The sequence below is a fragment of the Epargyreus clarus genome, unplaced genomic scaffold (assembly GCF_041222505.1).
Source record: "Epargyreus clarus isolate Ecla_fem2 unplaced genomic scaffold, WU_Ecla_fem_2.2 ptg000019l, whole genome shotgun sequence".
In the NCBI taxonomy this organism is placed as follows: domain Eukaryota; kingdom Metazoa; phylum Arthropoda; class Insecta; order Lepidoptera; family Hesperiidae; genus Epargyreus; species Epargyreus clarus.
The window spans coordinates 15,839,144-15,983,322 of record NW_027332227.1 but is presented as its reverse complement, the minus strand read 5'-3'; the positions used below and the strand labels follow the sequence as shown (position 1 = coordinate 15,983,322).

General features: G+C 34.8%; 2 protein-coding genes across 2 annotated transcripts; both read right to left on the bottom strand.

Moving 5' to 3' along the window:
* Window positions 1-41,484: 41,484 nt before the first annotated feature.
* Window positions 41,485-69,400, bottom strand: LOC140750256 (uncharacterized). The gene is made up of 8 exons (XM_073083699.1): window positions 69,289-69,400; window positions 68,133-68,200; window positions 54,457-54,686; window positions 49,355-49,551; window positions 44,536-44,784; window positions 43,445-43,628; window positions 42,158-42,330; window positions 41,485-41,788 (listed from the first exon to the last, which is right to left on the bottom strand). Exons 3-8 carry the CDS (start codon window positions 54,683-54,685, stop codon window positions 41,624-41,626), a joined length of 1,197 nt encoding a protein of 398 aa, XP_072939800.1. The 5' UTR covers window position 54,686; window positions 68,133-68,200; window positions 69,289-69,400; the 3' UTR covers window positions 41,485-41,623.
* A 45,883-nt stretch (window positions 69,401-115,283) lies between these two features.
* On the bottom strand, window positions 115,284-117,549 carry LOC140750477 (uncharacterized). Its single transcript, XM_073084021.1, has 2 exons — window positions 117,486-117,549; window positions 115,284-117,118 (listed from the first exon to the last, which is right to left on the bottom strand). Exon 2 carries the CDS (start codon window positions 117,115-117,117, stop codon window positions 115,432-115,434), a length of 1,686 nt encoding a protein of 561 aa, XP_072940122.1. The 5' UTR covers window position 117,118; window positions 117,486-117,549; the 3' UTR covers window positions 115,284-115,431.
* Window positions 117,550-144,179: the final 26,630 nt, after the last annotated feature.

Here is a 144,179-nt window from a genome sequence, read left to right as displayed (position 1 = left end):
ACTCTTACTCTGCCTGTCAAAACTTAGCATTTGGGAGAATTATAATGTAACATAATAATAATAATAATCTCATTAGGAAAATAGTTATCATTCTATTCCAATACGATTGCAAAAGATATATCAACATAAAGTCATGGGACCTATCTGCCCAATGGTCCCTAGCAAAGACTGTCCGATAACCCTTCAAAGAGTACTCCACCTAGAAACATTTGACCTAGGTCCTACAGATATTTCGAAATGCTGCGAATTGAACACTTCTTAAAAAATATTTATTTTAAGTTGTCTCACCGGATAACTGGATTATTGTTATCCTGTAGCCGGTATCTATATAAATGAATCTAAGGAAACTATTGGAAGACTGATTACGATTGGCACGAAGCGACGATAAACATTGCTATGTTTAAATATGCTATCCGTTATTTTTCCTCGAAGGCAATACTCATTTAAATTAATATTCACTTCTACCATGGATGTCAAATTCATTTTCATTAGTAATGTTTAAGCTAAGTAGCTAGATAGGAAATTTATTTTCCATACCACCACGTCTTTCGTAGAATTAATAACATTCTTTATAAAGGAATACCAGTAATCTTCATATTTTAATTGCAATATTATGGAAGTATATTCGTTTTTCCATGTCAAATTACAGGATTTCGTTATTATAAAAAAAATATTTATGTCATGATTTAATATAATTAATAATAATCATCATTTATTTCAGACAATATAAACAAAGATAAAAAAGTATAATTGAATACAGAGATCCATATCATATATACCTTACAGACTAACATACATATTAATATATACTTATAACTAACGTGTATTCAATTATACTTTTACTACGATTTATGATGAAATTATTTAAATTCTACAAAATTACACAATTTATAAGTTTTCAATTCGGATACTTGGATTCTTTGCTACAGTTTCTTTACAATAAAACAGGCGTCAATGAACCATTGAGCATTAATTAAGTTTCATAACGGAACAGTTTCAGATTGAAGAAATTATATTTGGAGCACGTTTAACGCTCAGTTAATAGATCCCTTCTATTGTTTCGAATTATTAACTAATGGATGAACTAAAACCGTCAATGTCATAGCTTCACATGTACCCACTATAATAGTTTTACTAATACACAATAAAGATGTGATAGAAGTAACGCCAGATAATGTAACTTAATCAAAGCCAATCTTGGCTCATTTGGATAGAGATTGGAGGAATAACATTTGGAGCCTGTTAATCACTTTGTTCGTGGTTTCTTTTCAAAGGTTTCAAAGTATATTCAGTCAAAGAAAACTGTACTAATAAGATCAACTATCGCCCGTGATTCATATCCAATCTATTTAATTTGCTGCATACCAAAGATTGACATTCGATAATTTCTTCATACTAGACATAGTAATATAGTAATATAGATTGAATATTAATAACGGATCTAAAAGGCACTTTCATAATGTTGAGTCTAATAATAGATAACGTTTCCGATAAACTTGTAGGCGAAGTAAAGCCATATAACATAGCGGAACGGAAGTCACTCTCGTTGGTTGGAGATTGGAGGAATTACGTTTGGGGCACGTTCAGCGCTCAGTTCGCCGGTGATTAAATTCCAGAGCAAGTATTAATAGGGTGTAAATAATATTATAGGTATATATAAAAATAGTTATTTTCTAATATAGATGTACCAAACGAGTATGCAGTCCATCTGACAGAAAGTGCCATGACATCTGTGAATAAACCCAAATAAGATTGGATTTTTACCTGAGGTTAGCCACATACATGTTGCAAACCCTGAAGACTAAATTGGAACGCCTTGAATATGAATACCTCCATTACCTCACCCTTTAAAGCGGAACACGGAGCCACCTAACACTAATGCCTAAAGCCTAACATAATAAACAAAATGATTTTACCACCTCCTCAGTATTTAAATGACGATTTTGTTATCATCATCATTAACGCATTGTCATTTGAAACGAAAATTATCGCTGTCATATCACATTTTATTTTCTTAATCATACGTATTACTGCGTATACTAAAAACTCGAAACACATAAAATATATGTAAACAACCGAGACAAATTCGAAAGGCATATAAAGTATTCATGTAAAAAATGCGGTAATATACAATTTAAGACTTCCTTTGACATTCCTGGAAATGTGTCACGAAATATTTGATTCTAAACTCGCTGCTTCTTACGTAAATTGAAACATATTGCATTCTGCGATAACATAAAAATCCTGCTAAGAATTCGCTAAATTTTTCAAGAAACAATGGTATGTATATTATGTAAAATGTAAATGTGTGAGTGGTGCAAGGTATAAACTTATCACAAAATGTATTTTTTGTGCTGTTATATATTCTCACGAATTGTAAGATATGTTTAATATCTTGTGAGTGTTATTCTGTTTACTCCATTGCACCAATGTTAGATATGAGTTCTTTTGAGACTAGTAAGCGATTTATATATTGAGTTGATTCATACAATTCACACATCTTTGAGAACATTCGAGAAAAGTTTCAAATATGAAGGTTTTATTTTTGATTTTCCATTATAATAATGTCATCCCATTGAGCTTATAACAGAGATACTCGTATATTCGACTTAGATGTGAAAATAATGAAGTATATATTCATAGAATAAAATCGTAGTTTATAAAATTAATGTAAAGCTGGCATGTTCCCATTTGAAACATGTGAAAAGATAAAGGACGTTCCAGCTTTGTCTTCGGAGTCAGCAAGAAATCTATGATCCACTGCAGTGTAACTTGTTATCAATTACAAATAGCAATAGTGAGCACCAAATTCTAAATTGCTCACCGAGCTCTATGCAGGCTTCGATAACTTAATAATGACAAAAACCGAACTCTCATAACTTAGATCCGACCAAAACAGTCAAACCGCGTTATTCTGTCGCCGTATTCAATTATTATTCACGCTTCGCGTCCATTATCTCCTTACGAAGTTTGTTACGAGTTCTCAACCTGGATCAACACAGCTTTTGCTAAAACGCCTTATGTCACCGGAATATGGGTTGGTTTTAAGCAAAATTACGGGCTTAAAAGTTATCGAAGAATATCTTTTGCGGAGTACAAATGTTGAATACGTTTCATCTCGAGAAAACACGATTAGAATTCTATATATTGTGAAACACGTTGTTGTGTACTTAACGTACCTATATGTACGTACAAGTTTCTAACTAAAAGCAAGGCATTTCGGGGTTGACTCCGGCAACTTAACTTTTTTCTAGACTTACTTCTTAACTTTTCGAAGTAATACGAAAAACAACTAGTAGAAGTTCACTTTCAACATTTGCACTACATTTGACTTAAGCGTTAGATTGTTGATTCTTCGGTGTATATACAATACATATTATTACTGATAAATAAATTTCTTCGCTTTTTATACATGTCTTCCTCTGTTACAATTGTTAATACAACTTCCTCAGATATCTTTATGTGGGTTTTATCTAGCCAACCTAACTCACAGAAGGTTAGCACATCTTTTACTCAGTGAAAATAAAGTATGTGCGTCGTACAGATAACAGCACCCCGATTTTTCTACATTATCCGGATTCAAGCGGATCACAAAGAGGAATCGGTAATGAAATTGCTTTTACCGTCTACAACAACGTCTTGAAAATCCCAAATCCGACAATTTGATAAAAAGCTTTCTTTTAAAACACAAAAAGCACACTCGATTCTATGGTTTTATTTATTCAGAGCCTCGAATGATATTATGCCGAACAATGTAGAGCGTTTGGAAAGATTGACGGCTATTACAATTTAGTTACTGACGTTAAAAATGTGTCACACCAACAAAGAGTAGGGTCAGCTTGAATATCTTTGATATATTGGCGAGCAAATGTTAAGACAATTTCTAAGAAGGTTCGTGAGATAGCATTTTAATATCAATTTAAGAACTGATCGAATAAATATAGGGTTAAAAGATGTGTAACTTAGTATTATTAAAGCAATAAAATACCTATAGCCTATCTTCCGAGTTCATTTCTTACCTTTGGTCGAAGATTCTTTCAAAATATTTGAATAAGTATTGTTCTTCTACAGGCTTACGTACTAGAAAAAAAGAATTAGGTATAAACAATTGAAATCGATTCCTATTCTAGTTTACCTCCCGCGGTACGACAGATCGAAAACAGTGGCTTTTGTCGGATTTTTTGACGTAATCACCGAGATTAATCTGAAGAAATTTTCGGATAAAGAATACTGCTACATAGATTTATTATTTTGCGATAAAAGCGTAATCGAAAGTGATTGGTGAGGGTATTCATGAAGCAGACAGAATATAATCGATATTGTAATAAAATAGATACCCACCTACTTACTGCAACAATTAAGTTAGTTCTAGAGAGTTTCTTTTAGTTTGTCGATAAGTGATTAAATTATGATAATAATCGTTTTATACTTGACAATATCGAACCATAGCGCACCGCAAATGGCAATGGGCGGGGCATGTCTGCCGGAGAAATGATGGCAGATGGACCCGAAAAGTCCTCAAGTGGAGACCAAGACGAGGCAAAAGAAACGTTAGGAGGCAACCGGCACGATGGACTGACGACCTGGTCAAAATAGCAGGCCGCCATTGGATAAGAATGGCACGCGATCGAGCCACATGGACACAACATGAGAAGACCATGAAGAAGAAGTAGGTATTTTACTTGTTTTAACGGTAAAAAAAAGAATTTGAGGAAACCCACATGCCAAAGTGACCCAAATATCTAAATGTGTTAAAAGTCTATCAGTTTATAGTCGAACATTGTAGAGGACAATAGCCTACAATGGCTCTTCTCTGTAGCAGATTATTAATGAATTGATAATAACAAGAAGCTGTTACATAATGTCTAATTGTACCCATCATGATTGCCAGTTAAACTTGATTAGCAACCAGCCGCAGAAGCAACAATATCATTAAAAGCAACGACTACCCAACATTGTGTAGAAGTGAGACACTTTAATTTATTTGTCAAGCTACAAACGGCAGTAAATAAATTATACTAAATATCTCGTGAACAATCGCAAATACTCTCTGAGGGCTAGACATAACGCTGTATAAGCCTGGGATCGATTTAGCGCAGATGGGCTTAAATATACCGGTAAAAACTGGTTCTTTAAAGCTTATTTTTGGCTTTAAAGCTGATTTTTTAATCTAATTTTAAAGCCAGATGAAGAACTATCGTAGAACAACAACGTAGGTAGCACCACACCTATTTCGGGATTATGTTTAGCAAATTATATGTTTTTGTAAATATGAGGTGGATGGTCTATTTCAATTTCATAAACAAATGTATCCGATACCATACTTATCGATTACCACCACACCTATATGCTTAATAGTATGAGTGTTAAGCGCCGCTGTGTTCTTCTTTGAAGTACGGTGAATGAAGTGTATATCCAAGGCGTTCCAACTTAGTCCTCAGGCATGGCAAAATACTATGAGTGAGTGACCTCAGTTGGGATTCTAATTTTATCTGGGGTTGATTGCAGATGTTCATATGTGGCATATGTTGCTACTTATCATCAGATGAACTGCATATTCTCTTGTTATTTACAAATAAATAATAATTAAATACATACATATATATATTTTGTGACTAAACAATAATTGTGGGCGCGCCGGTAGATAGACCTACAATGGTACTTCGATTCAACTAATTTAACCAATATTTATATGAATAAGCGGTAATACCACCATAGTAACAATAACACCTAAGCAAAATACCAAACAGTTCAGAGCACCACCGTGCCGTGCCCACTATTGGACAACTTCTGATCCGTTGACAGTTGCGCGCCACTTTTTTATACCATGATTCAGATAAGCCACTTATTACATACGGAGCGATACTTCGAGATTAATATCATGTGATTTTAAAAACGGAATATTTATAAATAAAATGAAGCATTCTCCCACTTATTAAATTCAAATTTGTATGTCTATTTATCTATGAACTCAAATGCGTGTGTCTCGTGAATCTCGCTTATACAAACAACTTGGTTTCCTAGCGAGACAATTACAAATAACGAATCGCCTAACATTCTAGCAATGTGTTTATTCGTCTGCGTCGGGCGACGAACAACACTGAATAAATTATTCTAAACAGCTCGTGAGGAATTGTGAATGGTCCCCCAGACGTCGAATACGACTACTGAAGACCTATGTTTATTTTATATGGAACATATTGAACTTTTCTGAGCTAGATGTGGAGAAGCGATTTTTTGGCAACATTAACTCGTATTACTGTGTTATGTAACATGTTTATAAATAAGTTCGTAATTGTGTCATTCCAGTTTTGTGTTAGGATGTTTTTCAAAGTTGGTTAATTAATGTCAACGAAAATTGTCAACACGCATATTATATTGTGACATCTATTTTATAGATGTCGACCGTTTGCACATAATTATATTTTGTATGAGGTAATTTTCTATCAGTCCAACGTACTATACGTGGTCACGGCCAGCATTGCTGTAAGAAACTCCCTATAGAGGAGGGGATCTCCCATCACAGATATACTTCCATTCTTGACACCATGGTCCATATACGTAAGTCCGAATCCACCCACACCATTCGACCGATACGCAAAGTGGCGGTGGTACTTCCCCGATCAAACTATCGTAACTAATAAGTATGAGTCTCACGCACACTACAATTCTACCAGCTTATATCAGAGCTTATGCGTAAGGTGTAATGTCCATTCGTTAACGTTTCCTTATATTTTACTCTTACTATTTAAATTGGCATTTTTATAGCATATTTATTACATCGAGCTGTTGTTTTAAAGTAATTCGACAAGTCTCATTTAGTCAAAGCTAGGAGCCGTTAGGATGAATGTTTTAACACGACAGTTGTCTCCGTTTAATTGCTTTGAAGGCGTTCGTTGATGAATTACTAATGCCCCGCTGTTTCCGCAGTTTCAACGTAATGAGGTTTGTTTAGGAAATTAACTTTATTACCCTTTCCAAATTATTATCGACGTTGCAATTTTTTACTAATGAATATTGAAGCTGTGTACGATGTCTCAGCTAAATTTCAATGAGGTATTAACAGTTGTATAGTGAGCTACATACAGAGTTGTGGAGCCGTAGACTTAGATTTTTAGGTACACTGAACGGTTTCACTACACTACACGCTACACGTTTACCTTCTCTAAGTCACCATTTTACTTAGATACAAGTTACTTAGTTAGTTATATGGTAGTTATATGGCATATAATGTAATCTAGATTTATGTTCTGGATTTGGGTCTTTTTTTTTTATAATATAAGAGTAGCAGACGAGCATGCAGTCCACCTGATGGTAAGTGGCTACTGCCGCCCATGGACATCTGTAATCAACCCCAGATAGGATTAGATATTCCTACCTGAGGTCGGCCACAGATGCGCCGCTACCCCTGAGGACTAAGCTGGAACGCCTCGGAAAAGTCTGTCTCCCTTACCACACCCTTCAAACCGGAACACAGCAGCGCCTAACACTGCTGTTATTAGGTAGAAATAGGTGTGGCGGTGGTGCCGCCGGAGTCGAACCACAAAGGGTTCTACCACCTTTAAAACCTTTGGGTGTTTCTATACCTACACCTCTTGGTGTCCAAAGCACTTAGGGCACAGTGAATAGTAATAACGAAGAGTCATCAGATAAGGAGGCGCCATCAAGTTTCGCAAAATTATACATTTACATTACATTTTCATTTTTATTTAAATGCCATTATTACGAGTACAATCTTTATGATAATTCAATTAGTTACAGCAATTACTTTCATATAATTTACATTTAAAATATATTAATTAATGCACAGGTTTTGATGCGTTACACGTTGGATAAATATTATATTATAATAACACAAAATACAAAATTCAAATTTATGTTAATTTTCAAAGTGCTTCGTATAAATTTTCTGAATTGCCGAAGTTATGGCTAAAATGTGCTTGAGAAAATTGCAATATTTATCGGAGGTTCTTTAAGGTTCACTTTGCAATAAATTGGTGGTTATTTAACGTTCATTTTCATGATATTATGGTAGGTAACTATGAATAATATTATTATACCTGCATTTTAAATCAAGAAAAAATTTAAAGTAATTTTACTTGGTAGGTATTACTACTAGAGATAAACGACTCAGTAATCAGGGATAACAACGCATTTCTGACTCAATTCCATACAAGTAGAATCACACTATTTTTAAAGGTGATAGAAGTCTATTTACCATACTGCCACTCTTATTTCTGCTTATGGACAATAGTAATACGCGATGCTGTTTTCTTAAAGCCGACCACAAATAGGACTCTAATTCTATCTGGGGCTTATTACTGATATTGATGAGGTGAACAGCATGCTTGTTTGGTATTTCAGGATTATAAAAAGAGAATTCTATCGACTACACACACCATTCACGATCACTTGGACAAATTGATTTCATATTTCGCCAGTAAAACCCTCGGCTCCTTCCGTAAAAAGCACTTAAACCGTTTAATACATAACATCGTCGTTTCTTATTCAAATCACATGGGAAATGAATACTAAATAACATAATATAATCCCGACTTAGCGTTTAATAAGTAAGCGAGTGTATCCGGGTATAACGACGTTAATTATCGCAAATTGTAATTCCGATTCGCCGCTGCCGTATCAGCGCCGTACAGGCTCTAGCGGGATAGTGATATGCTGCTAAATATCTGTTTTTTATCGATAGAAATCTATTTTTATCAAATATAAAATAAAATATATATTAGAAGTAGTAAGTAAACACTTAGAACACCTGCAAGCACCTAAAAGCAGTGATAGCCTAGTGGTTAAGAAACTCGGCCGCTCGATCGAGGGGTCCGAGGTTCAAACCCAGGCACGCACCTCTGATTTTTCAAAGTTATGTGCGAAATCAAATATCACTTGCTAAACGGTGAAGGAAAGCATCGTGAGGAAACCTGCATACCTGAGAGATTTATATAAAAAAAATACGTGTGGCACTCGGAGACTGCCGCGGTAAAGCTATTGCATAGCATTTTTTATCAACTTATGTAAATTGCAAGCGTGATATTTCAAAAAATTTAAATTCCTTAAACGTAAGTTAAACAACGGGTGGGTGCGGACGAAAATTGGATGGGTGACCGCAAATGGCAAAAACATATTAAACTATCAGTCGTAATGTACATTAAAATTATTAAAACGTACGTAAAGCAATGGTGTGCTCGGTCGAAAGTCGGATGGGTGACCGCTAATGACAAAAACATATTAAAATAGCAATTGTAATCAACATTTAAATTACTAAGTACGTAACTTAAGCAACGTTTGTCGAGGTCGGATGTTAGATGGGTGACCGCTAGTGGCATAAACATATTAAACATCAGTCTTAATCAACATTGTTGTTAAAAAATAAAATTAAAAAAAAATGTGTATTACTGCCATCTGTTTTCAAGTTGACGAATTAAGGTGTTAGGAATTTTCGTTACGGAATTTCTCGATTCGGTCGCCGCGCTCAAAGCCCGCGATAAAAACTATGCAATAGCTTAGAAAACTCAAAGTTATGTGAAGTCTACCAATACGCACTTGGCCAGCGCGGTGGACTATGGCCTAATCTTTCTCATTATAAGAGTAGACCCGTGCCCAGCAGTGGACAGTAATGGGTTGTTGGACGTGATGGAAGTGAACATTACCGCGTATCGATATCCAAATAAAACTAAGGTGGATGATTCATAAGCAAATAAGCTAGTAAGCTTTATGTTAACTTGTAAATGATGCCTGGGCAATGAAAGCCTCATATTAGTATGGGTTCCACCACACCAGCAAAAAATATACACATGTTTTTACAATTATATAGGAACTGCCAAAATTTCCCGAATCTTACAGACGAGTCCAATTCAGTCAAATAAAATCGAATCATATTAGAGCGGGTTGTATCAAATAAACAAATATAAAACTTAATATTATAACTTTACACATAAAAAATAATCCTGAAACAAAACCGGTGGTGATAAACACAAATATTTAATATCGACATAATTTCCTATGTAACTCCCATCCCTATCATTTATCAGAGCTACCCCAATCTGGGTCCAGGGTTGATTACGTCTGGAGCTTTCTCTTAATGCTAATGCTGTTTACATGCCGCGATTACACTCACCTTCTTAGGACTTAGGAATTGGAATTTACATACATTTTAGTGTGGTGGTGTGGGGAGATTAGTTCTTGGTTGGTTATCTGACTGGCAGATGATATATGGCTCAAACTGAGTCTAACGATATGATTTGTATAGTGGTTAGTTATATGATAACTCTACATTAAGTGTTTTTGAAAATTCCTCCCCTGAGAGAATAAAATGGAGATGAAAACTTATTAAGACAAATTAAGTTGTAACAAATTAAATCGGCTTCCACATTTAATTTGTTCAATTTCTGTGTGCTTTCGAAAAGCACCCCACACTTTTTTCCACAATTTTACTATTTACTGTTCCTTAATTGATTCCTAGATTGAAAATTATTTTCTACTTTTTAGTTCAGTATAGCATAAAAGCGTGTTTTTTAGTTTTTTGAACTATATTTATTTTATTAATTTTTAGTATTTGTTGTTATAGCGACCATTATTATGCATCGTCTGTAAAAAAATCAAGTGTCTATCTATTACGGTTTAAGCGATAAAGCCCTGTCACCCACGAACAGACAGCGCTTTCTCGCCTCGAAAATCGTTAATTCTGAGGATGTTGATAAGGACAATGGTACAAAATTATTAAAATCGTGTATTGTCATCGGTTTTTGATAATTCTTCAAAATTTTTAATTAAACTGAACGTTTAAAGTGCATAGAAATCGGGTTCAAAGATTCCGTTACTATTACGTACATACATACATACCTACATACAACCCAAGCTAATAAAAGCGTGTAAAAAAATGGCACAGTGGACTTTGGTATTATCTTAAATGTCATATGATTTTTTTTATAACATAGTAGTAGCAAACGAGCATGCAGTCTACCTGATGGTAAGTGGCTATTGCCGCCCATGAACATCTGTAATCAACCCCAGATAGGATTAGATATTCCTACCTGAGGTCGGCCACGGATGCGTCAACCCCTGAGGACTATGCTGGAAAGTCTCGAAAAAGTCTGTCCCCCTTACCACACCCCTCAAAACGGAACACAACAGCGCCTAACACTACTCTTATTGGGCAGAAATAGGTGTCCCGGTGGTGCCGCCGGAGTCGAACCACAAAGGGTTCTTCCACCTTCAAAATATAGGTTCAATGATAATATTTTATAGTAATTTCAAAATGTATTACATTTATATTACAATATTTAAATATTTATATTACAGACCTCTGAACACCGTAAAGTTTAGTAATAAATTAATACTCAAAGTAACTGTAAGTATCTTCTTAACGTTTAATGGTTTTGCAAATGGATTATTGAATTTTGCCAACTTTGTCGTCGGATAAGTTAATAAAAGCTAATATAACTTTCTTATACAATTTTGCAATACTCGTTATGTTATAACTTGGTTTTGTGAGTTATCTCGAATAAAGTCTGTTAAATGATACTTTTAAAATAACGATTCATTATTATTGTTGTTGTAAAATTTCTTTTTTTTATGGTAAGTGGCTACTGTCGCCCATGAACATCTGTAATCAACCCTGATAACATTAAATTCCTACCTAAGGTTGGCGACAGATACATTGCTACCCCTGAGGACTAAATTGGAAAGTGTTGGATATATCCATGTATTCTGGTATTCCATGTATTCCGGAATACAGCAGCGCTTAACGCTTCCTGTTATTAGACAGAAATAGTTGTGGCAGTTGTGCCGCTGGGGTTGACCCACACATGGTTCTACCAACTTAAAACGTTTGATGACGTTTAGTTCTGTTCCAAGAGCATAACCTCTGTTAATAATGGTATAATATATGGAGGTATATATTTTTATCTATAACAGGAAGATTGATGAATACTATACGGTTTATATCATACATCTTCATCGGACATTTTTACTTATTTACATTAGAGTACTTTTCTTATAACCCTATTATGAAATTTGGTTTCTTATGTATCTTTATATGTATACTTCCATACATGTTAAAATCCAGATTATTAAAACCAATAAAATAATTGGCGCTGCAAACTTTGCATTCAAAAATGAAATTGCCTGGTCCTCCGAGCCGGATAATGTTGAGCGAAATTAGCTCGCGTTTCCGCTCTCCGCGCGATTTCAAAACAACGACCATTATTCATACTCAATACTCCTATTAAATCATAACGGATGGCGAAACACAAATTATTTTCATGCGCCAAAACACGTAACTCGAATACCGATAAAGTGGTTTTCAAAGGCCTACACATCATCGCACAACCTATGATATAGAAAACCGCACGCTATTCTCTCCCCTGTCGAACTTAACATAGGGGTTAGTTTGCTATGAATAAAATGCCAATGTAAGGGTTCATTGCGAGTTGTAAGCATACTTGGAAGTATTCATACTTGGATTATAAAAACTCGCGAGCACTCTCGAGCGTTTAACGCCTACTGGTGCGTTAAAAGGCTGAGATCCAATGCTCCACTTGAGTATAAGCGCGTCTGAAAAGTTCGATTGGCTTTAAACAGACCACTGATGATGAAAACTGTGGATGAAATTAAAACTGAAATATATTTTTAGGAAATAATTTGGAAGTCTTTACTATTTGAATCATATAAAATTCTACAATAAATAATGTTATATGATTGAAATACTAGATAATCATCCATCCGATGGTAAAGTCTCTTCCGCCAATGGACATATGTAATCAACGTCATACATAAAAGGGGTTTTATCTAGAGTCTCTATATAAAACCATACAGAGAGAAATCTCTGTATGGTTGTTACATTTATCTGGTTTAGTTTACGTTACAGGTTCTACTTATTCAAGAGTTGTGGCATCTAAATAATGATATTACAACTTAAAAAGAATACGAAATTAATTTATTAAATAATTTGAATTTTAATGTTTGCTTAGTGACTAACAATTATGATATAGAGGAACACGTACATTAACACTATCTAAAAACATATAATAATATTTATACACATCTATTTCTTTGGATTTATTCATATTTATATGCACAAACAGACACTCACACTCACTCACATAATTATAACACACAATTCATGTAATATGAAGCAACTTGACCAATTTACGTAAACAAACCACTCAGATATCAATACAAATTCAACGATCCAATTTAATACCAAACAAACATTTGAACGAGGAAGTCAAGTGACCTTTACTTTTTTTTTTTTTTTTTATATATAACCTAACGATAAGGCAGACGGGCTACCTGATGGAAAGCAGTCACCGTCGCCTATGGACACTTGCAACACCAGAGGAGTCGCCAATGCATCGCCGGCTTTGAAGGAGAGCTCTTTTTACACCCCTCTTGAAGAGCCCCATGTCATAGTCCTGAGGGAATACCTCAGGAGGAAGTTCATTCCACATTTTGCACGTACGCGGCAAAAATGAACGTTCAAACCGAACCGTGGAGGACCGCCACGGGTCCAGTTGATGTGGATGGAACTTCATCCTTCGGCGAGTGGTGCGATGAAGGAAAGGCGACGTGGGCACCAGATCAAACAGTTCCTCCGAACACTCACCATTGTAAAGCCGGTAGAACGCGCAGAGGGAACCTATGTCCCTCCGCAGGCTTAAGGGTTCTAACCGATCAGAGATCGCTGGGTCATCGACGATTCGCACCGCGCGTTTCTGTACGGAGTCAAGTGGGTTAAGCTGGTATTGTGGTGCCCCTGCCCAGAGATGCGAGCAGTACTCCATGTGGGGCCTCACTTGCGCTTTATAAAGCAGAAGGAGTTGCCCCCCAGTGAAGTACTCCTTGGCTCTGTTCAGGACACCCAATTTCTTTCCGAATAATTGCCTTCCCAATTTATTTTTCTTCTTTTTAAGAAAAGGAGTAAGAGTAATTGACGAGAAGGATTCGTTTATTTGATTTCACCGCAGCCTTCCGGCGGATCAATTATGAAATAGTACAGGAGCTCAGTAATAATAAAAGTATACTTGACAAATACATTATTACTTTATATTATTTAGATATTCAGTTGTACATAATAATGCTTTCTACACTCGTAGCCTCCTAGTAGGAGTTTCCTTGTGTGGGTGCCATGGATACACAAAAATGAATACGCAAACACCCAAACCCAGAACCAGAACAAAAGCTTAAATTAATCATTAAGGTAGCTGTCTTTTTTTTATAATATAAGAGTAGCAGACGAGCATGCAGTCCACCTGATGGTAAGTGGCTACTGCCGCCCATGAACATCTGTAATCAACCCCAGATAGGATTAGATATTCCTACCTGAGGTCGGCCACAGATGCGCCGCTGCCCCTGAGGACTAAGCTGGAACGCCTCGGAAAAGTCTGTCTCCCTTACCACACCCTTCAAACCGGGACACAGCAGCGCCTAACACTGCTGTTATTATGTAGAAATAGGTGTGGCGGTGGTGCCGCCGGAGTCGAACCACAAAGGGTTCTACCACCTTCAAAACACCATATCCACTCTAGCCATATCTAGCCGGGGATCGAACCCGAAACCCGCTCCGCCACTCGGGTTGTGTTTCAGTCGGGTCGCCCTAACCTCTCTTACTCTGTTGAAACTATGTTCAGATACATAATGTACATACATACATAATGTGAGTGAACAGAGTGTCTAGGAAATATTATGGGATTCGTTGGTAGACTGGGATTCGTAAATCCATATGAAGTTTTAACTTTGTTACAAATTGCTTGTTAGTTTTTGAAACTAAATTGTAGACATTTTTAAATTTACCGTCAACGGGTCTGTTTAATCAACTCATTAGCTACTTAACTCTTTATTAATCAATTAATTAAGTTTTTGCCTACCAAAGATTGAAATTTGACAATTAATTTATACTATACATTGTCATTTTTTGACCTTTGATAAGCATAATTTCTATCGATTCATTCTTACGAGCGTAAGAAAATAACGATGATGGCGTCTCATATTTTCTTTTAAAATTAATATAATAAATCTACCGTTTTGTTCCACGCAGCTCTCGTGCCCAGTAAAAGACTGTAGTGACCCTGTTCCCATTGCGTTAAGGTAAGGAGATTTATTCTGATCCTGCTACCCTTTGACACTGCTGTTTTCCTTTTCAGTTTAAAAACGGGTTTTAAATAATAGCATTGCAGTTTTCTCTCACGAACAGGAAAACTATAGTACTTTAGTTTCCATAGGATTTTTTAATGCTCACTTTGTCACTTATTATCACGGTTTGACTTTGTTTTTAAATTGTGCGCAGAAACGGTTAACTAATTTCTGCGAGTAATTTTGTTCTTTTTCCAACATTTATTCGTTTGATAAAAATTGGATTGCAAATTAAAATTCAAGGAAATTCAAAACTCAAATACAATGAAAGAAAGTTATCTGCGTGTAATTTAAAACCAAATAAAGTACGTAAACCAATGTGGTCAACCCTATCGGTCTGAAACGCATTGGTGGTTCCAGGTTCATACCCGGCTAGACAAATAACTTAACTAAAGAACTATTAGTGGAGAAATCGTTATATGTTTATGTAAGGTCAATTCTGTCACCTATAATACGATCTATGATATGATTAAATTGAACAAACTCAAACACAACATTTAAAATGACATAATAATATGTTTTATAGTAATAAATAAAAAATACCCAAACTATCATGCCTACTTGGCAATTTATTTCAAAACTACTGAAACCTGAAACTTCACAGACGAAAACGGAGTAGGTACTCAAAAGTTCAGCATTTCCAACATGGATAAAGCTCACGATATAAACCAACAAAAATATTTTTAGCAACTCGCCAAAATATCCAACAATAAGTGGGATACAATTATACAGTGATTATTGTATAATACAACAATTAAACACTACAATTTTTCACGGAGACTTTCGTTATATTTGGACGCAGTATAATTTAAATTGTATCCAAAATAAATTTATGACGTCATGGATTCATCATTATCAAGGTGGTAGAATCCTTTGTGGTTCGACTCCGGCGGCACCACCGCCACATCTATTTCTACCTAATAACAGCAGTGTTAGGGTCTGCTGTGTTCCGTTTTGAAGGGTGTGGTAAGCAGGGGTAGCGGCGCATCTGTGGCCGAACTCAGGTAAGAATATCTAATCTTATCTGGGGTTGATTACAGATGTCCATGGGCGGCAGTAGCCACTTACCATCAGGTGGACTGCATGCTCGTCTGCTACTCCTATATTATAAAAAAGAAAAAGAAAATACTCTATAATATCGAAGTAGTAAACAAGCCAGCTAGCTATGATAAGTGGCTACTGTCGCCCATGAACATTTTTAAGCAACCCAAGATAAGATTTGATACCTACCTGAGGTCGGCCACAGATCGGCTTCACCATGAGGACTAACATGGAACGCATCAAAAAAGTCATTTACCGGCTTCTTTAAACTAGAACGACTCTTCTAACAGCAGTTTATACTGCTGTTATAAGATAAAAATAATTATATAACATCTATTGTTCGACATTGATGGTGCCATCAAAGTCGAACAATAGATGTTATATAAATTAACAGTAGCTTTGCAGTCATAAATACAAATATTGAAAAAACACACAATCATCTCGAATAAATAAATAAAACCAATGCGCGTATTAATAGATTTCTTCACCAAATACTTGAAGAAAACTATTCGTTGTATATAGTTCCGTCCGGACGAGTTTGGCCAAGTGGGTCTGAGTTTGGCCAAGTTTTTGTCGATCGGACAAGTTCGGTTCATTCAAACTTTGGCACTTCAGCTCAACCGAGTTACTAATCGCTTCGAGATATTATCTCGGGGCTATATTAGTGTTTCAAGGGTCAGTTTATTTGGACCCACGATTATTAAGCTTTAAGCTGCAGTGGTAGAAACTTGGCAACTTTTATGACCTATCCCTTGAAAGCACTTCGGATTGTGTTATAAAATCGTGTCTTATTTACTTTTATCTTGTCTTTTGGGGACAAATTTTATACGCTACTTTCTTCGCGACATTTTTAATATAAAAAACAGTAAAAAAGCAAAAAACTTAAGCTTTTAGCTATATTTTTGGTAATTGACATCTTACTTTTAATTCGCAAGTATTCGCAATTGAATGAAATAAGACTGAACGTATTTCGGAACCTCAACGATGTATGAGTACATTATATACCACCGTACATAATTCTACATAATTACGAAGCTATCACTCCACCTAATTTTGCCGTAAACACGATGCCAGAAATCACAGTTCATAATTCACAGAAACCAAGATTGATAATTAAAATTTCGTAAGGAAGTATCGCATTAAATTTAACGATGTAAAAGCCTGAGAAATACGAATATTTGAACATAAACGTAAACGTTGCTCCGTTCAAAGCACATAAAATTTAATTTACTGTGTATACTCTTAATAAATGTTTTCGAATTTGCAGCCTTATTTATAAAGCTCTAAAAACGTATTTACGATACAGGTAAGGGGTTACTTAAGGGGAAGTAATCGCTATTCAGCCATTGCTTATGTCGAGAACAGATAAAAAGTTGTAACGTAAATAAAGTTATGTAACATAATCTTTAAATTGTTTATTTTCATTTGAACTTGTTTAATCGTACATTTTTTTATAGATGTTTGAGCCTAACGATGAAGCAGACGTGCTACCTGATGGAAAGTAGTCAACGTCGCCTATGAACATTTGCAACACCAGAGGAGTCGCCAATGCATCGCCGGCTCGGCTGTACAAGGATGAGACTAAACTAACCTAATTTTGAAATTCGAAAGTCAATTTTTATATACTCGTAAAGGGAAATGTTACCAACATTTGATTTTCCAATGAAGCTCCGAAAAAAATGTGACTCCCAAAATTCATCTCCTTGTCCTCAACTAATATTACTTTGAAAGTTTACAGTGCCATCTAGTTTCACAGGAATAAAATAACTTATATATTAAAAACAACATTTTGATAGTACAAAAAAATAGGTTTAAATAATTGGAAGTTATAGGTGCAACAAACAAAAACATTTTAACACTAACCACTTTGGAACCTACAGTAGATATGAAACGCGTAGAACAACTATGCTCTTAGGTACGATACCTATTTATTTCAAAACATTAATTATGCCATATATTTCATACACAGGTAGATCACAGGACATCAGATCTTTTAAAATAAATTCTAAGCGTATTATGCACCTTCACTGTTTAAATATTTGGCGTTGTTAAATCATAAACCCCTTTTCCCTAAGGAATGAGTCAAATGAAGCCGTTACTCCAAAGAATTTAACCCTATTCGCCTATTTGTTTCACCAATTAGGGTAATACGATAAGCTAATGATTCTCGCTACGGGTTAAAATATAAAATACACCTAATGGATAGTGCTATCTTCCTTTTATAAACGAAAAGGTTTTTATAGATTATAGAGAAAAGCTTTTTCTTATTTAGTTTTATAATCATGAGATTATTGTAATAAATGTAAAAGTCGGTGTTAAATAGTTATTAGTTACTAAGTACTTTTAGAGCTGTTTATAAAATCGAATCTGTGACTACATCCAAATACGATTTAATTTCTAACTGAGGCAGCCTCCTTATACACTGGAATAAAGGCAATTGTAGCCGTAGACACGCACTCTGGTTTGGCTGGATAATGGCAAAGTGCACAATTATGGATTCAGTTAAAATATTAAGACCTTTTTCACGAGGGGGGAAGCCTTCAAAAGGTACCCGACGCCGTGGGAGCGACGACGGGTTATGTGGGACTTTTACCGCACTAAAACCCCCCCGGTGACCGTCCTCAGCGCTGCGTAGAGGACTCCGGGATCTCCAAAGCCCCGTTGCCCCGACGGGCTCCGCCCAGATGATCGTGAAGCTCGCCACTCCGTGTGGAGCGTACGACGATATGAGATCACACATACCATCGTTCTTCTCGGGGTTGCTAGAGGGGCTGTTAGAGCTCCCACTTTTACCGCTCGCAACCCCAAAAGCCCCCTTTTAGTCGCCTCTTATGACAGGCAGAGTATGCCGTAGCCCTGTTCTGATCCCGGAACTACAGGGACAAAAATATTAAGACCTACAGGTACTTAAAAAAACCTAATAAAAAGTCCAAAATATCTTCATTTGACAACTTCAAGCAGTTTTCATTTCTCTTACATTGTGACACAAGTACCTTGTACCCGACAAACTAATTTTAAATCACTTCAAATTAAATGGACGAGAAATATCTGATTTGATCCTCTTTTGAGAATAATAGTTAAATACGGTGATTGACGTTAAATTAATAATAAGATGGCTGACAAGGCATTTGCTACTATAAATTAGAATAGGGGAAATTCTTGCAAATAAAGTTATAATTTTAGATCTCTTAGGTTTTTCTTGATAGATGGATCTGATAGATTTTTTTATAATATCAGAGTAGTAGACGAGCAAGAGCATGCAGCCCATGGACATCTGATTAGCCCAGGTAGGATTACATATTCCTACCTCAGGCCACGGATGCGTCGCTACCCTTGAGGACTAAGCTGGAACGCCTCGAATTAGTATATCTCCCTTAGCACACACTTCAAACCAGAACACAGCAGCACTTAACACTGTTGTTATGAGACAGAAACAGGTGTGGCGGTGGTGCCGCCGGAGTTAACCACAAAAGGATCTACCACCTTCAATTCTATTTATATATCCCTATTACTTATGTCATTTTAAATAATTTTCTAGTAATATTATTATACTTATCTTATACAACCTGTTGTTCTACTTCGTCCGCACAAAATTTGTTGTTTTTTAGAAATATCTGGTTGTCCCTACTTCAGACTAAGTAATACAGATAACTATTAAATACAATTTTGGACACGGTTTATGAAGACTCGTGGTTATTGGCCATTTGATAACTGAACCTTACTCCACATGACAGTGATTTTAGATGCTCCTGTTAATTGGCGAATGGACCCTAAACATTGCCGGGTAAGTATTTAAAATAAACGTGCAAAAATATAATAATTTCTTAGTAAGGATATTATATGTATATCCGTAGACAACAATCACCTCTTTACATTAAATAAACTGCACGATTGATTGTTATTTCATACATCATAAAGTATTTCAAAATATATATTTTATATTGGACAAGAGAATCATCAATGCGAGGCTCGATGTCCCGAATAAATACGTATTATGATTTCCGGGAAAAATCAAACAGAATGTTCAACAAAGGCTTTTATCTCCGTCGCAATATTGGTTTCGAGCTGACATGTTTGGTCCTGTTTTATTGCCACTGTTTGAACGCTGACATGTCTGGAAATAAAATATCTAACGGATGTCCACTACTAGGTTTAATGGTCATTACGAAAGCTTATTAGGTTTTTTTTTAACTCTACGAATTTATAAGCATTTTAAGATAATTCAATAATAAAATCGAAAAAACTATTTAATTCCATAAGTATATACCAAATTTCATTGATATACACTTTCCAGACATTTGTAGCATTTGCAAGTAACAATTTATGTTATTTTTAGATAATATAATACAGAGTAAAATTTTATTACACCTACGTTAATAAAGTCAAACCTATGTCTAAAATTTTAAACAATTGTACAATCTCTACTTACATACCTAATACCTAACTCCTCTTAATTTCCACATAATGTGTTCTTGACTATACCTAGCCAGATCATAGGAGAGCTACTGTTTTTATCCGTTAAAAATTCTAAATATGACTCCCATTGACTTTACAATATCACTGTCTATTTTCAAAAAATAATCAAACAAGAAACGTTTTCCGGAGAAATTCCAAAAACGAATCAAGAAATTCAATTAGGATATTTTCGCATGCTCAAAAGTTGGAAATGCTGACAGTAAAATTATTCTGTAATAAAATGGCGTGACCCACAAATAACTGCGGCTAGGTCAAGCTTGCGACATTCAAAACCGTTATTTTCATGTTGGTTTGATTTGTATTCCTTTTTAAAGTATAATAGAGGTTCAAATCTTATTTACCATAGTAATGTATATAAAATCTTACTTACATAATCAGTGATAGATACATACCACCACGAAAGATTTTTCTTTTTTTATAATATAGGAGTAGCAGACGAGCATGAAGTCCATCGCAGCAGGTCAGTGCTACTGCCGCCCATTGACATCTGTAATCACCCCCAGATAAGAATAGTTATTCCTACCGGAGGTCGGCTACAGATGCGCAGGTACCCCTGAGGACTAAGCTGGAACGCCTCGGAAAAGTATATCTCCCTTACCATACCCTTCAAACCAGAATACAGCAGCTCTTAATACTGCTGTTATGTGGCGGTGGTGCCGCCGGAGTCGAACCACAAAGGGTTCTACCACCTTCAAAGTAACAAGTCCAACCTTCCACAAGTCCAAACGTTCACTTTGGGGTAGTTCACTATGGGGACTTGAAGTCTATTTTCCAAAATTTTGAGGATTTATATTATAGACTTTCATAGACATTACCGAAAGAAAGTACTTAGGTACTTTAGTCGATGGATTATGTAACCTCATAAGAGAGTAAATATTGAAAAAAGAAGTCTTAGTGCCCACCTGCCTTAGTACAGAAAAATTAGTTGATTCATTCGTTATTAAAACTTTGTAAAGTACAAGACATTTTTTTCATTTCAATGAAAAATCCATTCTAGCAGTAGGATAGCCTATTACTATCTATAAAGTTTATATTATTTATATTTTCTAAGTAAATAATTAGAATCTATTCTACATATATTCACACTAATAATTTTTTACAGAATCACTACACCAATCTTTAGATATACGTACATTATTTTCCCCTGTTTACCCTTCAAGTACCCGGACAGTAATCGTTTCCGGATTAACTTTCGGGTTTTCTATTCTATTGGAAAAGTTTCGGAAGAAATAAATGTCTGGCGTAAACATCACGTTAACTTGAACGTTTATATTGCTTCTTTTTAAAAGTTTTGTCTTTGTTATTTAGTTTAGTTATAAAAATAGTACATTTTTACATAATGTGATCAAGCAAATGAGTGTAAACTGTGCAGTCTAGCTAATTCTGAATTGGCACTGCCGATCATGGACAACTGTAATGGCTCCAAATTATCCCCTTTGGGACATCGTACCTGATGTTGACCACACTTTGCTTTGGGACATCCTTCCTAAGGTTACACAAAAATTCCAATGGAAAACCAAAATATAAATTCATCATTGGGATATCTTACTGAAAAACCCTTTACTAATCCGATTATTATGATTACCACTTCGCTATACGACTCAAAAGAAAGCAGTGAATTGCAGTTCCTTTTCCTTCCAGAGTTCCTTTTGGTACTCCTCAGTTACTATTTAAAACCACTGCTATTATACATACTAGACAATAATAAAAAATGCACAGATGTTTTCTTTTAATCAAGTAATAATTTATATACTAACAAGGCATTCCTGTCTCCCATCGGTTCCACAAGACGTAAAACAAGACACCGTGTAAATGCGAGCCGATCGTATTCCGTTCCATTCCTTCATCAGCCGATATACGTGACTAGGATAAGGATCCGTAGATTGGCTGAAATATGGAATTATAGCAAACGATTGGCCCCGGGCTTCAGTCAATTGGGTTCACCTATAGTATAGATGTAATAGGGATAAAACTTATATTGATTTGGTATTTACTTTTGTGATTCTAATTTGTAATAATCTATGATGATTTAATAGTATATGGTTTAACTCGTTAAACGCGCACTTAATTATAACATTTTTTAATGAATTCGTTCGACTCGTCATTATTGAAGTTAAAGAGATTTTTTATTGCGTTCCTTTAAGAAATAAACCTACTCCTTCACTGTTTTGTTACGCAAGCTCTTAGTACAATACGGTTAGATAATCTATTAAATATTAAAATTGATCTTAAAGGCTAGTGTTGGTAATATTAAATCTTTTGATCGCATGTAAACCAGTTTCAGATAACAGAGAAAATGCGTTTTTGTGTTGTATCATCAATCAATCAGTTCATTTCAAAGTTATTGTATCATTTCATCATCAGCAAAGCAGCATTATCAGCAAAGAGATATTATTTTCAAATACAGAAATTCAGATATAAATTATACATTTAAATCGGTAAACAAAATACTACTAATTATGGAATCAGTAATTTGTGAAGTTTCGGTATATTCCCAATTCTAAGGTTGATACTGAGGAACCTTACGAATCCCTAAAATCTGCACTAGCTAATGAAATTCTGACGCTTAAAATAATTAATGATTATTAGAATGTTTTGATCGAATCAAGATAAGACTTGATCGTGACTACAGTAGCCCCTAATGTCCTAAAGCAGTTCCGTCGTCGCATAGTTGTTCCCACGGGAAACGTAAAGTTCTAGTTAAAATTCTACCCAAACCTTAAACCTTCGTCGACCAACATAAGCTGAGCTCTTCTCTGCACTTTGCGCAATGCTTTATTTACAACCAATGTCCATTTGCACGGGAGAGTTCACTTGAACGAGTTGTCAAGTAAAAGATGTCAAGTAAAAGAGACAACTGAGTCATTCATATGTGTATGGTCTTATTATATGATAAAAAATAACTTCAATAGATAAATTACTAATCAAATTTATTACTGAAAATATTCTAAGTTTATTACAAAGTGTGGTCTACAAACATAAACTTTCCTCGTTATAAACAAAAGTTATATCATGGGTAAGGGCGGGAGACTTAAAAAAGATTGTGACGTGGCCCTCTTTACTTGACTGCTTTATTTTAAGAATACAAGGCTTATATACTATGCTAATCTTAATGGAATGTCGGATAACCGACCGTACCTCCGTAGCTTTGGAGGTGTTTGGCGCTAATGTAACTCAAGTTACGAATTTATAAAGCGTGTGTATAATAAAATGTGACTTTTTGCTAATCATTTAGATTTCAATTATAATATAAACCAACGGCACATTTTGGTGGCATTTTATTGAGTTGTGAATACAATGTTTTCTTTTTCATATAACATTGTGTATAAAGTACCTAATTGATACAATCACAGTCGTGGACCATTATAGAGAAATCAGATTAAATATACATTTGACAAAGTTCGAGTTTGAATCCCAGTTTTCGCTTTTTATAATTATTACTATATTTATGGTATTCATTCAGAAAATCCTAGCAATCACAATAAATTCTGAAGTACCTGGCAGTACTAGTAACTAGTACTTAATTCCCAAATTTATTGCAACAATGGCGCCCGCTTTGTCCAGCGAATAAAGCACTAATTGGCCGCTCCATAAAGTTTAAAGTGTATGTATGTAAGTAGGTATGTCTCCTTCTTTGGCACATCCTGTCGTCCAAACAACTTGCAGGATTTAAATATATGAGATGTTGTCGGATTCGTCTAAATTGTGAGAGTGACATAAGGTATAGTTTTAAACAGTCTGATTTATTGATTTATTATGATTCTCTATTTATAATTACCAATCTGCGCATGCTATTAATTTAGAAAATCCTAGCAATCACAATAAATTCCAAAGTACATCCCTGGCAGTACTAGAAACTAGTACTTACTACCCAAATTCATTGCAACAATGGCGCCCGCTTTGTCCAGCGAATAAAGCGCTAATTGGCCGCTTAATGAAGTTCGAACTGAAACAATGGCGGCGCTAACGAGCGATAACGTCGCCAACGATGCAGTTCGTATTTCATGTCAATTACGATATTATGAACATAATAATAATTGTAGCGTATGAGGACTTATTAACAGGTCAGTAGTCTTAAGTAATTATAAAATGTTATAATAACTTATATTTTCTTAAGTTACGCAATGAATACTCTACAATTATTAATGAAGTATTTTTTATGACATTAAAGTAATCTACAATATTCAATATCTTTTAATTTTAATTCAATACTACCTTGGTTTAAAGTCCTACTTAACGTCATTTACAGGTGCGTTACTATGTCTGTGAACTAAGCTCGAATGCCATGTCATGAAATGCTCATTTAAGTATTTCTGATTGTTTTTATAAAGAACCGCCATAGTTTAACCGATATGACAATAATGTTTTACGAGTCCAAAATGCTATGTATAACAAGGAAAGTGTCCAAGAATACATAAACATAATTATTCAAATACCATTAATAATTATAATGTAATTATATTTTAAATAATGTTTAGTTATAACATCGGCATATTCTGTTTAACCACGCCCGAACTTGGAATTCGTTACAGGCGATAATAATTGCTTTGTTGCCCAATATTGTCCTAAATGCCTCAAATTAATGTCGTGAGAAATTAGTAGGACCTACGGAATTGCCCATAAATTACTGAGGAATTTTATTATTATCTATTAAATTGCCTGGGAAGGACCATTAGGCGCATTGGACTTCCTCGTTGTTGTTTATTGCGTGGATAGATTCTTAACAGATTTTTATCACAAAATACATAGATGAATTTAAATTGAATGGTAGAACAATTTTTAAATCGAGTTGATCGACCGCTACATCCATTTCTGCTAGCAGCAGTATTGAGTGTACCTATATTGTAGATTAGAGTGTGTGGTAAGGTTTATTAACTTAGTCTTGAGTAAAAGCAATGCATTTTGGATGGCAATGCTCACTAAAAACCTGAAAGATTGAGCTTCATCAATTGATTTATTCATTACTTAAATTTTGCAATAGGTATATAATTCCTTATTTTTAATAACATTATCATTATTAATTATTACATTCATTCGCTTATTATGCCTTATACTATTCCCATTAGACTAAAATTTAACTTTTTACCTACACATAATTTTAAAAAGAGATGTGTTTCATAAATAAATCCTATCTTTCGCAGCTCAAATATCTCCGCAGATTTAAATTCCCTCATATAATATCCGCAATAACGCCAGCATTCTACCACATCGTGTGTACTAAAAGGTTTCTAGTTTTAAAAATAAACGCACGCTTTGTTGAACCTGGAATCTTTGTGAAAAATGAAAAAGCTTTTATGTGTACCGCTTACTCAGCCGCTTTATCCATCCATCAGCTTTTGGAAGTTCATTTGAAGCCAGAATATCTCTCGTAATTGACACCGGACCGACCATTATTTAGTAGAATGCCGATTGCTATTTTTCGGAATCTATCTTGTATTGTTTTAGGTTCTGTGGAAGGGTATGGAAGCCGCACTCCTATATCACAACCTTAGTCCTTATGAATGGCAACGTGTCTGATCGATTCTTTGTATAGTCCTCACAATTTAATACGCCCATTTTCACACATGCCATCCTAATGTCATTAATTTTTTAAACTATATAGTGCCCACTTTATATGGAGTCAGTCATGAATATCCATGGGCGGCATTGGGCACTTACTGTCATATTATGGCATAATCGTTTGCTACTTAACGTTATAAGACAAAACTATTTAGCAACTATCTCCTTCTAAATGCTATGGTGGTAAAGGTGGTTTGACCGGAGTTGATTACAGATTTCCATACGATATTATTTATTATAATTCATTTTTACTTCAAGTAATTACATTATACCTGGTATAAGGGCGTATACAAGTATGTATAATCATGTCACATCCACTACATACATAATATATTACTCTCGTTACGAAAGATTCACTTGAGCTATTTTATGTGAATAAATTTCTTAACGAAATACGAATTAAATTTACTCGAACTCTATTCGACTTCTCAATGGCATTGGAAAACCAAATTAATTACAACCTAGCATTGAAGATCCTACCAACAAAAAGAGTACACAAAGCCTTAGGAAACCATACCCTTTCAAAAGCCCTCAGCTAATTTTGAGGTATTCGCGTGTCACGTATCAATAGAGCAAATAGGAACAAAATGAATTCAGGGAGGAAAAACCCTCAATACTCAGGGGCCGGTATTATTCACTAGCGAGCCATCAATGTTACGCGTGGTCCGCGTAATCCAATTGGAAGCCACAAAGGATTCCCGAACAATTCCGAGCTTATTTCAATATTAAATAAAGCCACCGGAACGCCAATTGTATCAGCTGAATAGACAACAAGGGTTGAAGAGGATTGTGTACTTAATAAGTACGGCAGAAATAATTTAGTAATAGAAATATATTTGTCTATTGAGTCTCGGAAACGTCAATATTTGTCTCGTCTGCGAAGAATAGATTATTGTGGCAATAAATTCCAAATACATGAAGATAAATAACACAAACATTTATAGAGCAATAACACAGCAATTCTGATACACTTGTAATTAAATTTCACATTTGCTAGGGCCAAATTTGATTGTGCAAATTAAACCTTAACTACTGTTAGAAATAATTCACTAATGTGATTTAAAGTTTCAACAATACCTTTGAAAATCAAAAATAATCAGGCGTAAAAATGCCGTGTTTGAAAAACAAATTTGCCTTCACAAGGGAAGTGAAGTTTCATTCTTGCTTCTCTATCAAATTTTAAAGTGATTTCGATGATGTAACATCAGATAGGATGCTTTGAAACTTTAGTTATGAAAAAAAATAAGTCACTTAAAAATGTCATACTAGTCAACAGCAAAAGCAGTGATAGCCTAGTGCTTAAGAAACTCGGCCTCTTGATCCAGGCGTGCGAGGTTCAAATCTCAGGCAAGTGCTTGCCTGAATTTTTCAAAGTTATGTGCGTATTAAAAAAATAATTGTCACTTGCTTAAACGGCGAAAAAACATCATGAGGAAACCTGAACACTTGAGAGATTTATTAAAATAAAAACTCAAAAGTATATGAATTATGAAGTCTACGAATACGCACTTGGACAGCAGGTGGACTGCCGCCTAATTCTTCTCACTCTTAGAGGAGACCCTTGCCCAGTAGTGGGGCAATAATGGGTTGATGATAACGATGAGTCAACTTGAACTGTACAATTGTTTAATGTATTTTTTTTGCTTTGCTTTAACTCTTATAAACAGATAATAAGACGAATTTTCCTTCTCAAGCAGAGTTTCAAATGCCTTCCGTATCCCCGTCAAGTTTTGGATTAATTCCGCCAACCTGCGGTCAGTCACTTGAAACTTGATCGTGTAGTTCAAACGGTTAAACTTGCACTTTGGCTTCTGAAAGGCTAACTGCTTTCAAAGAGACGAATCCGATTTATTAAATAAATAAGCCTTTAAAATATTTTTTATTATATCCGTTTCAAAAATATGGGTATTACAATACTGAGTTATTATTTATATTTGTACTTATAAATAATACCGTTAGAATCCGTATAATTATAGTATATATTACTGTTCAATTTCTTGGCGTTTCCATTTCTCAGTTTTCAAATCAAGCAGCAAATTTAAATTTAATATTTTTAAAATCTCTTTGAAAATGTCTGTCTGGAGTTTCTCTATAAATATTTTCATCCTTATCCATATCAGCCGGTTCCCTAACGCTTCCGGGAGAAATACATTCACGAAGGATTTACGGGACCTCTTTATTGGAAGGAATTGCAATCTCTCAACTCGCCATTCTGCTTTATTTATTTTATTCGGGGAAGTATTTTCGTGGCACTGCGAATAAAGGTTTTCTTAGGTAAGGTTTCCTGCTTACTATCTGAGTCATGTAAGGTAACCAATCGTGTTTTATGATCGTTAAAGCTGACAATCCGTATGATACTCGTAGCTTATCTGCTATTGAATAGTTACCTTCTGAACTAATACATCTAAAAGTGCAGTTTTAAAAATGTTCAGTCAGTCCGTTGAAAATTTAATAGAACGGGAAATATCGAAAAGAGGTCTACTATCTATTTTCTTTTATTTATAACATTTTATCATCTATTTTATATAAAATATAGAATGTTCAAAAATAAAGACAACGTAATGGAAGTAACTAGGAAAACTGGTGTAATATTCAAAACATAGACAAGTGGAGTTATATTGCCTTTTAAATTAACTTCAAACGAGAATTTAAAAAGTTTGTTGAATACTTTATACTTAAATACTACGATAAAACGCATCAACATCTATGTCGTAGCTAACACTCAGGAATATAAATGACAGTTGTGTTTTAAGAGCACGATTTAATTTTTTAAAATAAATATTAGTCAAGTTTGCGATGTATCGGCATTTGAAGGCTATTCCGCATAAAAATAGTTTAGAAGTACAATAATATTTTATGTTTCTTATTTTATCACATCCATATTTTCTATTCCATACAAATTTACTTCGCATATTACAATATAAATTGGTCTGCAATTTATTTTTCATGAATATTTTTTTGCTATGACCTTTATTAAAATCTTAATAAAAAATAAAAAATCGATGACCAAAATAATTTGTTTATTTTTATATATACTCGTAGCGTTTATAAATCATATAGCTTAAATAGCTTTAGAAGATATTAAACACATCTCAAGAGAGATATAAATGAAACGAATTTATACCGTTTTAAATTGAAATTAGTCAGGAATGTGTTCCACTGTCAAGAGATAATAGAGATCCAAATTCATTGTGGATGAGAGCTAAAGATGTTTACCCTGAAAACTACAATGGGCCAATTTACTGATTAAAACAAGATCAGCATTCAAGTTTCTACTTTTGAGGACTGAAATGGGACCAATGGAATCGTGGCTACGACTATGATAAATTTAAGAAAATAATACCTAGTTATGCAGGTGGCCGTTAGATAAGGGCAAACACACTTGGCAGAGTGTACTCATAGTCTTGGTAAAGGAATACACCAGGGGGTTTTAGCCAGTACGAGTCGGACAAATTCTCTCCGTTGCTTTGGCAACTAAAAGGAACAATGATTTGATACCAGAATCATTCCCAGATGAAAATTCGTAAAACCAACGTTATCTCATTTATTATATTTATCACGTTTACGTTATACGTTACGGATTACGTTAAGTCTAAAAGTTGTACTGCTTATGACCAAAATGTAATCCACCTTCAGTATAATTATAGTGATGGGAGATATTTCAATTTGAATTTAAACACTTAAGTGTAAGGGATTACCGAACTAATATTTATTTTATAGCTTCTAGTTGAGGGTGAGAGAAGTAGTCATGTCGAAGCGAGTAATCTAATTGAACAGAATGCTAGCGTAGGGAATTTCAACTTTGCCATTTAGCTACTTGAAATAATAGCCATTATACGAAATAGTTAAGAAAACTTCGCTCTTTTGTATTAATATTAATTATGAAAATATAAAATAGTTTGTTAATCCCTCGCTTCTCATGGATTTTGCATTTATTTTTAGTTTTTACTATCATAGTCTAATAATAAATTTAAAGACGTCCTCGGACCAGATTTTCTAGGTGCCTTTTAAAAATGCTTAGTTAGCTTACTTTAATTATGAAGCAAAATAATAAATTTAATTATGAGGAATCCTACATATCTGAGAGTTGTGTAGAACTTGTGAAGGAAAAAATTAAAGTGGTTTATACATATGAATATTATCAAGGTTTTAACTATGAACAAATATCGAAAGTTTGGAATTTTAAAGTAATTGGTTTATTAATATTGTAAAGAAATAACAGAAATAGGACAAAAAAAGTCTAAAATTATTATTTTCAGGATAAGTGACATAGTTCGCCTTCGGGAGCACCACCACCGTACCAGTTACTGTTTAATAACAGCAATGTTAAATGCTGCTGTGTTCTGGTTTTAACGGTGTGGTAAGGGAAAAATACTATAAAATTATATTTATAGATGTGAGCGTAAATTTAAATTTAGTATTTATTTGAACAAACTGGCAATGATTCCAGATTGCAGGAGAGTCGCAAAATTGAACGTGCAGAGAAGTCAAACGGTCCCGATTACACCTTTGAAAGGAGCGAAAGGAATTTATACAGTATTGGAGAATTTATACAAGCTGTAAATAAATTTTAATGTATAGGTAGTTCTTATACATGGCATAAATATGTTTCAAGTCCGATATTATTAAGATAGACAAACATACTAATATATAATTACACATACAATAAAATATAAAATTAATATTTTGTTGGTCCTTTGAGTAGCAGATAGCTATCGAATTGTCGAATACGAAGTACTAAATATTTGCTAAAAGTCATCAATGGAGTCCGCTATATTTGTTTACGACATTTTTTCAACTAAAATAAGGTTAAACAAAAAATACCTTGTATGTGTACTTGTGTTAAATATTCTAGTAGGAAAGGTATAGTAAGCTAGATACACTTATCCGGCATTCCACTTTAGCATTCGAATGTTGCAATGTAGGCTCTGAAATGTGATCGATTTCAGATAGAACACCTGTGTCCAAGTGTCCATGTGCCGCAAAAACTATTTAATATTCAGTAGTCTGCTCATTCATTTGCTATTTTTAAGGAAGTTAACTAATTTCTAGATAAATTCATTGTGAAATATAAAGTAAATAAATTGGAGTACAATAACGTAGTAGGTACTTAATTTATTATTATATTACCTTCACGCAAATTCATTACATATTCAAACAATTTTTTTTATAATACAGGAGTAGCAGACGAGCATGCAGCCTGATGGCAACTGCCGCCTATGGGCATCCGTAACCAACTCCAGATATTCCTACCTGAGGTCGGTCACAGATGTGCCGCTGCCTCTGAGGACTATGGAACGCCTCAGATAAGTATGTCTCCCTTACCACAGCCTTCAAACCAGAACACATTAGCGCTTAACACTGCTGTTATGAAGTAGAAATAGGTGTGGCACTAGTGCCGCTGGAGTCGAACCACAAAGGGTTCTACCACCTTAAAATTCTAAGTGAAATGCAAATATCTAGGTGGTGCAAAATGCAATTGACTGGAAATAAATTCAGTATTTACTACTCGCACCGGACAAGGATTGCAAGATTGCGAGGTGGTGGGAAGTCGCAAATTTGGCAACTTGCCGGGATCTTGAACGATCGCGATTATACCTGTACAGCGAAGTGAATTTATACATCAACTGAGAACATATTATACAAGTTGTAAATGTGAAAAATGTATTTTATGAGCGTTTAGTTTTTATTTTATATCAGCAGTAAATGTTATATTTATCAGCAGTGATAGCCATGGCTAAGAAACTAAAATCAGTGATAGGCTTATAGTTAAGAAAATCGGCCTCTCGATCGAGGGATCCAAGGTTCAAATCCTAAGCATGCACTTCTGACTTTTCAAAATTATGTTCGTATTAGAAATTAATTATCACTTACTTAAACGGTGAAGGAAAACATCATGAGGAGACTTGCATACCTGAGAGATAATCCTTCTCTGAGAGGAGACGCTTGCCCAGCAGTGGAACAGTAATGGGTTGATGATGAGTAAATATTATTTTAAAGTTTTATTTCATTTAAATGATATCCTTAATGGTCATTGCCCCTATTATGCAGTTCGATAAACTTCGCACATCTTTGAATCATTTCGGGAAATCAGAAGTGTATATTTGGGATTCGAAGTCTCTCTAGAGTGAGAAGTAGGAGTACACAGCATTTAGTTTTGATGGCTTCTATTAGTGTAGAGCTAATTAAATAGTACTGTTATATTCTATAGTAGTAGTATAGAAAGTCATAAATATTAAGTGAACATAACAATTAAAAATGTGACTCTTATTTCATACAATAAAAATAATTTCTACTGACATTATACAGAAATTTTCTTTAGTAACCTGAAATTTATGTACATTAACAATAAAATGTCGAATGTGAAGCGTCGTTAATATTTTTATGTGTGGGATGCTAGGAAGATTACAAAAATATATCCTACATTGCTAAAACTTTCGCTCGTGTGAATATTTGTCACATCATACGAAAATATTTGCTTAATATGTGTATCGAATGGATATCTAGTTTAGATCTAGGAGGAATGGGGTTACAAAATATCTAATCTCAGTAAAATATAATTATACATTGTGTGAACATACGATAAAATATCATATTATTATTAGCATTACATTTTATTACATCGAATTAATAGTCACAGGCCCGAAATACACACATTCCATTTTTATTTCTTAAATACAGGGTAAGTTCTAGATTTTTTGATAACATTTACAAATAATGTCAAAACCAACTAATTATCCGACCAGAATCCAAAAATTCAAGATTATTGTCTAGAATTAAGAAACTTAAGAGTATTTTTGATTTATACAACAAATATTATACAACTGAATACAACTGGCTAAGAGATTAGCTTGTACAAAGTCAGCTGAACTTAAAGCGAAACTGAGTCGCGAAGAGCCGAGCGGGATCAAAGTGGAAAATCCGAAAACGGCGGAAAATTTCCGAAGTAAACCCGCCGTATAATCCGGCGGCTCAAAGGTCGCTGCAGCACAATGCATTATGCAGTACGCTTTTTGACGCCCGTTCACCGCCTTTTTTAGTGTAGTAGGGTAAATAAACGTGATTGTGCTATTTTATACAATTCTGAATTAAAAAAGTTTATGTTTTTTGTTTATTGCAAATTTTTTTGTCTTTAACATAACATGGTTAAGCGCCCTAGACATACGAGTAATACTGACTTATTAATAATGCGCCTACGAAGTAATTTACAAAATTTAATATCCGTGTGGTTAGGAAGAACATTCAATATATTTATATAAACGTATGTCTCGTATTAGATTTTTGTCATTAAAATACAGCAAATTTATGTCAAAGTAGTAGCAATCTAGATTTAGGAATCCCTTTACCAATAAACTTTTTCTATATTAAATAGCACAAGGTAATGGTAATTGAATAAAAAACACAAGATTCTTAAGTCTAGACAGCGCCAAATATATCTGATATTATAACATTTGAAATTCCAATTTTACAATACTTGTTTATTTATTTATTTATTTATTTACATGCCAACAGCAACACACACAATACATTATATAGTACTTAGAAGTACACTATAGTAGTATTAATAATATAAGGTTCGTATGAGTGCCAATTATAGGCATGAACAACATTTATATTATATTAGTCTGTATCTTTAATTTGTATGGAACAAATCGAACCATACGCAACCATTATAATGCTGACTGAGCATGGTAATAATGAAACAACCTTGTTAATGTAATCAGTAAAAGAAGCATGAAAACTTAAGACGTTTGGTAAACATACATTCATTTAGAGTAATATAAATCCTTATAGTTTGTTAAAACGTATTTACTCCGTAAACTTTTGGACAATTTCTGTGCAAGAGAAGCCGCGGGGCAACAATATCAACGAGAAGATAAACAAGTTTCGAACTTTTACCAAACAAAATCTGGTCGGTCTCATATAGTTTTTTACGCCTTTTTTCCTTCATTACGGAACTGTCAGTGGGTTGTCTGTATATTCAAAGTGTTTGTTTAAGAAAAGATATTCGGGACTTTTGTGCCCAGTTTATAATGTTATGATTAAACTTTGTTTTTGTTTTGAAGAATAAGGCAAATGCATCTATGAATGACCTTGGTAGGATTTCAATCATATTTATTTAAAAATTGGGATGATTAAAGAAACATAATAATGCCTCATAATTTGTAACATAAATGTGGGTTATTAAATAGTTAATCTCGAAACCGGAGCAATTTTAGAACTTTTACCTATCATAATCTATTTTTTTATTCAATATTGAAATTTAAAAATGTATTATTACAGATATCTACGCTTTACTACACTATAAAATATTTTTTTATTTACACATAAGCATAATCTTTGACAATATCTATACATTAAGCAAAAAAAAAACTTAAGAGAAAAATAATTTGTATGACATAGATACAATTAAAGTCGCGGGTAGCGTCTAGTTCTTCATAAACCGGAGTCAGAGAATGGCGGTCCACAGTGAATTGAGTTTCTTGCAACTTTTAGTACGGACCAAGTTAAATAAAAACTCGTTGGAGGCAACTCGATGTTTGTATTTGTATGGAAATGTTCGATCCATTCACTCTTTCCATTCGCATTCTAATTATTGAACATGCGGAGGATTTTTCCAGATTTTATGAATATTATTTTATGAATAACTTTGAAAAGCCAGTACATTTTTATATGAAAACAAAAATGAAACGTAGTAGCTGTTAAATTCGCTGAAAACCTACACGTACAAAATAAAAAGGTGTATTTAAGATCTACCTTTCGTAAAATAGACTGCTGATATAGTAAAGCAGGATATAACATAAAACTATTTGAAGTTTACTATACCAATTAATTTCATTATTTTTGACATCTTCCGTAACTATTTTCAATTGAGGTGGTATAAATATGAGCATGTCTTTTCAAGATATAGGTCCAGATCTTTATGTGACACAAAACGAATGCATTATAGTCTGATTCATAATTAGGTGTCCAAAATGTAAACAAAGGTGTTGACCTATCAAGAACATACCCTTCAAATGGTAGATTCTTATTTTTGACAATATTAAATTAATACAACAATAATAAAATAATAATCTAAAAAAATTAAGATCAATTCACATTTTCTAATATTTATATTACCTCAATTTCGTTCCATACAGTAATACTAATAAAAAACAAGGTTTATGGTAGAAAATTAAAATGTGATAATGGTAACACAATCGGAACCCAGAACATTTCTTGTGCCGTCATTTTTAAGTTTCGTAGCTGATGTTATTCATTTTCGTGATTGTAATTGAACTCGAATGTATTATAGTTTACATAGCGCGTTTGTTAAATTGTGAATAATTGTAAAGTTTTCGTTTTTTGTTGTTTGTTAAAGTTTTTATTTCTTGTTCATTTTGACAGTGACATTTGTTTGTTTACATTTTGGACACCTAATTATGAATCAGACTATAGTTATATTTCACGGAACGAACCACGTAAAAATGGTCCGCATACCTCAAAGTTAAAGTGTAAAATGTTACTTTTATTTCTTAAAAAAATCTATAAGGTTTAATAAAACAAACAAGGCGAGTTTAAAGGCACCTCAGTATTTATTGCGGCTGCCGGATCGCGGAGCAAGTCGCGATCCGGCGACGTGCCGGGAAGACAAACGAGCCTGATTACACCTCGCTGCGCTCTGACCATCTTCTGGAAAGACGCTTTCTACTCTCACCGCCCCACACTAGGATTCCCTGTATCTTGGGTGCCATAGAAATAAATACACGCATACGCAAATACTCAGAATAGAAATCTAAATTCATCATTGAGATATCTGTTTGGCCCGGGAACGAATCCGGAACTCACTGCGCGTCAACCCGGTATTATGACCGCTACGCCACGCGAGTCATTATTTTGTGGCGAGGAATTTTCGGGCATTATTTTTATGAAGTTTTAAACAATGAAATTATTGAAAAACGTAAAGTCTGAATCTGATTGCAATGAGTGATTTTTATTCTATGAATATTTAATGCATAGTGACCCAGTTCTCAATAAGTTCTCTTCAATGTTAAATGTCTTCATAATACTAGCTTTGTCTAAGTAAGTACCTAAAAACCCGATTGCGATCTTATATTTTATGGATAACTTAAATACTCAGACATCAAGTAGAAATCAAAATATATCATTTACTAGCCTAGCCAAGGATGAAACTCGGAGCTCTCTTCGGTACGATGTCTGCTACGCCACGCGGGTCGTCAAAAAGAAATGTCAAAAGAAAATAATTGTATATTTTGTGTCGACCCAATATCCACTATAGTCCACCGCGCTGGCTAAGTAGGAATTGATAGACTTCAAATATCCTTGACAATTTTTTTAAGAATTTTCAGATGGTTAGGGTTTCATACACAAACAGTGAAAACGCCGAGGCGTCTGCAATTGTTATCACTATTATTTAGTATTTCACATACACCGGTATTATTACAACCAAACATAAACAAATTAAACAAATAGTTAAATAACATAATTTGCAAGGTATTTTCCAAAACCTGACACCCAGCGTCAGTTTAACGTAACGTCTGTGAAAGTTGTAATTGCTGGATGTAATTTGTGATATTAACGTGTGTTACACGTGTCGTTGAGTGGTGCTCGCTTTGCGTCATTTTTTAACTTTTTAACGTGTAGTGCGAACGTAATTATATAAATACTTGTATTTTTATGAAAATATACATCTCATAAGTATTACAATAATATAAAAAAATATATATTTCCGAGCGCTTTAATGATTTACTCGATTATAGAAAGTCTGTTGAAACTTCAATAATTTTCCGATGTGGAGGAATTTGTCGTGAGGAATTCTTAATGCCCAATCACGGTCATTGCGACTGAGTCGAAATATTGGCAATATACATGCGATATACGTTTTTTTATTTATACATATATATATAGTTTATAGTTTTGTTTTTATGCACGCTAAATTTGTTTTCACATGAGCATTCCGATCTCAGGGCTGCTGGAAGAAATTTCATTTTGAAATAAGCAGTCCTTTGTACTCTATTTTCATAATGTTTGCTTTTAATAATTGTTTATTTCCGTGTACAAAAACTTATAATTAAAAAAAAAAAAAACACTACCCTGAGTATCTATCATTTAACAAAAAAAGTATTCAAAAAAATTCTTAAAGAAAAGTGAAGTTTACCTGCACCTTTCTCAGTCTAAGAGGAAATTTATCCAGTAGTTTCACGACAATCGTTTAACGACCAATATGTCAATTGCTATATGTATTTATTTGATATTATGAACTAGAACGGTTCAAAAATAAATGTGATATTGTTCTTCTCAAGATGTAAATTTCAAAACGGAAGAAAATAGGCACGGGCTGGCTCCGACACAGGCGGAAATAAACTTCCACAAAGGCGCTCACTACAGAGCCGCAGTAACTTCTAATAACTTCTGACATCGTAACCACAACTTCACTCAAAATATTCTTCTATCTATGTATCTGTAAGTTAAGTCAAAGAAAATTTGTGTGGTCATGTTTTCCGTAAGCCTAAATTATTATTTGAATATGAAATATCTTGACAACTTGTTAGCAATCACAAAGTGAATTATTTAAGTAACTGTATTTAGTCTTTCATTTTAATTGTATTTCTACCTTGCCTAATATTTTAACCGACTTCCCAAAGGAACAGAGGTTATAAAGAGTTTCTAGTGCTGATGTAGCACCATAGATAGATAAAAAACACTGATGCAAAATATTCTATATTGGCCCCGTAAACATACATTACCATCACAATCTTCTTATATATTCAATTGGAAATAATATCTAACTTTTGAATATTTAAATTAAAAAATCTCAAAAAAACTTCACTACAAAAAATCTCAGCGCGTATGAAATTCCTCGGACCATTAGCGTTCAAAACCTTTTCATACCCAAGAATATTGCACAGGACATACGACTTTAATTAACGTGGAGCCAATGTAAATTCTCGAGAGGTATAAATCAAACGAGAGTACCGTTTCTACATTATTTTCATTGGGCCCCTTAAGACCAACGCAATTTTTTCCATCTCACGAGAGTGATAAATGGTCGGCATGAAAAAGAGGGATTCTTACTTGAAAGGCCCTATTTCAGAAGCGGACGATAAAAAGTTGGAAACTGAATATTTATTAAAGAAATATTGCTTCGTAATTGAGTCGGAGAACGTGAAACCTTTTAGGAAATACAAGGAAGTTACACCCTTCACGTTGCACGAATATTGATTGGTTATCTACATCTACTATAGTAGATAGTATATCATCTAGTAGAGGTCGCGTTCCGATCCGGTAGTAGTTTAAGAAAATATTGTAACTGACAATTTGTAAGTGCCGCCGTTGGCCTATACAAAATAAACATATTTCATTTCATTTCATTTCATTTCATTTCATTTCATTTCATTTCATTTCATTTCATTTCATTTCATTTCATTTCATTTCATTTCATTTCTACATTTTTATCCTCAGGGTCAAATTTTCATAGAATTATCACTTCACATTTTAAATAAATGGGTAAATAATAAATTGTAAGTTTGTCTTGCAGTACACGCGGGTGAATATAAAAAAGAATTACTCCAAAATATACCAAAACTCAGGTTGTCACCTTGTATTATTTATGATTATTTTAATATCTTACATTATTTGTTTTTAAAGTACAATTATATCTCACAACGCAATACGTGATACATTCTACTTAAACAAAATTTTGAACATTGTAGTAATTTTCTGTTTAGTAAGTTCAATTATTTTTATTTCATTGGGGTTTTCTGATTAATTTGTGATGAATGAAGTGATGATAAAATCATGACAAAACATTTTACAGTATCGTAAGCAATTACTGTTAGGTATTATAAAAAAATGATACAATTTATAGAATAAGCTGCCATAATTAACTCGACTTAATAATTACTAGAACTATTTTCGTACGATACGAAAATATCAACGAATCTACAACTTCTTCCTTAAGCATTGCTTAGGAAGACCCATAATATATTATTATGTTTCCAGTATTGTTTCAATCTATCGGCTCTGCGAAAAATACCCAAGCTTTGTTTTTTGTGGCCAAATATTTCCGTCATTCATGAGTTATATGATCTTTCTAGATATAATGGTATCTGTCATTGGATAAGTTAGTGATATTGAGACAGATAAGAAGTAAACTACAGACGTAAGGCAAAGTCACCTAATGCCAAGGGGTTCTGAAATTGGCACCAAATTCCGTGGTATTTACAAAAACGGCTTTTATAAATTATTTACGAACTCATTTTTACTTAAAAGGTATGTTATTTAATAAATAATTTATCACTCTATTGTCATATGGCTATCGTAATAGTATTATGTGTATGTTTTTTTAAATAATCGCATAGTTTTGCATTTTGCATCAAACGTACGCTTCATACATATTGGGCCTTTTGCACGTGAATGTCACGATTACTCAAATAGTGATTTTTTTCAATAAATTTGCATGTGTGTGATAGTGTTTTGATGAAACATTATATTGATTATATATGGAATCGATAACATTTAAATATTGTGCTTATTTCTTAATAGATAAGAGTAAAAATAAGTTGAAAAATACAGCGGCATTAGGTGCCAAATATTTTGGGCTATCCCTTAAACCGAGGTATACCACGGAATAGCAATTCCATAGACTTGTTTTTAACTTCAATTTTTGTAGTTGTTTTTATGAATAAGTACGTCTTGCTTCGTATTTGACAAATTTAATACTCAATTAATATCGAAATCATTTTCCGAGGTATTGCATTGTACTGCATTACCTAATTATATAATATCAAAGTTGACCTAACTATGTACTTTCCTAATTTCTTCTATGGGACAACTAAGGAAAGAAAATGAAGTTCATTCAAATATCAATGTAATATTGAACAAGTATTGTATATTATTATGTACATATTTTAATAAAGCATCCTTTTGCCTCTAAATTGTGTAAAAGTATTTTATTATTTAATAATCGGAATTTGGAAACGTGGTTTTTAGTTATGAAACGCTATTCCGATGTATATAAGTCGGAATTACGTTATATGGGCACATTAATCCGTGGCATAACCGCTAAATACTATACAGCGTGTTTAAAGTTTTTATCGGTTTTTAAGAACATTTCTATTTTTTGTATCAGTAATTCGCTTAATCCTAATTAATGAAGAATTAACATTGTTATATGATTTTAACAGATATTTAAATAAGAAATAGAACATTTTACGACGTTTTCATTTGATTAAATTACTCAAAACGAAATAATTCTATAAACTGCATGACGATATTCCGTATTATTATTATTTCTGGTGAACAATAATAAACCCTAGTATAAAGTACACGAAGAATAATGTCCAAAATAGTATTGCAGATACACGACTTGACTGCAGTTTAAAAAAATACATGAAATACATATGTTAAATTAACCAATCAAGAAACTATACAATAAAAAAGTTTTATTTCGGCAGCTTCCCTTTAATCATAGCTAAGAACACTTTTGATAAAGCTACTCTTTAAATAATAAAAAAAAATTAAATCGAAATTGAAACTAAATTCAATAAATAACATTTATTTTTATACACCATGTAGCAGTCGTTCTATCTCTTTAACGCCCTTATTTTGTATACTCGGAATTCGGAACCAAATACATCGAAATAAGTATTTTTACATCGGAATTAGGGTTTTCTGACTTGGTTCATATTTATTTTAAATACACATTTAAATCAATATTTAATCGTAAAATTTCGAGTCTATTTCAAGGGTACAGATAATGAAGCTTCTAATAAAATTATCTAATTCCTTATGAAGCCGTAGTAAATGCCTAATTTTTGACGCTCTTTCTAGTTTTGGTGAAAATACCGCGGAAATAGGTGACTTTACCTTATTATCATTTAAGTGTTTAACCTACAAACATTTGTAGCGTTTGCTGCTGCATATAAATTACACATTTTTACACATATTTTACACTTCACGCATTTCGTTCATAATGTTTCAACCAAAACTGCTTAAATTTAATCGTGCGGGTAGAAGTAAAAGAAATTACCTGGACAGAGGGTAGACGTCAGGAATGTAACATATCTACCCACACATAAATTGGGTAATAAAAGACACAAAATTTTAATATTTAAACGAAAATAAAAACACAATTGATATAACTGTTTTATTAAATAAAGCTTAAATATGTAATAAATACAACTTAATATTATTTTATTATCACTATGAGCCTTAAAATTACTAAACAATTCTAGATATTTTAGTTTTAAATTTAATGGAAATCACGAGAAAGCTTTAGCTTTTCTTTTATATAATTATCTACATCATCTGTAATAATTATGATTTGATTTTTTCTTGCAAGTTTTTAATATAATACCAATTTTGGGTGTTCCAATTTCAATTTTTTAAATTTACAAATAAATTACTCCGAAACGTTGAGACTTGTTTTCGTTTTTTCCATACTTTCCCTTACTTCTGGGTCTTTGTCCAAGATATCTTTACCCTCAGGAGAGTCTAATGTTGGTGCTTCGCCGTGGAAGGTTTCTTCTGTGTATACTCTATTCACTTTTCTCATTGTCCCGTGCCACTGTAAATTTAATTTGTAGGTTAATTTATTTGAATCAGTTTTATATTCAAGATATTACAAAAAAATAGTATTATGTGATATAATAGAATCACGACTATCTTTTAGATTGTAAAACATGGTGCGGTGACTATCTTAAATACAATAAGTTCCTCTCATCTGAAGAGGCCGTAATAATTTATTTTATTGTTATCATATTAAATTAATTATTTATTCATCAATAAAATAAGAAATCTAATTAAGTAATATACTATTATTAACGTCTTTTAAAGTAAGTGAATTGCTTCAAAGCAGAACTTCTATTAAATTATAATAATTATTAACAGCAACAAAATTATGGTAACATATAACCTGATAGCGAAAGACACTAACCCTATCCCAAATGGACATATTGAAGCCGAAGTTGCAGTGGAAGAACTCGTGGTGCTGATCATGGAACTCTGCGGGCGGCTGCCACGGCTGCCACCAGTACGACTTGAAGTTGATGCCCGAGTGGTCGATGATGCCGTGGTAGTAGTTGTACAGCGCCACCGCGTAGAAAGGCACTGGGAATGAAAGCGATAAGCAATTATATAGTGTTCATTGAACTTAAGATTTCTGATATTTGTTCTGAAATTGTTGACCTTTCCAACAGTTTAGCATCGTGTAAACAGGGAAAAGGGTAATATCATTTTGATACTTAATATATCTGATTTAATTTCTAGATATTGTTAGTAAGAGACTCTGCTATAATATACAGCCTCGACTTTGTTTTTTTATTACAATCAAATATACAATCACAAGCTTTATATACTAATTCACTACAGACTATGTTAATATATTGAAATAATTTAATCACGTATTTTTCCATTTCTGATATTCACGGCTCGATGTGAAGTTATTACATAATGTCTCATTTCTATTCGTCTTGTATTTTACGAAACGCTTAACATTATATTATTAACGCTGAAACTAGCTGAGATATTTACAATATTCAATCCAACGGCATTAATTGGCAAGGCAATAGACATCGGGACAAGTCTTGAATTATATGACTAATAAAATCGTCTTGGGAATAATGTCAGCGAAATAGGGAATCTGAGAGCGAATAGGTTGAAATTAACCTACTTATTGCTATTATTGAAAATAGATTTGTTACAAATTCCAAATTGACTTTGATTCGTTCCTTTTTATTTATATGTAATCTTATCATCAAATTTAGCTTGAAAAAATCGTAATACCACTATGGTATATCGATACTTAGTAGGGATGGATCTGAGATCGATTAATCGAAGAATCGATTTTTTGAGCCGAGATGGTCGATTATTTTAACCGATGTAATGTAATGGATCCAGTAATGGATCTATTCAGTGAATGGATCTTTCACCCTAGAAAATCAAAAGTTGGTCTTTTGCGAAGTTGGTTGAATATATTATTGATAATTTCTGCTGATGGATACGAATTTCAGTGCTAGTTTGGTGCCGATGACCTGATCCAATTTTGGGGAATTGATTCTTTGGGCTTCAATTTATTTTTGAATTGATTTATAACACTTCGATTCGAATCGATTCAAGAATCGATCTTTTTCGGAAAGAGTCGCCATCTCTAATACTTAGAACAATTCAGTCAAAGCATAGATATTATAAAGTTTTTGGTATAAAATTTCCATAGCAAACTTACGCCAATGAGTAGGGATGGTGAAGAGTGGCAGGCACATAGTAAGTTGGATGTGCATGATCTCGACCGGGTGGATAGCTGTGACGGAGAAGGCGGTGGGCTGCTTGTACTTGTGGTGGAGCTTGTGAAACCTCTTGTACAGCCAGGGGGTGTGGTACAACCGGTGCATGATGTACGTTGTGTAGTCCTGGAAATATAATAAATATTGTAATAAGACAAGCGCGTAATGGAAGTGAGACAATGTGCAATAGAAAATGACAGAAAAATTTATAGATACGGTTTTTTTATGGTTTAACTTCTGTTGAACTGTTTTTATTTTACTGCTATGGAGAGGGTCGTTACTTAGAACTAAAATGTTTTTGTGGAATTCACAAATACGTAAAGAACATTATAAGCTTAAAGGTATTTTACCTGGAATACAAAGCAGGGCCTTTGGAATGACAGAGAAATGTGCTTATAATCTTATATCTACTTAATAATTTATTGGAAGTAGATCTATAGAGCAAAGATGTTTAAAAAATGTAACTAAGAGCTTTCCAGCGTAGAAAAATTACTGTGATAAGAAGAATTTCTAATATAATCTATCAAACGCTCTTTGTGATTTAATTTTTCTAGTGCGATAATATTTGAATTTTTACAAAGTTCTTTTGTCCGTTTAGAATACTTGAATATTACATTCTTTATTTATTTAAATACCTTACTGAATTTTAACTCACTACTTATTATCAGGCATTTTCGACACGACCTCTGTCTGTCGGTTGTCACGCAAATTCCGTAAGAAAGACAGACAAAAGTGTAAAGGTGACATTCTTTATATAAGGTTTGTGCTCAGTCTAACCTATTACTATCGCCAAAACCATATATTCTTTAATTGGACTAATGATACATATGCAATTATAATTATTTTAGTAATCGTTACCCATTTTTTATTATGGTTGTTTTAAATTGTTTTTTTTTTCAATAAATTCATGAAATATCTATGGTATGTATTTGAAGAGGTTTAATATTCGTAGGCTACAGTGATGTTTAATGATACATGTATTTTCAACTTATATAAAACAAAAGGCAGACGCAATTAATTCTTTAATTCTTACCATATAAATGAAGATCACAGGGAATTGTAAGAAGAACCAAAGCCAGCCGTATTCATCAAATTGGAAGTACACGGTGGAAGGGTTTCCGTTAAAGATGTAGCAGGCGAGGAATGCGGAGAAGGAGCCCGTGATGAGCAGAGAGAACGTGCCGACGAGGATCTCGTGGCGCTCGAGCTCAGGAGACAGCCACTTTGTGGGCTGGATCTTCCACTCATGAGCCAAATGCCGTCTGTTCATGTAGAAGTACCACTGGAAAAAACAATAAAAATAAATTAGTTGAAACAGTTAGAAGGTGGTACTATGGAATACTGTGGTTACCAAAAAAGCAAATGGGAAGGTTTCTTCTAAGTGGCTTCAACCGGTCCTTACATTACCCTATCTTCTAATTCTTACTATTATAAATAAGTTTAAGTAACTTTGAATTCATTACATTTGATGACAATATTTTATTGCCGTGGTGTAAATTACCTTTGAATCTGCATTTTACTGAGCAATTTTGTAAATACTTACATTGCCACAACAATAATAGCTGTTACAATTTTATTACATTTGCATGATTACAATCTAAGGACCTTACATTTTCTTTTTCATTCCTATCGCCCCATTTGTACCCAAATGTTGTCCGGTACAGATCGCTATTTGTGATAGGAATGTCTTTGAGCTAACCGTATGTAAATATTTTTATTGTACTTCGTATTAGTTTATATTTAAGAATATTTGTATTGTTGCGTACATGTAGTTGTTTTGTAATATAGATGTAGCACACAAACATGCAGTTCATGTGATGGTAAATTATTAGTGCGGCTTATGGACATCCGTCATCAACTCCAGATACAATAGGAGTCCTACCTGAGGTCGGCCATAAATATGCTACCAATGAGGACTAAGTTGGAACACAGCAGCGTTGAAGACTGCTGATTTGCACACTTATTTGACAGAAAAAGGTGTGGGGATGGTACCTCCGAAGACCAACAAAGGGGTCTACCACCTTCAATTGTGTTCTTAATTCGTTATACAAGTCTGAAGGTGCTAGAACCCTTTGTGGTTTGACTCCGGCGGCACCACCGCCACACCTATTTCGGCCTCATAACAGCAGTGTTAAGCGCTGCGTTGTTCTGGTTTGATGGGTGTGGTAAGAGAGACAGACTTTTCCGAGGCGTTCTAGCTAAGTCAGTTGCCGACCTCAGGTAGGAATATCTAATCCTATCTGGGGTTGATTACAGATGTCCATGAGCGGCTGTAGCTTATTATCATCAGGTTGACTGCATGCTCGTCTGCTACTCCTATATTATAAAAAATAAAACATTTAATTGCAACAATGTTATTCAAGAGTAATTTCATATAAATGACCTAATCTGGATTACAAAAGAATCACAATCAATTTGGCGAAACCAATACATTGTCACCTACGTACATTCGCACTCCGTTGATAAGATTAGAAGATCACGTTCCCTTTAGGATACGATACACGTGTGAAACTAAGTCAGCGATAAACTAAAAAATGCTTAGATTATTATAATTATATAGATATGCCCAAATTGTAAAAAATGTGTTAGAAAAAACGTCAGAGAGAAAGAGGTATTCCTGAGTTATTTTTGAAGTAACAAAAGAAATTGCAGTGTATCTGACAAAGACAATGTCGCTAAAGTACGTAGCTGTGTATGCAGTGATTTACTCGTATTAAAATAATATACGAGTAGCTGAGACGAAGTAGGTTACACGCCACATTAGGATTTTATCCATAGGATTGCCTTGAAGACTTTTTTGGCAGTGACTTCAACTGAAGTTAAACTCCGCACACACGTCGTTAATAAATGAAGGGTGTAAAAGAAGTTAATTAGAAGAATATGGACACTGTTACCGCAGAAGAGTAAAGAAGAGTTCTAGTATCACTTAACGTTTCAAGCAAGAAGGAAGTTATTAATTTTACATTTGGCTGTGATTTAGGGATATTTTAAAGTGAAATCTTTTTAAACGCGTTAAAACCTTTTATTTTACTTTAAAACGAAAATTTAAATTTAGACGTTTTCTATTTAGGTTTATTCATTATCATTTTTAGAATCTTAAGGAGTCCCTGTACGTAAGTGTTAAGGAAAAACTGATACTTCCGTTTCAAACGCGACCTTTTGTCAGCTGGGGTATGCGTCATATCTAATTTACAAGATAAAGATAATACCTTATCTTATTGTTTTAAATGGGCAATATCAAATAAAATAATTACGTTTGTTTTAATCTGATTTTTGTACAAAGTCTGTACTAAAGCACCTGCACGCCTGCATCGCTTAACACAGCAGTGTGAAGTGATGCTACTCGTATGAATAACTTTGAAAGGCATGACCAATATTTAGACAATACGTTCTTAATAGGTACTGTTTTTTTTTATTTATTGACGTGACAACGTCTTAAATTAGGTTGCGGCTGGGAGTCACTTATAAAAAAGTGTAACGCCCGGTAACGTTACGATGAGTCACCGAACGAGAGAGAGGCCCGCCGAATGCCTTGCGTCTCTCTCCCACTCAACTATGATCGGTCTGCCGCGCGCGCAGCACTAGAGAATTAGGCGCATTGAATCGGCGCATGCTTGTGTCTCTGTCTTTGTCTTTCTCGAACGTTCTTGGCGTTGGAAAAACAAGAAAGCGTCACAATACAAGTTCACACGTGTGGTTAAAGTATCGTCAGCTGTGTCTGTAGTGAAAATATTTATATTCATATCAATAAATATTCTACCGAGAAAAAGACGTTGTCACGTAAAATCTTCGCCCGTAAAACCGACTTTACAGGCAACCATTTTTTTATGTAAACTTGTCCTCAAAATGGTTTGAACGATTTAGAATTAATTTAAATAATTGAAGATTGCATAGTAGCAAAAAACATATTTCGACGCATAAAATATTATTTTTAAGGTACTCAATATTTTCCTAAATATTCACGTCTCCAAAGTTCGAGTCAGTTTCAGAGAAGAATTAATTTGATAACAACGAAAACAATTAGGAAGGTTAATTAACTCTTAGGACGTTTTACATTATAGGTCGCTTACGACACTGAACATTACGGCACTAATTTACTTGAAAATACTCAAATTAATTAGTAAAATACTAGAATAATACTATAATTTGTGGAGAAACAATTGTTTATGTAAATTAAATTATAAGTTTAACTAAACCGTTAGATCTTTCAACACCTTCGTTATGTAAAAGTTCTTATTTCTGTCCTATAATTTTAAATAAGACTGGTCATAGACAAAAATTATGAATTCATTCTGTCTATTTTATTATAATAAATGGTTGTCCAAAGTTACAGATATTTCTTCTTTATATTATTTAAGAACTTCCGACTCAGATGGGCTAAAGACAACAAACAATATAAGCCATTAGCTAAATTATAAGCAGTATGCATGACTAAAAAGCAGATTGCAAGTTCAATTTGACTGTTTAACAAGTTCAAAAATTACGAGACATTTAATTTTGAATCTATCAGTAACGTCGGAATACAAGAAATATCTAAGTCCATTCAGAGTTTTAAGGATTTTTTTAGATTTTTTGAGGTCCAATAATGACTATTGGATTGGCTTGGATGTTTTGTTTGGATCTGAAACGTCACAGATACATTGCTACTGAGTACCAAGTTGGAATGCCTGTAATACTATGTCTACCACACCGTTCAAGACCTTAGTAGCTTCAACCCCACCTACAACAGCAAGTTTGAGGCGATGGTTTTAAGTTCTAAGAAGTTGCTTTTAAGTACAAAACATGTAATTTATACTTGAAAACTCTAGTATGTTAAAATGTATTAAAAGCCAGTTTTCTTAAAGGTTAACTATAGTTAAAGTAATTGAAATTATAGTCTGCGAAACTTAAAAGGTAAGTTATACTGAAAGTTTATGTTACTCCAGTTTATAAAATTACTAAGGTACAATGGTCGTAATTCCACGTTTTCCCGTAAAATTATGCTTCTTAATCACGCAGAGTTCTAAACTAAGTGGTTGGAAAACGTTGCTTTATATTCAAACGATGTAAGGTCTCACCTAATGTTTTGAGTTTTAATTTGCCGTATTCATTATACTTAACTCTGTTAAATATGCTTTTTTTATAATATAGACGTAGCAGACGAGCATGCAGTCCGCCAGATGGCAAGTGGCTACAGCCCCCCGTGGACATCTGTAGTCAACCCCAGATAGGATTAGATTTACCGCCGCTACCCCTGAGAACTAAGTAGGAATACCTCGCAAAAGTATGTCTCCCTTACCGCACCCTTCAAACCAGAATACAGCAGCGCTTTACACTGCTATTTTCAGGCAGAAATAAGTGTGGCGGTGGTGCCGCCAAAGTCGACCCACAATGTTCTACCACCTTCAAAATTTCACATAATTGAACGATGAACATAGATATTTTCAACAGGTATATTAAAGTTTCGTTGTGACCACGATCCATGTAGCATGTTGGGTCAATATACCTACTAGCAAAAAATAAATTTAAATCTCGTATCGTGATTCCACGTACCTACTATTATACCCGTACTTATTACAAACTCTCATTTCGCGATAATGAAACCAAAAAAATCAGATATAGGTAATTTGTACACTTATAACTTTTAAATGTATTTTATAGGCTTTAATACGTGATTTTCTCCTATAACTTTATCTATAATGTCTCGTGTTATTTTCATTATAACTTAATCGATCTTTTATTCTTCAGACTGATGTCTACTTAAGCGATAGATATCTACGTTGTTTATATTATGTGTATGCTTTTCAACACCATCGTTGGACATTTTAGTGGCTAAGCCACAAGCCTATTATATAAAAGAAAAACAAACTCACATGTAAGAAACCTCCTATTAAGAAGTAAGTGCCAAACGACACGACATGTGCGGAGATGAAGATCACGCTGAAGTTCTCCATCTTGAGATTCTCCAGCGTGAACAGCTTGTATATCTCCTCTGTCGTCATGTTCTTGTCGCTCTGTGTGTGTCCTGTGATCTGTTTGAGCGCTGTTACTAAGATTACCACCCATTCTCCTGAAAATAAACGTCAATAAAATTAGGCATTACTTTGCTGAAATCTATGTTATGAAGTTAGAATAAAAACTACTTTTTCTGTTGGATAGTAGTTTCTGCTACCGATATATTATATGTAGGTATAATGTTATATATTTATTTTAAACTTTATTATTACGTAGTTACAGGGATAATCTTACACTGTATTATTTTATATGTTATTTATTTGATGTTTCTAATAGTCGTCAAAATGAAGTTTGTAACACCGAACGTTTAGTTATAATAATATGTTCGTTCTCCATTTTCGTTAAAGGAAAGATTCTTTATCAAATCTTACTATAGTTAAAATATAGGACAGACAAATTGAGAACAACTTTGAAGTAACAATTTTTAGGTTAGAAAACGAAAATTAATAAATTACACAAGGGGCTTCCATTTTATTTTTGACGTCATGACGTAAATTAATTGGCTTGATTGTTATCATTCATAAAGATATCGAAGGCTTTTGTAGTTTGTAAACAATGAAACAAAGGTACTTAACAGTTCACAAACAAAATAAAAAGTCGAACGAATAGTAGTAGGTATAATTGCTTAGAAAAGTAGCCTTTGTTTACAACAAGTGGTTTGTTACGAAATGGTTTTCTATATTTCCAATTTGAGGTAGAGTTTCGTGATAAACAACGGTTGTAAATGACCTAGTAAGAAAATAGACTCACTAATAATTTATTTAGATCTACTGTTTAAAGATAAAACCTATGTCACCTTATTTGTTTAAATCCATCAAGCCCTTTTGTATTAAATTTATAAACATTCAACGAAATTGTTAACAATACTTCATTAGAAAATCATATTATCCAGTACGTATGCGTGTTTTATTAATTTTGTGATAGTTTAGGCAGTAGTTAAAATATTAGTCACAGAATGTCTGTACTATATACTCTAGATTACAGACGATTACGGTACGGTTACGGTTGGTAACTGTAATCTCACGGGATCGGGATGGTTATTTCCGTAACCTCATGGTAGACTTGTAAAACTTATCTGTATGAGAAATGAGTATATATTCATAGATTAGTAAAGATTACTCGCTCCTAACAAGAAAATATAACCTTTTGACAATTGCTACTGTCATCTATGTTCGTGATTGAAAAATATAAAAAATGTAGTTTTTAGATTATTTACGAATGAAACGATATTTCTTCGCACTTTTTCTTCGATTTCGTGTCTTAACTGCGCATGTCGGCATTGTTCCGCGTATTATTTCATGACAGCCATTAAACTGCTGACAGAATTGTCAGCCGTTTAAGTCATTTAATGGCTTCCTTCAATTACAAGGCGGTGAGATATCTATACTTATCTATGTATATATTAGGTCTCTGTTCAATTTGTATCTCTGTGGTAACAAAATTTAGATGAACATTTTGTTACCAAGAGCTTTCTGCGGTTCCAATAATTCTCGTGAAACTTCCCCAAAATTTAAAGGACCTCAATAATGACGGGTTTAGATCAGAATTGTATTTTGTTGTTTTCTAAGAAACAACCCTATTTTCTATAACGCTGGGTTAAACGAGAAGCGATATTTTCTGCTACACATTTACGATATTTAACTTCTCCTTAGCTGCTTTCTACATCTACATCCCTGGGAAATTATGAGATAAAGTTTAGGTTAGGTTAAGTATATAATGATTATGACATATGACAATCGTCCTTAGCAACGTATTCCAGTCCCACTGCTGGGCTCGGACAGATGCCAATTGGTTGATTTCACAAGTTCACATATATTTGACAACTTTTGTTAGGATCTCTCAAGTATGCAGGTTTCCTCGTGATGTTTTCCTTTACGTTAAAGCAAGTGATAACAATTTTCCCTGTTCGTATCGGTGAAAAGATTTGTAGATATCATGTATCAAGGACATCTCTCTAAGTTTCTAATCGTATTATGATAACTCTTTTACATCTGCCGCCCATGGACATCTGTAATCAACCCCAGATAGGATTAGATATTCCTACCTGAGGTCGGCCACAGATGCGCCGCTACCCCTGAGGACTAAGCTGGAACGCCTCGGAAAAGTCTGTCTCCCTTACCACACCCTTCAAACCGGAACACAGCAGCGCCTAACACTGCTGTTATTAGGTAGAAATAGGTGTGGCGGTGGTGCCGCCGGAGTCGAACCACAAAGGGTTCTACCACCTTCAAATACCACATATATTACTAGATAGTTTTTTTCACACGAATACATCAACAGCACATATTTGAGTGACTTCTAACAGCCCTCTTGTGTACCCTATAGGAGATATACTATAAGTAAAGTATAGTAACACCCATTCATGTTCTTAGGAAGTAAATCGGATTTATATCATCATAAAATTGGCTGTCGTAACTTCGTTTCCGTACGGCCAATTTTTTTTGTAATTTTAGTAGGATATGTTGTCATAGCATGTAAAAAGTATATGTATTGTGAAAATTTACGTGTCTACCTATTAAGGTTCAATAGACAAACCGAAAAATATCGATTTCCTTAATTGTTAATTTGAATGTATCAATTTATTTTCGGAAATGATAACTCAGTTAAATTTATATCTACTACGGTTAAAGAGATAGAGCCTTTGACACACGGACATACAGCGGAAGTTTACTAATAGGGTCCCGTTTTCACCCTTTGAATCGAACCTCTAATTACAGAAAATTGTATTCACATGTTACATGATTGTTACGTTTAACAAATAGTTATTTTACTTGATTTAATGTGTTTATTTCAGTTTAATACCTGTTCGTAAATAGATGTGTTCCTGCGTTAAATAATCAAAGTTAATGCATTCATCAGCAACCCATTACTGTCCCACTGTAGGGCGCGGGTCTCCTCTCATAATAAGAAGGATTAGGCCATAGTCCACCGCGCTGGCCAAGTGCGTATTGGTAGACTTCATATACCTTTGAGATTTTTTTTTATAAATCTCTCAGGTATGCGTTTCCTCACGATGTTTTCCTTCACCGTTTAGCAAGTGATAATAAATTTCTAATACGCACATAATTTTTGAAAAAAAACAGGGGTGCGTGCCTGGGATTTGAATCTCGGACCCCTCGATCGAGAGACTGAGTTTCTTAACCCCTAAGCTATCACTGCAAGTTAACTCATTAAACATATGTATTATAATAATATAATTTATGAAGTTTTTCGCATTATACGATTACATCATTCTTTGATTTGTTGATAAAGTGCTGATATCATTAGTTGTTGCTATGGTATTAATATGGCGTATAATCTATATGAATACATATCTGAAATTAGACTGTCTATCTGTAACTTCGAAAGTTTTTGTTTATTGTGTATGTAAATATAATCATCTCCTTAACCAATCGCATTATGCAGAACCCTTAAAATATTAAAGATTTTCTTAATAAATATTGTGTTTGTTTTCTTATGAATTTTGTCACTCGTTTTAAATTTGGAGAAAGGCGTATAAATAAAATAAAAGACTTTAAAACTTAATCATCCAATATGCATAATTCTTTTCGAGAAGCACAAATAAATTAAATTGAAAATTATCATTGAATGCAATATTACAATGTAGAGACAAACATACCTATTCTTTTACATGTAGTAGTAATGGCATTTACCTTTATCTAATCGACATTATAATTAACAAAGTGAATCGTTTAATATCGTGAAATAATTCGTACGTCATTGTTACCACCTACGTGACTGAATGATCATCTTATAGATTTTAAATAAGTAGTCATCGTACAAATCTACTAAACGAAACCCTAAAACTGACGAACAGACAACTCATAGCTTAAATTGGTGGGGTATGATGTCTAGAAGCAAAAAAATAGTCATTTGTAAATTAGATAAAACTTATTTGTATTAATTTGTCCTCTAATAGGGTTGAATTGAGAATGACATCCATATTATGCAAATCTATTTAGATATAAAATAAAAAATACAGTACGCAAATTGTCAAATTTTGATCTTTGTATACAAAAAATTAAATAGATTAATTATTATTAATAACGGATTATGTCTATCAAATTCAGTCCGTGATGTTTCTTCTGAAAAAGGTCTACTAATATCTATTTATCAATCTGGTTGTCATTTAATGATCCTTATCCGCATCATTATTGCAACTTATTATTATTATATGATAGATAGACGTTTGATGATCATGACTTTCCTCACGTAGGGTATTTTGTGGTAAGCCATACTTTTCTGAGGTCTTCTAGTTTACTTCTCAGCGGTAGCGGCTTAACTGTGGCCGACATTAGGTAGGAATATCCAATCGTCTCTGGCTTTGATCACAGATGTCCATGGGCGGCAGTAGCCACTTTCCATCAGGTGGACTACATGCTCGTCTGCTACTCCTATATTATAAAAAATAAAGTTTTAAACAAACTAATTCTGGTCATAACGACAGAGTTCCTATCCACGCATATCAACAATATAATACCGAACAATATGTCGGCTTCGTAGAAGCAATCTAAGTTACTTTGAGCTTCCAGGACAGGACAAGATTCCTAACACAAGCCTATCAAATACAATACGGAAGTAAATTTCAGCATATAGCTTAACAATACCGTAATCACTTTTTGGAAGACATACTTTTATCGATAGTTTAATAAAACACTTCTTAATTTCATTCGCATTACTAAAGAATTCAGAGTAACCTTTTTAACTGTTGGTGACATTTGCTATAATACGCTATTTACATAGCATTTGCTTTATTATCTAATTAGTCTATTTCTGAGAGATCAATCCATAACATCACTTTATTTATTTACATTTTAGACAGAAAAAAAGTACTTCCAATCTAAGTTCCTTCGTTTGCGATCACTTCACTATAATTATTTACTTTTTAGACTGAGAGTAAAAGTACTTTGAATTTACGTCGTTTTTTCTAGACAAAAAAGGTCTAAACACGGTCACTCACCTCTTAAAGTGGCTCCAAATGTGAACACGGCGAACGTAGCAATAAAAGTGCTAATAAATTCTGGTAGTCTTTCGAACCACTTCTCTAGAGGTTCAGCGTATCTCTCGATCCATTTCACGCCATCCGTTAGAGGGTCCCAGTATTTCGACTTCCTTTCTTCCACTTTATCACCCTTTTCGTCTTGTTCCTCCTCTGTGGCGTTTAACCTCTTTTTCAACTCCGCTGACATTCTGTAAGTTACACGTTATTATATATCTGACATTTTGTTTCGAATATAATTCAATTCTCGTATGTATTATGTTAAGTTGCAAATCACGTTCCTATGTACAAAAATATGAATCTCTTGCGAATACATGTCGTTAACAATTAATAATGTTTTGCCAAATATTATCAATTTACTGACCATACTGAAGTTATCTGGACAAAAATGCACTGTTTTGATTAAATTTTAATTAAGACACACACTGATGTTTTGGTTCACGTTAAAATGTTATCTATCTACTCTACTATAAGTTACTTTAAAATTGACATAAATTTAAACATTTTAGTGATACTAGAAATAGCTTTAATATTTTAAGGGAAAGCTGTTATAATATGATTTTAATTACCTGTTTTATTTATAGGATATCTTACATTAAGGTTATATAAATCTCTCTATAGACGTCTTGTTAGTACAATTTATCACCTACTAATGATTGGTGAAAACAAAGCGGATTTCATAATTTTGCATATTCCTAAATTCATTGATAAGCTACTAAACTCTATCAAATTATTAATTTGATGATTATACCTTATCTAAAGATTGTAGGTTGTCGTGAAAACAATATTTAATAAAAATAATTACATACATTTAAAGTCATTGTACTTATAGATAAGAAAGTCACATTTAATGATAAAAGTAATTTCGTATTTGAAGAGGAAAAAATAAAAAAAATATTTATAGAAATTGTTTTCACTGTTGAAAACATCGTCATCTGAATATAAATTATTAGGAGAAAATATTTATTTTTAATAAACAAGGAAAAATACAAAACAAATTATCTGCAAAAACAGTGAAATAATTTCAAATGTTTGTGGGAATGAATTTTTCGACAATAATATTTTTTTCCTGATCCACCAAAAACCGTGCCTTCATTAAAAATAATTATAGTTTAAAAACTAAGAACCACACTAAAATCGCACAAGGAAAGTCGTTAATCCTGATTCCTAACTATCCTGATAAGGAGAATGGGATAAAATGATTAAAATCATGTATTGTCATCGGTTCTTGATAATTGTTCAAAATTTTAAATTAATTGGACCGTTCAATGTGGGGAAAAATCGAGTTCAAAGATTCCGTTACATACATACATACAGGTCAAGCTAATAAAAGCGTGGTAAAAAAACAAGTCTTTACAGGTTTTTATTTATCCAATACACATAGATTAGTAAAGATTTCGCCGCCTTGAAATTTAATGAAGCCACAAACGGCTTATTAGTAAGTTCTTTCTTTGAATTCTTGACAAATAAAAACATTTTTAGAGAAAATTTACGAATAAATAACTAATAGGGACATTTTAGCACGGAGACGTATGAACATTGATCGAACGAGGAAGATATGAGTACCTATTAAATGTCTATTATGTTCAATAATGTAGAGTAAGTATTTATTATTTTTTGTCATTGCCGCATCCCCGTGCATGCGGCAATGCCAAAAAGCCAAAAAATAATAGGAAAGCTCATATGAATGTCCTTCAACTATAATACGCTTTTAACATAACACAGCAGGATTTTAAGTATTTTTGTTATTTTGGGGCAGGACTAAAAGCAAACTACGATCTTAGAGCTACATGAAGAAGGGCCCTTAAAATTTGAAGATTTATCTATGACTCGTACAGTAGATAATAGCTCCTTAGTATTAATGAATAAACTATGATAAATTGATAACCTTCCCAAAAAATTACACGTATTATGAAGACAACAATGTTCGATAAGTGATTTGAAGAAGTGTCGGACACATGGTTAGGTACAATCGTACTTTCTAAGTGCATTGTACTTAAATTTATGGTACTTACTAAAGATTGATACAAAGTTGTGAAATTATTACATAGGTGCAAATATTTTTCGTGATAATGGAGATAAAAAATCAATGGAGACAAAAAAATAATAACAATGTATTAAGGGTGAAAATTTATTCGTTCTTTTGCATATTCGAAACATATTTCATATTTAATTAGCTGACCCGGCAAACTTTGTACCGCCTCAAAATCTATTTATCACATATATTTCATATAAAATATAGCCTAAGTTACTCGTGGATAATGTAGCTTTCGAATGGTGAAAGAATTTTTAAAATCGGTCCAGTAGTTTTTGCGTTATTATAAACAAACAAAGTTTTCCTCTTTATAATATTAGTGTAGATAAATTATCATTTAATACATTATTAAGGTACAAGAAGATATCAAATTAGCGATCAACTTAATATTCAGTAACGCAATACACTTGTAATATTATGATGCATAGGTATACTTGTTATATTTAGATGGTTTATTTTATTTATGATTTTATCTTTTGTACTCTTGATTGTATATAATGTTAATTAGAAATGATTTGTATATATTTTAGCTTTAATAATTTCTTGTTATTTAGTTATAAATTTATAATCCGAATAAAAACCTTACATATAAATATATACACTTGTATTTGATATACGAGTACCTACCTATTATATGGCGCGGAAAAGTCAGGTCTAAGCTTTAAATGTTGTAAAAGATTTAAAGGTCATTTAAATCACCGGTTAACGATTTTTAGTTTTTGGTTAGTATTTGTGATATATAATATACGGTCCTGATAATAAAATAAATATAAATTCGATTTGCTATTCAAATCTGTGCGAGAAAACAAGCAACACATTCTGGCAAAAAGTACGGAGTGCATTACCAAATTTCGGTAGTCATTGGAAGAAATAGAAAATATAAAGTGCAGCCATCTATGTTCCATAACACGAACTACATTTACTAAAAGCTGACAACAAACGCAAAGAACTAGTTTCTAAACATGAATAACAGATGGCGCTGTAATACATAAACAAGTACACCGCGTCAACGAATTATTATTTATTAATATTTTTGTACAATACACTCTAACAATAATGAAGATTAATCAACGCCAATAAGTATATTATACGATTTTATTTCGTATAATAAAATCTATATTAATTTAGTAAACATGACAATATTTGAGTGATAAGTGCGCCATCTCTCCAGAATGCGTTAAACTATCAGTGCGACATCTATCCACAACTTTTTAAACTATTATAAACGACACAATGTTAGCTTACCATTTGGTTCGCACAAAGGGTACTAGATGGAGTTGCGTGAAATAGTAGTTAAAAGGTTCACAAATAAAAGTGATTCCTAATATAATGTAAATAAATTAAACACGATTAATTCTATAATTTTGGTTAATTAAATTTAACACATTGATTTTATTTATCCTATATTGAGTTACATTACAAAAAAATATCTTATACTTTTAAACATGGTAACAATATAATATATATAAAATATTTATATATAAAATATAGTGAAATAAAATAAGAAACAATATTTTTGATAATGAATATTATTTTGAAAACATTGCTGTTTTTTACTCAAACTAGGAAGTTGATCTACAAAATTGATAATGTAGAGACAATAGTGATAATGTAGAGTATGGGCCAATACGATTTCCTAGTTCTGACACAGTCCGCTAGGGCGCTGATTGGAATTTGTAAGGGCAAATACGTAAACAAATACCAAAACAGTCATATTTGTCGAAACGTAAAAACTCCTGGTAAGGGTACTGAAAACAAATATGGGTCGGTGGTAGAGTCTTTACGATAACTTATATATAAAATTCTCGCGTTAGTTACCATACTCCTCCGAAACGGCTTTACCGATTTTTACCAAATTTTATATGCATAATTGCATATACAGTAGGTCTGTGAATCAGCGACTATCTGTTTTTCAGTTAAGTGATAAGGGTTTTTTTTTGTTTTTATAATATAGGAGTAGCAGACGAGCATGCAGTCCACCTGATGGTAAGTGGCTACTGCCGCCCATGGACATCTGTAATCAACCCCAGATAGGATTAGATATACCTACCTGAGTTCGGCCACAGATGCGCTGCTACTCCTGAGGACTAAGCTGGAACGCCTCGGAAAAGTATGTCTCCCTTACCACACCCTTCAAAACGGAACACAGCACGGCTTAACACTGCTGTTATTAGGCAGAAATAGGTGTGGCGGTGGTGCCGACTGAGTCGAACCACAAAGGGTTCTACCACCTTTAAGGGTTGTTCACCCTTAACATTTTTTTATTAATATGGCAATAAAACGTTTGCCGGGGCAGCTATCAAAGATTTTCCCTGTAAGAAATAAATAGCAAATTGTCGTTATGTCAATAAAATTTTACTAGTCCGACTCTCTTTTCGACACCACCCATTTTTGACAGTAATATGTCGAACACCTTTCATCTAACAAAATTTACTAAAAATAAAATTATGCTGATCTTTACTCTAAACCCACGCATGGCTATTAACTTCAGACTATGAGAAGGTCGGATTTGCATCACAATAGGTACAGCCTGCGGTGGCAAATGCGATTAGTAATCTCATTGTACTGTGTACCGCTGTTTCCCGCTGGGTCTTAGGGATGGGTGTTATTGTTCATCGATATTATATTATTTCTGGACCATTCATAGTTTATCTGTTTTACTTATGTACCTACTCATAATAGCTCATGATTCCTCTGGTACATAAAATTTATACCTTTATCTAAGTAATTTTGTATGTAGTTTTTACATAGATTAGTAAAGATACTTCGCCGCCTTGAAATTGAATGAAGCCAACAACGGCTTATTAGTAAGTTCTTTTTTTTAATTCTTGACAAATACAAACATTTTTAGAGAAAATTTACGAATAAATAACTAATAATGCGTAATTTACATAATAAATAAATAATTATTTCAAATATTTTAGGGACATTTTAGCACGGAGTCTTGGCAAAACTTTTTTACGCAACTATTTCAATTCTCTAATCTGGGTACATTTTCTTGTTAGGACTGTGTAATCTTTACTAATCTATGAGTTTTTAAAACCCATGCTTCTTTACACGGTACTGTGTAGTTAATTCATTTATCTGTCTGTCTGTACGAAATGATCTTGGAAACACCCGGAGCGTTGAAAGGGAAGACTCATACCTGAGAGTGTGGCGGTTGTGCCGCCGGAGTCGAACCACAAAGGGTTCTACCACGTCCAGGGTTCAGTGTGCGTGAAACCTACTAATCTGCATTTTGCCAATAACAGTCATGAATGTACTCGTATATTAGTGTTTAGTTCAGCTGAATTCCGGTTTAAGGAGTATGGTAAGAGACAGAGCACTTTCGAGGAGTTCCAACTTAGTCCCGGTCAAGGAGTAACAACACATTTGTGTTATTTCACGAGGAACTTCAATCCAATTTGTTATTGATTTTAGATATCTATGGATGGCGGTTGCCACTTTATGACGGAATGTATGATCGTTTGTACTTGTAGCTACTTCAATTCCATTTATAACATAGTAACGATTTCTCTATATATTTATGTAAGCATAAGGAAAATTAGGCAAAAAATAGCAATTTTGAAAGATACATTCCTGAGAAAATATCATTAGCAATAATGGGAATCTATTATCTGTAACCAGTATCGACAACTTTTAATGCGCTTATGTAATCACAACACTATTAATGTATGGCCCACCCCTAACCCGCCCTCAATATTAGTGATTGCTTTTCTATTACGCTGCACAATTATTCACCCCCGCCAATTCGAATTTAATATCAGTCCGTGAATATCAGTAGAGATTTGGTAAATCATAGTGAATTATTATTACAACCATAAGTGCCTATTGACACAACCATAACTACACCACAACGTAACTATGCGGCAGGTGAATATCTATCTATCTTCTAATACCTTAAACGAGCAATTCTTGCAATATTTATATCAACGATCTCGGAAACGACTCCAACGTTTTTCTTGAAATTTTGTGATTGGGGGGTTTCGGGGGCGATAAATAGATCTAGCTAGGTTTTATTTTCAGAAAATGTCGTTTAAAAGAAAAAAAAACATATACTGTCGATTTTAGAAACCTCCTCCTTTTTCGAAGTCGCTTAAAAAACACCGAGCAAAGCTCGTTCATCCAGGTACTTTGAATAATATGAAAACGTAAGTATAGTTTTTTTAACGGGCTCAATTTTGCCGCCCAAATTAACAGAAAACATTACAAATAAAACTGCGACACCAGACATAAGAATCTGGCAAACTCTGACTCTATTGCAAAGACATGCACATATCTGATTGTTCTTATATACCACAATGCACGCATTTTGTCGACATTTTGTTGCGTGGTGTGGTGGTGGTTGTTCTTGGTTATGTGTGAAGAGACACCAAGACTGTTATTTTACCGCAAGGCAGGTCAGTCACTAATATTTTTACCCTAGAAAGCAACTCAGTAGTGGGTCATAACCTACTTGTCCTTGGATCTCTCATCAAAGCACAATGTAACATAATCCAGAAGTCATCTCAAACAAAATTACTTAGACGAAAAAGATGTTCAATTCACCCTTATATTTGATAAACTACCCTCTCATCAAACGTCGCCCGCTAGGTGGCGCACATTAATCATAAACGCACTCGGTGGTCTTTGTGCCGGGAATGATGGTGGTCATGAGTTATGGTGGCCACAAATTTAATGCACCCTCGTACAATAGCCATTGATTTGGTAACTGACTAATGGTGGTTTATCACGCTAGTGTGGGGAAGTTGTTCACGTGTTTGACGATTCGCTAATTTTTCAAAATATAAGAGAGAGGGAGTAACATGTTGATTTGCAGATGTTAGCCCGAGGCCGGGTTTGATCCCGGTAGAAATGTTTACTATGAGCCTCCAAAACACAAAAATATGAAAGTTAGGTAAAGTAGGATAACACATAAGTAGATGTTACTAATTGCCAAAATATCCAGATTTTATAAATGTATTTATAATTACTTCCAATTAATTAATTATTTATCGTATAACAGACGATGATTAGCTATATATTAGCTATTCTAATTAGCTCCTAGAATTTATCTTCAAAGAAAAAAATATTTGTGTCTCATCCAACGTCCCCCTAAAAAGACATTCGTCAAACTTTCTAAACCCATCCCAATACCGATTTCAAAACAGCCTTGTTTGTAATGTAAGCAAATTGACATAAATTTCCCATGATTTATGGCGGTAACAAATTTAATACCGCTTCCACTATGCCCATTGATTCGCTAACTAATGGCGGTGTGTCACGCCACGGTAGTTGATTTTGCTGTAAATCGCTAAGGTGCCTCTGGTCGGAATTGCAAATGCATTTGGGAAATTCATAAATTCTGTAACAATTAGAGTGTGGATCTACAGCATATTTTTTGATTTGTTGGAGCTCTTTATTTAATTTTATTTTTTATTATATATCCTTTTTTATTAAGTAAATTGCAGTTGCGATCATGCACCTAATGGTAAGCTACTGCCGTCCATACCGATCTATAACGACACCCAGTTAAGATTAGATTTCAGCCTGAAGTCAACCTCAGATATGCTAACTCTGAGGACTAATTTGGAACCTTTCCCTTCAAAGCAGAATTAAGCAAAAATAGCTTAAAAAAAGAAGCAAAATGGAAAATAAAAATGATTATACTATTATTTTAAAATATAAAAATCTAAATGCACAGTAGCACAACTGTAATTGTAATTGTACAGTCATATTTTTAATGCTATATCCTACTTTAAGTAAGGTACATTTAAGTAATACATATACTTATGACATTAAGAAATTGTAGTGATAGCAATGCATTTTTGATCGAATTCAAAATACTCTTATTTATAAAAGAGTTTTAGATGTAAATAAAAACTACACAAATAAGTAAATATCACCAGGAATAATTTAAAATGAAACTTGCAAGATCATCGCCATTATTGAGTTGAACATTTGGGTATAATTCCCGGTGATAATTTCAGTTCCCGCGGGGTTGCGTCCCGGGATTGCCACGGACACAGATGAAGTATAAATGGAGAGATATAACACCTTAAAACTAGAAAACCAAACTTGAAAACCAAGACTGTTAGTTTGTTTTATATTTATGTTAATTTTACAAGAATTTCAAGCAACAAAACAAGTGATTAATAATTTTCATGCGACATTTTTGGTCGATAATGAAAGACACATTTTTATATTCCTTTTAAAGCTGTTTTTCATAAATCATAGCTGCCAGTATTAAAGGCAACTGTATAATAATAACTTAACAGTAAAGTACCTAGTTTGTATCAAAACTGAAATGCGAACAAAAACAATAAATTAGAATGCGACTAAAGAATTAATTACTGCAGGTAATCACCGTTTAACTCATCGAATGTAAAACTTCACTAGTAACTGATATGAACTGCTTATAAATATAATTAACTTACAAATATCCCTCATAGTGATGCAAACGCATAATATGTTTACGCACTATATTACAAACTATACATTTTTCTCGTGTAGGCAGAAACCAAGAATATTCTCGGTAGCGCATCTGTTTACTAACCTCACATGCCTACCAGCTTCAGGGCTTAACAACGACCCACCAGGGGGCAGAATAATCCTACTGCGTTCTGAAATTGATACAAAATTCGGTTTCAATCAATGGCCGTATTAAATTTTTAGTGGCTTTGTTATTGAAATTGCGTCGAATCCACGCCGTGACGGACTTGTCACACCGATAACAGATTACGATAATGAGTAGATTCCAGAAATAAGAATATTAAGAATATAAGATGAAGGCTGAAGGACATGCCAAAGAATTACACATACATACACATATGTACTCGAAAAACATTACCCTCCGTTACATGGTCCATTTACAAGAATGAGATATATGAGATCAGGAATAACCATAAGGAAACCTGAAGATTCTTCAGTATACCAAAATAGTCTTGTTTCCTCATAACGTAAAAGTAAGTAACCAATTTAGCATTAACATCGGCATTGTCGAAATGATGGTGAATTCATGGCTAGTTTTAATGGAGAGTTTTGCTTGCTTTATATTTGATTAAAGAAAATGAGGATGAAAAGACTGCAATTGACAACTTATCGGTATGCATGTTTACATAAGCAGTTTCCATAAGTAAATCGGAAGGTATTGTGTTAAATATTGTTTATTCTGTCCTTTTAACTAGTTCATAGTTTATCGCGTACTCTAAAACATGTTCCCTATCGTATCGCTAAGGGCTATAAGCTTTTAATAATGAGCTTGAAATAAAATTGGGGAGTTAATACGTATTGCGATTCACTGAACTGGAATCCGGTAAAAGGATTTTTGTGGTTTGTCTATTGAAATACGTGGCTATAATACCCGTATCAAATGATGCAGAGATACATACATTTCTTTGTAATAGAAGGAATTTTAGTCCATAATATGATTTTTGACATCTACAACTGTTGGTCATGGTATTCGCCATTGTATGTATGTTAGAAATCACCACTAATTTTAACGAATAAGGTCATAACCTCAAAGAAGAATCTCAATAATTTACTTAAATTTTCTTTTTATGGTTCTATTATCCTTATAGTCTTTTCCTCCTTCTCATACTATGAAAACACCTAACGCTGTACCTAATAGGTTGAAATTAATAATAAGGATGATAATGATGGTGCTGATGATGATGAGAACTATGATGGTATAGTTGCAGCTAATTGTATGGCCATGAACATATTTTATTAATTTGAAATACCTGTTAAATTCCGTCGTCAAACCGTTACTGAGGTTAGGGGATTTGATTAAATACTTACCTTATCATAGAAAATCTTTGTCTTTTCTCTTCATAAAACTCCTCTGGAACCGAATAATTAATTCTATCTTTAATTGGATACCACAATATATTCACGAACACTTAGAAATTTAAGTATGTATCAAAATAATAAATTCATTCATTATATGTACATCAAAATAATTCTCTTTTCATTACACCCTCTGCTATCCTGTACCAACCATTTACAATTTCAGATGCAAGGTAATGGTTCTTGGGAAACATTAAACTGATAATGGGACCATTAAACGCATAAAAGAAGTTCCCCAAGCAGATAATGCAGTGGGGCGTTTTCCGTGATGTACAAGGGTGCAATAAAAATAATTTACACCATACATTTACTGCATATAAATCTGCTTAAGTCGCATTTAGAAAGTTAGTACAAAGAGGGCAAGTAATACCCTAAATAATTTAAGCTCTTAGATTTTAGTGTTTTTTTTTTAAGTTTATACAAATCAAGAGTTTCTTAGGGCTCTATTTTAGATTAATCAACACATACTAAGAAAATGCAAGGATCCTTAAAATGTTGTGTGTGAAAATACATTGTAATAATAATTAATGTATTAATAATAATTAGACAATTTGCAATATTTTCCATGTGTCAGCGAGAACTTGAGACCGTAGAGCTGTTTAAGGCAGACACAAAACCAAAATTTAATGAAAACTTTTTTTTCAAGTTAGAACGTCATGTGTGCCGGAACGTGGCTTTCCAAATCCTTTAGACTGTTATTATTTACTAACACAATACTAAATGAAATTTTAATACTTTGACTATTCTAGAAGATTCACAAAGATCTTCTAAAACATATCAAATACAAGTTACTTCGTTCATAAAACATCAAACCCATTTCATCCAGCAATAGGGCCAAGCTGCGGCGCCATACTTCATCTTTATGCTCACGCCGGGTCATCCCTTAAATTCTTTTTATTGCGCCCTTGTAAATCATAGCAGTCCGCCCCACTATATTATCTGGTTGGGGGACTTCATTATGTCTGGTTTAATGGTTCGTAGGACGGAAATTGCCGTTTTGACTAAAATTTGCGGACATCGTATTATTATAGTTATCCCAGGGTTTGAGAATAATATCGGGCCTAGTGTATTTAATTGCTTATATAAAACATTATTACTACATAATATAGATCGACAAGTCAACCTATAATATTGTCTCATCGATCTAAATACTTTTAAACTTCTTAATTTAAACAGTTTCACAGTTTTATTATTATTTATTGATAGTATAACCCATAGTAATTCGACTCAACCTTTGATTAAATCTTTGAAATATTATTTCTCTTAACCTCGTCCCAAAAACATACAGGTAAATTCTCCGTTATGTTCCAGCCACAAAAGACGTTTCTAAATCTTTCACACTCACGGCCCCTATGTCTATTTACTTTATAGACAAGACAACAGCTAAGACTTTGTGTCACTGACCCGACCATTGCTACATCCTTAGCCTTACCCAGTAACTATTGCTAAATGCTACTAGTTCATTTTCCTTTATCAATCATCTTCACATTTTCATTTGCCGAGTATAGAAACCGTAAACTGAACTGACTGGTCAGGTGGTCGTTGGTAGTGAACAATACCGGTCACCAGACCACTATGTCACGCTGTGTGCAAGGTCTTAAGCAAATTGAATCAGTCCGGTTTCGGTAAAGTACGCTCGCAATTAAGGCGGACGAATATAAATTGGAGAGAATCTAATTCGTTATTACGAGTATAACTCATACGTCTATTTACTATACTATAGTATATACTATACAAGAATATACCTATATTCTGTCACGGATCAGATTTTTATAAATACCTTTTTCATAATCTTTTACATTTTTTATTTCTTGTTCCTATCAATCATTTTAACACTTTCCGTGGACAGTAGATCCTTATATGACTGGGTTCTGGAGGTACCATCGCCACATGTATTTCCACCTAATACCACCTGCTGGATGTTACTGTGGTCCGCCTTAAAGGATGTGGTAAAGAAGACATACTTATCCGAAGCGTTCCAATTTAATCTTAAAGGGGTAGCAACATATGCTATTTGGCGTGTATCCGCGAAAGCCAATCTACTAATAAAACCAGCACTGACCACGAACAATACCGGTCACCAGACCACTATGTCACGCTGTGTGCAAGGTCTTAAGCAAATTGAATCAGTCCGGTTTCGGTAAAGTACGCTCGCAATTAAGGCGGACGACTATAAATCCGAGAGAATCTGATTCGTTACATGGAAGGGGCGTAGCGCCCGCGGGTGGTTGGTGAGCGCCGCTAATGTTGTTTAGCGTAAGGATGGCACAGAATAACAATGTTATTGTAACAATAACAATTATTAATTTCGTAAGGTCTCCGAAACTAATGGTGTTGGGATTACTAGTTGGAAAGGATAGAGGAATATTTTTAGAGATTTTACTATGATAATGTTTTAAAACATTTTATTTATTTTTTAATCGCTTCGTTTAAGTAAGTTATTTTGAATTTTATTTCATCTAGTATTTTCATGTTTTATCACATTAAATTTAATTTCAAGACATTTAATCATATTACATCACTTCGTCTAGTCATGTCGTCTGCTTTAATTTAAAGTAAATATTGATGTTTTGCTTAAATTCATTAAAATAATATTTATGGCTAAACAACTCTCCATGCTTTTTAAATGATTCATTGAATTTTTAAGTAGTGACTGATAACTTCCTAGATAATCTACCAAATATTGTTACATTATACTTCGATTCACACGATGACAAATTTAAAATATCGGTGATGGTAATGCATATATACTTAAATATGAAGTAATATAAGTCAATCTATTCATATTTTTTATGCGTGATAAAAGCGAATTTTCTTAAGGATAGAATTGATAAAACCCTTTATGGATGGACTCCGGCGGCACCACCGACACACCTTTTTTTTTTTTTTTTTTTTTTTTTTTTTGTTTTTTTTTTTTTTTTGTTTACGAGGGGGAAACCTTCAAAAGGTACCTGACGACGTGGGAGCGACGCCGGGTTATGTGGGATTTTTACCGCACTAAAACCCCCCCGGTGGTCGTCCTCAACGCTTGTTGGAGAACTCCGGGATCTCCGAGGGAACACAACCGGAGTCCTCCAAGCGCAATGCCCCGATCGGGCTCTACCCTGGGGGAGCACTTTTGGCTCCTCCCACACCATCTGGTGTTTACGACGGTAGGCGACCACACATACCGTCGTCCTTCTCGGGGTTGCTTGCTGGACGGTCCGAGCTCCCACTCTTGCCACCCGCAACCCCGGAAGCCCCCTTTTAGTCGCCTCTTACGACAGGCAGGGGGTACCGTAGCCCTATTCTATTCCCGAGACTACAGGGACACCACCGACACACCTATTCCTGCCTATTAACAGTAGTTTCAAGCGCTAATGTGTTCTGGTTTGAAGCGTGTGGTAAGGGAGACATACGTTTCTGAGGCATTCCAGCTTAGTCCTAAGGGGTAGCGGCGCATCTATGGCTGTCCTAAGGCAGGCAATATCTAATCCTATCTGAGGTTGATTACAGATGTCTATTGGCGGCAGAAGCCACATACCATCATGTAGACTGCATGCCCGGCTGCTACTCCTATATTTTTTAAAATAAACTAAATATTTGTATTTACATTCTGCAATATTTATTTCAGTATGCTACTAACCTAAAATCACGCACGCATGCATATGCGAACATTGCCTGACGGCTGCCGCGCCCCTCTAAGTGCCTTTCCGACGTGCTAAAGAATATATTAGCGGAGATAACCTGTTTGATGTAAGGGTTAACAGAACAACTTATTCATAGGGTTCCTTACCATTTTAGTACTTGGTCTTGCCCGCGGCTCTACCTGAGTGTTCATTCAAATCTGCATACTTTGATTATCTGAAAATATTTTAAACCGAATGGTTTTATTGAAAGTATACCATTGTGTTTGTACAGTATAACTTAACGGATTTTGCTAAGTATTTTTTCCTAATTAATTATGATTAATATGAGTGATTTTTATTTTATTTATCATTGCATACGGGTTGATTGTAAGGAAATCTCATGTGGTTTATTTATTAAAAGGCAGCATAAATTTTACATCAGTATCCTAAAACTGATTCTCTTTAATTTATCACCCCTTTCTGTTTTTTATCATAAGTGCGAGCGAGACAGAATATAAAGGAGCAATTCTGTCGATTGTATGTAATTTAGTGTTTTTTTTTTAAATTGGCGAACGTTGATTAATGGGTGTTGCGTACAATTTGTGTATGAGATGGATGGATATGGTCATCACGATTGGTGGATAAATATGGAGCATTTTTGAAAAATCGCCTGTCAAGTGCATGTATGAATGAAGTATAATACACCACTTTCCCTACAATTAGAGGAGAGTAATGATTTTGGATACAAACTTCTCACAATCGAATCAGCAGGCTTTTCCTCTTTGGAATTAAACGAACTTTTTGGTTCAATTGTGGCGGCACCTATCTACTGTTGCATCTATTCCTACCTTTTTACAATAGTATAAATCTACCACATTTTGGTTCGATAGGGAATGCTAAGGATAATATGAGCCATACCAGCTTGGTTAAAGTTAATTAAACCCCAAGTGTGTAATGTGGAGGTGAATATATGAATGGGCCACATTGAACAAACTTTTTACCGACTCATATATCCCAATGTTGGCCACTGTAGCTCAGAAAGGTAAGGGAAAACGCCATAGCCAAGCACTCCGAATGTAAGTTAGTAGATTTTACACAGGAAAATGCTCAATTATGTAGGTTTCGTCGTGATGTGATAAATAATATTACCTTACATGCACATGAATCCGAAAAATCAGTAGCGCTTGGGACTTCAACTCCGATACTCCCAAAGTGGGAAAATAAAATTTATACCACTAAGCAACGACTGCACTAAAAATACTTTTAAAAATCCAAATATTATGTTAGTAGGTTTTCATTTTCTTAATAAATGATGTTACTTACCAAGTTAGGAACGTGTAAATGTTCTGTTGCAGGTCAGACTCATTCCCCGCAGCTCACAGCCGCTACCGGCCGCGCGGCTCCCATAACTCAGCGTATGTTGAGAAAGCCTTTCTGTAAAGGCGAATATACACTGGATGTTGCAGTTAATTATTTTATGAGCAGTATTAGGTCTCATTTATATCCACACACATAAGACAGATTGTGTAAGACAAAATAATAATATTCTATAAAATATTTTAAACAAAATTGTGATGCGTGTCTAGTATTTTAAATTCATAGCAGTAGGATATCACTGTTATGTAAATACTAAAAACGACAAATATGTAAAAATTGTAGTATGTTTAGAATGAAAGACGTTACTTACCAAGTTAGAGGCATGTAAATGTTCTGTTGCAGGTCAGACTCATTCCCCGCAGCTCACAGCCGCTACCGGCCGCGCGGCTCCCATAACTCAGCGCACGTTGAGAAAGCCTTTTTGTAACAGAAAATATACACTGGATGATAAAGTGAATTATTAGACACGTTGTACTACTAATTTATAACTAGTGTCGGGTCAAGTGTGTATACATGACACCCATAACTACATAATCCATTGAGATGAAAAGTATTTCTTTTTTTTCAATTACCTTGCCGTTTTTAAAACTGTTGATACGATAAGATACTGTACGGGGAAGAAAGGTCCTTAAGTAACGAACACATTTGATAAAAGAAGCACAGGTCGCCCCGACCAGGTGGACCAATGACCTCAAGAAGGCAGCGGATTTCACAGATGTCTTAATTTCAATTCAACTGTAAACATGTTGAATCCGGAACTCTGTGTCATATCGCAAATTGACTGATGCACAAAGCTCGTCAACTCGCCGGTCAGTGCACAGCGTCCCTAAGCAACAGGCTAGTGGGGGCTCACGATCGCCATATTTACGACTGCAGCCAGATATCGGTTATTATTTATGTCTCTGTTTACCATTTTTGTTACGTACTGTTTTATGTAATGTTACTACGAAATAGCGAATGATTTGGTTAGTAATAACTGCTTGTTTGTAATGTAACTTAGTCATAAGGTTTAAGAAAATGGTATTTTATAACATAGATGAGCATGATACCGAATGAGCATGTGTAATCCGACTGATTATAAGTGTCATATCATGTAAGTGTTGCACTGTTGGATAGAATTGGAGGAGCTATCCTTGAAGAATAAGCTGTTTCCAAGGCTCTGGCGTATATGGTATGGTATGGTATATGAAAATTTTCTTCAATGTAAAAGTGATAATTAATTTATAATACCCTCACATCATCCACAAACTATATTAGACCCTAATTGGAGAGTCTTAAACTTAATTTTGAAATTGCATTACTGTCGAATTACTGGATGGCTATTCTACAAAAAAAAAACTATGCAACTTGGATAAACGAATGAACCAAACGAATTTATTAAGTCTATCTCCTACAAAATACGACATCGTTGGCGTAAACAGTAGTCTTGCAAAGCAGTTGCAGCGAGCCTTATTTATCGCTAGATGGTATCGCTCGTGAGTTAATATCCTAAATCACGGCGATGTAAAATACAGGCGGTGGAACAATACGCGCGATGCCGTGATATGAGGGACATGCAATATTCAATATAGCACGACCCTGTGCCCTCAGGGCTGGCGTACCTATTTTTTTGTAATTTTGATATTAAATGCCCCTTTAGTAAATTTTCCGAAAAAAAGTTATGCATCAAAAAGAAAATCTTGCGGACGTAACTATCGCTCAGCCATCCCATGTCCCAAAATCCCAAAAGTAAGCAAAGCGAAGACCCCCTTTGGATATACTTGAATGACCGTAAATTGGCCCTAATTTGCCTAAATTGGTCAGTGCTGCACATGTAAGTAAATCTGCAGTGAAATCGATAGAACAGAATACCTACCTGAAATTGGCCAGCATCAGACAGTGTGGAAACAAATGCGTTGCTACCCCTGAGAACTACGATGCCTCGTATAAGTGTCTGTCACTAAACAGGGCTACATTTAAAATCAAAATTTAAGATTCCACTTCACAGGTAGCAGTCGACAACTAGGTCCTAAAGGTGACCCGTGTATAATGACCACGCCTCCAGCCCTCCACGATGCCCGATAGCATTGGTGCAGTAACTTACTAGCGTTAGTAACGTAGGGAAGTGATTTATGATAGCGATATATCATAAGGGTGTCCGGGGATTGCATTCCCATTTTTTTTGTAAATCAACGGCTCCTTATGGACGTGTTAAACGTAGGGATAAATTAATTAAGTAGTTCGGGACTTGTTTTAGGATGAGCAACATTTTTATTTAAATTTAATAAGACCCACGTTTGTTTGTGGAATTCCTGTCAAAATTGGATATGAAATCTCCTTAGTGCAATGTAGTCATGCTATAGTACCCTGGATAAACATCTGTACACAACTGACGATTAAATCTCAAGACTTAGGTAAGTGCTGCGAACACTTCAGACGGAAATAGTTGATTATTATGTAAACTTAGTGATAAAATCAGATGCCTTAGAGTTAGCACATAGTTTCCAAAAATATTGGCAATATTCAAAAGTCGCTAATGCATTGCTGGTTTTAAAAAATAAATCTCACTATGTCTCCTTCGAAGAAGGTATTATGAAATATCTTAAGAGTTTAGAACATAATAAATAACATTAAGGAAAGGCCACGTGGATTCCAAAGATGGAAAAATATTACTATCGAAATTTAAACGAAGAATCCAACCAAAAAATGTATTATCGATAACCTATTTTTTGCTTAGAACAACACTAGTACTCTGAACTACCTATTACCGATAAGACGCTGAATTGTCTATTATTAAACATAATGAGAACCTGATAAAGTGGGGAGAATTTGTTCCCCATTATGATGTCGTATCGGCACCAAATCTTGGGGGTCTGTAGGACCTCTTGTGTAGGGGCAGGTTAAGTGTTATGCGGATGTTGTTGGTAGGAAGTATTAACTGGAAGAAGGTACTTTGTGTATAGGTTATTATGTTTTATGGCTTGGGTTTCGTGGTTTGTTTGCTTTGTAAATCTACTTAATTCCAAAATGACGGATTATATTATTTTATAGTATTATGGATTATGTTCCTTATATCACGAATCTTGAATGAACGAAAATCGCAGAATCTTGAAAATGTCTGGTTCAAGAATCTGTGATCCAAGTGCAGAGGTACCTACTTCCTATTTTAATCTGCTATGTCCAGCCTTAAACATAATAAGTAATATGAGTAAAAGGTGAGGCGTTTTAATTTATTCCTAATATAACAATTAATTTAGAGATTTGGAGTTTTCAAGCAGATCTCCAGTCACATTGGATCATGTTTGACCATTTAACTTCCTTCCCCTTTACTTTATGTCCCATAAAACAATCTATTGATCTCCAATGAAGTAACCACTTGCATACGAGTATTATTGTAGCTGCTATATTTCTATATAATAAGATTATTACCTTAACAGCGTTTTAAAAGAAATCATTTCGAAATTCTACTGTAAAAGTTCTTAATAATGTTCTCAAAGATGTACAAAACTTCTGACTAATGTAATTGTGGACACAGACCTACAATAGGTATGTGGTTGTAGACACTCTCATTCTGAGAGATAATAATGACAAATATTTTATTTTAATACTCACACTTTTATTTTATTTTTAATAAACCTGCTTTTGGCCACCATGATACTAGAAAAAATAACATTGATAAAAACTATGTTGTTGTATAAGAAAAGTCAATCTAGAATATAATTCAAATAATCCTCTACATATTGAATTAAGCACCTAATAGGTACCTAAGAAAACTGAAACACTCACATAGCAAGTGCCGCCTCGTTATCCATGGGCGGAGCACCCGAGCACCCTCGAGATAGGCTCCGGTCCAAATGAGCATTCGTTATTATTCGTAGCGCTTAATCACGTAGCATTTGAATTTCGGAGCCAAAGACACTTTGTGCTCATTGAAAATTATGTTTAAGGACCTTTCACTGTTATAATTTTACATAAAGTGTCAATTTAAATAGACGTCGAAATATTAAGGACGGCTTTAGGGTTTCTTGCAGATATTTAAGGTGAGGAATCTGATTAAGCTGAAACACATACATACGATACGTCGTATCATGACATCGTATCGTATGGTTTAGTTTTAACCCTAAGAAATCCCGTCAATATCGATTTGGGGGTTGTATAGACCGGCAAATATCATAAAATTAATTTTACTTTAAGTTCATTATTTTACTCGTATTAGTGTTTTATTACAAGACTCGCCTGAAGTCATCTGTCATGTAATAGCAAAATGCAAAATAGCAATATTGCTATTGAATCAATAGTAGGGTCTCCCTACTAGGTTCTAAAGTTTTATATGCATATGGCGTGACTCGGTTTTTGGGAGAATAAATATGAAGACGAATAATTTATTAATTAATGAAATCAATTGAATTCTAGAAAATAACACCAAAACATCGTACTCTTGCAATGACTGATTTTTTTCTATGCTACAAAAAGATTTGATATTTAAGACTTAGCTAATATTCCAAGAGGTACTTCTAAAATTGTTAAATTGCTCATTATATCATCATATTATTTAATATTATATCATCATATTATACATATTTATATAATATCCTGCCTCAAACAGTAGTAGTAACAGCAAAAAGCTGTTGTGCTCTAGTCTACCTTAGATGAGACTCCACATGAACAGGTGAGAAGGAAATGTCCATAAACGGCAGTGACCACTTTACCATCAGAAATACTCGTTAGGTACGTCAATTCCATAAAAATATTTTGCTCAGAGCTCACTAAGCAAGTAGTTACGTGTAAGCGACAGCCCTACACGTTAAGGCTGCATCGCGCCAGCCCTACACCGTTCTCACGCTGCATCGTGCTTGCGCTGCATCGGGCCTTCGCGGAACGGCCAACGCTGACGAGGCGCGCAGGTGGCCGTCCCACGCGCGGGTGGCCGTCCCACGTACAGGTGGCCGTCCACCATGGAATCAGTTCACCTCCATCGCGGAAAGTGACTCGACCTATCCCATCAATTTATTTTTTTAATTTCATTTTTGTTAAAACTTGTGTAAAATTTGTGTTAAATTTAAATAAAAATTTAATTTGTTCGCGAAATAGACTGCAATTATTTCCTCGACGCCCAGCTCCCATAACTGGCGCAGTCGAAAGTTCCCGGTTTGTGCGTGTTTCGGACTATCGCAATTAAACGAGGAACCCATAAGTGGCGCAGCTCCCATAACTGGCGCAGTCGAAAGTTCCCGGTTTGTGCGTGTTTCGGACTATCGCAATTAAACGAGGAACCCATAAGTGGCGCAGAACCCATAACTGGCGCAATCGAAAGTTCCCGGTTTGTGCGTGTTTCGGACTATCGCTATTAAACGGGAAACCGAACCATTGAACGAGATCCGGACGTCGGGGAACCCTGCTCAGCTCGCTACATCCAAAAATCGATGTGCAAATACGAGATGAAGCTACTTCTGAGGCTCTACTGGAGCTTGACGATCAACACTATATACTATCTTTTCAAACCCCCACGAAAGTACAAACGCTATGTGGACAGGAACGCCATCAAATCATCGAGGGTAGTTTCCTTGCTACTATACCGAGAACCTGCAGCATCAGAACAACAGAATTCACTATCACCAACGTCAACGATAAACTCCGTGGACAGCATTTCGAAATACTTACATTCACAAATTCTGAATTATTAGCCTTGTCATCTTCAAGGAATCGAAAAGCTCATTTCAACATAACTGCAATAGATCTTAATAAACTACATGTCATTGAAGACCAAATATCAATGGAAACTTCACCAAAAGTAACCGACGCCACTTCGATGAGTACTTACCATACTACTCTTCCTCTGTACCTGTTAATCCTACTGGGTACAATTGCTCTCGCTATTGCGTACATAAGGCGATACCGGCGAAATAGAAAATCAGAAGACATATCAAAATCGAATGTTGAAATATCTCTTCAACCGTGTGCAACCTCAAGTGAGCATCACTCGTCGACAGCTACACGAGAGGACAAGAAGGCCGCAATATTTGCACTAAACGTAGGCAAATAGTTGCTCAGCTGGGGCGGGAGAAGTTACGTGTAAGCGACAGCCCTACACGTTAAGGCTGCATCGCGCCAGCCCTACACCGTTCTCACGCTGCATCGTGCTTGCGCTGCATCGGGCCTTCGCGGAACGGCCAACGCTGACGAGGCGCGCAGGTGGCCGTCCCACGCGCGGGTGGCCGTCCCACGTACAGGTGGCCGTCCACCATGGAATCAGTTCACCTCCATCGCGGAAAGTGACTCGACCTATCCCATCAATTTATTTTTTTAATTTCATTTTTGTTAAAACTTGTGTAAAATTTGTGTTAAATTTAAATAAAAATTTAATTTGTTCGCGAAATAGACTGCAATTATTTCCTCGACGCCCAGCTCCCATAACTAAGTACATAATATTGAAAATCACTTCAACGTATTTACAAAATTCCAATTACGAAATCCACTTTTCAGCTGATCTCCGCCCATCATTACGGACCCTTCAGACAAAGGCTCTCAAGTAGGCGTGAGGGTTCATTAAAGAATAGCTAAGTGTACCTTTTATAATTGCACAAACACGCCTGTTAAAATAAAGTTCTTTATACATTGTTTGTCTTGTGTAATAGAAAAGTGTGCGGTATTTGGTACAATATTTTATAGTAAGCGGTGAAAGCAATGTTGTTCTAAACAGTAAGTATAATAAATGGAAAATCGGTTAATGTGCTTTATGGATATGTATGCAATGCAAATCGTTTAAGTTCCTTATATTTAAAAATGCAGTAATGCAAAATGAATGTGTGATTCTCATGAAGATCTATAAGCTATACCGAAAGAAGTTTCTATTCTTAAAGGTGTTAGGATATTACGTTTCAATTACAGAAGCGTTTAAGTTGCTATGATATAGTGTTATGGGTGCTTAGGCGAAGCATTCTATTTTAGTCTCGGAGTTACTGTAGAATATATTCCACAATTTTAGAGTATATTTTGTGGGTAAGGCTTATAATTATCGTTTTTCTTAATCCGATAAAAGTGGTTGTGCAGATTTGGAACGTCATCACTTCTTCTCACGAGCATTGCCGTGCTTAAGAAAATAACCATAGATTTCCTTTCAGTCCTGACCACCGTAGTTAGTGAAATATTTCTTACAATATTTTCTTAACAATATTCACGAGAATAAAATATTCCAAGCAAAACATCTCGCCCTTTGTGTTCGCATCTCACACGCCGCCTATTCAACAAACCAGCATCCGTTTGACATCTCGACATGAAAATCGAGTTCTTCCACTAACGAGGACTCCTGGAGCGCCGACGGGGCGGAGCGACACGCCCATCCGGCTCGAAGGACCAACTCATAATTGTGAACACCCTGTATAGTAAGTGCTTTGTAATCACCATGTTTAAAACACCTCTCTATTTTAATAATGCCCTTGAATCATTGTTGGGTAGTCGTAAATACCGGTATTTTTGTTTTGATTTCAATGAATTTTAATAAGCATGTAGGCTTGTGAGCACCAGTCAATATTTGTAGTACGGCTATATTGGTTTTGAAACCTTTTGTATATGTGTATATACTTGAATAAACTTAGAAACACATTAGCTGTGCGATTGTATTGTAAGAAAAGAATCAGCAGATTACAGCTCCATTATACTTATGGTTTTTTGGGTCAATAACTACGTGCAATTATGAATATTCAAATAGTTATTGACTAGTAATGAGGGTTTTAATCCATCAATTAGTAGCATAATAGCGAGATCTTTGTAAGTTGCAGAAATACTTAAAATTGTATTGAAATTAGGTATAACTATTCCATTTCAGATGACGATATAGATTATATAGAGGTACGTGCATTATGTAGGAAAACTTTAAATCCCAATAAAACATCGGTGAATATAAGATCAAAGTACATTTTTGTAAACTTAAGTAAATGACTCCAAATACAGTAGCATCACGGGATTTGAAACCCAATTTCATCATTTCATATATTCACCAATATTTACAACCATTATCATTCAGCCTAATATTAATCCCAATTTTGGCACACACTTACGAAATTTAGCTCACTCTCCAAGTTTCCGACTATTAAGTTAATGTCGGTCCTAAAAGAAATATACGGCGCAAGGACAAACAATTCAATAGGCGAAGATGTGCCAAGTTCCGATAATTTGGGCGTAACATATGAAGATCATACATTGAATATTCTTAAGGAAACAAACAGAATAGTGGATGCTCTAAATAATAAAAGTGGCGCTCCGAGAGCGGCGAGAATATAACAAGACACTGTTGTTCCCTACTTTCAAGAAAAATGGCTCTTGTGTTACTTTTGTTTCTCGATTTTAAGGAACGATTCTTAAAGAAGGTTTTAGGTATTCTTTTTACTTATTATCTGAGATACCTTAACATCTGAATCAGTGGAATCAATACTAGTGCTAGGTAGGGTTTTAAAGATGTACGAACTTTTCGAAGTTCTTATACAGAGCGAGCAGCAATTTTTTCAACAAAGCGGGCCATACAAAAGTAGTACACGCGGCCATATACGCCAGTAGGTACATGAGTTAATGACAGATCGCCCTTGGAGTTGACCAGCGAAAAAAGGTCATTGAGGTTGAAACACAAATATTCCATACACATTTGGATGAAAATGAAGAAGTTAGCATATAAGGTGTCAGCTTAATCTTGGATAAAACAAGGGCTTAGTAAGAACTTCTGTTGATTGTTTTGACATTATTATAGTCGTAGAAATTAATGACGTTTATTTATATTACGTAGCAATAATCTTCTCAATCTTATTTTATGTCACAAGTTAAATATTTGTAAGCATAAAAGGCTAATCGATTATACAATTCTCGTAAAATACGAGAACCCAATAGTTACTAAAGTCTCATAAAATCTGACTTGAGTCGTAAAATTCAAGAAAACGAAATCCAAACTAATTTCGCGAACCTAACCCGTGACCAGTGGTAAGAGCGCTGTTTTTCATAACTCCTCCCGCCGCCCTAATGGCCGAGTCACTGCCAAAATAAATGTTGCTTAATACGCCGAAACTTTTGAAATATGCCCCGCTTAAATGTGCCGTTGAAAGCGTCATAATTCTCCTCTTTATGCACCAAGTTCTTGAAGCTTTTTGTTTGTAGTCGTGTATCTTTTTTATTGTCCAACATTTCTATGCATACAGCCTTTTGTGCTCTCCACCGCAGTGGAGACCATTCTTTCGCTTCCGGTTTTAGTAACGTTGCCAATATGTCTTGGAAACTGTGTCGAGTCTTTGCTGTTTTTTTCTGTCGCTGGAAACCTCCACTTTCATTAATCTACCCGATGTCTTTCCTACCAAAAATCTAAGTTTAACAATTTTCGCATACAAAACATTGTCCAATTTCGATCTTTGGTTGATTGGATAGATTGATTATAAATAACGAGCATCAGAATCCGGAAATTATGACTATATGATTGGATTACATCAGTTGTGCCTAGAGCAACTGTCATTATTTGTGTAGCTATAATAACTGTAACAAGTTGTTATGATTATGGCAAAATTACATACTAACGCCGTTTATTGCGTAAGTGTCATAAAGTAGAAATGTAAATTGCAGTTTTATAGCTGTGTAGTAAGAGTGTGAACAGATATTAAAATATACAGTAGCTTATTTCATATTTAATCTAGTTGGATTGTACATTTATCAACGCCTGTTTATAAAACATGTAAATTAATCTATCTAATGTTTTGGCTGTCAAACATTGATATTTCACATTTTGTCCTTAGCATACATTGTCAATTTTCGATTAGTACGATATTCTTTAGTACGAAAATAATGGATAGATTGTTTATTAAGAACCGACGTTGGATATAGTCTGAAACAAATAACGATCACAGCAAAACTTGTCTTATTTGGGGTCGATTACAGTACCCTTAGTATGAGTTTTTATGTTTTTACAAAAAATACTGTTTTTGTATTTGTTTACGTCTTTCCCATACATTTCCAATCAGCGCCCCTAGCGGATTGTACTGATTGGAAATGTTTGAGAAGTACGTAAACAAATACAAAATTGTATTTTTTGTAAAAACATATAAACAACAACAATAGTACTAAGGGTACAGGTGACTTTGAGAAGCAACATTCACATCATCAGATGGGTTTCATGCTGTCTCTACTTCTATTATAAAAAGACGTTTACGTCTGCTACATCAAAGTACCATAAGCATCTAACCACGATAGCATCTTTATAGCTCTTCGGGTATAGCCTTAGTCGTAACAGACAGCGAATAGCGCTATTCAACGCTATGCCGCTATTACCATATCACACGGAATAGCTGATAGCGGCTTGATAGCTAGTTCCTGTACCGTAAACGACTAAGTTTGTTCGAGAAATAAGGTACTAGAACCTAGAAATAAGTTAGCAACTTAGTGTAAACTACTTTTTTATTATAGTTGGGTTGCTATTTTACTCAATAACCTATAATATTTTCGAAATAAATAGCAGTGTAAATTAATTTCAGTAAAATATTGTACTTATATATAAAATTCTTGTGTCACAATTTTGGTAACCGTACTCCTCCGAAACGGCTTTACCGATTTTACCAAATTTTATATAAATATTCAGTAGGTCTGTGAATCGGCTACTATCTATTTTTTATACCCCTAAATGATAATGGTTATTCATCCTTAACATTTTCTTATTTATAAGGCAACACAACATTTACCGGGCCAACCAGTTTTTTATATGCATAAATGAAGTAGCCCGCGCAGTCCAACTGATAGTAAGTGGCCACAGATGAGTTGATACCTCTGAGGACTAAGTTATAACGCCTCGGTTTAGTTACTACACCCTTGAATCAACAATACAAGAAAATCAGTAATACTTAAAAGTTATATTAAAAGATACAAACAGAATACGCTCCCGGAGTCAAATCACAAATGAAAAAGTAATATATATTTTCTTACTCGTATGTTTAAGTAGAATAAATGAGTAAATATTTTGGAATTACAGGTAGACAATATTTAATTTAAACATACAGATAATTAAATCAAATAAACAGCTTTTTCTTTATTTTCTGAGTAATGATATCGAATCAAATTAATTAGTATTCTGCATGTTAGACCATCATTGGAAAAGTTGGCAGCTGTTGTGTATATTTAATGAGGTAACGGCAATTCTGCTTACTGTGAATTATGTCTTATAGCGGTTCTCATAAAACCACTTAATATAAAGAATATTACTAGATTTACCCACTATTAACATACTGTTTGTATGCGGTACATGGTCTGCATATAAAAATATACTAATGTTCTTTGGTATAAGGTACAGTGACATGCCTACTATTCCACCTAGCAGTAGTTAACATTAGCAATCCACCTAATGTTAAGTGGCTACTGCCGCCCTTAGACATTTGTTATCAACTACAGATAAGATTACAGTCCTATCTAAGGTTGGACCCCGATGCGATGCTACCCGTAAGGTCTAAGTTGGCCTCAGGTAAGAAGTCCATACCATTCAAACCAGAATACGGCAGCGCTTAATATTGTTGTTATAAGACAGAAGCTTTGGAAGTTGATGGGTTCTAACTTAGTCCTTAAGGGTAAAGGGCAATGCACCTGTGGCCAAACTAAAGCAGAAATCTAATGTTACTTGAGGTTGATTGCAGTCTCGGGCAGAAATAGTAATTTCATCAGGTGAACTGCATGCTTGTTTGCTCCTTCAATGTAATAATAAGGATAAAGACATAATTGTAGCATGTATGACGACCCGCGTGGCAGATCGGTCACCAAACCCGTCTGACGCGCAGAGGGTCCCAGGTTCGACCCCCGGCCAGACAGACAGCAATTTTTTATAGATTTCTGTTTCTGGGTCTGGGTGTTAGTGTATTCGTCTTTGTGTGTGTCCATGGCACCCACGATACTGGGAATCCTGTATCGTGTGCCATGTGTGGCAGTGTGGGGCTGTGAGTGTAGAAAGCGTTATATAGCTATATATAAAAATTGTTATATAGCGTTATTAATGTATATAATGTAGATATTGGCCTAGACACTAAATGACCTAAACTAAACAATTTTGCCAAAAGCTTTTTAGCAACCTCGCGTGTGGTACGCTCATATTTCACAAAATTCAACGCCCCTTTAAGCCCTTTCAAACATTTAAACAGACAATAATTCTCCACAGGGCTATCAGGTCATCCTTGCGGAGATCTAGGGGCGGTGCTGCGGGCGATGTGCGTAAATAATAATATGATAGAGATATGAAGACTGTCTATATAGATGAGGAATAAAGATTGTTTTCTATAAACAATATATCAAAACTAACAAAACGCAGTTCGCAATACACGCTGGTAGAATTCCTTGGAGAAATTCTAAATTGCTAACCTTACGAACCTAGTCCTAACCTAAAAAATATAGTATCTTTTCTGTACCACATTCTTCAAACGAGACCATAGAGCAGTGTTAGTAGGTACTTCTACTAGAGTATGTCAGAAAATACTTTTACATTTATCTACTATAGCTTCAAATTTTGACAATCTTGCTTTACAGAATCTAGGAAAATATGAAGATTACCAACTTATTCTGGCAGATAGCGGCGTCTCTATAAACGCACCCATCCAGTCGATTCCAGATAGCATTGTATTGGGGTTCGGTTTCTTAATACGAAACATGTGTGAGCGGAAACCCCACGATTGTACCTCTCGGGTCTTGTGAAGATTTGCACCAAGATAATTGTGTTGTAAAGGTGTAATCTAGTCTTAAATTGTAGAGATTAATAGCCACAGTTCTCAAACCTTATATGGTAAGGATATTGACGGTATTGCAACGTAGCCTTGAGTTGCACCACACCACTTCCCTCTCTTCCTATGGATGTGGTCGGAATCCTCAAAGTCTGAAAGAATTGTCGAACATGTAAGATCATAAACATAAAGATAAAGATCATAAATTAATAACAAAGACACTCAAATGTATATATTTTGTGTGATCTTGAACTTATGTCACCAAAATTTTTATTCTCAACTTTTTTTTTAAATAAAAAGAGGTAGAAAGGTATCTAAATCTCTGTGCTAAGTCACATTATTGTCGCAAGAGCTTTCTACTTTCAGAATGTCACGAAGAACGCATGCAGGTAAACTTAAGAACGATTTCCGGAGTTATTTCATTTCTGAAGCGAAATCTAATATTCTGGAAGCAAAAGAAAGTACTAACAAGATAGTGTTAATAGATAGCACCGGCTTTATAGATAGCACTATCATTTCTGTAGCATTATCCGTCACGGGGCAATAAATCGCCACAATCTCAAGCACCATGAACGCCATCCAGCCGTCGGTAACATGGAAATTATCGGGCGCTGGAGCAGGATAATATTATTGGATTTACGAGGGCGTGCGCCGGCGCGCTGATTTACGCCTTCCTCCGTCGATAAATTATGTGGCGATAGCGCGCCAACTGGTACCTCACTCCATTTGTTGTCCACTGGCTTTGCTGCAGTTATACCTGTTTTGCTGGCTGTACTTTGTTTTGATTGACGAACTTTTGCAGTCGATGAAAGATTAGATGTGTTGAGGAGAAGATTAAGTTACGATGGATCAATTTTGGCATGTAACTCCGGAAGTTCGGATTCAATTTGTATACATACACCAGAGATTTGAAATTATGCGTTTATTAGAAATTGGTTATCATTCGGTTCCTCGAAAGAAAATATTAAAAGGAAAAGTGATTCTTTATAAAAGGTATTCTAAAAATACTATAGTCGTCCAATCTATACTTACTCGATCGGAGTGATAGAATATGGCCTAAATCATTTTCATTCTGAGAAGGCACGAATTCAACATGATATCATATTAAAGCTCGAACAATATGTATCAGTTTTTACGGCTTGCTTGATTTCAGGAGCTTTCTTTATTGAAATCTATAACTATTATATCCTCCTGTTAATTTACTTCACAATAAAGAGAAATATACAATAGTTTACAGCCACGGCCAGAATATCTGATATTGCAGCACGAAAGGGCCTGTCTTCATGCCGAGTATAATGTACGTCAGTTGCCCGCGGCGATCAAATTTAATTGCTCCCTAAGATATATGATTAAGATGTGCTAACGTCGCTTATGATTTATGATCAACTGGTAATTTAAGGCTTTATCAATGGAGTATTGTTTAATCTCGGAAAAGGATGAACGGCATATTTAATTAAACTTTATGAATATAATTTTCTTATTTAAAGTTTAAGCTTTTTGAGTGTAAGCTGGAACCTCTGTCACGTGTATTTTCGGCAAATAATGCTGACCTTGCTCAGTAGCGCCATATACTTCAGATCAAAACACTTTATAGTTTTTTAATATCACCTTTGAAAGGCCCGAGCACTTTGATAAGCATGGGTTTCTCGAACAACTAGGGGACAGCGTGACCTAGTGACCTCAGATAAGATATGAATCCTACCTGAGGTAGGTCACAGATGCATTGTCACCCCAGAGGACTAAGTTGAAACGTCACGGATAAATATGTGTCAGGACAAATATAGCCTACCCTACAAACCAGAATACAACAGCGAATAACAGTGCTGTTATAAGGTAGAAAAGGATGTGACGGTAGTGCCTCTGGAGTTGAACCACAAGACGTTCTACCATCTTTTGGGTGTCATACCGGAAAGAAATATGTTTGTATACGTTGTCATAACACCTCGCAGCTCCATTACGAATTGGTCGAGGAAGGTATGATTAAATGACCAGTCCGGAGTGGACCCGGGTCCATATTCCAACTGCCCATAAAGTCTTAACAAGATTTATGAACTGTTATTCAGTCATAACGACCAACAACGACGGCTCAACGTGTTTACCCACAAGCGATCACCCATCCATCTCCCGACAGCGTTCGATGTTGCTTAACTTTGGTTATTAGTTACCGAGGGGCACCGCGCTTCAATGGTTAATAGTAGTGACCATACTAGTTGCTTAATTAATTACACTATCTACATGTTATCCCGTTATAATGCTAATAATGTACTAATGTTTGGTAATTAATCAAGACAACAGGTGTTTATCTCGATGAATGAGGTAATTAGTTATTAATATTCCCATATTACAACACATTTATTACTGATGTTAATATTCCTTTGATCTTTGGTTTACAGCTCTTAACTAATAGATTATATTCATGAAGATTACGGCGATACTTAATTAACAGTTACTAGCTATGCCCGCAGCCTTGTTCGCGTATATTTCGTAGTAATTGCTTATTTTACTGCCAAATATCAATCAATGAATTGATCCTATTTTGGACAGAAATTGAACCAACATACGTAAATATCCCTGAGAATTCAACAATAACGCCTTGTATTCATCATTATCATCATCAACCTATTTCTGTCCTATTGCTGGGCACGGGTCTCCTCTCATAATAAGAAGGATTGGGCCACAGTCCACCGCGCTGGCCAAGTGCGTTTTGGTAGACTTCACGTACGTTTGAGATTTTTTTTATAAATCACTCAGGTGCAGGTTTCCTCGATATGTTTTTCTTCACCATTTAGCAAGTGATAATTAATTTCGAATACACTCATAACTTTGAAAAATCAGAGGTGCGTACCTGGGATTTGAACCTCGGACCCATCGATCGAGAGGCCGAGTTTCTTAACCACTAGGCTATCACTGCTTGCAATAAATAATATGCAATAACAAACTCTGAAATCAAGATGCAACAATTTTATTAAATTTACAGATTTTAAACCATATCAAAGGTAGATATCGAATAAATAGGTAGGTATCGAATAAAAAAGCGTTCCGCCATTTTTAAAGGGTACCGGTGGTGTTTCAGTCCTAAAGATAGCTTTTTAGTACCTTTATTTCTTTATCCTTTTGGCTGACATTAAAAATGCAGTGACAATGTAACACCACGTTAATTGCTGTGCTACTTTATGACCATAAAATATAATTACCCATGTAACCTTAAACTGTGTAATAAACTGCGGTTTTCATACGAACCGTCGATTGTAAATTTCCAAGATTAACAGTTACTAGTATTGAGGCATTAAGTTAAATGTGACTTGTACATAAAAGATAATGGTGAGCAATCGATTTGATTTGAAATTCAAAGTGGTCATTCGTGAGGTTGTGTTCGATAGCGAACGAGGAACGAAAAGCTAACAATACTGAGAATTATGCCCACATTACTGGATAATATTTTTAAGAGAAATGCTAAGAATAATGTCTCTATTAGATTCATGATTTTTTGCTTACTTGCAGCATTGTTTAAGTTGTGAGTAACAATGAATGTGATGTGAGGTATTCCTTGGGTTTTTCTTAAAGTTAAATCTAACAAAGATTTGCCTATTTTATTAGTTTGAAGTGAAAATCGATTATGCAGTTATTCTAATGATTAGTGATAAACACAAATTTGAAATCAACTAAATAAGAAGTCTAACTGAAGTCGGTCACACAGACGTTGTTACGCGCAAGCCTTCGAATCAGAACAAATAAGTGGTTAGCACTGCGTTTATAAGACAGAAATAGATGTTCTCGTATCTCCACATATCAACCACAAAACACTGTATCCAGTTTAACATTAAAAAATCTTTAGTGTAAAAATAAAAAAAAATATTGCAATGTAAGTTACGTAGCTAATATATTTATATAAGTCTATCGCTTGATATTTCGTGGTCGTACCAGCGGCTACTTCATCAGGTTGATTCTATAATGGCGATTAAGATCTCAACGGTGACTGTTTCATTTACGTCTATATTAATGTCTTATTAAATCACACATACCTGCAGATGTTTCCTTTTGTGGCGAGATGGAGCTGTTTAATTGTAAATGTTTGTGGCACAGTGGTGATAATAAGTGTCCAATCTTAAGACAAAAATTAATATCCTACCTGATGTCAGCCACGTATGCTAACCCTGATGACTAAGTGAGAATGCCTCTTGTAATTTTCAATGCCTTAGAACTACAACCTTCTCAGCAATAAGACATCAGCGCGTGATACTGCTGCTATAAAACAAACAAACAAGTGGCGGCGGTGCATCGCAAATCGGAACACAAAGGGTTCTATTACCTTGAAAGTCAATTTAAGCTTGTGTTGAAACAAAGAATCTTGCACGTTCCAACTTAGTCCTCAGGAGTGATATATGATGTAGTCAAATTTAGTCAGGACTAGACCTACGAGTATTTAGGTTTGCAGTTGCCTATAACCACTAAACTTCAAATTTTGAAGGTGGTAGAACTCTTTGTGGTTCGGCTCCGGCGGCACCACCACCACACCTATTTCTGCAGTGTTAAGCGCTTCTATATCGTGGTTTGAAGGGTGTGGTAAGGGAGACATACCTTTCCGAGGCGTTCCAGCCTAGTCCTCAGGGGTAGCGGCGCATCTGTGGCCGACCTCAGATAGGAATATCGAATCCTATCTGGGATTGATTAAAAACGTCCATAAGCGGCAGTAGCCACTTACCATCAGGTGGACTGCATGCTCGTCTTCTACACCATATTATAAAAAAATCAAATAAACTGCACGCTCATAACTTCAATTTCATAAAAAAAACCTCCGTCTCTCGACGCGGAACGCGCTTGAATAAATATCTATGTATGTATCAATTGAATATGTATGTTATAAATAAATGCATGTAATGAATGTATGAGTGGTTATTATTTATGACGGAACGCCTCCGATGCCGGTGATAATTACAGTAATATATTGTCTTAACGTTGTAATGGAAATCCGCTGAGATTAAATTATTGTTATTTGTATATACTAAGCGAGGCGGGTATAATCCCGCGGCTTGTGTGGATCATAGCCGATTTACAGAGGCAAAGGTGTTGGGTGTAGGATGGGTGACCACTAGTGGTTTAACTTAGTTCTGTGCTTGGAGGGCACGTTAATGTTCTTGGAGGTTTTGGGGCGGTGAAAGATCCGGTAGGCCACTAATCTAATTTCACTAATCTGTAATCCATCTCAAATAACATTAGATTCCAACCTAAGAACAGTCACAGATGCGCTGCTACCCTGGAGGACTCAGCTGGAACGCCTCCAAGAAATATGTCTTCCTTACTACACCCTCCGCAACAGAATATAACAGCGTTTAAAATTATTGTTTTAGGCAGAAATAGGTGTGGCGGTAGTGCCGCCGAAGTCGAACCACAAAGGATTCTACCTTCGTGTATCTAAATGTCACTGGTAAACTCTGGCAAACACCAGAGGAGTCACCAGCATCTCCGTCTTTAAAGAAGAGTTCTTTACACCGTTTGAAAAAGTTCCATATCGCAAATAAACATAAAAATTACATTTTATACCACAATCGACGTACAGACAATCTACTTGCTTTAAATACGCCGATAAATTTTCATATGGCGTGGGCACTATTGTCTATGAATTTGCTAAACACCCCCCATTTGTACGATTTACGACCATAAGCATATTCCTTTAAAGACCAACTTTGATTGTAAGGAATTGTCCAGGTGTTTTCACATAAAGTAGTTTCGAACCATATTTACATATTGTAGAGTTTACTTTCGAACGAAATTGTATTGAATGTAACAAGTTCTGGTTGCTACAATGGATATTTATTTTCAGTCATACTTTTCTACGTTTAGAGTATATTTCGCAGTGTTAGTCTACCACGTTGCAGCGTCACTATTGTTTCTCGATTTGCCCCGAACATTACTTTTTATCGTCTCGAAGTCGTTTCAATGTATTTCCTTTGTCTATTCCGCGCCAGTTTGTATGAATTGCTGGAACTAATGCTGCGTTTTTATCTGTATTATTGCTTCTTATTTTATCTCCTTCTTTGGTTTATTTCTACGCGTAGTGCTGTAAAAAATGTTTATTTCTTACTTAGTTTTGCTATCGAGGAAAATGCTAGCGCAGATATAGGCATCTAAATTCTGTGCGTGTATTTCTTCTTTTTATGTGCTAGTCGTATGCATTGCCTGTCGCATTGGAGATAAGGAGCTCAAAACACAGACAGTATCTTTGATTTTTGAAATTATTTGCATCATTATCGCCAATAACAACCCACTGCTGGGCACAGGTCTCCATTCAGGGAAACAGGCTATAGTCCACGGCGCACTGGCCAAGTACGAATTGTTAGAATTCACATACACTTTAAGAGCATTTTTTAAATATGTCTCTATGTATGCAGGTATCCTCTTGATGTTTTCCATCATCGTTAAACCATGTGATAATTGATTTCTAATAGACACATAATTGCGCAATATTAGAAATGCGCGAGATTCGAACCTTGATCACCTCGATAGAGACGCCGCGTTTCAACCACTGGGCTATCAGCGCTACACACTTCCCACTAGCTGAAGTGCTACCACCTTTCAATTCAATTCTAATTCGATACTGTATGATTTACAAAGAACTCAGTTTAATACCACTTGTAATACCATTCCTTGATTAATGTAAGTCTCGAAAGCTAATCCTACATTTACAATCAATTATTTCAACAAGACCAATTGAACCATGCCTGAAGGTGTCCAGAAAATGTGTAGGAGCCCCATAATGTTGAAGAATGGTCGTCTGTACAACTTGCACTAACGTACACACTTTGTTCCGCGATAAAGTAATCTAAGCTTTAAGTAAAAGGGACAAGGTTTAAAGTATTTTCGTAAAATACGATAGTGTGTGTATTGTTTTGCCTACAGTACAGTCGTTTGTCGGGCGATGTATTGCCAGTAATTACCGGTTGCAAAGGCGTGTAGGGTCTGCAAATTATTTCTATTTTGAAGAGTGGTCCTTATATTTTAGGATTTTTATTTAACGCGGCTATTCCCTACGACTTTAAATCGTGAGATTAGCGTGTATCTTTATGAACCGGAGGCTTAATTAAAAACGTTTCGTCATGATCGGTCGGTAAGATTAAATCATAAATTATGAAATAATTCCAGGAGAGGATCTGGCAATTCAAAATGTGTTATTTTATATAAGTAAATGACTTATATAAAATAGTCACGGTCTATAAAAAACTATAAAATAGTTAACTGCAGATTTAAATTGTCGACTTGGAGTTCTATGGCAACACTTATCAGTAGGATCAATTTGATAACGTTCAATTTAACTAGCCTACATAATCGTTCTATTTAAATGACCACATTTGGCTTCCTAGTTGCGTAGTGTTTTTATATTTTACTGACATTTTCCTTAACTGTGACAACATCACTGTTTCTTAGAACATTTGGTTTTGGACTTCCCGTACTGACCGATGATTTATTTTGAATTGTTACGTTTAAATAAGTAATAGGGACAGTCCTTTATTATCGACGAGATCACCTGAAATGTGACCAATGACCATCGTAACTTGTTCGTTTTAAGTGTAACAATAATTGGCTAAGTACGAGTCGAATTCATATGTACAGGGTTCCGTACAGGTTTCCTCATAATAGGAGGTTTTCATTTTTAGTAGTTAATGTGTTAGGAAGAATGACACTGTCTTCCTATTACCGTTCAAAAGATAGAGGCCTGTGACAGATGAAAAGATAGAGCATCTTAATAATAATAAGTTTCCGTTTTACCCTTTGCTTACGGAACCCTTAAAACTAAACAAACAACACTAAAAAGTGCTATCGTAAATATGTATTAACATAGCAACAAAAAACTGTAACAATCAAACAGTTTTGTTTTTTAACGATGCTCAATGCTCAATGCTCATATTCGGCGCTTCAGTGGAGCTTATCGCCGCACGCATGATTGAACAGCTATTAATTTAATTTATCGATACCACACCATATTTGATTCAGTGCTCCGAAGAAAAAGTCGTTTTTTGTGCCCAATCAATGACAAATGCCAGCAATTGAACCGGTCAATTGTAACGAAATGAGCGCAATTAGTAACTATATAATGAATATTTTATAGATTTTTACGACAGCGCAAAAAGAGCTGGATTGTGAACGTATTTCTTTGGTTTTTTGTGACTGATACATAATGCAGTATTGACTTTATCGTCGTAAGTTCGTATTTTCCTTAAGTGCTTAGACAGTAGGATTTTTTTATTGACATAAGTGTTGTAAATTCACAGTTTCCTTAATGGCTAGGAATGTTTACCTATATTATTTTTCTTCATATACCGAATCCGAATACGGTTATTGGAAGTATTAGGGAAAATATCGATAAATAACTAAAATTATATTTAGAGAAGTACAAAAGAAACATAGTTAAAGAATTTTTCTAGCAAAATCTGCACTTAAATCTGTACATACCTATTCACTGTATACTATTGTAATGCGCAATTTGTATACCTACCATCGAAATAAATTTCATATTCAGATCTAGTACCAAAAACCGAGATAGTCTGATAAAAATCGTGTTCTATAAACGTCACTAACGACAAATCGTACTCCATAATCGGTAACTCGTGACGTGACCCTAATAGTTAGTAATTTTCAAATCGTAAACATGTCTACCCTATACTTACTGCAGCGAAAGTACAGTCGAGGAATAAATCAGAAATACAATGAGCTAAGATTACCGCTTCATTTGAGTCATCGACTGTACGTGATGTAGGGTTGGCAACAAAAATTAAATTTCTAGATAACGACTTAAAATAATTACATAGAAAACTTTTTGTATGGTATAACTGGGCGCTGGGCGCTATAAAAAGTTTTCACAGGTATGTGAAATCTACCAATTCGCACTGGGCCAATAAAGTGGACAATGGCCTAATCCTTCTTATTCTGAGAGGAGACCTGTGCCCAGTAGTGGGACAGTAATGGGTTAAAGATGAGATGATGACTGGGGGCGGATCTTTCCTTACAATTAGGGGATGTTTGGAGTATATAAAGTCCATTCCTAACTGGAATTGATAACAAAATTCCAGGTTAAGAGGTGGTCAGTTAGCATCTGTTAGACTGTATAGTGTATACTAATTTGCTACTTAATCTAAAATAATAATAAAAAAACACAAAAACTAACACATTTCTAGTTCCTACCATATGCGCAAGGAAAATAATTTATTGATGTGTTTGGACAAAATAAGAATCTGTCAATGTCATTGTAATCGGTACCCAAAATACCTCATTTATCATAATTAAGTCATTATCATAATTAAATATTTGATTGATTTAGATACATATTAATGTTTAGACGTCTGAATATCAGGTGTTAAGATTAATAGGAACGATGGTATTTCTTAGAAATATAAAGATCAACACATTGACAGACAAAAAGATTGTAATAACGCATTTTATTATCATTTCCCTACAAAAGGATATTGCCAGTGTCGGAGACATACATAATACACACAAAAATAAGTATACAAATACCCAGAACAGAAATCTAAATTATTGATTTAGATATCTGTATATTTAGGACCCGACACCACTATTAGTTTTACTTTAAAAACTTAACTTTTAAAAACTACAAACAACTCAACAGTTCTAAACTTCCATGTGGAAAAAGGAGCGTGGTTGTAGTTTGACACAATTGAAATATAGATAAATATACCAACATTAAAGAAATTGAATATACCTTCTAGAGATTCAATATAAAAGCAACAACTTCACTGCTTAAAACCATAGCCTATACATGCACATTTTCGTAATCCAACGACATCACATATGCTTAAATCCATCCAGCCGTTTGGGCTACACGGCGTCCCAAATATTGAGCCATACTTACATATATAACTATGCTCAAAAACATTAGCCTCGACAGTAAAACATAATGTTATATAGAGAACCATAATACTAAACTGTCAATAAATAAGACCCACATTGAAATAATCTTCGCTAAGCCTGAATAGTGGTATTCCCCACAGGCCATAAATTATTCTGTCGTAAATTTTAGTCATATATTTTATCTGCTAATAAAGTACAATTGTCGCTTTATTTATTACTTTCATGACATGTAGATAATAATAGACGAGTGAGGCTTAATCTTTATGTCCGTATTAGTGCTCTAGTTTTGTTTATTGATAATGGAACGTGTCTTTTTTATTGAAGAACCCGTCGTGGTTCGATTCTGGAGGAACATCGCCATATTAATTTCTGCTGGGTGTGATTTGTTGTGAGGTGCATCGACGTGACCAAGGAGGAGAAGGTACTTAGGGCAGTGCATTCCCTTAGAGAGCAAAACCACAGTTTTATGTACTAGTAACCCAAAATGTATGATCAGCTCGCGACGTCTTTGGAAGGGTTTAGTGAAGAAAGACACCAAGAAATTCTAAGTTAGTTCACAGAGGTACCAATACATCTGTGTTCATCTTCAAATAGGGCACCAATTCTATATGGATCCTATTACAGATAGCAGGTAGAAGAGGCCGTATCCTTTCAGGACTGCATGATATAAATATACTTTTACGGATCTGATTTATCTGGTCTGTTAACCACTACACGCTGTTATCACTCATAAATAGGTACAGTACTGGCACTAGAGTTAGACCACAAAAGAACTCTTGAACGATAAACTTTCAGAGCTCGGTATATGACAAAGAACTTTCAGACTATTAGACACCGTACAAAGGTTCCCTCGCCATTTCATTCACATGCGGGTTTTCCCAAATTCCTTCGATAAGCCAGCATTAAGTCCGCAAAGTAACTAATAGAAAACAAAGGTATAAATACTCTGATATCGCAATTGACTTATCGAGCCCAATTCGCAGATCAAAGCTGGAATTAAACCGATTATTCAATAATTACCGTTCTGGTTTTTCCAATGATAAATGTTATCGATGTAAATGCTTAAAGAAATGTTGATTCACAGTTGATTTACGAGGTGACTTAATGATTGCTTCATAGTTTTGTAATGAAATTGTAAATATCGTATGTTTTATTTATGATTAGTAATTTTTAAGTAAATCTTTATTTTTAATTTGACTGATTTCTGTGCAGAAAGTCCTAAATTCGATCAAGGTAGACACTGGAATATTTGTAATTTTTATTACCTATTTCTGCGTTATGACCAAAATGTCTTGAAAGATAGTAAAATCCTAGTAAAGCATGAATTTACTAAATAATCCCAACTTAATCCTCAGGGGTAGCAACAAATCCCAGGCCTACCTAAGGATCTTACTTTTCAAACATTGCAGTCTTCTGCCATGCCTATGCATAAACGGCAGTGACTTACTAAAGTTTGAAACTTTAATAACATCCAGATAATCGCATCATCCTCATATAAATTATTTAAAAAGTCTGCAAATATCAGACTTTATTGAATTTTAAGAATTCTAACTCACATAACTATAACTCTGACTTCATATTAATTCGTTCTATTATAGGTATTATTAACATTCCCATTCGTACACGTATAATGGTACTACTGATGACGAGAAACGATGAGAATTTGAGGAAGAAATTCTTTAGCATAATGTCTTTTAATATGCTTTACTTAAGAAATATAAAATATTTTTTGAAGTTCGATTTATATATTTAAAAGTTATATAATTTAAAGATCAATTTTTAAACGAAGCTGGAAATATGATTGGCGTATTGGACTTTAGCTTAACAATTGTTAAAGTTAAGCTGTACAATATTTAAAGTTATTATGATTAATTTTTAAAGTTTTAAAATGTCTAGTTAAAAAAACTAAGCTACAGATAATCTATGAATTTTTCCAATTCATTATTTTTATGCAGAGGATCTAAGAGAAGGGGATGAAGGGTGTGAACTATTAAAGATCTTAGTACCTACACATACATACAACTTCCAAAATATCTCTCATGTGAATTTTAAATAACTAAATTAATGTGAATTTTAAATAATATTAATTTCTAATCGAATGTCCTTTAAGGATATCGCTTTCTCGTTAATAGTGTGACTAGTGAATATAGTATAAGGAAGGATATTAAAAAGAGCTAATATACGATGCGTAAGGATTTATAGAGAAGTCGTCATGAATAATATGAATAAGTTTATCGTTTTTTTTTTAAATCACTTGGAATATTCGAGAACATTTATTGATTTTAATAAAAATTGACGATAAACGTATATGAAATATCTTATTAATTTTATTTCTCGTAAATATATCAATCTATTATACGCCATAAACACACGTTATCTTGATTTATTGGGTGACAACTAAACCATCGGACCATTTAAAATAAAACCAGGCAATAAAATTATAAAATATTGTTAATAACTATTTTATATACGCAACAACAGAAACACGGACACATACACAGACACCCAGACCCAGAATAGAAATCTAAATTCAAAATTTAGTAATCTGTCTGGCCGGGGATCGAACCCGGGACCCTCTGCACGTCAAACCAGTATTGTGACCGTTCCGCCATACGTCTTCGAATCTAAGCATTGTCACGTAACATAAAGTTTGGTCTTCAAAAGCTCCATTCACGTCTTCAATTGACCGACCACACAGCGATTTTGAAGAACTTAATTTAATGACGGCTGATGGCCAGTGCATTGTGGACCGTGGCCACACAAGTCGCCATGCATCAATCTGTATACGTCCCATCAATTACTTACGTCAGCGGGCCCTTAAGCTAGGTACAGACTGAGGTGGAAAAAAGTTTCGCTCACAATCGTCTGATACACACAGACTCTTATTTTAACACAAACTTTGTATAGGAATATTCGATCAAAGCAAAAGAATATGCAAGATATAGCTGCATAAAAATGACATAGGTACATTATTCTATATATTATTTCCATGGTGTACAAGCTACGGTGACATGCAAATTTAGTGTCGTAGTGAAAAAATTGGCACGCTCGATGAATATGTTCTCAAACTGTCATAACTTCAGCTACTGAGAGCATTTGAACTCTATTGTTTCCTGGAAAATAGACTAAGTTTGCAAACAAGCATTCTACATAGAATACTTTTACAGTTTTCATTATATCTATTTTAATTTTTATCATAATAAAATTATATGTCAGTCACTCACGATATATTTTTTAAATTACAATTCCGATATATACTAATTACTCCTTTTTCAGAAAAATATTTTATCCATTCCAAATATACCCAAAACAAAATTATATTTTAACTTAAAAAAGCCTTAGCTTATTTTAGCCATATTGTATTGTAACCTGCACTTCATTTGTATTAAGTCTGTCCACGGCTTTATGTAAACTCCGAAGTCTTTGAAGCCTCACCCCGCGTGGTGCCTTTGAAGTTCCTATCGACATAAATCTTGTTACAAATAAAATTTATTAATGGTGTTAGCTTACGAGATTGTAATTGTAAATACTGAAAGAGATAATGGCGTTTTACCGGAAGTGCTGTATAAAAGGTGATAAAAGATATTGCTTTTTACTAGAAATGTCGTAGTAAGGGTGATACAACATATTGCGTTTTACCAGAACTGTATCCCACTTCTGGTAAAGAATAATATAGTTATAGTTATATAGTAGTTAAGAATGAATATAGGGATTTATCTGAAGTTTCGTATTAACTTTAATTGATAGAGTTCAAATATATGAGAAGGATAGTGATAGGCTAGTTGAAACTATTAAACGATGGGTCCTAGGGTTGAATCCTAGACAGACACCGATTTTTCAAAGTTATAAGAAGTTAATACTCATCCTGAGAGAGACCCGTGCCCAGCAGTGGAATAGTAAAGGATTAAAAATGACGACGACTTAATCTAGCAGGCCATTTCGATAATATGTATACTCGTATGTCTATTATAGCCATAAGCTTAGAAGTAAAGACGATAAAAAATATTGTGTATTACCGGAAATGCAGTTGTAATACAAATAAAATATATTGCGATTTACGAGGTATATTCACAGTAATTTCTGTAATACAAATAGCAAATGGCATAAATGGGCATAAATTTCAAATGGTATGTATTGACCATTACCACCCACGGGGAGAAACAGGTGTTACGTTCAGACAAATATTGCAGATGTGTAACTTTTTAAACACTGCTGTGTTTTCGTTTGAACGGAGACATACTTTTCCGAGGCAGTCCAGCTTAGTCCTCTAGGAATCTAATTTTATCTGGGGTCGATTCCAGATGTCCATGGGCCGTTAATTGTTTCCCATCCACGGTTAACATTTTCAAATCAATAATTCCGTACTAGGATTTCTTATGTGCTATAAACAAACTGCTCACATTATATAACTGTGCATAACTTACCTCTCGTTATTGGAACACAGAAACCTATGCGGAAACTTGAAAAGCCGCTGACAAAGCATTCGGCACAAAGTACTTCAATCCCACATCAATCATAATAACGCACTACAACTACCCAAAATCGTTTCTGATGTTTCTGAAGGCATGACAATTTGAGGAAACCGCTAAAACTTCCACGAACTAGAATTACGGGCATAACCCGTTCCAACCCGTCCACCGTACATTATAACGTCGTTAACCCGTCGCTGCTAACCACAATTTAACGCCCCACCTGACAGATGAGCTAGTTATTATTTGATGCCTCGAGAAATGACATGTGTTCTGTAGGAAGATTTTTTGTCAGTTTTGTATAAAGTGTTTTTATGTTCCCTACCTACATTTGTACCTATGCTTGGTTTATTTATTGACAACACTATTGTCTTCATGAGCCAAGTTAATAAAATTTGCAAATAGGTGAGTTGCTTGCTGGTTGGATTGATGTTCGTAAATTATTATTGTAATGGGTACACATACTAGCTATTTAATAAAAATAAGTGTAGGAGAGAAGGATTTTATAGAATTGAAGTCTTGCTTCTTCGAGTAGTTGTAGTGCTGCAGTCCATCTAATGTAAAGTGTTCACTGCCGTCACTCCGGGTAGTATCGCTGCTGTGCCTAAGATCAGGTAAGAATCTGATCTTATCTGGCGTTGATTACAGATGTCCATGGGCTGCAGTAGCCACTTTCTATCAAGTGGGCTGCGTGCTCGATTCTTTATTCTATATTATAAATAAAACCTCATGTCGGTCGCAAATTACTTGCTCCTTTGAGGATTAAGATATGCCTCGTGCCTTTACATCATCACACCGTATCCAAAACTCTGCAACACTGAAATACTGCAATTATTATCAGTAATGACAATAGTTTTGTCAGTCGAGGAAGTTATACTTTAACTGGACTTCTATACCAACCGGAACAACGTAACCAATATAATGACGTCACAGTACCGTTGTTGCAGTTCTACGAAGTGACAACTGACAACTATTACGTTACGAAGCGTTACGTTGTAAATGTATGTAATTTTGTAAGGGGACCTCAAATGATAAGGTCTCGATATTATTCTGTCACATTTCGAGGATAATAGACGTTGATTACAAGGCAACCGTGTCAGCGTATAATGACTTTAAATTATAGTGCGTTTGTTTTGTTAAGTGTCCTACACATCGTCCATTCTACTGAATTATCTACTATTCCACTGCTGGACATGAATATGAGTTGAATACGAACAAGCATGGAATCATACACATGTTGAAAGTCTTCAAAATATTCTTGTTTCAAAATATCCTCCGCTAAATATAATACTAAGTGGTTTTACTTTTCTAGATTCAGTCGCCAGCCAGGTCTAAGCAAACTTTAGCTTAAAAGCTTAGAATACAAGTCTAGGTTTGGGTCTTTTAGTCTTTGTATATGGTACCTACGATACTATAGACCGTGAAACATAAAGAAAATTTTCGTTAACAATTGATTTGAAAATAAATAAGGCGTCAAAATTATAAGTGATATTAGATATAAATCCTTCTATATTAAATGCTATATCATTAAAAACAGACTATAACAAATATAGATTAATTTTACAGAAATATAAAAAAAATAAACATCTATCAAGTGTGGTTAGTGCATACGATATTTAAGCCACAATGCCATTCGAGCTAGTTCGGAAATAGCAGGTGTCATCCACTTGTGAAATTATGTTTTTATGACAAATTGACGTGTTGTGATGTTTCGAGCGTTCATTTGACCTGTCGATGCAATTGTATCAGTGTCAGTGGCATTGCTTGGGATTTTAAAACGGCATCGGGTCTTATAGTAATAGAAAAGTAGAAAGCAAACGTTGGGAATATAGTCCGTTAATATCTAAACATTTTTTTTTAATTTAAATATACCTTTTTTACCTGTTAAACAAGTTCTTTAATTTAAATATACCTTTTTACCTATATACGTTTTTTTTAATATAAGAGTAACTAACACAATGAAAGAATAGTCCACGTATATCCGCTGATTCAAGATTATTGAGCCGATTTGGAAAGAACTTATTTGCAAATATCGATGAAAATATTTAGAGTATAAATAACAAAATTTCGTTTTTTATACACTATTCAACCCCTAGTTAACCACCTTAAGGGATGAATTTCGAAAAACCCTCTCTTAAATATCTATGTACCTACCTGATATGTGCCGCATATTTTCTCTTTGTAGACTTAAAAAAAATCTAGTTTAAGCTGTATATTTCCCATAAATCAGTCACGAATACGTAGATACTTTTTATTGAGTATATACTCGTACATTCGTATTCTACTTTATATTGCTTGAAATAAGCATTTCTATTTTTACAGTTATACCTAATCTGTAACCTACAGTAAATTATACTCTTATCAGGTAGTAAAGTGAGTATCGAATGTTAATATCTACACCTGTACATATAAAAGTATTTAAGTCGTGTTTGTGGGTGTGTAAATATTGATCGATAAATCAACATATATGATAAGAGGTATTTTTATTTGGTTCAGTCCATTTAGTAGCAGAACCCTCTGTGGTTCGACTGCGGCGACACAACCGGCGCACCTATTTCTGCCTAATAACAGCAGTGTTAAACGCTGCTGTATTTTAATTTGAAGGGTGTGGTAAGAGGCAAATACTTTCATGGGTTGTTTTAGCTTGGTCCTTGAGGGTGGCGGCGTATTTGTAGCCGACGTCAGGTAGAGATCGCATCGTAACTTGGACTGATTGCAAATGTCCATGGTCGGCAATGGCCACGTCACATTAGGTGGACTGCATGCTCAACTGCTACTCCTATTTTATAAAAACACTATTGCTACTGCCACCAAACAGAAGTAAACCTAACAAATTGCAACTTAACAGAGTAATTTGCTTCTGCTTCTTATGAAGAAGTCAGACCTTAGATAAACAAAGGTATTTTTATAATGTAGTTATGATAAAATAAATTTAAATAGTAAGCAAAACAAAAGTTGTGTTACATTATTATAAATATTGTAATAAGGTCACACAACACAACACACATGTTATTGAACATTAATATTTTTTCACAATGTATCGACTGTCTAGATAACGTATTGCAACAATATTTTATAGCAATTTGGCGATAACTTCTACAATGGGCAGTTGAGAAATGACCACTTTATATTCAAACTTGTTTGAGGAATAATTCCTTCTGAAATATTATTTTGTTTTAAGTTCGTCAAGTAGTGCCGTCTTCACATAGTCTTATTTATTATGTTAAGGTAGAAACGAAAAACCAACTGCTTAATTAAAAAAAAAGTTCAGAGGAATTCAACGGTACCTCATAATGTTAAAATCCGTCAAGTCGTTTAGAACGTAGAGAGTTCGACACCGAGTTATATGCTTGAAAACATGCCCTCCGCGGTCGGTTAACAATAATGACGGTATATCACTAAATAAAAGAAATCACTGCAACTATCAACGTGCCCGCGGTTACCTACTTTACCTACCTACTTTAGGTTTAGTACCTACTGTGGCTCTACACCGATAGTGTAAGGATTAGTGCCTATTAGTACCTTGCTTGAGTTTTATGAACTCCCTCTATAAATTTATACATAGAATGATGTTTAGGTAACACTCATGGCTCGATTATATCGTAGCTTAACTTACGCACGTATACTATAACATATTGTCCAGTAATAGTATTTAACAATAAATATTATTTATTTCCTTCCAAATAGAGTCCGATTGACAAAACAACACAAATAAAATGAGGTAGGTGCATGCAATCTTGAAAATGACCCAAAAATATCATCATCATCATCAACCCCTTACTCTCCCACTGCTGGGCACGGTTTCCTTTCAGAATGAGAAGGATTAGGCCATAGTCCACCGTTCTGGCCAACCGTATTGGTAGACTTCACATTCCTTTGAAAGTTTTTGTTTTTTTACAGATTTCTCAGATATGCAGGTTTACTCACGATATTTTAAGTTCGCCGTTTAAGCAAGTGATAATTAACTTCTAATACGCAAATAATATATCACTTTAATATTGACAATACACCCGAACCCCACTATTGAATTAGAATATTCGGGAATCAAACCCAGAACATTAATACTCGTATAAACATACCAGAAATATCAGTGGCCACCACAGTGCCAATCGATCCTCAATCTAATCGCAATAATCCACATCTATCAATAACTGTCAAGAAATCGTTCTAAGCTGATAATTCGACATTAAATTTTGATTTATGCCGATAACTCGTATAATAAATGAGTTATTGTTAGATGGAGATGCGACGATAATGAAAACATGTTAATTGATAAAATAAATGATGAATTGACTACGTGTGTGCGTTAAGCCCAATTGAAACCATTCTGCGGATGTTTTATCAATAATAGATATTATTATTTACAAAGTGATACAATTGCGATGGTAAGGAATTCAATGGTATCTTCTGTATACTCGTAACTACTATTTACGTCTTTCGCTTTATCCTATATTGGATCAATTTGGATTGGATAACTTTATTTTTATACAACAAGACTATGAGAGGCCTAGAGTTTACTCCACCATACTGTTCCAATGTAAATTTGTAGAGGTGCAGAGTAATAGTTAACGTGTTGGCAATCGCATACGCTTAAGAATGCTAGTGTGAAAGTGACCTTTGAGTAGCTACTAAATTTATTGCTTAGTGCCTAATAATTTTTTTGGCTTAAATTATTTCTGGCTGTAGCGATTAGCTATACAACACTCTTTCACCCCTTTTTTTAAATAATTTCTAGGGAGTATGTGATTACTCCCTAATTTTATTGATATAATATAAATTTATTAAAATAATTATCTGCTTTAATTTTCAATTCTACACTACTATTATTTCGAGTGGGCCTACGGAAACTCACTATATTTCTACAGCTATAAACTTTCATGCGACTAATGTTCCATAAATCCTCAAACACAAGTATCACAGTACTTTAAATGCTCCACGTAAAACGTTACAATTACAATAAACAAAGTACTAAGTCGCGGTTACTTCTTTGCCATTTAACCACAAAACACTCCATTAAAACTGACTTCACAAAGTCATTACTATAAGTAACGAATCCATCATTCTGTCTTTGAACTTTACTTTGTACTCTCGAGGGCTAGCGTGGTCGGAAACGGGACGATACGATAGCGTTAGTTTCATGGTCGTTTCGATATTGTCTAGATGAGTATTTCGATACTTCAGTTAATTTCTTGTTCAATAACATTCTTGTTAAATTATTTTGTCTGAGAGAATTTCTGAAAGAATAACTGAAACGAAAGAGTAAATAGTAATTTATTGAGATATTATTGACCTACATGAGATCATTAAACCCATTTCTATGGTTTCTTATTTACAATTACATAAAGACAGTATTGTCAGAACTATTTCCACTCTGCGAGTTAAGAACTATACATTGAGGTAAACCCTTGGATTATTTAGGTTATTTAGAACACTCGTTACATCTTGAAATGTAATCATGATATTGCTATAATTATCCCCGTAAATAAGTATCGTTCTTGTTCTTCTCGTTTTCGTCTCGCGTTTGGAAGGTTGTACTTGCGGCACAGGTCTGTGCTCTAATTGCGAACATTAGTGACGCTATGAGATTGATGTATTGTTGTCTTGCTAAATGTAACACACAAAAATAGACTTGCCAAATGAATTTGATTAATTATTCTATTAGTGATTGCTTAGTAGTATAAAGTTCGGTCTCTCATGCTAAGAATCCAGGCTTCTAATACAAAAATCTGTAATTAACGACGCACGATGTTGAAACGGTTACCATTCCGGTCTGACACGCAGAAGGTTCCGGGTTTGATTCCCGGTCAGCAAGACTGAATCTAGATTCCTGTGTTGGGTATGGGTGTTTGTGTATTTATTATTCTTCTACCGAACTTTGGACGTAGTACAATGAAAAATATTAGTTAGGTATCCGCAAAACTCTGCTCCAAAACTAAGTGCGTGCGAAAAACAAATAAAAATACAGTACTTTCATCAAAAAAATCATGTGAAATTTCAAAGAGAACCGAAACTTTATTGGCATACATATACACAGGTTCAATACCCAGTAGGCCCCTCGACCTTGCTCCAACTAATTACATTACAACGCCCTGTGTACACATTCAATTACACTACATTACAATAATTATTACCATAGTTACATTGCGATAGCGCAACGATAGATTTTATCGCTATTTAGTAGTTAACTAGCAGTAGATAATTGTTTAAACACCTAATAGTGTTAATCTGCATCTTGCTTCATGTTTACATTTAGTACTACATACCTATAATGTTTGCTTTGTTTTTGTTGTCATGATTAAAAAGTCGGTTGGTGAACTATGTCTGAGTTTATGTGTGTTTTGGAAACATTAGGTTGGTCACCAACCTGTACTATTTATTCTTTGTTAGTTTGCGTATTTGAGTATGGTCTAATTTCAAAAATATATCCGTGTTAAACTGGTTGAAATGTTGAAAATACAATACTAATGACTACTGAGTCATAAAAGGGAAACGTTTAGTAAACTTTAACTTCTTGGGTACAGTAAAAATGGAATTTTTACTAGGAAAATAAATAATTTTATCTACTAACCTATTCTTTACTGAATGGTTATTGTTTAACAGAGTCTATGATGTGCCATTTCGGCGACACCGGCACAAAACCTGACGAAAATATGCTGACTTTTTTTAAAACAACCTCGTGACCGTATCTGCGTTAAAATTAAAATATTCTAAGCCATATTTATAAACATGAATGAAACAGTGAGATTCGGTTATCTACTACTTGAATGGAAATAAATCAATAGCCTCATATATTTAGACCTTAAGATATTGAAAGAGAATTTATTCAAAGATTAACAGAACGTGGGCTATACTTAACTTGCCAAAAACGGCCACGCAAATCTGACAAGCGTATGAATAAATCAAAAACTCAATGATAAAGTAGCCATGTTATCTGAACGATCATTTATCAGGCTCAACCAAGCTTACTTGACCTCCGAATAAGAATCTTCGGTATACAAACGTGTCTTAAAGAAGGTTAGTCGAAATTTTGCAACGTTTTGAAATATTCATGAATATAAATTGTGGTTACGTAAATCAATTGATCTTGCATCTAGATTTGTAAGCGATGAACTAAGCTAAGCAATACAATACTAATGCACTGTCGAAATTAATATTTTTTATCAATGGTGAATGGTTTATAAATTGTTATAGTAGGTACTTATTAGTAGTAATAGAATAGCAATAGAAAGATAGCGGTGCCAGGCAGGATTTGAAAATCATGAGCTTTTTTCCACAGGACGAACAGCATGTTACTTCCTTTAAAATTACATGTGTTATAGACGAAAGCTTTGAAATATTCCTTCAGTTGTTGACAAATTTAGCAAATATTAAAAACCTCAGATTTTATATTTAGTTGTTGTCAAAAAGAGCGTAAAATATTATTTATATGTCAATAAATATACAGACAAGCATATTTGTTATAAATATGCATGCAATCCGGGTAAATGCAGATTGCCACTGCCATCCATGTACGTCTGAAATAGATTCCTAGTAGTAGTTACCTTTACTCAGCTACTTCTCATGTGTACACATCTCACCTCATAAAGTGCCTCTATCTTTTGCTAGAATTTTACATCTTTAATTCATTTAGACAGCTCTATTGATATCTATTCTATGGCTAGTCATCAATCAGCCTAGTTATTTTTGATTGGTTAATGTATTCGAAGGCTGTTCATTTGTCATTTTTTTCTTCCCTCGCTTGATTGTACTTTGATTGATGATTTAATAAAGTTTGAAATATTGCCCCGTATTGTGAGTAATGGCAAAATATTCATTACGCAGTTTTTGTATTATGATTCAATGGTAAGTAAATATTATATAGAAGCAAGCGTAGAAATGAAAATAGTTTAGTAGTAGTATAATGAAAGAAAATACCTTGTTGATGATATTAATAATGTAGAAATATAAAATCCACGTGATTTTTATATACAACATAGATGAGCATTATGATGAGATTTCAGGAATTAACTTCGTAAGATAACCATTGAAGGTGGTATGAAACCTAATGTGGTTCGACTCCAGCGGCACCACCGACACACTTATTTCTGCCTCATAACAGCAGAGTTAGGCGCTGCTATGTTCCGTTTTGAAGGGTGTGGTAAGGGAGGCAGACTTTTCCGAGGCGTTCCAGCTTAGTCCTCAAGGGGTAGCGGCGCATCGGTGGCCGACCTCAGGTAGGAATATCTAATCTTATCTGGAGTTGATTACAGATGTCTATGGGCGACAGGAGCCACTTACCATCAGGTGGACTGCATGCTCGTCTGCTACTCCTATATTACGAAAAAAAAGCTAAGTAATGAATACTTCTAAAGATATGAGTACCTTTGTACCATTTTAATTGATCTCCATATAAAACTGAAATAAGCTATGCGCAATTTATTAAGCGCTCCTTAAAAGGAATTAAAACTATATTCTTAAAATATGTAAGCCATGAAACCTATTAATTTTATTTATATCTAAAAACACGATAAATAGAGACAACCGCCGTCTCTAATCAAATGTACAATAGAATTAATATCAATAAATTAATCGAGTTAAATTTAATTCAATGATAATTTCGCCACAAGATTACGAAACGAAGTTCTAACAAATTACATACAATATTGCAAAAAGTGGTAGACGGTAGACACCCTTGAACCACATGACATGTCGACAGACCGACAGGCGTATTTACACTGTACAACGAGCAAAAACTTCCTGATTGACATTTCTATACAAACCCACGTCGGTATTAACATTACACCCAGCGACCTTAACACATCCACTAAAGTTTCATTTTCGAAGTGATCCTCATTCTAAAACGTTTTTTATTCGTTCTCGTAATCTGTCATTGCTTTTTGCAGGATCACGACCTGTGGTGGCAGAAAATGTTATTGTGAAACTAAAAACACGACGATTCGTATGTTTAACATACATTGCTGGGTTTGATAAAAGAAGGGTAATGAAAAACGCTAATAAGTCATCAGTGTATGACAGTCATGACGATAGGGAAGCACTTGTGGTAAATCCGCAAGTTAAGGAGCCATTTGATGGTGTGTCAACGTTAATGGTAAACATGGAAAATAAATATTTGAATATGACAATGATGATTGATGTGTACACGATTGCCTAAGAAATAATTTTGCTAGAAACTTTTCAATGGGTGCCTATAATTGTTTAACTACTGTGTTAGTTAAACACGAGAACATAGTTGCAAAAAAATATGAATGAAGTATCAAACTATTCAAATAATTCCAACATTTTGAAAAATGCTAAACGAGCAGCAATTACTCGTACAAAAGTTTTATATTATAGTAATCATGTTGCTGCCTATCCAGTTATATGTATGAACTATCAACGCATGGTTATACACAAATATAAATACATAAATACTTAAATTAGGCCCATACAAGGTCTCTGCTAGACTCAATCCTGGCACTCGGCTGGATAAACGTTGTAGATGACTTACCAGAAAGACGCTTCTGCAACTTTTGAATCAAATCTTTCAAACATATGATGAGCGAATGTGCCATCAACGATGATGATTCAGTTCAACACGAAGGGAAGTCTCAGAGAAAAGTAGTCTCATTTAAAACGCGCATGACATCAATGTAGGTCCGCTGACGTAGAACAAACGTCGGCGCTGGTAATTACTCAGCGGGCGCGATACCGATTGACTTTGATAAAACGGCGCAACCTACTTGTTTAGCGCGATTTATTACCTGCGAGCCCCGGGCTGCGTCCGTTACACTGATGTGCTATTTGTGGAGGTGGTTGGAAAAGATTGAACGTGATTGTATGATAATAGTTCTGTATATGACGTGGAAAAACTTGCATTTACTGGGCATTTCAGGCCAATAACAACGCATTTGTGGCCAGCGACAAGTCGGCTTTAGTCCTCAGAAAAGCATTCCTGCTTCTTCCGACAACCAATCAGATGATATGTCATTGTAGGAGTTTCTGAATTTGAACAGCGCTAGATTGACAGGAGTAAAAAACTGGTGACAAGGCCTACATCCACAGGTGGATGGCGAAAAGAACAATGGGCATGGTATAGCATGGCATGAAAATCGTCGTATACCAGTTCAATTACATAAATTAGATAGGCCTGGGATAATTTACTTAAAATAACCGAAAATGTAAAACAATATTACGATAAAATATTGTAGTGTTGTTAACATGACAATTTTACACACCCCAATGAGTCAGAATAAATAAACACTTACACAAAATCTCATCAAACAATTAACTTTAAACTACATATTTCGTTAAATGAATTGGAACAATGAAACTAAAATAATATGTTCCTAGTTCCTCAAACATGCCGCATACTCGATGGGCATATCTTGTTAATTGAGATCTATGGTCACTGGGGAGCAATTTTACATGTACGGGATGGGGACGTCAAATCGTCAACACCATTCGTCAAAGACGTGACGTCAACCGGCGAAGACGTCACATTACGAGTTACACCTTGACATACATCTGTGATTTGTTCCCAAGATGGTTTAGTCATTAGACTCTTAGGTTCAGAGTCTGTGTACAACATCTCATGAATAGACAAGACACAAGGCTACTAATTTTACTTAATAAATTTTAAATAAAATTAAGAGTCAGGAATTTTGAAGAATATAATTTAATTTTAGGACCTACAATAGTCGCTGCACTGAAAGAAGAATTGTCGCTGTATCGGTTACCTAGTTATTCAGAGGGTCCCGGGTTCGATTCCAGATCAAAAATAAATCTATATCATTTGTTTAGATATTTTTGCTGTCTGGGTTTTCTTTCTGAGTGCATTCCTGTCAAAAGGTTAAGTATGTCTTTTGCTATTGTTCCCTCTAAAACTGATTAATAGAATTGGTAAATGCTTGAGAAATTAAAGACGACATACGAGTGGACATTGCATTAACATAATTTTATGTAATATTACATTAACGTATTAATAATAATGCAAAGTATTAAAGTTATTGTATTTTTCTTTCGTTTATGAACGTAAATCAATTTCGTGAAGTTAACCGATTTGAGTTTAAAAAGGGATTTTTTTTGTACTTGTATTTGTTCACATACATCGATGCTATGGCACATGTACATAATCATAACGTAAGACACACACGGAATGTAACTGATTAAAAAGTCTTTGAAAAAACGCAAATAAATGCCGCATCCTAAAAGCAGTCGCCTAATTCTTTTCACACGTCCAGGCCCCACAACGCGATGATCTATCAAGTTGTCTGCACAAGATTAATGCGTACAGATGATTGACGATTCGCGTTGCGTCGTTCTAATGGTCAATGTGGGCCATTATTTGAACAAACATTGGCAACAAATGTTACCTTTATTTTACAGCTTTGGCCAAATGTTTGGTTATGGTTTTGGGTGTTGGCCAATCATTGCCGTTTGATACAAATGTTGGTCTAAATTTTTGGGTTATGTCAATTTGTTCGCCGTTATACGTATTTATTTGGTGTGCCAATTCAGAAGCAAATATTTGTCGTTCATTTTTAAACTAGCTCTTTATCATGTGTCTAAATGTTTTGGGTATTGCCAATCTATTGTGTGTTTATTTGATGTGCCGATTTCGATGCAAATGTTTGGTGTTCGTTTTTTAAATAACTCTGCATATGTTTGCTTGTTAAACATTTTTATTTTTTAAGAATATTAATATACTTCATTTGTCGCTTGTTTTGATAAACTAGAATTAGAATAGTGTTTAACATATTTAAATATGTAGTTTTTCTATAGTTTATCTTGCGTAAGTCGATTCTGTTATGAAAAAAAAAAAAATATTTTGATTTTATGATTATTTTATTATCAATACGTGATTTTTGTGAATGTTAATGAGAAAATCACGTGGCAGATTCCTATGTGGTACTACTGCGGTGGCGTCACCGCCGCATCTACATATATCTTACTTAAAACAGTAATTTTAAACGCTGTTATGTTCTTGTTTGAAGGAAGCGGTAAGGTAGAGACTGTCACTCAAAATTTTAATTAAACCCTCATTAGTAACAATCCATGCAATAAATTGTGCATGTTTTCTACCTCAATTTCTCAATAATAAAAAACGAAATTCGTGTTATAAACATTAGCGCTTTTAAACAAACAGAATAATCGTTTTTTTATATTGAATTATTATATTATGAATTATTATATGTCGTACCATCTTTCGTTCATTAACCTACTAATCGATAAAGTTACAACGTGAGGACAGATAGCTTAAAACATTACAACAGCGCACGTTAATCCGATGTCTGCACAGCAAAAACGTTGCGAAATTTTTCACCTTGTTGTAAAAATAGCGATACATATCTAAATTGCGAAATATTACGTCAAATAACGCAATTATGTACGCGATAAGAGTTGGGAGCCATCGCGTGACGCTCAACGCGCCGGAACGATAGAACGATAAAAGATGTTCACGTCTTCGCCTTAATATATATAGCTAAGAGAAGAAAGTGTCAGTGTGTGTTCTGAAATAACTGTAAAGGAAAATTTGACAGTAGTTCACTTCAGGGATAATGCCAAAATATTGTATTATAAAACTACAGTGTTTTGTTTTAAAGATTATGGTAAGGCATATATAATTACGAAGCGGTCAAACTTAGTCTTCAGAAAGACCTGATGTAGTTATCATAATCATCATCACTCTAATCGGCTAAGTGTCCATAAATAGCCATTACCATTTATATTCAGATGGACTGAATACTTGTTTGATGTTTTCTTCACATAAATAAATATTTTAGAAAGCTTAAAAATGTATTTCAAAAAATATAAATTATTTTTTACATTTTTGTCCGTCTGTCTTCCTGCTCGTTAAATTGGATAAATTTGTATTGGCATCATTCATGTAAAATTAGTTGAGTATAGAGCCTAGTATTATAATTATATAACAAGCAAGCAACTTTCCACCTGAAGGTGTAAGCGCCCATGAAGATCTGTAATCAACCCTGGACAAGATTAGTGTTCTACCTGTGGTCGGCCACAGATGGTATCAAAGCAGAACACAGCAGCGCTTAACACTACAGTTATTAGGCAAAAATATATTATGTGGTGTCGGTTCTTTCAGAGTCGACCCACAAAGGGCTCTACCACCTTCAAATCCTTAGACAACTTTCTAGAAAGTGCATGCTAACATGCATGTGAATGCACGCAGTTTCCACGGGTAGAAGTTAGTTACAAATAACAGGTATCTCTGCGTATGTCCGTAAAGCCAGAGATATCTTTATAGATGTTCCTCTTGATAGTTTCTGTAGATAAGGACTATAAATTAAATGAAGATAACTTTTAATAGATTCAAATTAGTAGTTTCTTGTGGTGTGATACGCCTTATATTAATGTTAAGTAGCTTACAAAATAAATTTAAAACTTATAAACGTTTTAAGCCTGATTCGGATTGGTTGAATTTGTGTTTAGTGGAAAGAGTTATAATGAAAATTGTTTCGAAATTGAAACTAAGTTTAGCTTAAATTAAGGGAGTTTAATTTATTAAAAATTAGCATGAATTTTTATACTGATAACAATACGTGTTGGTACATAATAAGATGGGTACTTATAGTACTAAAATAAATTATTTTTTACAAATTTAATTTTAATTTTGTAATATGAATTTATTAAACTGATTACTTGAGAATATTTCAATTTGCTTCAATCACTGCTTTGCTAATTTTTTGAACAAAATTAATTTGGAAACATGAAAGACATTGTTTACTCAAGGAGTGCTTAGTATAAATGCATAGGCATTATCCCATATTTATTAGGTAGTTATATTTGTAAAACAGAGTATGGATATAAATGTAAAATGGTATCGTACAAGTCTAGAAATATTATATTCAAGCTGTAGCGCTGTTCTTCACCCAACTGCCAGATCTCGTCATTGTGTAGCCAGCGCGCCGTAAATCAGAGGAGACGCGCTGTTACAAACAGACGCTTGTAAGTGAATACAACGCGACAAGCGATTTAGTGCGCTTTAGATAAGTATACGTTTATAACAAAAACGAATATTAAAATATAATTTTATGCTAATTCAATTCTTAAAAATGATAATTTATATACTTGCCTACTCTTTTTTAAGCTCTACATCAATTGTTGCGTCTTACTATTTCGCTGCCAGCACGTAAATCTTGTATCCGACAAGCAATCTAGTGTTTTTTACTTATAACGTAAACAAGCATTAAAAGTATAATTTTTAAAACCAGTTTCCTAATTTTAGTCTAAATATAAAAATATCTAAATCTAGTCGTCTAGAGACTACATTTTAAGCTCTATATTAGTTCTTCTGCGCGAAACCGGCTGTCACATATCGTCATTGTGTAGCCAGCGCACCGTAAATCAAAGGAAACGCGCCGCTACGCTAATGTTTGCTACGTAAACAACTATCCGAAATGTGATCGTAAATGTAAAAAAACACCTTATAGAGATAATTAGCTCTTTATCAGTTCTACCGTGCAAAACTGTCTGTCGCATCTCGTCATTGTGTAGCCAGCGCGTCGTAAATCAGAGGAGACGCGCCGTAAGAAACGCGCGGTCATGTAAGCGAATGGAACGCGACAACTATATGCGCTTTAGATGAAGTACTATTACGTTAAGGACATAAAAACATTAAAAATCTAATTTTAAATATTAGTATAAGCTTAAAAACCCCTCAATAGAGATATTTAGCACCTAAAAGTATGCTTTAAGCTCTATATTAGCTCTTCCGTGCAAAACCGGCTGTCACATCTCGTCATTGTGTAGCCAGCGCGCCGTAAATCAGAGGAGACGCGCCGTAACAAACGCGCGGTCATGTAAGCGAATGGAACGCGACAAGCGTCCTAGTGCGCTTTAAATATTATACTATCGTACGTTTACGTCATGATATATATTTTAGTGATAAAAGCGAAAGAGTACGGGAATAGTCGTTTAGTTTATAAAAATATTCCCTTGTATACCCTTAGCTTTTGTAAGTACTTTGCTACTTGAATTTGCCACCTAGCAGTGGAAATAATCCAATGAATAGATGAACATTTTACCGATAAAATACTGCAATATCAAGGAAGTAAACAATCAATCACTGCAATATTTTTTGAAATAAGCACTCTAAACGAATTAAAAACAACACTCAAGCAGACAGAACAAAGCTATCTTAAAAAACAAGCTTCGTAATAGTTTCAAATAAGTGGCAGCTGAAAACCAGGAATGAGTACAATACGAAAAATTTGCAGACGAGTGACATTTCCGACAGCGGTCGTTGATCAAACGTTTCCACGGCTTTCTTTGAAACTGGAATTCGAGCCAAGCGTCGTTTTGAACCATTCACAAGCGATAATAGAAGGCGACGAAAGCTTGTCGGTCCGACGTCCGCGCCTTGTCACGACCGCGTGACAGTGACAACGTGTCACGCCGTCCGGTAATTAGCTAATTGTTGCCCCGACACGCTTTTGATGTTGCTTCGGACTCTATTCCGATTTAGCAGATCCTAAATTCCCGTGATGGAACGCAAAAATAATGTTGCGAACCATAATTGCAGCCTCATTATTGTACGCATTGAAAATCTGATTTTTGACGCGCAATTCTGTGCTCTATTGTGTTGGGGTATTATTCAATTTGATTATAATATCCGTTGACGATGTTACCGTTAGAATTCGGGTCAACTTTGTATTGTTATTCGTAACACCAAGTCATATAAGGTTCAAGCTACAGAATAGATGTCAAATAGAAATGTTGTTGGTTCTTTGTGACAATAATGCTATCCGCCCTTTAACGACCATCGCTTGAGCAAAAGATAACTTTACGTGGTTAACGCGACTGTCAAAACTGGTATCAAACTGATCGGCAGACGGCTACTATTTAGTAGCATCTGTATGTCTAGGTAATAAGTATATTTATTAGCATTCATACGTGTAAGCTAGCGTTGCCTTATGGTGTTGTGGAGATCTCATGGGTGACACCCATAAATAATTTCCACAGCCAACACTTTTGAATGTAGTAGAACACTTTATAATTCGACTCCGGAGACACCACTGCCACACTAATTTCTATCCAATAGCAGCAAGATTAAGCGGTGGTGTGTTCGAGTTTAAAGGAAAGGGTAAGGGTGCGGTAAGGAAGACAAATTCAGTGCTTAGCGGTAGCAACGCATCTGTGGCCCACTTCAAATAGGACTCTTATCTGGAGTTCACTATAAATCTCCATAGGCAGCATCTACTACTCACCATTAATTGGAGTGCTCGTACGCTTTTTTGTATAATAAGGGAGTAGCAGACGAGCATGCAGTCCACCTGATGGTAAGTGGCTACTGTCGCCCATGGACATCTGTAATCAACCCCAAATAGGATATTCCTACCTAAGGTCGGCCACAGATGCGCCGCTACCCCTGAGGACTAAGCTGTAACGCGTCGAAAAAGTATGTCGACCACACTTTTGAAACCAGAACACAGCGGCGCTTAACACTGCTGTTATAAGGCAGAAATAGGAGTGGCGGTGGTGCCGCCGGAGTCAAACCACAAAGGGGTCCTACCACCTTCAAAACGCTTACATCTATATTATATGCCACTTCTATCAATTCTGCGATCTGCATTGTATAGAAGCGTCACAGTATTTTGACAAGTCGGCAATATTAACGCGTGTCGTTGTCCGTATCGTGACATGATAATCTGACGTTGGACGTTCGAAGCTCGATCGGTTTAATGGAGCTTTGCGGATGTATTTGTTCGCTAAAATGTTAATACTTTAAACAAAGTTTATTGGTTAAGTGATCTGTGTAACTGTTCCGTTTGTGACTGAACTACTTGTTATGTCCAAAGTCATCGTTGTTTGAGGTCATCAATCCATTATTGTTCCTCTGCTGAGCACGGGTCTTTAGAATGGGGCTTCGGCCGTAGCTCACCGCGCTGGCCAAGTGCGAGTTGGTATACATCACAGTCCCTCGAGAACTTTTTTTTAACTCTCAGGTGTGTAAGTTTCCTCGCGATGATTTCCTTTACTGTTAAGCAGTAACTATTTTTATTACATACATAAGTTTAAAAAATATAAGGTGCACGCTTGGGATTTTATCCTCGGACCCAACTGAGAGCCCAAATTTCAACTAGTATCACTGCTCCTATATCTGTATAAAGTCATAATAATAATTTATTATTTCTATTTAAACCGTAGCGTTTTATCATTATGTAAGTTTATATTTATAGGTGCAGGAAACGGATGTAGAGTCGATGTAAGGTAGCAATTAAGGAGAAAGTCAATGAGTTTAATTGACTTATTTGAGATATTTAATTGACTTATTCCCGATAAATAATCAATGCAACTGTGGTACGTAACAGGTTGCTTTAAAATTTTCCGTTTTTGGTACGATGAAACCATCGTGAGGAAACCATCACACCTGAGAGTTTCAAATAAGTTCTTAAAGGAGTGTGAAGTCCACTTGGCCAGCACGATGGACTATGACCTATGGTCCTCTCACTCTGAAATAACCCCTTGTCTGCTAGACAAATGGTACAGTAATGGGTTGACGATCAAATATAGTAGGATCCCAGAGATTAAGGTAGCCCACAGATCAAATAATGCCATAATTTATTTGTGACTATTGCGGGCATGACATGGAATGCCTCGTGTGCCAGGTACGACAAAAATTAGAAAGTTCTACAATCATAATATATCACCTGCCAAAAGTAGTAAATAGTTGGTGTTTAACTTTCCAAGTAATATGATATTAATTGGCAACAGATCAACAATTTCACGATCTATTTCTGTCTTAAATTTAAATTGTTCTTGTCGATTGACCGTTGACAATGCAATGATCATCAATGAATGTCAATTAGTCTTCACTTTGTCATTTGTCATTATTTTTTGCCTCTACGATTTCTTTCTTTAATCTTATGCTCCCGATAATAAGATTCAAATGTGTCTGTTTTTGTGCATACATATGAAAATAATCTTTGTTGGGCTATGTGGCGTTAGCCAAGCAAGGCAGGGTTTCTCAAAGTGCATTATAGTAATGTTAAAATATTGTTATGGCGGCAACGGCGTACGCGCTACCAAATCTAACCAAAATTGCCAAAGAATCGAGTAACCTCCATCATTATTAATCAATCTATCCAATGTTTTGCTCACAAAAGATCGATAATTGACAGTTACTGCCTATTACAAATTTTCAAACTTCAATCTTAGGTATGCATAATGTGTATAGATTGATTATTAATAAAATGGGCGTATAGCGACAAGCGAGCAAACATTTATTAATAGTACATACATATCTACTCAGCCTTGTAATAAAATATAATTTGTTCTCAGTTCCTTTCAATAGTTCGCCGTTTTATTTTGTTAACTTATAGTTATTAAGTAGTTTGAGAAACACTGAACTAAGCGTACGGTTCTATAATATAAGACGAATGAATTACGATATCTTGTTGATAGGCGTAATTACCAACTATAAATTGAATGAAATACCATATGACAATTACAATTAATTACTACGTGTGTCGTGATATTTGGCAATTATTGGATGTGAGAGCTGTCATTATAAATTCTCGGGCATGTACGGTCAGCAACGTAGATTGCAACACGAGTCGTGCGTGGAAATATATATAATTATGTAGCAATTTGTTTGTTCATTGAAAATGTGCGTGAGATTTATGGCGTTATTTTGATGAATTGATTTATTTTTATTATGAATGATTAACAAGGATATAAATTCTCTTCACCTACGCCATTCAGAAATTAAGATATCACTAGTTTTGAGCAAAAAACCCTTTGTGGTATGTGCTTCACTGGGGGGCAACTCCTTCTGCTTTATAAATCGCAAGTGAGGCCCACATGGAGTAGGGTAAGGTGGTGTAAGAGTGCGCATTTTAAGTTTGGGGCTCCATAAAAAGTAAAATATCATATTTAAAAAATCAACATTATTTATTTATAATCTCTACATATTTGGTAACAATTTTTAAATCAACAAAATAGATTCATATAATTGACTAAATCAGGAACTGAAAAAATGTAAAAAATTAAAATTGCGCACTCTTATACACCCGGGTGTACAAGAGTGCGCGTTGGGTCGTACAAGAGTGCGCGCATTACTTCTTAGTGCACTCGTCGCAAATATAGAGTCCTTTGCCTAAATAGGAAGTGCAGTTTTCGTGCCACCATTGTTGGCACACCGAACAACCAATCCAGTCTTCCGTGATGGGCTCTTTATATATTTCTTGACACCCACCGCATCTCCATATCTTCTTTTTTGGGGTAGTCTTTGGAATGTTGAACTCTTTAGACCGAGTATTCTTTGTATCCAGTTTTAGCTTTGGTTTTGTTTGAAGTGCCATTTGTTTTTCAATTTCTAATTTGTAGGGTGAGCTGCTTATGATTTCCGATTTCTTACGTTTTCTGTTAATAGTAGTCTGTCTATCGGACGCCTTGGGAATTGGAGAAATATTCTCCACTGCTTTTAAAATACTGGATTTCTCAGTAGTGTCTATAGGTCTGTTAACTTCAACTAAATGACTCGTAGATGGTTGTGGCTTAGGTTCTGAAATCACAGCTGCAGTAGTTGGCAATTCTTTGTCCGTTACAGAACTTGCTAAAAAATCGGCTTCCGTAAAAACATCGGGATCGTAAGGCTCAATGCCAGTAACTTTGAAACTTTGTGCTGCACATGATAATGTGGCAGCTTTTAAGTACGCTGGCGTAAAGATTCCTACCATTTGGAACACCGTTATTGCTCTGCCGGGATGGTTACGCAACCATTTTTCGCATTCATTGGCATAGTACTTTTTAAGGATAGTATGAAAGCCACAGTCAAGGGGCTGCAGTTTATGACTTGCATGTGGCGGCAAAGTTAAAGCAATAATATGATTTTCGCGGTAGTAATTTATGGCACTGATAGTGCAATGGGACACATGATTATCTAGTATAAGGAGAACTGGATCTTCCTTTGATGGTTTCGTGTGATCCTTGAAATGTGTCAACCAATCTAGAAAAAGATCTGTATTAATAAAACTTGAATCTGACACCATACCGACAGAGCCCATAGGGGCACCATCTAAAAGTTCCGCTTTCATTCTTTTCCTACCAAATATGAAGGCGGGTGGTACAAAAATGCCCGTCGGACTCATAGCATTTACAGTAGTCATATTAACTCCCCTTTCTGCACTTGATATTTTATTTACCGACCTTTTGCCTTTGGTGCTTAAAACTTTAGGGGGTTTATTGGGCACTGTGGTAATTCCCGTCTCATCCATATTAAATATTCTATGTGGTGGAAAGTTATATTGGTCTTTCAGTGCTGTTAAATTAACATAAAATCTGTCCACTTGTGCCTGGTTGAACCCCATAGCTCTGGCCACACTAGTAGCAGTTGGTTGCCTTAACGATATGTCAGGATGTCTCTTCAGAAAACATCTTAACCATTCTTTTCCAGCCAATTTAGATTCCGCATTAAACCTGTTAGGTATATTGTACACTTTAGCATACTCAAAAGCTAGCCCACGTAAACCCTTTGCTGTTAAACCAAAGTACATGTTATCAAGAATGTTCAAATGTTTCTTGAATTCTTTTTCAACCTCGCATGAAAATGTTGTTTCATATCGGCCTAATTTAGTTGGAGGGTCAGAATATTTCAATCTCTTCCTCAACGTAGACTCCGCCATCCCAAAATGTTCAGCGACAGAACGCTTCGACTGTCCTTTTTCTATTAATTTTCGAGCTTCATCAAGAACCTCTGACGAAACATTTTGCCGCTGAGTGGTTCGTTTTCTTCGAGACATTCTGTAAAGAGACGAAAAAAAAAACAAGTTTTTAAGTTAAGTTTGTACAATTTTATTTGAATTTAAGAAATACGACTTCGTTTTACACACTATAATATCGAAAAATAAATGTCGTGTAAGAGTACGCGCGCATTCTTATACGCACACACCGTGCGCACTCTTATACACTTCACACTTCCTAAACATATTTAACTACTGACGCCATCTATTGACATTTGTGCGAAGTTTTTCGAACGAATGGATTAGCCAAGTAGGTACATTATTCAGATAATAAATGAATAATCTTGTTAAACTAGTAGTTTACGAAACGAAATCTGTGCAAAACGCAAGAAAATTACATCAAAACGAGTAAAAAACAATTGACTTACGTGGTGTCTCCGTTTTATATCCAATTTCGATTTTTTTTCGGCAGCGTAACACTTGTCACTAATGAACCAAAACACAACTGAAGTTAGCCGCAGACCTCGCACAGAACCAATGTGCCGTGCAATGCGCACTCTTATCAACCGCGCACTCTTACACCACCTTACCCTACTGCTCGCATCTCTGGGCAGGGGCACCACAATACCAGCTTAACCCACTTGACTCCCTACAGAAACGTGCGGTGCGAATCGTCAATGACCCAGCGATCTCTGATCGGTTAGAACCCTTAAGCCTGCGGAGGGACATAGGTTCCCTCTGCGTGTTCTATAGACTTTACAATGGTGAGTGTTCTGAGGAACTGTTTGATCTGGTGCCTACGTCACCCTTTCTTCATCGCACCACTCGCCGAAGGATGAAGTTCCATCCTCATCGACTGGACCCGTGGCGGTCCTCCACGGTTCGGTTTGATCGTTCTTTTTTGCCGCGTACGTGCAAAATGTGGAATGAACTTCCTCCTGAGGTATTCCCTCAGGACTATGACATGAGGCTCTTCAAGATGGGTGTAAAAAAAGCTCTCTTCAAAGCCAAGGTGCATTGGCGACTCCTCTGGTGTTGCAAATGTCCATAGGCGACGGTGACTGCTTTCCATCAGCCCGTCTGCCTTATAGTTAGGTTACATATAAAAAAAATGCTACGCTCTGCTGTGTTTATATTCGCGGAGACATGCTCATCTGAGGCGTTACAACTTAGTCCTCAGAGGCGACAAGGCATCTGTGGCCAACTTCAGGAATCCAATCGTATCTAGGGTTTCTCACAAATGCTCACAGGAGGCAGTAACAACTTACCACCAGGTGGGCTGCATGCTCGCTTGCCAGTTCAATAATAAAAATAAATAAATTATAATTTAAAAACTAAAAACCACGCTATAATCGCACAAGGAAAATCGTTAATCCTGATTCCTGACGACCCTGATGAGGAGAGTGGGATAAAATTATTAAAATCGTGTATTGTAATCGGTTGTTGATAATTGTTCAAAATTTTAAATTAATCGAACCGTTCAACGTGGGTAAAAATCAAGATCAAAGATTTCTTTACATACATACATACATACAACTCAAGTTTATAAAAACATGTTAAAAATATCTACGCAATTGTGCATACAAAAACCTACACACAATGACTATAACCACAGACTAACTATTGTTTATATTTAACCCTCAACAATAGCGCTTCCATATTTTATATGAAAAGCGTTACGGAACGATGAAACAATCCTCACTCGCGGGACACGACAACGTGACAGCCGCGTGACAATCGGGACAGCTCTGATTGATTAACCAACACTTTGGTTTCGTATTAATGTTAGTAGTAAATTGTTTTATAATTCAGTATTTATGAATTAACGCGTTGACATTTTAGTTTAGAGTTATTTAAGATACATTATTTGTAACAATTTTAGCTTAGTTAGAAGTGGTTCTAAGTTTTACTTTAAAGTACTACATTATTAACACGTTAGCTGCGGAACGCGGCTTAAAACACCTCGTCCATGTCTGGTCGTTATAGCGGTAAGAAAAAACTTTAACTTCTCTGTGGTGCGAGAGGCATAACTTCCGTCTGGTTCAGTGTAGGAGAGTGATAACTATATGTTTGTGATGTGCTACTGATTCCTAGTTCTATGGTACACCAACCTAATGTCGGGTTTGTTAGACCTCGTACCGCACTGAACAAATAATAATGCTAACACAGTGCGGAACGAGGTTGGGAACGCCTCGTTTCCCCACGCACCTCGTACCGCACCCCACGCTAGCTTCACGTGGTTAGTGTTGTGCAACGCAGTCGAGGCTGCGTAGCGACGAAGTAGGACCGCTGTCTTTATGTTGAAAATTATCATGTCGAAACGTTGCCGAAAAAAGTTGATCATGGAGGAAGATGAAGAAAAACCGGTTGAAAAATCTGAGCCAGAATCAGAATACAGGAAGATATTTCAAAAACAGGTAAGTCACAAATATACTCTGTCTAGGTGAAAGTCCAGTAGTGAGACTTGGCAGGCTAGGCGTATATAGTAAGAAATTACATTATAGATAATTACGTTTCCTGTTATGGTTCAAACAAAAGTTAAGTAGCTACATTATTGATATAGGAAACGTAGGCAAAATCGTTACCGAGTATTCCGATTACTCTTTACCCTAATCTACTCGCTCCTACTTTTCAGAATCCACTGCAAAGAAAGCATATCATCTCGATAAGGGTCCAAAGAAGAAGAGATGTGTCGGATGCTACGAAAAACTCCGCACATTCTTGACATGTCGTGAGGCAGACAAAAAAACCAAAAAAAAATCTCACGGAATGCACTGTTTGCAAAAAACCTTATTGTCTGAAATGTTTCAATGAAAAACATCCATAACTTTTCCCCTTTTTGTATTCATTCTGTCCATAACGTTGATAAATAAAAACAATAAAATAAAATCGATATTTATTTTCCCATCACTAAATTATATGGAAACCTGCCATTTTTCAGTGCGGTCCGAGGTGCATTAGACCCACATTTTATTTTACCCATAGAATCTAAAGTAACGAATTTAACCAAGGGCGGCGGCAGTTTTAGGTTAATCAACTCATTGTTAATAATAATCAAGACAAAAGCCGTCGATTTTGTCTTATTTGGCGCTAAAAAAAGGATTTTAGTCTCCTTCGGGCGGTGGGATTTAACACGCCTCGTGCCGCCACAATGTCGGATATAGGACGAGGTTTAAAACAACTCGTAACACAGTAATGGAAAGTACAGAAAAATCTGTGCCGCAGGGAACGTGTTAAAACGGTTAATCTGTTTTTTTTCTTAGATTAGCTTTTAGTTTTTACAATACTTAAATTGTGACGAGTGACTTTGATTTTTGACAATCCCGAAATCCTTATTAATTATTTACTTTTGCCAAACTTATGCCCTAATGTTAATATAGGGCGTGTAAAAAGGTTTACCTAAATATTATGGATGAAACTATAGGACATATCTATTTGTAAATGCTGCTTAAATGTAGACTGTTGGAGGTTTCCAAGTCAATCAATGCTTAGTCAAGTAATACTTAGCTAAGTAGGCCATAACATAGCAACGATGTAAGAAATAGGTATGATTGATTAACCGACACTTCGCTTTTTCAATATTTCATATAAACTCAGGTATGTTTATGCTATCCGATAGATGAAAAATTTAAACCATATGATATGGAAGCATTCGATTTTGTACCCGATTCCTTAGAATATAATGTTATGCTCCTTCTATATGATGCTTTATCATATTTAAGCGTTATATTAAAACGTTGAAATGTTGAAACCCCCGCGAGACACGACGTGACGACGTGACAAGCGGGACAGCTGTGATTGATTAACCAACACCTCGCAGTTTTGTTAATATTCCAAAGTAACGTAAGAGATAATATTTGTTGAATCTGTCCGTATTGGACTTTTACGATAATTAATTGCTAAGTATGATAATTAAACATCATGTTAGAATTAATTACTGTAAGATTTCTTCAATAAAATCAACTAATTAATAGCGTGGTCCATCAATTGTTCGAGTCAATTATATCAGTTAAGGCTTTTTGACAGACAGGTATCAAAAAATAAAAATAGAGTTGTATTTCAATCTCAACTCATCGTGTTTATGGAAAAAGTAAAATATATTAGATATTATAAAAATCAAAATGCCGTATGTTAAAATTCATTAAGCTATTTATAAAGCCAGTTGTGTATGAAACAGTTTACGTTTTTAACAAATTTTCTAGACCACAAACATCTATTGATGATAAGTAACTCAAATACTTACATTTTGTGTCATTCCCCGTTAAAATACAAGTACTTATACATTTATTTACATCTGTACTTGTCTTGTTTTTCCTCATTACGAACTCGCTATGAACGGCTTAGAAACTTAGTTTCGTGTTGCAAGTGACGGCGTCACGTTGCGCCGACAGCACACAATTCACTAGATACGTCCCGTAATTGACACGTTGGCAGCGGTGTAGGGATGTTCCTTGTTATATCGATATTTTTATAAATACTGCTTCATGTCTATATTAAACCTTCATTTATTTATAGCGAGTACAGTCTAAATATGAAGAAAATATATTTTCAGGAACAGAATATGCCATAATGTTATTGAATATATCTAGTTGTATTACAACGTATAGCTAAAAGTCAAAACAAACGTACAGCTGAACATAGAAGGATTCATTTTGGAAGTCAGTCAAAATGTTTTCATTCGACGTACATATTTAGTTTTTAGGGTTAACCACGAATGTGTGATTGAATTCCAAAAAACATTAGAATAAATTACAAATGTCCACCGGTGGCAGTTATCACTTTCATCAAGTAGCAGTTAACAAGTTTGCTACTTAAATACCAATATCGCATTACCAATATCGTTTACTAATAGCAATTACTATATTCGATAATTAACCAGTAAGTCTATTATAATTCAATAGACTATTACCCCGTCCCATCACTACGCCTATCAGCGGTTGACAGCGGAAGCCGAAGTCGGAAGTAATGGCGCGCCGTCAACACTTCGCGTGTCGCGATTTGTTCTGGGAACTTGCTTATGAACATTCGTGAGGTTTTATCAACTAATTGGCCAGCAACTAACCGAGAACTACAAATAAAGTTACTATGTACCCATAAAACAAATCCAGGATATGAATATTAGCTTTATGCAAAATCATTCATCTCTTGCGGTTATAATACACAGTCAAATGCAAAGTAGAATAATTTCCTTTTTCGAGCATTCCAATGCGTAACTGTGAAAAAAGGAGCTTTCTACACTCATATCCTATGGGATATGAGTGTAGAAAGCTCTTTAGAAGGTCTGCTCTGTAGAAGGCACCTAAAATACAGGGAATCCTATGGGATTCCCTGTATTTTAGGTGCCATAAACACACACAAATACGAATACACAAACACCCAAACCCATACCAGATATTTACACTCAAATATCTGTCTGGCCTGGCATCAAATCCGTAGTCCTTGCGCGGCAGACCCATACGGGGGCAAAACTGTAGCGAAAACTGCTCAAAAAACGTAGATCGAAATTTTTATCTAATTTATCACTCCCATTGAAGAGTATTTTACCATTGCTGCCATGATTTAGGAATAAGTATGATGGTACTTCCATAATTTCTTTCTTTAATCAAAGTTTATTTAAACCAAGCAATAAAGTAACTGAAAGCATGACGAGACACAAACCTACATATTTACGCACAATATTATAATCATTGAGGTATTTACATTAATTATGTATGAACCGAATCGCAATTAAATCTTTAAAAACAAACTGATAGATCGGATGTAGATAAGATATGAATAATTATAAGTCAAAGTAACATTAGGCGTAGATAAAATATTAATGCTGATACAAATCTTAATGATATTGGACGCCCAATTACTAAAGAATCAGTAGATGTAATCTTATAAGTACATCTGTACCACTTGAACCAACCATAAGCGAGTTGCGATCAACTTGCATGCGATGTTTTTCTTATTATACATATTTATGAGCACTTACTTCAATATATAGTATGTAAGGTGAAGGCACCAAATTCCCAGCAATATTTTTTTCACTATTTCACATTCTAATATAGGATATTTTATATAAATGTGAACTAGCAAACAAGAATTTTGTCCAACTGATGGTAAGTTGCTACTGCCGCCCATGGACATCTGTATTCGACTCCACAGAGGATCACAGTTCCACCTGCAGTCGGCCAAAAGTATATTGTTACTCTTGGGTTAAGTTAGAACGCCTCGGACAGGCATATCTCAAGCCAGACCACAGCAGCGTCTAACACTCTTGTTATTAGGTTATTATATTAAAGCAAGTATAAAACGCACGGAATATACATATTTTCGAACTATTCTGAAACGAAATAAGAATATTCGATAACAAAGGTAATAAGTCACATCACACACACACATAACTTAATATCGCAAACTATCACTTTAAATTTTTAATAAAGTGGATCATTTATTGTGTCATACTTGATAAAGATTTATGAACGAAATCAAATTATTAGGTACACACTCGACAGTTTTTATTTCTGTTTAAGTTTATTATGATAAATTATAACAGAACAATTGTTAGAGAAATTAACCGAGTCAGGTCTTCCATTATAATAACAGCCGTAGCGTTACGCTTTGCATTAGAAGTACGGTAAACTATTTCAACATAATCCCGATAACGTTATAACAGGAATATTATTGTTAGTCATTTTTTAAATAACTTTATTCCTCTTGATCGCGACTGAGAATTGTAAGTGTGAGTGACATTTCCATACAGTAAGAGATGCAGCGATAAACATTGCATTATAAGTGACAAATAATCAATTTCCCAGAAGTGTCAACCAAATAGATGTAATTTATAGCGACTAGGATATCAATCATAGCCACTCCAATAATTACGATAAATTACATCGTACTTTTACATAAACAAAAAAGTTGCTTAATGTGGCAAAAACTTACGTTATTTTCAATTGAAAACAGCGCACAGTTTAAACAATTTCCACCCTAACACCTCGCTAATAAAGATTAGGTTAGGCGACTTCGTGAATTGAAACAGATATAAGGTGTTGCTCACGAATCGATTACCTATTATTAGATGGAGCGATATTATCGAATCGGGCCGGCGTTGATGAATTGGAACGAGGTTTTTCATTATCATAATAATCCGGCATTAATTATTCATGCAGACACCGTGTAATATTAGCTATCGGTGATCAATCTTGCGTATTTATCGATCTAATTACAACTGGTCATTAGGTTGCCTGCTAGAGTTACTTTCAAAGGGTTATCGGGTGGTCTCATAGAACCAGATTTCGCGTTAATCGTGGTTCGTATTACTGATCATAGATATTAACCATCATTTCAATCGCTTTCGCCAATTTCTAGTTTTCTATTACGTAATTAAATCCGTAGCAGACATTTTCTAAATAATCAAAGCTACAGCCAATACGATTATCACATCAACGAGAGATAAAACATTGACATTTTGATAGGCTTCTACGATAACTACTCGTTTTAATTAGAACACATAACATCTGTATCATGTTTTTAATTAAAGTCTCTTACAAGTCTAAAGCGTAGCCTAAGAAGTTTCAAGGTTTTATACACATAGGTCACATTAACACATTTATCTACAAAATCAATTTGAAATTCAAACCAGACGTCTCCATCAGCCTCTACTGTCATTAGCACGTCAAATAAGCTCATAAGTCACGCTGGGTTTATATTAAAAACGTCAATCAAGCTAATTTCTCATGTCGGAGTCGTTGACGTATCGTCGACGTCGTCAGTCGTTACGGTATGATGAATGGGGGCGTCGTTAATCACTGCGGCGTCGGGTCATCATTCACCGTCAGGGGTGGTTTTGGGGGGAGGGTTGGTGCCATAGAGTACGAATACTAAAGAAGTAACAGTACTTTTCCTTACAATTTCAATATTTACTCTTACTACCTCAATATGTTTATTTAAATTAACAACAGTAAATCGTTTTCAAAATTTGCTCTATTTTGTAGTTGCATAATTTTCTTAGGTCCTATTATAGTTCATACTGTAGTAAAAGTCAGACTTTAAATTATTTACGTTTAATTACGTTTAATTTAATTATTTCGGCTAAATATTGTATTTTTGGATTTTCTTTAATGTAATAGTGATCAGGCATAAGACAACTCAAAGACCAATTTTGGTTAAATTTATTATAATCAAATACGTTGAACATTCCGACCTGAGATATACATAAAACAATATTTATATTGTTGATAAGCTAAAAGTTCATTATTATTTTTATTTATTTTATGTATCCTACTGCCATTTTTTAGTCTACAATCAACCCCGCGCGGTCCGTGAGAAGAGAATCGTGTTACGCCAGAGCGGCTCATTTTAATTCGCGTGTTAATATAACAAATTGCTCTCAGGTGGCGCTTTTGTTAAGACCCGTTCCTTGAGATAAATAAAATTTATTCCTCAAGTTCCCTCATACTTTCTTTAGTTTGATAAATCTTCCGCGGTTACTGCCCCTCTTGAAATGTACGAGGGGTTTCGCAAGGAAGTATCCCATGACCAATTTTATTTATGTACATTATGGTATTTAAAGGGCTTTCAAATTAATTGCCGGTTTTGATTTACGAGTCGCAGAATTATTGCGGGGTTCATTTGATTTCGTAACAGTTTCTGCAGTATAATAGACTTTTTACATAAGCAATTTACCATTACAATTACAAGTTTACAAACATTTAATAGACATTTTATACAGGGTGTCCCGTAAGTACCACGACAAACTTGGGGAGAACATAGGTTAGGGTCTGACCTCTCTGGGAAAAAAAATTACCTTAGTAAAAGTGTCACCGTTTTTGCACTATCAATTGTTTTAGATTTTTTGAGAAATTCAGCCCTCTTCATCTTTTTTCGTTAACTGCGTGTACAATTTTAGTGATGCAGTGTTTATTTTTTCTGTTAAATACTATCAGATAATTGGTCTATCATATTGAAATGTAAATTGGTTAAAAGATGTAAAGGAACTATGAAAAAAATAGGGATATTTTTAGATTTTAATTTTTTTACTATTTTTCCCTCAACTTTGACTCGTCGCGGTGAAAAAAAAATGTACTGGACTATAAGTGTACATTGCGCAAAAAAATATGTCCAGTTAATAGAGATTTCAAAAAGGTACCACACTTACTCTTTAAAGTTGAAGAAAAAAAGTTAAAACCGTTTTTGCATGAAAGGGACTGAAACCAACTAAAACGTAATGATCGACTTTTTATTTAAATTACGGTTTCTACCGACTCACAACGTGTCAGGCAGTACTAAATCACATTATTACCTAGTAACACACTTAAAAATATCATTCTTCATTTGTAAAAAAAACAATTTAGTAACTAACTAGCAAACAAAGTAATACAATTTATTAAGTCAATTTTTACCTACTTTGAAGTTTCGTTTCGAAGTGAAACTTCGTACATGTATGTAATTTGAATGACAATACTATAATATGACGTCTTGGAACTAATCTGATGATGATGATGGATCTGATGAAGTTGAGAGAAAAATAGTAAAAAAATTAAAATCTAAAAATATCCCTATTTTTTTCATAGTTCCTTTACAACTTTTAACCAATTTACATTTCAATATGATATACCAAGTATCTGATAGTATTTAACAGAAAAAATAAACACTGCATCACCAAATTTGTACACGCAGTTAACGAAAGAAGATGAAGAGGGCTGAATTTCTCAAAAAATCTAAAACAATTGATAGTGCAAAAACGGTGACACTTTTACTAAGGTATTTTTTTTTCCCAGAGAGGTCAGACCCTAACCTATGTTCTCCCCAAGTTTGTCGTGGTACTTACGGGACACCCTGTATATAAGACCTTATATACTAGTAATGTTATTAATGTTTTATGAAGTGTATTTATATTTCTTACTGGTGAATATTGCCTCATATATATTTAGATTTTTTATTTAAATAAAAATAAGAATTATCTAGGTACATCTAACTTTACATTTATAGATTTAAACAAAGCGTCGGAAGCCTGTATACAAACCTTTATCTAATCATATATGCTTTTCTAGAAATAAACGGCGTTAAGTTTATTTAAACTTCCCAAGAAGCGGTTTCCGATGTTAAGGTGAGTAAATAAACTTAACTTTAATTGGACAAACGCATTCATATCTAACGTTTGCATTTCACGATTACTTAACGAGCATACAATTTTGAACGTTGTATTATTAAAAATAGGGATGACTTGAAGTGTCTTAATGAAATGTTGGCAAGCTGTCACAAATCTCATAAATATTAAAGCATTTGGTTGATAAGGGAACAAATATTGGTGTGGTGGATGCGTATTTACAAAGTCGACCTTATTTGCTCGGCTATCGGGCGATTAGCTACAATGATGTTTGCTTACGCGACACTGAAATATGGCTTTAATCATTTCGTGGCGCTGTTCGTGTTTGTCGATTTTTTGGGAAATTTAAAATTTTGTTTGATATATTTACTCCAAAAAATATTTTATATTAAAGAACAATTTTAAAACGTACCTAATTTATGACATAAATTCTAATTTAATCGTTAATACTTCATAAGAAATCTCGTTGTTTTTTTCAAATACATTACAAAAAAAATATTATAAGTAATATTCACAATTAAACAGTCCACATAAATGATAAAATTGCCGTATGAGTATGCAACATAAGTAGATAATAAATAAGAAATTTGTCAAAATCCTCACCCATAAGACATACTTCCAAATTTTCAATATTAATTTATAATTGTTAATAATATCTGAAGTAGATATTTCATTATCCCCAATCAAAAATATCATGATAATCGACAAGCAGTAGCTCGATCAAATTGAACAAACAAAAAGCTTTAACATTAAAGTCATCAATAACACGTATCTAATCCTTGGGCCGCCGCACAATAAATTACGGCTAAGTGAAACATAAACGATAATGTCAATCGAGTAAGCAGGGACCCTTTACAATTGTACAAACACTGACCTACTGGTTATTAGGGCCAACTTGCTGCTACCAATCCCACTAACGCTGATAGTGAACCAAAATACAACGTTATTGTAATAGCCGATGATTGAAATTCAAATGATGAAGGTAACAGATTTGTTGATTTTGTTTTGGATGGGGCTAGAAGCGAGTTTGAGCTGTAAAGTTATGGAGCGCTTGAAACAAATTCCTTTGAAGGTGGTATTGTTTAGGATCTTTTCGAAGTGGGTTGGAGTGGAACAACTTCATCCATCATCGGTAAGTGATGGATGAGGCCTGCCCAAATATTTGAATTATTTGATATTTGAGTAAGAGCGGCTGTAGACACTTGCCACTGGGGGAAATAAAATTACGTATTGATTTTGTTGCGTTGTTTAGGATCGTTTCGGCCGCAAATTGATAACACTTGATGTTATTAGCAATTGGGGTTCTATGTTTCACTATAATAATAAGAATTAAATATCTGCTGTAATTATAATTTAAAGGTGGTAAAACCCTTTATAGTTTCATTCCAGAAGCATCATCGTCACGATTATTACTTCCTAAGAATAATAGTGCTGATGTGTTTAAAATTTGAAAGATGTGGTAAGAAGACACGTATATGAGACATTTCAACTAAGCTCTCGTGGAGATTTCTCATTGCATCTGTAATTACTATCACGAGGATATACGGTAACAATACATCTGTGGTCGTTCTTACCATCACATGAACATATTAACTTAATAAAAAGACGCATAAAACCATCCATTAATCCTACATGCCGCTTAAAATCAACAGCTTCAGACAAGATTAAACCGTTCCCTCGGCATAAAGTGGGCACGAACAAAAACAACCAACCCGAATACACCGCCATCAACACTTTTATTTGTCACATTTCTGTTCAACGTGTGACTTAAGGCGCAGTTACGCGCCACGATAAGCATATTTTATTTTTATTGCCCCAAACCACTCGGTGGCAACGCTCTTAATGACTTTTGTGAGCGTACTTCGCCTTAAGTGCACCAATAAACGGTGCCAACATAAATATCATAATAAAATAAATTTCTTCGCGACATTATGTTTGACTGTTACGCGAATTTACGTATTATTCCTTTGTATTTTCGAATAGGCTGTGGTGTTCGGAATCCTTCTAGGCAATCATTGGCACCTATTTGTTGTAATGTAAGGCCTCACTGTGATGTAGAAGCAACAAACTTGATTTTAAGTAATGACTACTTCACGTTCACGTTAATTATATTTAATTGTTTATTGAAAATAAATTCACAACTGAGATATTTACTTGACTGCGAATTGAACTCGGATCTCTCTAGGGAAAAGCTACAGTGATCGCTATATCACACAGTTCGTTATAACAGCAAAATAATATAAAAAGATAACTATGAAAGCATGATAGAATCAACATAATGATATGTATGATAGCAAAACCTTTTAAACTTTGAACATACACACACACATTGGTCCAAAACATAAATGTGAAAAAACAAATTCAAAATAGAAATCGCAAATCATTGTCAAAAGCGACCACCTACAAAAATATCTCATATCCACAACAATAGTGGCTATTAAACTAGTCGATTTATTATAGAGTACACAATTGCCATTGAGGTACCACCCGTATCAAATTTGCCACAATCGGCACTGTATCGGGGACCGTGAAATGTGTGTTTGTCATTACCGTCTTCACGGCTTTTACCCTATTTATTTCCCTTCTGCACGAGCATTGTTAATTTGCTATGCCTGTCTATCTAATTTACGACGCCACAGCTAAATTTAATCGCAAACAAAATGACAAAAACAAACCAGTTCGATAAGAATACGTACGGAATAAAATTACTCTGTGGCAATAGGGTAAATGCCCCAGTGAGGGTATTGTTAACGCATCGACGCTATTGTCAGTGCCCCAGCTGTCGTCTGTCACAGGGCTGACACTTTGGCCGGTTTTTTTGACACGTCCCTTTGTGATCGCTCAGTGTGGCGTATAACAAAATGAGCTGATATCGATCGCTCAATATTGCGCTGTGAAGAGGGTTTCTGGTATGAATTGAGCTCATAAATAAATAAGCGGTGTCGTGGCGTGTTTGGTTTTTTTTCTGTGGTGATGTACACGTTTCCTTTGTTGCGATTCTGGGGGATTCGACGCGGTAGTTCGCAGAGATTTACGACTTAAAATAAATATCCCGTGAACTATCTCGGTGAATGATGAAAGTTTATTTTTTTGTAATGGCAGCCGTGACGTCAATTTTGATGGGAAATTGGCCTATCAATTTAGATATTAGGACAGATGGTAATTTGTTTAGGATTTCATGCGTTCAACCGGAAGGTATAAATTGGGGGATAATAATATCGTTTATTTTTTTAATATTAGTCACGTAATTATAGCTTTATGGTGTTGTATTGTTGTATTATAGATAGACAATATGTCCAAATAAGGTCGAAATTGATAAACAAATTAAATTGTTAGTAGGCACTTTTATGTTCACATGGTAAAATAACAATATTAAAATATTATCACGATATAGTACCATGTACCATATTATGTATTTGATACAAATACATGCGTTTACCACGGATTCTAATAAAACAGCTAATAACACCTAGAGCTGTTATTCCATTTACAAAACACTGCGTGACGTCATGAGGGAGGTTTACACGTTTTATCACTCCCCAGCCTTTGTAATATCGTCCAACTGTCCATTATGCTCGGTCCTTGAAGCATAAAACATAAGTACACTACTACTTTTAACTGTCAACTGCTTGTTATAGCTCAGTGGTTTATCTCCCACGCTGGAGGTCGAGTTTGAACCTGCTGGTTGAACTTTTAATTTTTTCATAATTTATATTTTAAGGGGTAAGTATCGCTTACTACGCTAAAAGGAAAACAAAGAAATAAACCTACCTGAGAGTACTCCATACAGTCGGTCGAATATTGTAGTTCCACTGTGGCAGCGGCTGTAGTTTAAAAAGCGAAATAAATATAACCACAGATAAGATTTCTGTCTTGTTTGCAGTCGATAACAGATCTAAAGACCGCATCCTTTCATATTAAGTTAATTAAATAGCAGTCTGTATGCTTCCATTTTATAAAGAACCACATTTTCGAAAGTAAAGTCTACTAACGCACATATTAGGCAGCATTTTGCTCATGGACAAAACTCTTTTCTTTCTGTGTCATGTAAGAATCATAAAGTCACTCACATTTACACACGTGTTCAAGAAATTTCAGACTAAAGATAGTTTCTTAGCGCGTTCTAAGAAATAATTCACACTAATGCAAAATGTATCACGTACAACTTTGTCCCAACTTCCCTGCTCTCCTCTAGCGTCGTAAAGAGAGCTATTACTTTAAATTATCGCGGTCTATGAGTCGCAGGACTAATGCAACGGCCTGTATATCACAATTTTAGATTCCCTAGCACTTTGTTGTAGAGGAACAGGAATTTCTCTGTTTTATTATTTTATTTTACGCTTTGTTTGTAAGTTTGTATGTATTTTACAGACAATAGGCGTTAACCTAATGGGTTACTTTGGTGAACAGAAATATTACACTTATTTGTTTTGATGCAGTTATTAATTAAATATTTATTGCCAAATATAAATTCAAACCCAAAGATAAGTAATGACTATGTAAGTTTTATACTTCAAGGGCATTATTTGATAATGTTGCACGGTCATTAACCAACCATTTGATTTAATATCGCTATCACTAACACAGACTTACTAAACAACTTACTAACTTTGTGACTTAAATTAACTTTTTATTTTATGAAGCGTCTATTAAGATATGACGACTTTCAAAAACAACTCGATGCTGTTCAGTTTTTTTTAATCATAGCTCTTTTATATTATTTCAATGCAACAGCAAACGAACATGGATGCCTAGATATCCATCAACAATTGTAGATTCTTAAGGCCAATGTCATTACTGCAACTGAAATCGAACTCAAATTTCCCCATGGCGTCTCTGGCGCCTCTAAAATGGTCTGAATGTTCCAAACAGTAGCTTAGTATCTATGTCATGGCCCTAAAAGCCTCCCTCTCCCAGGGCAGCGTAAAGCGCTATTATTTTGAATTATCGCACCGCGCGACTCGTACGAGTAATGAAACAGCCTGTATATCACAATTTCAGTCGTCCTCTGCAAATGGCGCGGAATTAGCTCGGGAATTTTTTGAGGAAATACGAGTATGTGCACTTCCGGCGTTATGTTCTGGGGAATTTAGTTACAGTAACACACGGAATTGTGTATACAATGTGGAATGAGACAAATTATAAAAACTTACAATTCATTATAATGAATTAATTCCAAATCTTAATTGATGCAATTAAATGGATTAATTTGCTGGAGATTAAGTTATAAAAGGTTAAAATTTATATTATGTTATATTGATAGTTTATGTTGATATATCAGTCCGACACGCAAATGGGTCCGTATTCGATCCCTGGCCAAATAAATATCAAAATTATAGCTTAAGATGTATGTATGTGTCGTGACGGATTTTAATATATGTGTCGGAGTGTGTGGGAGTGACGTAGGCTGAGCTACTTCCGTCTTCAGTTAATTATTTTTAAGCAGTTAGTTTTTTTTTGGTTTTAATATTAATTACTAAGAGAACGTGTTTTTACTACGACGGACATGCGGCGTGAAATCCAGTCAAAAGTTAGTTAAAATTTATTGTCAAACTTTACCGCAAGTCGTGATTACTGTGTCTCTGGAAAAATAAAAAATTGATATAAATTTGAAATGGGTAGACAATTTAATTCATGAAAATTGTAAAAACAAAGATATTGCATATAATATCTTATTTGGACATATCCAAAAACCAATCAAAATAATGTTACGTTGTTTTTTGTATTGGTTGCGAATTTTTATTTATGTTCGACTTTAGAACACGACTTTCTCCATATAAGTTGGCCATAGTGCTCCAAAGAAGATAACTGAATGGTATAATCGCGGATTAAGATGGATACTTATAATAATACGTGACATTACAACTTAATTCTTAGGAGAGTGTCACACGAACAACAGTTCAGCGACTTTCGCTGATGATCGCTTGGTCGACCACTTGACCGGCTTCAAGCTTCTGTAATATATTTAAAGTTGGTTTCAGTTGTCAATGGTCAGCAGGGACCACTTAACATTGTGCACGCTTAGTTGCTGATTCCATTACACAGCACACAATATACAATACCATAAACGTGCACGCTCATTGGGTGGCTCAATACACTACAATGCCATTCGAGCAATATTCGACTTGACAAAAACTTTTAACTGCAACCAACCATTTATCATTCCACGTAAAGTAGGAGTAACGTACAAGTAATGATTCGGCGATTTCGTTTCAAAACGACTCCCAAACAATAACTCGAAACCGATTCGAGACGATTTATAGACACACGCGTTTCTGAGGGCCTACGTTGCGTGAAATATATACCATTACCTACTTCGGTTATGTACGGGAAAGTTAACTGTATTACAAGGTACTAAAGCAGTGAGTACGCGCAGAAGTTACTTGGGGATGGTGTAACATGATGAACGACTGAGAGGATCGTCTATTATGCTCTAATGTTCCAATATATTATCTGTCTTAAAAGGCCAAGAGCCGCATGATAAATTGGCACCGTATACGTACCATTGTATGGCATGAATGGCAAAAACGCCAGGTGACACTAGTGACGGTTTTTGCTGGCGTTTTATAATTTCATTGTGTTCGCCGAGGTGTGTAGTATTTGATTTTGATTAGCGATCGCATGCGTTTTTGTCGAACCGATCGATCGGAGTCGATCGAGTGTAACATTTTTTGCTAATCGTTTTGTTAACATTTGTATAGCAATGAAAGGTGAATCGATTGGTGATGTTAAATCGATGTATTAAATAACTTTATCCTATGTTTATGTAATGCGGCTGTAAGGGATTGCATTATTTGAAAATTCAATGGTTTGCAATTCTGCTAACATTAGTATTATTTCCAGTTGATTTAACATGTAGTCATTTATTTTCGTGTACAGCACACATTTTAGATTTAAAGATGTAGCAAGTTTGTTGTCATTTAATGTAATAGGAAAATACAACAATGGGACAGTTCAGCCTCTTATTATTATTAACTTATGTATGAATTCCGACATTCCACAGGATCAAGGTTAATTTTGAAAAACTTGATGATGATAATAATGAATTGTCCACACATATACAAATATTTGAAGTTTATTTGTTCTATATAAGTTTGAAATCATTTTTAAATAATCGTCAAATGGATAAAAACTTTGGTGAGATATACTTAGCTCACAAACGTTAAATTAGTAAAAATATTCTACAAAAAGTGACGCATCCTTTTTTGAAGCATAACCGAAACCCAGCAGTCTATATATATTTACCTAATAATATGCATAAAGGTTCTTTGTAACGTAAATAAGCAATAGGCACTTTGTTTGGAACTTTACTTACTGAGGATGTAAAATAATAACATAAAGTGAAGTGTTATAGCATCATATATAAACATAGATGGAAGCTAGTAATTATATAAAAATTAATACATTATTAAATAACGTGTTGTCATAGGGACCATAAAGATATAACTATACGGCTCCACTGTAACAAATAGTTTCCCACTCGTAACCAGACAACACTTTCAACTTATTCTGAGGGAGATTACAAATAAAACAAGTTGAAACATCACGGTAGCTTCCTGAAGCCATTATTCTACAGCGCTACGCTCGTAGGCCGTAGCCCGTAGCCCGTAGCGGTTGAAATATGGCCCATGTATTATTCAAAGAAATTGCCACATATTTCATCCGAGGGAAATAACTCAGAGATATGCGCTCCACGGTACACAACGCCGACCTGGAATAAAAGTGATATATGGCGTCGAATTGCGAGCGAAATTGATATTCTTTAATCCGTTTGGATAGCCTTTGACGGGCTGTTACGTACAGCTCTGTTGCATCGGTAATTCAATTGTAATTTCCTCGATTGGCAGGATTGTTTGGGATGTTTGTTCGTGTTTTTTGTTGAGCCTCAATATTATTTGGGTACAGTAAACAAAGAGATATCTGAGCTCATCTATATAGATATACGTACATGTAGTATAATAATACGAGTAACATATAAACATAACAAGTTATTACAATTTTAAATAAAACATTATATTTAAAACATATCTCGCTTTGTATTTATTGACTTTAATATATTCAAATTATATAAAGGTTAAATTGATAATATTATCTTTTACTAACTAGTACTTGTATTTTAGAAACCAAGTAAATGCGTCATTAGACTTCAATTTCATTTCCCACTCTTGCAGAATTTCCTGTAACTCGTTCGTAATATCTTAAAATCCTTTAAAAATGAACCCCAGTATACGGGTGCTAAGGCTTGCAGAATACCTTCACCTTATCTACGGCAAAGTGATTCCGGCCGCCGGCACCGCGATATTTATGCGATCCGCCAGATTTATGGCGGGCGCCATTCCGCATGACGCTTTCCACTAAAAAGTTGTCATTGCCTTGAATTATGGTCTTTCTAAGCTAAGGGCAAAGTTTCGGTTTCAATCTTATAATGGTGATATGATGTCTTTTTTACGTAATATAACATATTTATTGTGTGTGTTAATAGGTTAGTTGCTATGTCGTCTGCTAAGTATAATATGGCGGACGCTATTCTTAATTATATTTGATAATACATTTCCTTGAACCAAAATTATGAGTAACAATAAAATATGTATTATGTAATACGTTTGATCAAACAGTTGTAGGTTTGCTTCCTTATAATATATCTGAAATAAACTTTTAGAAACTAAGCTTGCACTGTGAAAACACTGAATGATAACCGTTTGCTGGCCGAATGTTCCATTATTCAAAATATATCTAGAAAGAAATATTTTCAGTATAACCATTGCGCTAGTCACATAGTGCACAAATATAAAATACCAATTAAATTCATTAAATTACATTTATACTCAAATTAAGATTGACTCAAAATATGTATGACTTACCAGTATAAATAACCGTACCGAAAAAGTATAAATTACAGTATTAGTATTAGACTTTAACTAAAATGAAAAAATACAGAAACTACGAAATTCAGTCTGTTTACGAAAACTTAAAAAAATATGCTGTCATTTTGTTAAATGTACCAAGTCACCCTTACTTACATGTTGGATAGGAAGCGTGCAACGATAAGATATAAGCATTTTTAATCGCTGGAATGCACAATCATCGTCCATAGACAGACAATAAAATTTCTTTCGTTTATTCACATGACATATTCTTCGCTGTTGGAAGTCATTCTCCTATGGTAGTTTTGAAATTTTAATCGTACTTATTTGGACAGAACCTGATTGATTCAATATATCACCTTATATGCATCATACACATTTGAAACACATACTTATTATTTGAAACATGTGTACGGAATTCTGAAACAAAATTAATATTTTGTTGTTACTTGACTTACATTTATTATCACCAACTAGCTAGAAATTAGCTAAAACTATATGCTTATAACACGTATATCTTTGATAGTATGACAGTTACCTTACAAACAAAAAAATATATTTCCACGACGCGTAATATTTTAAACCATCCCCTTGCTTTATACAGAATAGCTGTCAGCACTCGGTACTATTTTTCCAGCAGGGGTTGGTTTAAGTGATAAGTGAGAGGGGTAGTTTTTGACAGTAATAAATAGTATTGCGTGATTAATTGTATAGATAGCTAATTATTGCCTGAGGCAAATGGATATGAAATTTGAACACATTTTAAACGACATGTAATTTAAGTAACGTAATAATACATCACTCTATAATTAATATGAATTATGATGCGAGTGTGAACATATGCTGTCGTTAAAACTAGGATATAATAACTAAGAATAATTTGTGTAGCTATCCGCTGAGTTTCGTCACTACTGGCCATAGGCCATAACTCGAGGTCACAGTAAACTGCACTGGCCAAGTGCATGTTTGTAGACTTTACACACTTTTGAGAACATTCTTAAGGCTCCTAAGCATTTAGGTTTCCTAGAGTAGCCTGGAGGTACCTGGGATTGAACCTCGGCCTCTCCGATTTCAAGGCTTAGCTTCAACCAGAAGGCTATCACTTCGACCATTTATAGTACTAACAACAGCTCTAGTGATTATTTTGCCGCTTCCTTCCCTACCTTGATCCGCTGGCACGTAATAAATTCCTGAGCAGTTCCTTACACTTGGAAGACAAAATAATTTATGTACCTAGTTTACTGGGTGCTTTGGCGAACAAATGGCGTTGCTGAGGTGAGTGACATCTTTGTTATGCCACGCCACGGACTTGGAATTATTGCTAGGAAGTTTACAGATGTTGCTTTAGTTATAAGGTATTTTTGCCGACTTCAAAAATGTTTTTTTTTTCTTTTTCCTATAATTGCTAAGTAATCAATGTTCAGCCCAGAATGTAATACTATAGCTTAACTTGACATAGAGTACAAGGTATTAAAACCAATTCATACCATTTGATGAAAAACACACTTTTTTGAACGTTAATGAGTTCATCGTCATTCAAATAATCATCGTTCAAAATCATCGTCACTTGTTTAATAAAAAGTTTTCAAACTTTTAAAGATCCAGTAAACGATATTGCATTTGTAGTATCGAAATTGTATAACTTTATGTCATATTTTATGTGCTCTCACCTGAGATACACTTAGTAGTACTAACTTTTTTATCGTCATTAATAACAATATAACAATATGTCTTTATTATTTTCAACAAGTTACATTTAATGCTATAAAAATAACTTAAACTAACTTATCTTACACATATCTACTTTACTCACGTTTATTATTTAATTCCCCCTTAGTAAAGAAACTTAAATAATCCTGCCTTTTTCGCTTATCGTTGATCAGACATCAGCCTGAACAGAACAATCTTTTGGCGATACGCTGTGAAGTTAGTTCTGATATTAATCTACCAACAGGATTGACCAAACTACGGAACTTATTTGAAATAAACCACAAAACCAATTCTCAGATCGATCGCGAGCCGGTCGCGTTGGGGCTCATTAGTTCAAGACGCTATCGCTACAAATGTTGAGCTAATGGTCGGGCGACCTTACTCACCTCTCCTTCCTTGGTATTGTACCGTGAACTTGGCATTATTTTGTTGTTTGCTTTTGAGAATTTTTCTCACCATCGGCTATCGGTTTTGATATTATTTTGATGAAATTACTTGTAAAGACAATTTGTTTTATTAACGTTACCAAAGTAACTGTACCCTAACAACAGGCAGTCTGTATAAATTGATTGAATTAGAGTAGCACAAGCGTAAAAATACTTTTACAACACGATTTTTAATTTCATTAAAATATTTACACTATATATTAGTGTGAACTGGTAGGATCTATGTGTAATATGTCTCTAATAAGGTTTAGAATGACAAAATTTTAATAGAGGCTAAGATCACAGAAACAGCTCTGAAAACCACCAAGTTAAAGTGATCATGACCTGTTTACAACTCTAAAATAACCATTACATTTGCATTAGCTGAAAGGATTTGTTACTGCGTTTAAGTTTTATGTGGATCGTCTGTTTATACTGCGACAATTAGTTACAGTCCAAAAACAACAAGATACAAAACCAATATATAAGATTCAGTGTCGCGTTTAAAAAAAAACATTAATTAAAGTTATTTTAGACAAATTACAAAAGTGCACAATAAATATTGGAGATGCAAAGTAGCCGAGAGTAAACAAACAGTTGTCGGATCTCAACGGATTGGCACGTTCGCGCAGTCGGGACTCATTACCCCGCGACGCTATCACTACAAATGTTTCTAATGGTCGACTGACCTTATTCACCTCTTTTGCTTCTGGGGCGAATTAAATCATGGTGGCGTAAAGCTCGCTATTTGATTCATGTCTAACATTATCAATGAGTGAATGTACTTACAAATATTCTTCTTTATACCTACATTTTATTTTGTGGGTGCGTTCACTAAAGTGCTACCACTGTATTAATTTTAGTCTAAAAATGCCATTTTTTAATTGGATATTAAGAGATTATATATTTAAGAAGAACTTTATAATTTATCATTTTTGTATATCAAATAGTTTAAATTTACGGTGAACTTTAAATCATTTAAAAATCCAGAAAATGTTATATTTAATATATTGTTATAAAACAAGTAGTTCCTATATTGCTTTAAAAAGTCACTTATAAAAAGTTAAATAAGCTAATATAAAAGTATATAAGTTATATAAGTCATAAAAATCACATCATATTATTAGCCATAACAATTTGATACATTTCCATGTGCAATTTGACTCCCTTATTCATAGTTAAAATTATAGATAACTTGAAAAAGTGAGACAATACCAGAATCTAGCCACTAGCGGCTAAAAGCGGCGCAGTGCGATGGTATCGCTTGAGAACAAATACGCTCGCTAATGGCGGTTTGCTCTCACACAATGTGTCTTGGATTATTCAAAGGACACGATTTTAAAAGAGAGCTTTGTAGCTCTACGGTGGCATCGCTTTAACAATTATTACTGTTTTTGTACTGGTTATTAATTTTGCGGAGTACCTTAGTTCTTTTTACAGTTGATTTCTCTCGAAAATACACTAGGTATAATATAATATGTATGTGTGGAAATTCAATTTCATAAAAAATGCTATAATGCCATTAAAAATCTTCTATGAACCCACACTTCTATAACACCCATCTTTTGGCCCAACATACACAATATCAACTCAACGTATACCGCTATAATAAAAACCCTTTTTATGTGTGTGACATCACCCCGCATCAGCAAATAATTTTAATTAGAATTCCATTCCCTCTCGATGTCAATCCAGAACAAAACAAAATGCTTGCGGCATCCGCTTGTAACATACTAATCCGGGGCCCATTGATATCGCAACCCTTCGGACCACTTGCCCTAAGGGTTGTTGAAAGGGTGACTTTTGATTCATTAGCCGTCATCAAATATTCAAGCCAGCCGCTAAAATTCGAGAGATCGTTGGATACTATTATTTAAAATGTTCAGTTATGTATTTTGATAGACCTATACTTTGCGTGTTTTGATGATTTTACCATCGATTTATATATAGTATTTATTTAAGACTGTTTTCCTGCGACTTGCAAAATATATACTTAACCTTATGTGCCAGGAAAATTAATTATTATTTGCTTAAATGGCGAAGGAAAAAATAGTAAGGAAACCTGCACACCTAAGAATTCATAAAAACGTTCTGAATGGTGTATGAAATTTACCAACACGCACTAGGCCAGCGTGGTGTACCATGGCCTAAACCTCTTAAACTTCGAAGAGAGACTATGCCCAGGAGTGGAACAGTAATAGATTGACGACGTTTCGTCAAATATTCATTAATTCACATCGTATCTCGTTATTTTTTATGTTTTAACAGCAATAACTAATGCCCTGCGCAACGGAACGCTCTCGATTTATCGTTATTGCCACACATTTCCTTCGGATAACGATTTAATTACACAGATCGACGATAAATATCCTGCAGTACTTTTCTGTATTAGAAAAAACTTTTAAACTGTAATTATTGTTACATTTATCTGTTTGTCGTGTCATTGTACTTAAATGAAATTGTTTGTATATGATTAGAAAATACAGAAACAAGGAACAGATAAGAACCTTAAATCATCATTTAAATGTCTACCTTGTTGTTAGATTGTTACGAGGACAGTGTATTCTCAGTTTTTTTGACAAAAACAATATGATTGCGGAAAAGGCATTGAAACTGGTATCAAGAGTACGTAATTACTTGGAATGTTATCAAAATAAGCAAAATAATAAAAATTATAATCAAAATTTATTTTTCAAACTCAATTAGAAATACGATGAGTTCTACCAAACTTCAACCCATAGAAACTTAAATTCATTATTTATATAGCTGTAACATTACCGTGACGATATAACGTTTCACGCTTAACGTTTCTCGACGCAACGTAACGTTCGGGATTTATCGTTATTACCGCACATTTCCTCAGGGTAACGTTTTAATTACACAGATCGACGATAAAGCATCCTGGAGCGCACTTTTCTTCATTAGAAGACGGATTGCACCTGACGAGAGATTTATACTCGAATGGCCTTCCGATAGACCTTTGTATTGTAAAAAGTGCGTGCCTGATAGTAATGTTGATGGTTTTGTGAGGTCTGTCGAATTTATTGACGTTTAAGTCATTTTGAAAGGACTTTTATAGCTCTCGTCTTTTTATGTGCGCTGCAGTTGTTTTTTTCGACCTTGAAATTGAATGTGAATTGTAATTCGCAAAAAAGCATAAAATGTTATTTTTTTTAAATTCTTTTAAATCATGCCTATTTTTGTAGCTTACCATATTATTTGCAAATCTTCAATGAAAATGGTAAATTATCGTATTTTGCATGAAATGTATTGAAGACTTACTTATTTTATATTTGCTTGCCATAATATTTATACTTACCATTAGTTATTTTATGTAAATTTCAACCTAATATAACATTAATACTATGTAACTTCATTTCAGCTATCAAGATATGCTCAGAAACTGTAATCCGAAAGCCATTTGTTACGAAAATCATATTCATGACGTATGACTAATAATGGCCAGCGTCAGCAATATCGTATTAATATATTGTAATATACGATATGGGATACATAAATCACTACCGTCTCATAAGCTGGAGTCCTTACAGGAACTGGCAGTACAAAAAAGGGAAACGCCTATCGGAAAAGATTCTCTATTCCCCACTACATAGAACGAGTCTTGCAAATCCGCTGGATAAAACCTTTGATCGCTATCCGATAGGAAACTGAGAAAGCGTTCGACATATCGCACATTCACTTATCATATGCTACTAATGCTGCGTTCCGATATGCCAATACGAACCTTATTGCTTTTGATTTATTGCGACCGCACAAATAGATAGACACTATTTGTTTCCCCCCAAGCTCTTTAGTGAACGCATGATCGTTTACTGCTATTAACATATTCATTTCCATTCCAATGAACATCCTTTTGCTATTGACTGAGCACGTTTGGTTTTGAATGGAATAGTCAACGGCGGGCACAATAAGTTCCATATTGGCTTGCTTGGTGTTTGAACTTACGTCGGGCCGGCTGACTCGGGGTCGTCCGCAGGCCATTTGTCACGGAGGCCATTTGTACTTGTCGAATCACGGCCATTAGACGAGAGTGTGTGACCGCGTGGGGTTGCCTCCTGTCCCAACTTGGCTACTACACGCTCTCCGGACCACAGTGTAGCGAAGATCTCAGGCCAAATTGTGTAAAGCGGAAGATAAACAAGTTGGTTGACTACCAAAAATTTATACTGTGGCAAAAGATTCTGTGATGTCCCCCAGTTTGAATACACTGAAAGGAACACCGCTCTTGTCAATATCGAGTTGTATGAGAAGAGCTGTCCTGTCGATTTATCTTACTTTGCGGCTATTGTTACAGGCGACGGAGGTTGCAGCTGATTTATAAGCGCCGTGGTTAATTACGAACGACGACGCGTCGTTAATTTCCCTTTGACTCAACAGATATCCTTCGATCCGAGAATAAATTATGGCATGACTCACTTTTAAAGACACTTAAAACGAAACTTGAATTTTAAAGCGCACCAATAAATACATTCGCATAAAACTAAAGTTTATCTCCGTTCCCTTTGAAGTACGGCCCGAGAAAACAAACAGAGCAATAAAGAAGGCCTTTATCGGAACCACGAGTCGACACGCGAGCTAATTTACAACACAGCCGTGGGTTTTATCTTCATTAACCCATCGATTCACAATTAAGACGCGGAATAAATCTCCGGTAATGCGCTCCCCGTCCGCGCCGGTAGATTCAACTTCAAACAGATGTTATGTATAAATAAAGCTGCACGGAGGCAACCACTCGATATATTCCTGTCCGCGGCAAACTTTACAGATCTATCAGCGCTTGCTAGTTGTCGACAACTGAATTGAACGAGCGCGGGAATTTCGACCTTAAAACCGCTGGCGTTGCAGCGGGTGAAGCATTACGTGCAACAAATACTGAACGCTATAAATTGCAACGTCGTGTCGGAGCTTCTACAAGTATTAATGGTGATAATGGAACGACAGGCGTTCGGAGTTGGGACGTTGCTGCCGACGCCGGGTCGCAAACCTCATCTTATTTCCAGCGTAACGAGTCGATGCTCACATTCGATTATCTGACCGCGGTATCCGAGGCATTACACTTGATGTATCGACGGCGACTGCGCGGGATTGTCGGGCATCGCTTGATTTAGTGCGCCCATTTCTTCCTGGCACTCCATACGGGATAGATCCCCATCTGTCGCGAGTGTGACGAATCGCAGCAATCGAAAGCGTAGAGGGTCTTCTAATGAATTGTCCTAAATAATTGGGATAGTATTTTATATCGACATCATTTGTTCCGTGATCGGTGCATTTGTTACGTGGCGTTGATTTGTGCGATGTCTTAACCTCGGCGTTGGAACATTTGTCTTCTTAATAAGATTAACGACGGTCTTAAATCGTTGTTCCTGATTACCTGCGAGGTTTGATACTAGCTGCGGCTTATCGAAACCTTTTAATCCAAATGACACCACCGTTGGAATATTTTGGTATTCGTTAGTTAGAATTTTTATCGATTTGTTCGGCTGGTAAAATTTCTTGATTGTGTCACCTATAGAAATAGTTTCTATTTTACTGATTTAATCTTTATGATTTCTAGACTAAATAATTAAAAGGGCTGTAAAAGAGATTTGAGATATTGAACATGATATAAAACCACCCCAGAAGATAGTAAATTAAAAATTGGAATCAAATTCACATTAAAACTTTTCATCCTGTTGTGTTTGAGGTAAAATAAAAATGTACAAAAATGTACATATACACAAAAACGTTGCTACTCCTGAAAACCAAAAACACACTTATAAAAGGTACTAGCAACTTTATCATGACTAATTTAAGCTTATCAATACATAAACTTTCACAATCGCGGTAACACGACATTTCAACGATTTTACGATCGAGAAAACAGTGTTGATGCAACATAATTTTATCAAAGCAACACTTCCATTCATAAATTAGCCCGATCAACAACTTCAGCATTTAGTCGCGTCCGTTAGTGGTAGATTAAATGCGACGATAATCTCAAGTTATTCTCGGGCTTACGACACTAAA

Coding starts and splice junctions, on each gene's coding strand:
- LOC140750256 (XM_073083699.1), bottom strand. CDS start 54,685: ATGTCAGCGGAGTTGAAAAAGAGGTTAAACGCCACAGAGGAGGAACAA. Junction 49,552..54,456: donor ATTTGGAGCCACTTTAAGAG/GTGAGTGACCGT, acceptor GTTTATTTTCAG/GAGAATGGGTGGTAATCTTA. Junction 44,785..49,354: donor TAATAGGAGGTTTCTTACAT/GTGAGTTTGTTT, acceptor TGTTTTTTCCAG/TGGTACTTCTACATGAACAG.
- LOC140750477 (XM_073084021.1), bottom strand. CDS start 117,117: ATGTCTCGAAGAAAACGAACCACTCAGCGGCAAAATGTTTCGTCAGAG.